A 143,221-nucleotide genomic window follows, 5' to 3' on the forward strand; every position below is an offset into this window, starting at 1 on the left:
TTAGGATCTGATGTCGATGAAACCCTCATTGTGAAGTGATTGTGGAGTTTGGAGAGAAGAGATTTCACTTGTGGACAAAAGGTAATTGAATCAAAGTATCGCACTCAACAGGGCAATTGGATAACTGACGACAAATTAAGCTACAGAATCACTCACAATTTGGAGAGACATCTTAAGGCAAAACTACATGATGTTGTAGAAATTTCTATCTGAACTGCACGGTCAGATAGATCGAAACTGCATGGTCAGATAGATCTGAACCAAACAACGAACACTCTGATTGCTAATAAAAATAGAGAAGGAAGAAGAAGATATAATATACCGTTAACAGAGTGTGTAACACTGTTAACAGAGAGAAAATAAAACTGTCGGTAGAGAAACATAATACTATTAACAGTATAAATAGAGAGCAAAAAACACTATTAACAGAAAGGAGAACCAGAGAGACAAAAACGTTTTTCTCAAGTTATGTCAGGAAATCAATGAATGGAGAGGCGGATCGGCTAATCATGGGCGGAGTATATAGATTGTTGTTAGAGCTCTTTGATGCCCCCCCCCCCCCCCCCCCCCCCCCCCCCCCCCCGCAATTCCAAAGTCTTATATTTTTGCCTTTTTCTCCCTCCCATGTACTGTTTGCTCTCCCGACTTACTCCGTCGATTGCTTTTGATTAAATAAATTCTCATCATTTCACAAAAAAATAAAATAAATCAGAATAAGATGTAGATTGAGATTAATTTTTATTTCCACTTATCCAAAGGATGGATAGTCCATGAGATAATCAATAACTTCGCTAGGTAGACCCACCGGATCATTCATTCTTTATCATGTCTATAGTATGCCACCTCATATAAAAATGATTTGGATGAATACTGGTTTGATAGCTGACATCATGAATTAAAATAAATAAAAAATTTTAAAACCCTATTTGGATAAAAGGTGGATTAGGATTAGCAAACATAGTGGGAGTCATGAATGGCACTCTCACTAAACAATCCTAATCACCATAAGAAATGCTTCATGAAAATGGCAGGTGATTGACGCGGGATTTTTCACAAATTTATAAATTGAAATTCACTGAGGATGAGAACGACCATGTAGATGATCCACTCTTATGATAATCCAGTATTTTTCAAAACGGACCACTTCTTAAGATGATCCAAACTGTCCATCTACTGGGGGCCACAATGTAAATAGGTTGTGCCCTAAAAAGCATTTCCCTAGGATCAGATGATCCTAAACCTCCGATCTACAGAGGGGCTACATATAGAGGTTTCTGAGGTGGCTGCGAAATGCCTTCTGTGATGGTCCCTGGCAGATCCCTTATTATTTTTTACTTTTTCAAAATTTTAGTGATATTATAAATGCACTTTGATGACATGGATCCAATGAGGCAACCTTGAGGCTTGGTTTTCCAAGGGTGTCGTTCACTTTAGCATTCTCTTAAACAAATATATCAATAAGTTTTGATTTCATTATATGAATATTATATCCTTAAGTACATAATTTTAGAAAAGCCTCCTTCTATTGGACCGGGTTTTTTGAAAAGTGTCGGCCCGCTAGAAGACGGTTTCTGTTGTACACCTGTCACATATATTGTATAAAGTATAAACCATATTTTGGGGGAACTACCTATTTTGTCACCCTCCGGACTTGTTAATCAAGCCTTGAATACGGAGAATATTGATACTCATACGTCCCAATCGTATAGGGACATGTGTACTCTGACTATGGCCCCATTAGGAGTGACCCTTACTAACATACAAGAAAATTGTAGGCAAGTGATAATATTCGACCCATTTTTTACTTAAGACAGCCCTTTTCTAGTGTATTTATGACTACTCTTTTACAGTAGAGGGAGCTGTCCTAAGTAAAAAAGGGGCGAATTTACCAGCCCCCATAATTGTGTCTATAATATATCTCTGGGGATCACTAGGAACAGGCAATTTTCATTTTTGGTTCTGACAAGAGGACATCTATATGATATTGTAGACATCCTAAGGGGACCCACATGGTCCTGTTCTCATCTTGAACTATGAGCTAAGGACTACAAAATCAACGTTTCTTGGGGTGAAAAGTCCAATCATAACCAACCAATGTGTGTTTGATGATCGAGAGCGTTAATCTGATAGACAATCACAGGCCGGCCCAATGCGTAAAATCAACGGCTCAGATGATGTCCTTTTCATAATGATCGATCAAAGATCTAGAGTCATCTTATCAATGTGGGACCAAGGAAAATAGGCCAGATGTGTGATGGCCAACAGTATCTACGGTCCAGATCTAAGGTCCTTATGGCAATACTTTTGCTCAATAATAAAAAACGATATACGGTGTAACTGTGTAAGCCCTTATGGTCTCGTATAGACCACATCATAGGATGATCCAAACGGTCCATGTGATGGAAAACAACTTAAATAGGTTGTGCCCCAAAAATCATTTTTATAGGAAGATCCTAGCCGTCCGATCTATAGAGGTTTCATAATATGCAGTTCCTCTATAGATCGGAGGGTTGTGATCATCCTATAGAAATGATTTTTTTGGGCACAACCTATTTATGGGGTACAGTACTTTTTGAAAAAAAACTCATAAAAACAGTGTACATCACAAAAAGATCCTCTATCTATCATTAGGCAACTTGCCCATGTTACGGTGAGCCCCCACCAGTGGATCAATTCCAATCATGCGGTCCACAGATTGTAGAGAAGGAGAAACTTTGGTGGGCCCTCGGACCACCTTCACTTTCCTCTTTTTTTTTTTTTTTTTTAAATCTATCAGAGGACGAAACGAAAGCGAGAGTAAATTGCAAATGGCTCGGAGTCCGAACCTAATACGGAATCGAACGCGCGATTACCAACGCGTCCCCATGCCGACGTCATTACTCTTCCCCAACTTTGAAAAGCGAATGGAGATAAAATTGATTCCCGCCTCTCGTTTAACCAGAGCCTGCCACGTGGCAACTTACCTGGCAGTGAAGCAGCGTATCTTGGGGACGAGAGATGGCGGTCATTCCATACACTCCCTCTCTCTGCTCTCTTTCCCTTTCTCCCATTTTTTTCTCTATTTAATCAAACCATTTTTATTTTTTTTTGTCTTTTCCATCAGAAGCTCTCTCTTTTCTTCAATACCCAAAACCATCTCACCCTTTTATTCTCCTATTCTTAGAAAAAGGAAAAAAAAAATACAGACTCTGCTGTTGTTAAAATTTCTAGGGTTTTTTTTTACTCGTTCTGTGGATCGGACGGAGGTTGGATTCTGTATTGTTTCGATTGACGGCGTTCTTCTTACTGCTTCGATCGATCGTTTTTGGCCTTCTGTAAGTTGTTTTTGTTTTGTTGTGTTAGTGTTTTTATTAGAGATTTGGATCCGGATCCGAATTAGGGTTAGGGTTTCTGCGAGGTCTGATAAGTGATAACTAGTTGGGATTTTTCTCCCCTTTTTTTTAAATTTTAGTTGTTTTATTTAATCAAATTTTGGGAGCTTAGAGAGTCCCTTGCTCGGTTTTCGGCCGTGGCCGAGTTGAGATTTGGCTTCATTTGAATGGAATTTACGAAGAATTTGATGGTTTTCTCGAGTTCTAGAACAAACGGTTGATGTCAGGAAGAAATAAAACATTTTTAGGGCCTTGTCGTGAGGTTCAAGATGGATATTTCGTTGATTATGGTCGATTTTGTATGTATTGTTTGGCTTTCGCAACGCAATCGTCAATCTTAACCCTCATGTGTAACCAAGGGATTGGATACTTGCAATCCTTACAGTCTGAAACCCCACTCGATCGAAACCAGGCCGAATACAGTATGGAATCTGTGTCTGTCCCCGTTATTGGATCTACCGATGAAACCCCTCGTTTTAAGTTCCTCTGCAGCTTTGCAGGGAGCATCCTGCCCCGGCCTCAGGACGGGAAGCTCCGGTACGTTGGAGGGGAAACCCGAATTGTGAGCTTACCTCGCGATGTCAATTACGAGGGGCTTATGTTAAGGATGAGGGAGCTGTTTGAAGGGGCATCTCTGTTGAAATACCAGCAGCCTGATGAGGATCTGGATGCATTGGTGTCTGTTGTGAATGATGATGATGTGACAAACATGATGGAAGAGTATGATAAGTTGGGTTCTGGGGATGGATTCACTAGGCTTAGGATTTTCCTATTCTCGCATCCCGATCACGATTTGTCCCACTTTGAGACGGATGAGAGGGAAAATGAGCGGAGGTATGTGGATGCGTTGAACAGTCTTAGTGATGCATCTGATTTCAGAAAGCAACAACCCGAAGGAGCTATACCCCAACAGGTCGATAAAATTCAAGTTGGTGAACAGTTCTTTAACACCATTAGCCAACAAAATTGTGAGGTTCCATTTCCACTACAGTTCAACTTACATCACCTCAATATTCCTCATCAGCCATCAGCACAACACCAGCAATCGCATACTCCAAGGTACAATGAAATGGAAGCTCCCTGGAGTCCTGCGTACTATTCGTCTGGGCATCACATCCCTCACGGTCCACAGCCTGTGCCAGAATTTCCATCTCCGCCTTTGACTGGCCGATACCATATGCCTTTTGGGGATTTTCACGATAAGTGCTTGGAAAATATGTCGGAAGAATACGGCAGGCCACCTGTGAATCCCCAGCTGCCGTATGAACAGCAGCCGCCTTTTGTTGATAATGTGATGCGGCTACCACCAGGAACTATTACTGGTGAAAAGGCTGGATTTCCTGGGAACTTGGCTCATTCTCATAATGTTTTTGAAGGAAATAGCATCTGTGAGCATTGCCTTATGGCTTTTCAGAGAAACCAAGCTATGCCAGAGGCCCGATATCCTGATTCCCGTTGGAGGCATGGACAGCCTCATCTGGAGCAATCAAGTTCGGGTAGCGAATTACCTCAATTCTCAAATCCGTGTGCTGAATGCTTCCCTGGTAGGGAGACTTACATGATGAATCCTGATATGAAATTAGATCATGGCATGTACTCCAAAGAGCAAAGTGAGCCACCCCATTCTTTCTGTAACGAATCTCATAATTATGAAAGAGGGCGGGTTCTACATCACCAATTGAACCACCAGGCTGAGGAACCGAGAACACACGTTTCTGGAGCTGGAAGAGTCAATGAGCACTACTTGGTAGATGGTAGTGGGATCAAAATTCCTCTGGCCCACGGTAATTTGGCCCGCGGCAATTGCTGTGGTGTCCATTCAGTGTCCTCCAACTGCATCGGTCATGATGATCCTCGTTATATTCGTGCTGGTACTGAACTAGGAAATGAAGGGTTTCACGACCAAACTGTGGGAGCTGGACCTCATATGCATCTAACAGCTCTTGAAGACTCTGGAATCCGCTATGGGAATCTTCCTTCTGCTTATGGAACAGATAATGTTTACCAAGTATCTCATGGGCCTACGTCGATGCATGCTTTACGTAGAAGGGCGCAAAGTTCTTTCCGTGGAGGTCCATCCTTTGAAGCACCAGGTTTACCAACACAAGCTAATGGTACAGTTAATACGGGATTCATAAGGGGTACACAGGAAGGAAGTCCAAGGTTTTCTCGTATTGGGGTGGAAGGTCAAAACCCTTGGGCTGGGCACTGTGTAGTTCCGTCACAAAAAGTATTTGGTTTTGATGGGTCAGCTGTTCCAGAATGTTGCCAGACCCATATACCCAAACTGAATTCAAACATCCCTGTTCAGGAACATCAGAGCCCTCTTGCTCCAGAATCCAGTCAAGGACAACCTGACATGCTAGACTTGATGATTCCTGCAGAAGCTGAACCCTTGATATCTCCATCTTCAAATCTGATTGATGATAAAGTTGTTGTTTCTGCAGTTTCTAGTCCTAGTTCTACAAGTCACATTGAAGTTAATGCAGAAATGAAATTGGAGGAGAAAACTATGCTTGGAGATGCTTGCAAAACAAAGCATGTAGAAATGGTGAAGGACCCTGATGTGCAGAACATTCTTTCTTCTGCAAAAGAAAGTGAAATACTGCCTTATTCCACCAGCGTCCCACCTTCTGAACATGGTGTTGATGATCATGCTCCATGTGAACATGTGGAACTCTCAGTCCATGATTTGAGTTTCTTACCTGAGTTGATTGCATCAGTTAAGAAAGCAGCCTTGGAAGGTGCTGAGGAGGTGAAAGCCAGAGTGCATGCAAATGTTGATGCAGATCTTGCACCCAATCCAGTCAAGAAAGAGCCCCCCGTGCACGAATTAGAACAAGCGGTGAGCACTATCATTAGGTTTTGGGCATACTGTGTATTGTAAATGAACAACCTGATCTACTTTCATTGCCGCATTTTGGTAGTCACTTTTGCTTCTATTCCACAGCACACTCACATGGAGCTGGAGCCTGATTCTGATAGTGACCATTCAAACATGTCAAAGATTGAACCAACGAAGGCTGAGGCAGAAGCTTTGGCAAGAGGTTTACAGGTATCTGCATTGTGAATATTATTCTGATTGCTCCCAGATTGTCCCATGGCCCTCCGTATGATTACTCTATTTGTTTGTTTGTTTATTTTTTTTGAAATGATTGATTACTCTATTTGTTTTCTTAACAGACAATAAAAAATGATGATCTGGAAGAAATAAGAGAGCTGGGTTCTGGTACTTATGGGTCTGTCTATCATGGCAAATGGAAAGGTTCTGATGTTGCAATAAAAAGGATAAAAGCCAGCTGCTTTTCTGGAAGGCCATCTGAAAGAGAGCGTTTGGTACTTTCCAAGACTCTCCTATTACTAATTTCTATATCAAATACCTTTGCTTTAACTTCATATTAGTAGCCTCGTGCTGCAGTGGCATGGAATGTGCTCTTCTAATAGTCTTAGTGTAAACTATATTTGGTTTTACATTAGATGGAAAGCAAGATGCTTTGTAAATTTTATTTGATGTTTTTTCGTTTGTGGGAACCGTAGAAATGATTAGGGATGGAGAAGTTTTCTTAATTCAGACGGAAAATTATAGTTGCTATTATTAATATGTTTTTCAGATTGGCATAGTCAGCATTTATTTAATAGCAACAGCTTTATTGATCATTAAAATGAAGTATAGAATATCAGATCGAGCCGTTCAAACCCAGGACAACTAGGTATTAAGCTACAACAGTGTCAGCATTTAACTACATATGTAGATTCAATAACACCTACTAACACATATGCTACTTAGGCATACAGTTTCTTATTGCAAGGTTTCAATTAGTAAATCCATTAGCTAATCTATTCGCATCCGCATTAGATTATCTTCGGACGCGATAGAAGTGAATACAGTGGCCTTCCAGTTTATTGAGCACTTCTTCAAACACATCCGCAAGTTTCCAAGGGAATCCGGTCCCCTCTCTACCCCATTTGATAACGTTTTGGAAGTTGCCTTCAAGGCGTTATTTAATCTTTTAGACTTTAACACTCCCCTCACGTGTGGCCCCTCTTTTTTTTGGGTTGACCTACACGTGGCACATGTGGCCCCATTTTTTGGGTTGGCCATTGCATGTGGATTTTTCGATATCAAGGAGGTTTGAACCCAGGCATTTGCTCTAATACCATGTGAATCAACCAATAACTCCAAAAGCTTAAGCTGTTGGAGAAGGCGTTATTTAATCTTTATACTTTAACACCTTCAACATATGATTTCTCACCCAAGATTGTGATAGGAAATATAACTTCGTATCTAAGATCCAAGGCTTTTGCTTCAATAGAATTCTTTTCTCCCCCAGACTAATAAAGGTAAGAAGTACCCCGTCGTTTCCAGCTCTAATAATACCTTCTATACCTGCTAGCCTTGGATTCCCCCAGCTTGAACGCTTGAACCCCTACTTTGCAGAAAGGCTGTTTCCGTGACTCGAACCTGTGACCACCAGATCACAATGGAGCAACCTTACCATTGCGCCAAGGCTCGAAAGGATGTTACTATGTGTTCGATGTTTTTAAACCTTTATATGGGTATTATTTTGCTTTTGCGATGGTTTTTAGTGTGTATTTGTGCTTATTCTAGCACATCTAGAAGTTTCATCTTAAATGCCCATATTTGCATATGTTTTGGAGTCATCTTAAAAGGATATATTTTGGCTTATGTGATGGAGTTCCCCTTTGGAAGATTGAGAGGTGTACACATAGTTGATGTCTTGGAGACATTTAAAAGAATGTCTATTTCATCACCATTGATCAGGGGGCTGGGATCATCCTATGAGGGTGTACCAAGAGGCAATGAACCAGACTTGTAATGCCAACAAGATTCTTCGAATGTTGTACATGTGGTGGTGGGTCCATTGGTCCATACCTACAATACATGATGATTGTTTAAAAAGAATTTTTGTGTTTGACCAACAAAGCCTTTGTTGAAGGCAAAGGCTTATATTGACTTTTAGAATTACTTACAGGAATTGTAAGAGTTGTACTTAATTTGTTTGGGTATTGTTGATGAGGAGAGAGAGATCGTGTGGCTTGCCTTCTTGGGTGCTCTGTGGATACCTTTCCTACTTCGTGCCTAGGATGACTGTTGGGTGAGGGTCGTCCTACGAGGAGGGTCTGGGATGTGGTTGTGTGTGTGTGTGTGGGAGGGCGCCGGCGCAGAATCGTTCTTGTCATAGCTGTCTTGGCTAATATTCCCATTCATTACCTCTCTTTGCTAAGAAGTCCCATATCAGTAATCAAGCACATCTTGAATGTGTGTGTGTGTCTACTAGTTTGGGACCTTGAATGTGTGTGTGCGCGCGCGCGCGTGTGTTTTAATGCGTCTATATACAGATAAAATTATTATCTCACTACAGCTTTGAATGGAGGATTTCTCTTCTTTTTGTGGGTTAGTTGTTGCTAAAATTTTGCAGTGACCTTTTGAGTTAGAAAACCTCATAAAGAAGTGGTAATTAGAAGTTTAGTTAATTAAATAAGTTGTAATTTTTTATTTTAAAGTCAAATGTAAACTGATAATTTATTTCTTGTGTTGCTCCAATAGATTGCAGATTTCTGGAAAGAGGCTTTGATATTGAGTTCTTTGCATCATCCCAATGTTGTTTCTTTCTATGGTATAGTTCGAGATAGTCCTGATGAAACTTTAGCAACTGTCACGGAGTTTATGGTTAATGGATCTTTGAAACAATTTCTACAGAAAAAGGACAGGTAATTATTTTAAGAAATAATCACCATATTTCTCTGCCTGACAATTTAGAGTGTCTTTCCTTCAAGGATTTTGTGCCACCTTGTAAGTGGCTATTGTATGTCACGCTATTATCATATTCTGCATGATATAACAATGTAAGTTTCTATCTCTCGGCTTCTTTTGAACAGGACAATTGATCGTCGTAAGAGACTCATTTTAGCTATGGATACTGCATTTGGAATGGAGTATTTGCATGGGAAGAATATTGTTCATTTTGATTTGAAATGTGAGAATTTGCTAGTGAATATGAGAGATCCCCATCGACCTGTCTGCAAGGTATGCTGAAGTGGACCATATTTAATTTTGGTAGGTTACATTTTTCTGTTGGAACTTATTCACGGAATGAGTCCATATGTGGCTCCACACTCTGCGATCCTTTTCCGGTTTTATCTCTAAATGATGTTAGGTGTTGTTACTGGTTAGATTGGCTCAAGAAGTTCTTGAAACTTTACAGTCATAGTTTCATAAGTTCTGTCGACTATTTCATTTATTGGTGCATAAAAAAAGTAGTTCTGTAAGCAAATAAAGAATAACACTATTCTACTCAAAAGTGGTTGTTTCTTATCAAGAAAAAGGAAAAAAAATGGAAAGAGAGCTTAAAATTGTGTGCTCGGTATCCTACCGTCATTGTTGATTGGTCAGATTGTTCTCTTGATTGCAGCTCCTTGTTGGACCATTTAATAGTCACCATATCTTGTTGACTGAATCTTATTGTTCTTTCAGTAAGTTTCTCATTATTTTCATTACCTTCTTTCAGATCGGTGACTTGGGCTTATCAAAGGTAAAACAGCATACTTTAGTATCAGGAGGTGTCCGTGGAACTTTACCATGGATGGCACCAGAGCTTCTTAGTGGAAAGAGTAACATGGTAACAGAAAAAGTAAGACTAATTGCTTGAATGGTGATGTTTTGAGCTTATTTATAACCTGTCTCTTCTTGTCATAAGACTCCTTGACTTGAATGGTGATGTGTTGAGCTTATTTATGACCTGTCAAGATCTCTTAGCTTATTTGCTATGTTGCCATACTGTTTTTTTTTTCTTGGTGCAGATCGATGTTTATTCATTTGGGATAGTCATGTGGGAACTGCTTACTGGAGAGGATCCTTATGCTGATTTGCATTGTGCTTCTATAATCGGTAGGCACCCTGTTTCCAGCCCTATTAGACTTGATTTGATTCACTGATACCCTTTTTGCCACATACCCTTGCACCTACTTTATTCTTAAGAGTGCTTACCCTATACAGGTGGTTAGTTTGGGCCCTAGATTTGTCATTTTCTTTATATTTATATTGTGATCAGACCCTACACTTGTTGCTGTATATTTATGTGCATCTTCTTATGTTTTGGCGTGAACTATTAGTGCAATGCATGTTTGGACAGATTTTTAGGCTTACTGTTGAATTATCTCAAAGGTTAAATTAAACTTTATGACACGATTTGATTAACTTCCTGAATGTCTAGTTTGAAATTGGTACTGGTTTGTGCTATTTTAACTTGAGGTTAATGCATCTAAGCCTTAAAAGTTCTTTGGAATAATCCGTGAACCCCTAGGTTTGCACCAGCCTGGTAATCCTCTCTGCCAGCTTGAGATGACTCAGATGAGGAGATAGATCAAAGGAAGTGTCACCTTCATTCAAACCTCCTGAATCTTTCCCATTGAAGCCTTCTGCCGATTGGAGCCACGTGTCATTAACTCGACCAAGCCATTGATGATATCTGATAGGGGGACTCCTGTGTGCCTGGTGTTCTCCATGTTTGTTTTTTTGACCCGGATGCCACTAGCCCCATTCCGATCTCTATTCTTAGACACCACATCGGCAGCGACGTCCGCTGTTCTCTGTCATTTCCTCTATGATGAAGACAAGCACCCATTGAATCTCCGCCAAGTGTCAGGTTTTTTCAGTCAAGCTCCAAACCAGCACCTTTCGCCTGCAATGTCTACCGGGAAGGAAACCTCCAGCAAGCACACTTCACAAACTCTAGTGCAGAGTCAACCTCCATCCTCCCACCTAACATTGTACTACACGAACCATCAAACAAGATTACCTTGCCCAAAACACTTCCTGGCAAGATAAAGTTATCGAGCGATCAACAAGTTCCACTCGTCTAACATGATGAAAGGGCATCCCAGCTTATAGCTAGATTTGGACAAGGATAACGTTTTTAATGCTGACTTCTTCCGAGATAGACATAGACACTTCTTATGGCCCAATGTGAACGACAACAAGATCTCCCCTCACAATGGTAGTCCTTAGATGCCATGTTTTAAGGGCATTCATTGATGATACCCACCTATTCTCCAAAATCCCTCATATGCTTCTATTCGCGGGGCATGTCGGTTTCAACCGAGGAGGTTCAGTCAGAACATGCCCGACATGGCCAGCCAATTCACTACCAACTTGATTGTTAGAGTTCGAATCAATCATCGGTTACTATCTCCGTCGATGGTCGAATCTCATAGGGGATGTTCTTGTCCATGCAGGACCTGACATTGTTGCTATAGTCACAAATATTTGTCTAGGGAAGGGTGTATCATTTAAATTTTTTATTTAATTTCGGGTTTATATCAGGAAAAAACTGTAAAAATAAAATATATAAAATTTAAGAAAAAAATTAGCTCAACAAATAATATCGTGAATTTATCATGATATTTTTTGGGATGAAAATAAAATATCAAGATATCTCGATGATTTTTCAAAATTCTCTCAAAAATTTAGGGATTATGTCGTTTTATCTAAAAACCGCAAAATATCTTGATATTTTCAAAAAATGCCAGAGATATTTGTGACTATGTGTTGCACCTCCAACACTAATTCCTTCTTCTTAAGTTGTAATACTTGCATTTGTCCGCCATTTTTTTTTAATGGCGCTCTAAAAGCTTCCATTCATTCCGGCTCTAATGAATATCCCACCTTTCCCATTGCATTCCAATAGGCCTCCATCCTCTCATCAAACCTCATATTTATTGTTGTTGAAGAGTTGTTATCCACATCAAGCCTAATGTATTAAAAATCTGAGCTGCCTTGGGAATCCTTTGAGGCAAGATTAGTTGGCATAGTCCCTTGAACAATTTTCTTAGAGAAGATAGAGAAAATTGTGAACAAAATGACTATTAATATTGAAAAAGAGAGAAAAAATAAGCAAAACCATCAAGTTGGTCAAGTGAATGACAAACTCAAAATTTCTTATTTAATAGAATAGGTCTAGTTTTCATTTCAAACGAAAAAGGAAAAGACTAGCTTGAGTTTGTTCAACGTGAAATTCAGTACTTTGCCTAGTTGTATGAATAAGCAAAGTTTATATCCACGTATATTTCTCTTAGTACTGCTCGTCTCAAAAAGTGTTTGTGGTTCATAACAATATAAAAAATAAATGAACAGGAATAACGTCGTCCCCCATCATGTATTTCGGTTGATGTCATACTAATAAATTTCGTTGCTTTAAAAAAATGAACAGGAATAGCATGTATCTTCCGTGAAGACATGGAATGTTTTTGTTCTAGTTGTTGCCATCCGCAGTGTGTTCTGCGAAGGATGTTTACAGAATATGCATGGATCCATTTCTTTAATTTTCTAATGCTGGTCAAAAGATTCTTGGTGACAGGAGGGGTCTGAATTCGTCCTTTTTTCTGGCTTTTTCCTTCAAGGGAGGATCGGATCACTGATGGACTTAGGAATTAAGTCATAAATATTGTTCTTGGGAATTTCTTGGCAAAGGAAAATATCAGGATATATTAAATTTGTTTTAATTTTTTGGGTTTATATCAGGAAAAACTATAAAAATAAAATTATTTAAAAATATATAAAAATTTAAGAAATAAAAAATATCATAAAAATACCAAAAAAATATCATGACATTATCGCGATATTATTGTGGTAAATGACATTATCAATATTATTGTGGTAAACGAAAAACAACCATGATCAGAGGGCTTTCGTGTAAATTTGATGGCCAATCAGAGCGCAACCTTGTGGGTCCAGGTCTCAGGCCGAACAAAGATCTCATACCTGAGATTGAGGTGTGTGAAAATTAACGGTTTTGCCTTTCTCATCTCTCGAGATATATATATATATATATATATATATATATATATATATATATATATATATATATATATATATATATATATATATATATATATAGAGAGAGAGAGAGAGAGAGAGAGAGAGAGAGAGAGAGAGAGATTTTTCAAACTATTAATGTTATCTTTACTGTTGGAGAGATTTTAGGGATTTGTCATTGCAACCTTAGTAATCCTTCTAACCAAGAATAAACATGGTAATATAGTTAAGGGTAAAATGGGGACAGAAAAGAATTAAAAGGAATTTAAGGCACAAGTAGATGCTATTGGTAATTAAGAAATTTTTGGGACAGTTCTTGTAGATATGTTCTGATTTAGGGTTTTTTTAGTAGTTTTCCCTTTTTAAAATATGGTTACAATGTCTCAGCGTCTATAATTTGTGGACACGGACACGAGTGTCGCTTGTCGACACAGACACGGCAAACCCCCAAAATTTAGAAACGGGGACACGGCTAAAATAGAAAGTATATATATGATGCAACAACAAATATTAGTTAAAGAAGAGTTAATAATTAAAAGAGGTAAACACTATGTAATAATAAACAGAATGTCACACTTGACTTGGCACAAAAATGTGTTCACGCACCCACATTAAGTCTAACACTTGTAGTAGTACATTTAAAAGTGTCCGAAGGAGTGTCGACACTGGTGGGCACACGTGTCGTGTCGGACACGGGAGGACATGTGTGTGTCAACAATAAATTCAATGTGTCGGCTAAATCATAGCTCGGCATACTTGTTTGCAGAAGATGTATTTCAGGAATGAAATGTTGTGGTTATTAAAACAAACTCAACTTATCTAAGCATATCATAAACCATCTTAATATTTTACAGCAATGGCTTCGCAGTTTATTATTTCCTTTGTTGGGTGTCGTGTTTAGTCATTTAACTTGATTTACAAGGCCTTTTGGGACTGCACACTAAAGATCAAGATCTGGATCTTATTGAATAAAACTGTGTATACAAGGGCCTTCAGCTAGGTTGATTACAGAAACTGTTGATCTCTCTCTGTAACTACACAGTACGTTTAGTTTCTGAAATGAAAATTTAACTGTCATAATTTCCTGCTCTTGGACCCTGATTATATTTATTGCCATATCTTGATGGTAGGTTGTCTTCAGATTGGTAACAAAGTTTCTCAGCGTTAAGATGATATATTGGCCATCTCTACATAAAAATGGCTTCCCACAAAATAGTGATAGTTCTGCATAAATTGTACACTAGGGATATGTTATGTTCATGTACTTGTTTGGATGGTAGGAGGATTGAATAATTGCAAGTATACATATTTGAAGTGAAAAGCTTGATTCCATATTTCAAATAAAGAAAATATTTTTATTTAATAATGTCACACAAAGTGAGATTGGTAATTTAAAATCAATGAGCTAATCTTCACTAAGGATCCTTAATCATGTGCTTATGTAGGGGGAATTGTGAATAATACATTACGTCCACAAGTCCCAACATGGTGCGATCCCGAATGGAGATCTTTGATGGAAAGTTGTTGGGCTTGTGATCCCGGGGAAAGGCCATCGTTCTCAGAAATATCTCAAAAGCTGAGGAAAATGTCTGCAGCATTAAATGTGAAATGACTGGTTAAACTTGCATAAAATGCCCACCTTTAGCATTTATTTTCTTTTCTCACTATGTATATCTTCTTGATAGTTGAGAAAAAAGGCATCGATCAGCCACGTGCAGGTATATTGTTTGGCATATTTGAACCTTTATAGTGCTACTATAGATAGTATTGTTCTCCATAGAGCTCTATGCACATTGGAGTATATGATAAAAGACTACAAATCAAGGCTGGGAGACACAGATGATAGATTAAAGCGTGAGTTGATTTACTCTGTTTTTTGTTCCTTCACCTTCCGTTCTATTCTAGAGAATTTCCTTTTATGTATATGAAGTAATTTGAATTTATTTTGCAGGATCACATTATTTTGGATGTGCATAGAGCATCTTGTATACTTTTGCGGTTGAGTCCAGAGTATGATGTGGCTTCTCTGGTAGAACTGGTATGCAAATATGTAAATAAATTTTGTGGTATTACATTGTTCTTCCTTGTAGAAAGAGATACTGTGACAGTATGCAAGGTTTTGCATCAAACCATTGCGACCAGATTTTATTTTTTTTTTTTGTAATTTTGCTTCTAAAGTGTATTCCTAGGAGCTGGCAGATGTATAGTATAAGAGAAGAAATAAAAACTATTATATTGTAAGTAAAACCCCGTTGTCATGTGCCTAAGATGGATGAAATGTTTATTTTTGATCCCTTAATATTGCTTTTGGACTTTCATAGTTAGCGAATTGGGTTGCTAAGGATTTTATTTTAATGAGAGGGGTCTGAATTGATGATACTATTTTCTCTGTGTTGGCTGTCATATGCCATTGTGTTATTTTGGGGTTTTAGTCATTCGGGTCCAGGGATAAATTTTTTAAAAAAAATTTTACCTTTTTCTTTTTCTGATAACAACTATGCTGTTTGGTTTTTTCATGAGAAATTTTTCTGAATTAAATGAAAAATCTGAGCCAGTGTGGCTGCTCTCACATGCAACAGCCCAGCCGCGAAATTCCCTCTACGAAGGTTCCTAGCAAAGCCCTTGTGGCAGAATTTAATGACATCAAATCACGTTATTAGGGGTGTGAATAATCCTATAGCGGGTGCGAATTTATCATCACCCTTTAATATATGCAGATCTTAGTGTCTGTTTGGATGCACTAAAAAGTAGGAAAAACAAAGTAAATGGACAGATTTCCCATTTCCTAGCATTGATCGGTTGTCATTTACTATTCACATGGCGGTCCTCGTCTGCTGTAAATTTTCCAAATGCAGGTCCTTTTCACTGTTTGAGTTTCCTCATAAATTAGGGGGCGACGATATTTTCAGTCCCCTGTTCGCCCCACTGTTCACATTATAAGGGGGTGATTGCTTACTGCAATACTGCAAGGGGAGTGAAAATATCATCGCCCTTAGGAGAAAAAGGAAAATAATGGGAATCTATATACCTTTCCCTGTTCATAATGTGCATCCAAAACAAAGAACCAATGCTAACGAGACTGTTAAAAAATAAATTAAACATGCAATCTAACCTCAAAGATCAAACATGCATGTTGTTGAATGTGAATAGCTGCCCATAAAGTAATTTTTGATTTTCTATGTTTAACAACAAAGAATACGAGCCTCTTTGAATACCTCTAAGAATTATTTGCATCTTTCAATACCTCATAAAATTATTTGCCAATATTCCAATATGCAAATGTTTTTGAACTTAAATATCTTATTTGCAAATAGTTGGTATAATAGCTTCCCAAATTGAGATTTCAATGAGTTCTTAATATACCACTTGCTCATTTCAAAAAAATATATACCACTTGCAAATAAAATTAAATCATATTAGGGCCCGTTTGGATGCCGAGAAGATTTTGATTTGGATTTCTCACATTTGCAGCCTTTTTTGCCTTGACATTTGGATCCCGGTTAAACCCTTGAATTTCCAATTCAGCGACTGACGGTGAAAAAAATCAGATTTCCAAATAAGCTGTAGAAATAAGAAGGGAATTACCCCCTTCCCTCTAGGTCTCCCTCAACATGAGCTGGCAGATCTTATTCATTTTGTACTGAAAACTCAATTCCAAATCCAAATACAAAATCTGAGGTATCCAAATGGGCCCTTAAATGAATTTGCGTACGACTTCCCCGGAAAGGCCCTTAAATGAATTTGCTTAGGACTTCCCCAGAAAGGCATTTCGCAGCAGGCTGTTGCATGGAAGAACAGCCACCTCAATGAATTAAATGAATAAGACAAAATTTGTTGAAAAGTGAGACCAACAGCTACCTCATAAATTAAAATGAATAAACTTTACCCCTATTATATTTTGTAAATTACAAAATTTTAATCACATTTTATCTGCGTTTCTGTTTTTTTACTACGTTTTTTTAACCAAACCCACGTAAAGGTTGAATTTTTGCCGTCCGGTTTTACTGCCTAATCACGTTTTGCTAACTATGCTTAGGAGTTAGGAGACTACCCTTTTACACTAAGAAGGCATTTCCCCTATAAAACCCCTCGCCCTTCACAAACCCCCTTCCCCAAGCCTCTCTCTCTCTCTCTCTCTCTCTCTTTCCAAGCTAACCCAATGGGTCAAGGTTCTCCAGGCGGTCTGAACAAGCAAGGTCTACCCGGAGACCGCAAACACGACGGCGAGAAAAAGGAAAAGAAATTCGAGCCGGCGGCTCCGCCCGCCCGCGTGGGCCGCAAACAGCGAAAGCAAAAAGGCCCAGAAGCCGCGGCCCGCCTCCCTGTGGTGACTCCTCTCACGAAATGCAAGCTTCGACTCCTTAAACTTGAGAGAATCAAAGATTATCTCCTCATGGAGGAAGAATTTGTAAGCAATCAAGAGAGATTGAAACCCCAAGAGGACAAGAACGAGGAGGATCGATCTAAAGTGGATGATCTACGTGGGTCCCCCATGAGTGTTGGGAATTTAGAAGAGCTTATTGATGAGAATCACGCCATTGTTTCTTCATCTGTGGGGCCTGAGTATTATGTGGGGATTTTGTCTTTTGTTGATAAGGATCAGCTTGAGCCTGGATGCGCGATTCTCATGCATAATAAGGTAGATCGATTGTGTTATAAATTTCGCTGTTTTCTTTTGATTTTTCCCTGTTTGTGAAGCTAGGGTCGGTTTTGGTGGGTGGGTGGGTGGGGTTTGTTGCTGATTGTTGATTTTTTTATGGGGATGGGAGTTGATTTTGGTTTTTTTTTTAATGCTTATGATGTAGGGTTTTTCTTTTTTCAGTTGGGTTTTTTCTTTGCGGACCTAGGGTTTTGGTGCTTGAGTTGCTTGCTCAGTATGACTCTCCATCTCTTATTGCAGACCTAGGGTTTTACTGCTTCAGTTGCTCTCTCTCTCTCTCTCTCTCTCTCTCTCTCTCTCTCTCTCTCTCTCTCTCTCTTAAATTGTAGGAGTTGTGGGGTTCTTACGTGGATGGAGGTTGCTGATTTTGATATGTTTTTTTTTTTTTTTAATACTTGGCCTTCTTTGGGTGTTTGTCCAATTCTGAACGGTAATAAATACCGGGACTTTGCAATATTTGATTGATCACAATTCTGTATATTCCATTTACTATGGAGGTTCCCAAGGAATTCATTAGAGGAATATTTCCAATAAATATGGTTTGTTCTTGCATATCTCTACCAGTTTTCCAAATTAACCCTGCGGGTACATATAATTCAGAAGAATATGTGAGTGATTCATACACAGCATCTCTTTCTTTTATCAAGGGTTCGACCAATCGATATGTGTCTACAAATAATTGAAATTCAATTTCTTGATCTGTATCTTCAATTTTTGGAAACTTATGAAGTTCTTCCGTCAAGCCCTGATCAATGAACCTGAAAAATCCCTCAAATTGTATCTGACTTAGGGTTTGTGATTTTGTCACATTTCGTGTTGTGTCTATTGGCTCTGTTTCATAGATCATAGATGCTTGAAACCTGGGGATGATGATTTTGATGTGCAATTTGGTTAGATTGATGGCACTTTACGGTTTATTGTGTTGATTTTTATGGGATGTAGGCTGGAGAAAGTAGGTTTGTAAGGAGGTGATTTGGTTGTTCTTTTTATGTTTTGTGTTTTTGTGGACATGGAAAAATGACTGGTTAAATAGAACGGAGGGTTGTGTCATTAACAATGATACATGATTGGATTCGTAGAGTTGTGGGCATGAATTGGGTTTTTCAGTGTCTTTATTGTTTCTTCTGAATAAATGCTTTAATAGACTTGTGAATATTTGGGCGTGGGACGAGTTCTTAGAGATGAGAACTTGCCAACGACGTGGGTTTGTAAGGTGGTGATTTGGTTGCTCTTTTTATGTTTTTGTTGTTTTGTGGTCATGCCAAAATGATTGGTTGATGTGATGGAAGACTGGTGAATCGTAGGCATGAGTTGGATTTTCTGACATTTTTATTGTTTCTTCTGAATCTATTCTTTGAACAGCATAAGAAAATGTCTTTTGTGTCAATTTAGAGACTATGTATACTTTTTAAAGGTCTCTACATTCTTTTTTGAAAGACCTGATCTAAACTGACTTCTATTACAGTTCTATTTCTAATTGAAGTGGGAAAGGGGCATGGAGTTAGTTGTAGTCATTTGTTGAAGAAGTTACTGATGAGTGATGAGAATCTTACATTGTAAATGGCAGAGGGGTTGATTGATGATACTTGAGGGCTTATAAATGAGGATGTTCTGCGTTAATATGCATGGCTTTTGTTTTCGTGGGAGTAAGTTACAATTCTATTTCCAATGGAAATGCATGGGAGTGGAACTGCAAGCTTGGATATTACGCTGGTGATTACTTTCAGCTAATCGGAGAATTTGTTTCTTTATCCAAGTTCTCTAACAGCTTCTTGCTTCTCAAATATACTACGAGAGCTTTTTTGTTCCACTTTCTTCGACATCTGCTTGTAGATTTCCACGTGTTTAATATCTTTTCCATAAATTAATTATTCTTCATTGAGTATGTGATAGTTCATTACATCTCGATTACTCTATTTATCGATTTAATAACTTTAGGTAAGAAATTGATACCATGATATTTCATGGATGAATATTATTTACCTCTGACTGATGTTACTCTTTTGCTTCAGGTTCTTTCCGTTGTTGGGCTTCTACAAGACGAGGTGGATCCTATGGTTTCAGTGATGAAGGTTGAGAAGGCCCCATTGGAATCATATGCCGACATAGGCGGTTTGGATGCTCAAATCCAAGAAATCAAAGAAGCTGTGGAACTTCCACTCACGCACCCTGAGCTTTATGAAGACATCGGCATTAAGCCTCCCAAGGGAGTCATACTCTATGGGGAGCCCGGGACAGGCAAAACCTTACTTGCCAAGGTCAGTTCTTGTTTGCATGTCTATTTGGTTGGAGGTTATGTATGATTGTGTTTTTGTTGAGGGTCCATTGATCATTGAATTCCACTTGCATTCTTACATCCATGCCTCATGATACCTTCTTCATGCATCAATACTTAATGAATTTGATTTCTGCCCACATTGCATTTATTACTCATGATCTCCTATGTCATTCTCTAATTTGTGAATGATTTAATCCGTGGGCTTTTTTTTGTTCTTTGTTCAATGAATTAAGCAGAACATTTTCCTTCTTCACATCTTGCTCGTGGAAATTATTTTTGAATATTGTTTTTATGCTCCACTTGAAAGAATAGTTTGACTGTTTCAAACCTGAGTGTATAATTGACTTTCTTAGTTGTACTTTTGGAAGTTATTTATGATGCTTACATGATTGGGGCTTGGAATTTGTTTTCCCTAAATTTCTCTCTCAATTTGAGTCGGGAATTGAGTCTACCTATGGTAATGGTACTTCACTATGAACTGCATTTTGACAAATCAACATTTATGTGCAATTCCACTTGGTGATGTAATGGAAAGTGCAGTTTGCTCACTTGACAATGTGTACTTCAATTTTGAGTGTACCTGTGAGCATCATTATATCCTTGTGTATGTGCTTTAGTGACATTTGATTTATTCTAGCATTCTATAGTTAGTTTGTTGGGTTTTACCTTATCTTTTACTTGATCTAGGGTTTGGCATAATCTTGTTTAACTAGTTGCGAGTTGGAGTAGTATTGCAAACTGCATGACTTTGCATGTGTTGCGAATGGAGCAGCAAGTCAGCCAGGCAAGCTACATGAAGTGGTTCTTGGGAGCCTGTTAACCACTCTGAGACAAAAATGCAAATGAGCTGATCCTGTTCACTTTGATCAGTATGAGTTGTAGTTACAATCCAAATGAAAACATCATTTGGCACGAAGTAACTGGGCTGGTGATTTGTCTTGCAATATAATTATGTTCTGTGTGCCCACTGACCCTCAAGTGCTTCAAGGATGGCTCTTGCAGGTCATGATGCACCTCATTTACCATTTTTGTACTTGGTTCCCGGTGTCTTTTCCACTACACTATGTACTCCGGTTTTTGTAGTTCATGATGGATATTTCTAACTTGGTTCTTCTATATCTTTTTATAGTTTTTTTTTTGCACAATATGATTCCATATTAGGTATTACTCTTTTCTTGAGATGTTCTTTCAACTATCTTCTGTGTAAGGTATACCTACACGGTGTGACTTTGAAAAACTTTCATGAAGCAGGATGGATCTTCAACCGTGATACTTGGACATTGACGCTTATCCAACCTTTTCAATGATAAATGGAATGCTCCATCATGCTTTCAAACTAATCCTTTATGCACTGCCACAAGGAAATTGATTTGACTTTTAATCACACCAAGCCCTTTCAAAATTTGTGGTCGTTGAGTCTCTGCTATCTATTCTTAAGCATTGTATCGTATATTAATATGTAGGTGACATTTCTATGGACACCGTCACATGTATGCGGCTTAATGTAGCCCTTAATGTTAAATATGCTCGGATGTATCCACTTGATATATTTTAGACAATTTGCTTGCTTTTTGCATTTTCAATTTAATAGGATATAAATGCATTTGGAGTGTTATCTTAAGATTATACTACAACTGGATTAAATTGCAATGGACCCTGATGGCACTTGATGCCTCTCTCTCCCTAGAGTGGAGCACGATATGACATGGACTTGATGACATATCCAACGAACATATGCCCCTGGATCTTTTTTTTCTTCTTGAAAGAGTGTCCCCGAATCATTACTATGATGTCGATAAGTAATTTAACCAATCATGCTCAAGCACCATGATAAACTATATATTCATGGTAGACCAACTAGTCTATACTTTATAGTAAAGCTAGATGTGTTTGTCTCCACAAACATCTGCTAGGTTGGGTTAGTTAACTTGTGAGCCTTATTATTGCCTTTCCACCTGGACATGGATTTGGAACAGATGCTCATGCCATAGCCATGTCTGGCTTGAAACCAATGTCTTGTGCATCATAGTGCATAAATAGACTCTCAAGCAGACATTCTCAAGGGATTTGATTTGGATTCAAAATGGTACATTTGCAGTGGATTCATCATCCAAATGACTCCATCAAAAGTGTGATACTAGTGTAAATGATCATTAAATCAAGTGAGGGTATCATTCTATACATATCTGTCTGAAATAAAAAAGGAAGTGGGTAATTTCTGTTAGTATGGGCAGTAGGGTTTAAATATTGATAATGTGCTCTTGCCACTGGTCAAGATTAATGGTTAATTTGTTGGACAGTAAATACCTGCTATCAATATTTAGCTACTTCCATACTCCAAATATTTTACCACTTGTGTGTTCCACTTATAGACTTTTTATTTGGTTCAACATGACTGCTTGACTGGCCTAATCTTCTTTTATTTATTGCAATCATTACTATCTCATAACCTTTGGCCATTACATTGCAGTAGGGCTTTAGTCAGTTTGTCGATAATTTGAAGGACTTTATAAGATACACTCATTTTACATTTTAAGTGACATTTAGGGGCAAATTTTGACACTTCGGGCATTTTAATTGCATTAGGTATAATTATCTTCTATCTCTTCTTCTTGTTTTCACATGGATTGCATATTTTGATCATGATAATTCTTCTCTTTTCAGGCAGTGGCAAACTCAACATCAGCAACTTTCTTGCGAGTTGTTGGGAGTGAGTTGATTCAGAAATACTTAGGTGATGGTCCTAAGTTAGTGAGGGAGCTCTTCAGGGTTGCTGATGATCTTTCTCCATCAATTGTATTTATCGACGAAATAGATGCAATTGGCACAAAGAGGTATTTGAATGAGTCATGGTAAATTTACACTTCTCATCTTAAATATTGGCAGTCAATTAACTTAGTATATTCCAGGTATGATGCCCACTCTGGGGGTGAGCGTGAAATCCAGAGAACTATGTTAGAATTGCTGAACCAGTTGGATGGTTTTGATTCTAGAGGTGATGTTAAAGTGATTCTGGCAACAAACAGAATAGAAAGCCTTGATCCTGCCTTGCTTCGGCCTGGCCGAATAGATAGAAAAATTGAATTTCCTCTTCCAGATATAAAAACAAGGAGGCGTATTTTCCAGGTACTTCTATACCTAGTTGGAAGAAATTTTTTGTTGTCTTGGTCCCGTGGAAGCCCATTCTGTTGATGTGGACAAGTTGGTTTTACTGTTGTCCTGAGTTCCAAACCCAAGAACATGAGATTGTTTGCGCACATATGGCTATTGTTTCTATTACTAAATTAGACCTGCATTTGTGGACTGCAGATACACACATCAAGGATGACACTGGCGGATGATGTCAACCTAGAAGAATTTGTAATGACCAAGGATGAGTTTTCTGGAGCTGATATCAAGGCAATATGTACTGAAGCTGGTTTGCTTGCTTTAAGAGAGCGCCGAATGAAGGTGAAGTTTCATATTTACATTATGGGGATAAATTCTGCTAGGCATAGTAATTGCTTTTGTTTTGCCTTTTACTCTGTTGTCATACTGACATACACAAGCTGCTCCCTGTTAACTGGGTACTAGTTTTTTTTCCTCTTTACCATGTAAATGTATTGATCAAGTATCGGTGGTTTCTTTTTTGTGTTTTTCTTTTTTAACCGAATTTTTTACTAACATTGTTGGAACTTGGTGCATTTATAAATGACAAGGAACATAATATATTGTGTCGTGTCAAAGAGAAAACAGAATAGAAAATGCAAAACTACTTGCATGCACTTTAATTTTTGTAATTAGTCAGGAACTCGCCAGAAAGAATGTCTTACATCATATAGTTAGACTATTTTTACATCCAAAACACTTCCCTTCCTCGATGTAAGCATCATCAACTTTTCCTGCACACTTTCTAACTTTATAACACTTCTAAAACAATCATAGACAAGCTAGAATTCTTTCATAGAAAAATAGGAATTTTCAAAAGAGAAACTAACCCAAATCTCATCTTACTATGTAAGTTTCTATCCTAAATTGTGTCGAATTGTAAACCAGTCCTAATTCAACATTTCTACTTCAACATCGACCTTCTCAATTCAAAATAGAAATTCTAGCAGCTTCAAACAAGTCTGCATTTCCCCAAAACATTGGTTTTCTAAAGCTCGACAATTAAAAATCATAAAAGAAATTTCTTCTAAAGCAGTCCTTCATTCTCTTATTTTTGGTTCGAAGGACCTGTGGGTACTCATTGCATCAATTTCTTGTTGTAGAAAATTATACTCAGAATTGTTAATCCTACTTTCTTTTTTTAATGGTAATTGTTAATCCTACTAAATTGTCTTCAATTGTAAACAAAGATGTTGAGTTCCCTTCCACCTTACGAGGTACTTGGAGTAGAGCTGCATACCTTTCTCCGCAGATCCTCTATACGTATCTTTTATGCTTTCATGTTCATGTATTTTCCTAGAGTGCATATCATCTTCTTGATGGAAGCTCCCGGGATCATTGTGAACTATGAGTTTGAGAGCCCCTTGTTATCTGATGAGTCAATTCAAAAGCTTTAATAAAGGATCATTTCTTTTTCTTTTTCTTTTAATTAAAAAGCTTTAATTCTTGGAACACTAAATTATTAAAATGAATGTAAGCCACAAAAGTACATAATGAGCTGACTCCATCGTTGTCATAGTCTCCATCCTCTTCCGGCTATTCATTTATTTTTTCATCACAAATTTTCTCGTCAATTTTTTTTATAGATCATTATCTTCATTGTAGTATTCATTGAAGTCAGACTCTTTTTACAACTTCAAATCATGTGCATCCTCATCTAGATACTTTGTAATCTGGGTCAAGAACTCCTTCCGGCAACGTCATAATTTTCTTCTTCTATGGTAGCATATTGGATGAAGTCAAAACTCATCCTTCGTTGAAGGCTTTCTCCTCTACTAGTTTGGTTAGCCAAAACTAATCCTAGCCAATTTTCAACAAATCAAACCTTTTTTTCTACATTTCGGTTGGTTTTTGGCTTGACTTCCATCTTGTACACCTTTTTTGTTTATTGGTAGAATTCTATAAAGGTTTGTTGCCTTCCATTAGTGTGGCCTCAACCAATCCTTCTCATAGAAGTTGAATCTCATGCATAATTCAACCCATCTACCTAGTCAGAATATCTACATGTTTTGTTTGATATTAAGTCTCAAAGTACTGATTGATATTCCCTAAGCCTCCAAAATTTCAGCGGCCATAGTTTCCGACTTTGGTAGAAGTACCAAAGTCTTCCCTATAATTATTATACTTGCCATTGGATGTTAAAGCTGCTTCTTTGAATAGAATCCTCTAAGAGTATCTTTATGTAAGGTTTCTTTCCATCTGGCAAGGTGCACACATCAATTTGTAGAGGATTTGTCAAATAACATCTCCTGGGCTAATAGATTGAGGAATGCAAACATCATATATTAAATAAGGGGCCGTTTGGATACGCTGATTTTAGAATCTTGGATTTCCTCAAAATCGTAGTTGGGAGAAGAGAGAATAAGAAGACCAACCGTTCCGCTTCTGTTTAGAATCTTGGATTTTAAGTAAGAAATCCAGGTTTTAGAAATCCCTCCCCCCCCATCCCGAGATATCTAAAACCTGGAAACATGGGATGATCTTATGCTCTATTGACGGAAAGAAGGGGGAGAAATCAGGAAACGACGATTGGTCTCCTTATTCTCTCGTCTCTCAACTACAATTTTGAGGAAATCCAAGATTCTAAAATCCGCAAACGGCCCCCAACTGAAGTTTAGCAGATGATTGGACTTCCAGACATTCTTATAGGAGCTGACTATAAGACTTGTAATCTTGACCAGTATCTGAGAGTGGATTTGATCATGGGTGCTCTATCCCTTTTGTAAATAGCCCACATTATCGGCTTTCGGATTGACTAGTGTTTGGCTGCTTGTTATTTTCTTTATGATTTTTATATCAAGTTTTTTTTCACTTGATCAAATGGCAGCAGTACGAAATGGTTTAGTTTTATTGGCATGGTATGTTATTATTATTATTATTATTTTCGAATGATAGCATGGTATATTATTTTCATCCGTGAATTGCTTTCTGTTCAGGTTACTCATCCAGACTTTAAGAAGGCAAAAGAAAAGGTGATGTTCAAGAAGAAGGAAGGGGTACCAGAAGGACTCTACATGTAGCCCACACCACTCTTCACTGTGTTCTCACGCTATTGCGTTTTGGATTTGTTCCCATTCCTGTTTAATCAACTTTTAAACTGTGTTATCACAGTTGATATATTCCCTGATGAAGGTATAACTTATATACATCTAGTTTCTTTAAACAAAGGAAATAGACACGTCTGTTTTCATGATTTTTATTCATTTGAATTTCTTAGAAGTGGAAATTTGTGCTTATGTGTGCTGCTAGAAAAGCAGGACGAATATGGTTCAGGCATATATTTGTATTCTATAGATTTTAAAACGTTGTTATATGGTTTTGGAAATATACTGGATGGAAATGATTTTTCCGCCCCCTTTCTCAGTGTTTCCTCCAGCCCCTTCTGTTTTGTCTTTTTTTCTAAAACAAAGGAGGTTGAAATGCTGCTATTTTTTAAGGAGAAGACAAACAAGAGGGGAGGAGTGTGACTTGACAGACAGTAGCCACAGGATCAATTCTAGGGTCAGACACTTAGATATGTATATCCAATTGAGACCGTTGATCTTGTAGAGCATAATGATGTGATACACATGGTATTGATCACTTATCGAATGGACATAATTCAGCCGGACTAGTGGTCGCCAGTCGGTCTATTCCATGGACAAAATACTTCAATAGTTAACATAATTTCCCGGCTGGTCTGCCGTCCCGTGAATGGAGACAAAAGGTCCATTCAGTGTGACAGACCAGCCGCGAAATGCCTTTTGTGATGGACCCTAGCAAATCCAAACCACTAAACGTGAGGTAAAAATAAGGTGTATTTATCATTGCCCCAAAAAATAATATTCACCTTTATTTCATAAAAAGAAGGGATTTGCTTGGCAATTTTGCGTCGCAGCTCTCTTTTGTGGGAGAGAAACAGCCACCTCAGATGAATCAAGGGCCTGTTTAGATGCCTCGTATTTTGTATTTGGATTTGGAATTGAGTTTTGAATGCACAGATCATGATGTTGATTGTTGAGGGAGAGAGAGAGGGAAGGGGGGTACTACCTACTGGGGGGAGAGAGGTTGAGGAGCAAAGCGGGTGAAGGAAATTGCTAGATTTGTAAATCTGATTTTTTTTCACTGTCAAACGCTGATTTGGAAATCCAATGATTTGACCCGGATCCAAATCACAACGCAAAAAGGGCTGCAAATGTGAGAAATTCAAATCAAAATCTTCTCAGTGTCCAAACGGGTCATAAATGAATAAGACAAAATCTGCTAAAAAGTGAGCCTGTGTGGCTCCCTAAAATCTCCAAAATCTCATTCATTTAATTCAAATCGTTCCTAAAGTCTACCCAACAGAAAGTAGTGAGAGCGGGGAAAGGCAACGGTCAGATACGATTTAAAATTTAAAAATGATAGAAAGAATCCAAAGCTTTGAACCGACCATACACCCCTCTTTTTCTTCGGCTTTAAATGGTATACCCATGTGCGTGCCTTCTTTTTAACACAAGTGATTCTCTCTCCATCATCATATCTTTCTCAATCTCCACCAAATCCCAACTCTGCAAGATGATCAGAGCTCTCAAAAAGCTCAAGGTCTGGTCTAGGAAGAAGAAGAAAAGAAAGATTAACACCCTTCAACCTCCCACAACTTCCCACTGCTGTTCTTGTTCTAAATACACACAACCAAGCGCTCCTCCTTTGCCTTCGTGGCTCGATTTCGAACAGCCACAGGAGACTTTTTCGAGATCGGATCCAACATGTGAGGCGTTTTCTGTCCCACCCTTTGATCCTTCTAAAGTGCGAACCCAAGTATCTTCATCAGAAATCATTTCAGAGATTACACCTTTATACACTCCTGTAGCTACTCTACCTGTATCCATATCTTATCAGCAGTACTTGGCCCCTGCCCCTGTTTACGGCGTTCCAATTATGCCTGTTATTAGGCAAGAAAGAGCTGCCGGGCTTTTCGGATGCGTCGCGAGTGTTGGTACCACCTTGATGCGTTGCTTCTGCCCCTGTTTTCGGCTTCGGAGTCTCAACTGAATGAAGTACTGACTGTTTTCAAAGTTTTCTGTCTTTGAATCCAGGCTTCTGTAGAGAGAGATGGAAATGAATTGTGATGTGTTTTAAGTTTTGGGGCATTTGATATACAGAATTGCTGGAATTCAATACCTCTGTTACAGGAAAGTTTACTTGGAATTACTAGCAAGTCATTTCGCTGTAAATTTGTTTTTGGGCTACATATCAGAAGGGAATGATATCTACTCTCTATTGTTTTTACAAGTTTATTTTTAGTTTACATTTTTCTAATTAGCTGTTAAAAAGCTATTAGAATTTGCAGAAAGGCAACTATAAATGCTAATCTGTTTTAACCATGACCACACACCCCCCTGTAGTGGCATAGAATACTGTTAGAATTTTCTAATTAGCTATTAAGGGCTGTTATAATTCCTATAAGTGACCTTTGACAGCCATTAATTTAGACATTTTGTACAATGTCAATTTGTTTATTTAATTTGCTTTTATAGTTTTCCAGATAGGACAAACTGCCGTGGTATCAATCTTTCTTGCATGCTCATACAGTGCCCTAAACTACAGTTCTTGCTCTAGGACGATACAGCCAAACTGTTCTGCTTTTGATGGTTAGAATTTTAAGCAGATCTGTGAAAATGGTTTCAAGATAGGTTCTAGTATATGGGCTCTTTCCTGTTTCAGTTGTCATCCTTCCAGGTCTGAAACTCAGGTCTCATAGCCTGAATACACTTTGATGAGTAGACTACTCTTTTGTATGGTCATGACATTTTATCAAACAAATTTGGCTCCTGCTCCAGTTTGAGGTACGCTAATTATGCCTCTTACCAGGGAAGATATGGCTCCCCTACTTTTCTAATTATGCCTGTTTCAAGTAGGGCTGCAAATGAACCGAGCCAGATCACGAACATGTTTGGGTTCGGTTCATTAAAAGCTCGGCTCGGGCTCGTTTGTTTACTAAACGAGCCGAACCCAAGCCCAAAAATTAGGCTCGTCAAATAAACGAGCTGAACTCGAGCTTTGTATAGTTCATCTTGGACAAGCTTGTAAACTTTTTAGGCTCGGTTCATAAAGCCGAACACGAGCCCAAAAAAAACTCGTCACAAACATGAGCCGAACACAAGCCGAGCACGAACACCCCAATGTTCGGCTCGGCTCGTCTGCAGCCCTAGTTACAAGTAAAGATATGGCTCCCTTACTTTTCAGTTATGTCCCTGTTTTCAGTTTTGGAGACTGTACTGAACTGGTGATGCACCCAATTTTCTGAGATTCTTCATTTCAGAATTTAGGCTTCTTATCAACTTAGGATTCTCAGCTCTGCCAGAGAGAAATGGCAATGCTGTGGAACAATTGGCCTTCTGTCATAGGAGATGGGAAATGCCGGAATATAGTGTTAGATGAATTGCTTTCAATCATCTAATTCTTTTTACCTTTCCAATCAACCACAAATTGAATGGCTGATTTGAAATCCCAATCTAAAACCCACCTGCAATTCTATTAAGGCTCCGTTTCTTTTGACTTAGAATTTGTTTGATGTTGTAAAAATGAACATAAAACAAATTTTACGCCCAATTTTACGTCGAAAGAAACGGAGCCTAAATGAAGATACACAGAACTCCAAAACCATACATGATTCCCAAAATTAACATTGCACATACGTGAATGGCATGTAGTCGAGTCATTTATATTGAACTATGAATTACTGTATATGACGATGTTGAAGAAAGCATGGAGGAAAAATCTACAACAAAACAACCTCCTCAAAAATTTTGTTTTCAATCCAGAGTTACAATTTTTAAAAAGATGGAGGACTAAAAAGTCCTTGAATACTTTCTGATTTCGTACATTATTGAGGATATAGAAACCAGATCCTTGTTCAGCATTGAACCACCTACAATCCGCTTTATGCAATCCGTAAGCCTGGTGTAATAAAGCAGCAGCTGTGTCAATGCAGCTCTCAATATCTCCATTCCGCACAAGAAATTACTGAAGGAAGTAATGACATCTTTGTGCATTAGCTCTATTGCAGCTTTCCATCTGCTCGCAAAGTCCTTCACCAATGGTTCAACATCTGCAGCCGCGATGGGCTTATCCGAGCTAGAATTTGTATCTTCAGCTGAAAAAGATATCATATAAATGAGGTCCTCAATCATTTTGGATACAATTGACAAATTTATGAATCGGGTTTTGTTTCTGATACTTACAGGCCCGAGTCTTTACGAATTTGATAAGATCACTAAAATGCTCTAGGAGCAATTCTTCCTGCGAGAAACATGTATCAAACTTTAATTCCAATTCGTACAGTGGATGCTGGTTTCATACCAAAAAGAGGATCCTATCCACTCGATGAAGGTCTTGAAAATTTTACGGTTGAAAACTCCATCTCCACCACATGCGATAGCATAACATGTTGGAGATGTCGATATGCTATTCCATCCCCAATTCGTACAGTGGATGCTGGTTTCGTACCAAAAGAGGATCCTATCCACTTGATGAAGGTTTTGTATATTTTACGGTTGAAAACTCCTTTTTCTACTATTTTAATCTAAAATCAATGGTCCAGAACCCTTCAAACAATGATTCAGTGAGGATGTTGGGTCCAAAACTATGTTGGACCACCTGGGACCACAAATCATTTCACATAACAAATCCATTTACATAGTCCAAATGAAGCTCCTAATCCTAATCAAACAAGTATTTCACAGTAACTTAGAAGCGGCTAGTGAAAACTTCAGTGGATATGGATCTAAACTATCCCATTAAAATAAACTATCGATTTACTAACCACAAAAATAGCTGTGTTGCTCTTCAGCAATTCTTCGAAGTGCAGCTGTGTCTTGCCACCTTCCGTGCCTGCTTCCTAGAAACCAATTTCACAAAAACTATTATGGAGAAGCACAACTGCTACTAAAGCATGTTTTCAAAATTCGAATGAGGTCATAAAAGAAGAATGGTGGGGTCAATCACAAATTACCTAGGCATGTTGATTCTTACCTTTAATACAGCAATAGTCATATCATAATTGTTTATGAGAAATACTGTTTGAAGTTTGGGCTTTGTGAATGTTTTGGCAAGCTTGATAAGCAAGTCATCGACAGCCATCCGCAGCCTCTCCAAGTTCAATTCAAGCTACAAAGGTCAAAAGACAACAAAAAAAAGTGCTGGGTAAATTGGGTTGACTGGGAGAAGTCAGGGTATGAAGCGATCGGTGTCTTTAATGTCCATCAATATCAAGAGAATAGTGGCAACTATTGTTAAATATTCCTCACAGTATCTGGGATTTGAAATTTTGGCTAACCTTTTTTTTTGAATGGTTAATTAAAAAAAAGAATATAAAAAAAAATATTGGCTAACCTGACCGTCTCCATATTCAACATTAAGGTGAACAAGTGATGCAGTGAACTCAGCATAACGTCGCATGACATAGTGAGGATGAACATCATCTTCCCATAACAGCTTTACATTGGCGTTACGCAAACTGTTGAGATGCATGTCAAAGACCATCTTGAAACGTGGCCAGAGAGCAATGTTGACCTGCCAAAATTTAGTTCAATCAACTTTAACCACTTGGTATCCATGGATTAGCTTATAGGAGACACAGAAAGCACAAATCGAAGCACCAATCAACAAAATAGACAAAATGATTATCCAGCAATAAAAAATGAGAACATTTTGGAGGAGGCAGTCAATTGAACAAGTTTAGATACGGGACAAATAAGGCCATAATGCTTGAAGCAACGACAACAGCTGCTGGTACATCTGGTAGAACTACCTTTTTTACTAAATCCATTACGTGGATGTATTTTATGATTAGGTTCCAGTGACTAGTTATCTTGCTGGACCAAAACTGAATGACGCAACATGTAGTCAAGAACAAAACAAAAGGAACATCTAAAATTAGTAATCACCATTGGTAATTGCACAATGCGGTTCATAACATTGTATCATAATTTAATAATCCAAGTCATGGATTTTAGTGTCAGCTGATCCTCAAACATATCACCTGATACATTTCAAATTTTCAGTTAGGGAAGAAAACAACAAAGAGTGTGTAGTGTCCAATACATGTGCTATTCATCCAAAAGGCATCAGCTATCATCCAAAGTATTATTTTTCTTTGAAATAACAGTACAATATGTATTATTTTTGACATGTCTGATATATATTGAAAATCCAATACGTTAAACCAGGAGTCTAACTATAGAAGAAGCATACCTTATCCAAGTATGAATCCAAGCATGGAATCCGCCGCCGAGACATAATTAGCTGAAGTAGAAAATCACATTGTTAATCACTTAAATTAGATCATTCTTTGCAAAGCCAACAAATATGTGTCTAGCAACAAAAAAAAAGCTGTGGTTATACTGGATCTAGTAATAAATCCATTTAAGGAACCTCAATAATAGAAGTTACTTATGAAAAAAGCTGAAGTGCTTTTATCCAAAAACTATATGACCATTTTAAAACTAGGATAATGTATTGCATGCTTATTTCATACAACTACAGCCAAGAAACATGCTTTGGTCAAAATGGATTATGCTGGGAATAAAATGAATAGAAAAAACAATTGTGTGTAAAACACATTATATGCAATATTGCGAGAATGGTAGCTGAGCAAGGGGAGGAAATGCACATTTGCGTCTCCTATTCAAGATAGTGATCATCGGTTTACTCCATTGACTAGATTAAGAAATCGACTAATTTCTAATACATCAGGAGTGCATAAGTTAATTTCCCACTCACAAAATTAACACACTCCTGAGTCCTGACTCACATGCAAAGTGAGTGACATTTTGATTTCTATAAGAAGATACCAGAGCAACCATTGAAGACCAGAAAGCCATTCCTCCCCATTTTGTCTAATGAGTCTTGTAAGATAACAACGACACTAAAGCTCACAATTTGCAATGCTTTGGAATCAGATCAAGTGTAATTTTGAATGTATGGCTTCCACCTAGTTGTCTCTTTGTTGCCCTGCTATTGCATGATTAGCTTATTATGCTAGTATAACACACCCAAGAACAATAACAAACTGCTAGTATAATACACCCAAGAACAGTAACAAACAAACTATCGTTAATGTGATCAAATTCTATTAAAATAGATTTTTAGGGTACGGAGAGCGGTATTCCCAGCACCAGCATTGGCGGCCAAGATGCAGAATTAATCCATCCAAAACCTGAGAAGTTAGGCTGTGATTTCAGACTGGTAAAGAACTAGAAACTATAGTTTATTCTGGATCTAGAAGCAATTCCATATGAATCCTATGGTTGGTAAAATATATTTGGTACTAGTTCAAAACTTAACTGAGTTCTAACCTAGCAGAACACAAATTTGCTTCCATTTTCATTATTGTGTGCAGGACAACAAGTTCTACAAAACTTAACTATAAAGAAATATTTAGACTTAAAGGAGAAGCAACATGCAAATAAAAGCACGGAAAAGATAACAGTGAGGAGATTGCTAATTTATTACAGATATCAAAAGCACCAAAGTGAACAACATAAAATCATATAAATATCAAATAATTCTTCAACGACATGCTAACCAACTCATTAAAAACTATAAACTTTCCAAATAAAAGCCACCCATAACATAATAAGCATGCCACATTACCTGGTGCTGGTGTATTATGCGGATCATAAGCATTAGACCTATTGCATCGAAACAGTTAGGAAGGATTGAATTGAAATGTTCATCAATTACCGCAAATGGTCCTGAAATAACCAAATAGAAAACGCATTGGTTTATTTGTTCGTTCATATTGCCAGATATTTTCTGGGAATGAAAATGACAGAGCAATGTTTTCCCTTGTAACTTCTATTCTAGAAGTATTTTTATGTTTTTCTGAAAGCAGTAAAGATTTAGATAACACCCTTTGACAGATTAAAGTATCCTATTAATTAACTATGAGCAGTTTAATGCCCAAAAGAGTTGTTGAAGAAAAAAAAATCCAAAGCAAGCAGTTTAGTGTCCTAAAAGTTAACCTCTTTGGATCCCAATATGCCACCTCCAGAGCCTGGAAAATGTTTAAAAAGAAAACGGCAAGCTTGGATAATGTACAGAAAGAAAACGGTGAAAGGTAGGAGGTAAAGTTTCCACTGTCGGTAAAGATAGTATCCAGATAAATGAAAATATCAACAAGCAGTGATCTGTTGTCACTAAATATTATCAGAATGCAATGACGTAGTGGTTAGCAACAAAGATTTACAACTCCGAGATGAATGCAGCCTTAACTAAACTAATGTCAATAAGAGAGACAAACATTCACATATAAATAAAGCATACGTATTAGAATTACCTGTAAATATTTCATTGAATATAGATTCTTCCCCAAAGAAATCATCACAAAAAAGATATCTGTAGGATGTGAGATATATCAGCATCCAAAACTACATTTTCAGAAAAGCCTAGTTGTACTCAAAATGATTTTATAATAACATAGGATAGAGCAAACTAGTGAGTACTCTGAAGTAGCAGTATCCATCAGAAGCTTGTGCAAGCTCCTGAAGAGAACTTCATAGGGATATTTGAGAGAGCTTGCTTCAGCTATATGCGGAATCAATGCAGGTTGATCAATTTCCTGTGAACAAGGAAAGAGTTTAAATCAGACCCCAAAATAGTTTTCCCTACAAAATTAGAAGAAAATTGCTACATTTTCTTACTTTACAAATTCAAACTAAAAATGAACTTCTAATAAACCACAAAGGAAGACAAAATCTAAAATAATTCTTTTTTCCATTTGAGGGAGGTTGTTCGATACATAGTTATGGTGAAGCTCTTTGTTTTTTTTTTCCAGGAAAATTACATTTACACCCCTTCTAGTTTCTGACACATTCAACTCTAACCCTGACTTTCAAAACGTGACAAGTACACCCCCTGATCTTTCGAAACGTGACAAGTACACCCCCTCCGTCAACGGTCTGTCAGTTTAACATGACGGAAAGACTGAAACTAACCATGATATATTTTGAGGACAGAAATACCCTCATTTGCAGAGGGATTAGGGTTACGCCATTTCCCACCGCCACCGTCGCCATCTCCGGCCACCGCCGTTACCTCCACCACAGACAATGAAACCCCACCCCATGGCTACATCAAACCCACATTTCAAAAAAAAAAAAAAAACATTGATAAAAACAAAAAAAAAAGCCCTAAAATATTAGGCTTTATGTGCAAATCATGATAATGGTGTGAATGAAGACAAATAGAACCCCTAAATCGAGGGTTTATGTTGATAAATAAACAAGGGTTTGAATCAAACCCTAATTTTCAGTTGGGGAAGACGAGGGGATTTTGGTCATTTCCGCCTCGCCGTCTACTCCGTCATGTTAAAAAAACTACGGGGGGTGCACTTGTCATGTTTTGAAAGTCAGGGTTAGAGTTGAATGTGTAAGAAACTAGAGGGGGTGTATCTATATTTTTCCCTTTTTTCTCTTTTGAATGGTAGCCAAGAATATATTAAAAAAGACCGAGATGGTCAGATTACAAAGGAGAAAATAAAGAAAACCAACTATTCCAAAAAACAGCGAATCAAGGAGCGAGGGAATCAAATAATGTAAAGAATCTTTGGCTACACCCTCCCTAGCTAAACCATCCGCCACCGAATTCGCAGATCGTCTCACATGCAAAAAAGGTATGGACGATGAACCAATGGTGAAGCTCCTTGTTGTTTCAAAGATCTATGCCCCGTCCCCACTGCCCAAAATCCAATTTGAGCATCACAGAAAAAGAAACGTGTTTCAAAAGGAGAAATAAGAAATATGTTTCTTCTTTTGCTAAACACATTTTCCTTATTTTACAGAACCACCTATTTTTTAGAAACACCCTTTTTACAATGCATATGTGTTTACTGAATATTTCACCAATACACACACAAACACAAGCATGCCTTTCCATTTCTATGGAAGAATATCTACTTTATATATATATATATATATATAGAGAGAGAGAGAGAGAGAGAAAGAACGGTTTCTACACACAAGTGTAGATAAGTTATCTACACACTAGCTTAAAATACAGTGGAGGCCCACATTGTTTGGGTGATCCAAACCATTCATTTGATTGGCCTTCACATAGATAAGGTGCCCACAAAAAATCAGCTCCACAGGATCATCCTAACCCTTCGAACCGTGGAGGCAAAAAATGGACAAATTTGTGAAGGTTTATACACGTCCATTTTACCTCCACAAATCGTAGGGTTGGGATGATCCTATGGAGCTGATTTTTTGTGGACACCCTATCTATGTGGGGGCCAATCAAATGAATAGTTTGGATCACCCAAACAATATGCCCTCCACTGTATTTTAAGCTAGTGTGTAGATAACTTATCTACACTTGTGTGTAGAAACAGTTCTCTCTCTCTCTCTCTCTCTCTCTCTCTCTCTCTCTCTCTCTCTCTCTCTCTATATATATATATATATATATATATATATATATATATATATATATATATATGTGTGTGTGTGTGTGTGTGTGTGTGTGCATGCATGCATGTATGTTATTAATGAATCTATCCTTACCATTAAAAAAAAATACATGTTTGTATGTATGTATGCATATACATATTTTGGGCTCGTGTAGTAATAGCTTAGCAAACCATTCTGCTCACAAGACGAAACAAGGGCTCAACATGGAAATCACACACTTGAGCAACTTGGATGCATTGAATAAGTTTGCCATTGACAAGGTCAACTTCTTTATTGTCTCAACCTTCTTTTTTCACATTGATTTGGTTAGGGAAAAAACGGAGTCGACTAAGTGGATTCTAAATCAACTAGGTAAGTTTAAGCATTACACAGTCCACAAAAAATGTAGTAGTAATTTATTTCCTAATTAGTTGCACCATTTTCCCTGAAAAGTTTATTTACCTCTTGGCATCGAGGCCATGGAAAAGTAAAGGCAAAGTACTATGGCAAGTCTCTTTCCTAGCTGCCATATGGGTTCTATGGAAGGATCGAAATTCTAGAATATTCAAGGGCCTTTCAAAGAGTGCCAGCTTTCTATTCAATAAGGTAATCGCTTTAACCATCTCATGCGTGAAAATCCTAGACTCTTTCAGATTTGTATCAGCCTATGATTTATGGCATGGTTGGAAGGAGATTTGCAGCGGTTCTAGTAATACCCCCAAAACAATCCAAGGTTGGACACCTCCCACTCAAGGTGTTTTAAAAATTAAAATTGAATTTTGACGGCTCTAGTCTAGGGAATCCTGGGCCTTCTGGAATTGGAGGGTTGTTGAGAGATGCAGATTTTTTATTTATTTATTTGGGGGTGGGGGTGGGAGTGATTTGGACATTTAGAGGTCCGATTGGGGGGCAGACGCAAATGAGGCGGAAGTTCGTGCAATTCACCATGGAATTAAAATGCTCCAAAAATGTATTTCTAAACAAGGTGGTGATAGAAGGTGATTCCCTCGATGGCTAAGAGGCTCAAAGGTGGCACCTTGGAGATTCACGGAACTTTTCGACAAGATCCAGGACAGAATTGGGCTGTCATCGATTTCATTTATCCATGTCCGGCGGTCCGCCAATAGTGAAGCAGATAAATTAGCTCGAGAAGGCGTATTCGGGGAGACATCGAGCTGTTTGACTTTCTTCCTCCTTAACTTTTTCTCATTGTATTTTCCTTTGTTGTTTATGTTGTTATTCTGATTGGTGTACTTTAGGGACCCCCTCCTTAACTTTTGCTCATCAATGAAATCTTTTTACCATTCAAAAAAAAATGTAGCAGTAAATGACATGTAGTCCTCACTTTAAAAAAACAAAACTGTAGTTTTCATTTTGCATTAGTAGTAAGAAAATTAAAATAATTAAAGATAATATGCTTCTATTTAGTCAGTTACAAAGCTAGAACTCAGAATTGGTCATGAAACTTGCTTGTGTTAATTGCTTTTGCAGGACCCAACAGCTGAGTCCCAAAAATCATCAGGTTTTATGCATCTGAAACTTAGATGATTCAACCATCATCTCACCAAGATTTTCAAAATTGTTTTGAAAGATTCATCATCAAGTTTTTGCATTTTTTGAATAATTAATGATTAGACTATCATTTCAACATACTTAACATAAATGCTTGAAGAGATTCACCAGATGCAAGAATTTTATTATGAAAGAATATAACAAACTATATATCGTCATCAAGGAGTGAAATACCTTCAAAATGTTTATCCTTTCCCCCAGTGCAAAAACAGCAGATCTATTCTTCAAAGGTTCTCGTCCTCTTGAAAAAAGGCTAGTGCTCCTGGTCTCTACTCCAATCAAATCACTTGAGGTTGCGATATCCAGTTGTAATTTCTCCAATGCTTGTATGTAAGCACGGAAATGCGCACTTAGAACCTGGTATTAAAATCATTTTATGTCAATAATGGTAAAAGATCAAATTAATCAACTACAATATATATGAGATGACATCAATCTGATCCATTGCCAACAAAAGAAGTCCACATTTGAAAAGGAGAGTAGATTCTTACTGTTCGAAACTCAACAAATAACTCCTTCTGAAACTAATGAAAAATATATGACTATTAAATTCAAGGTAGGATATGCTGCCACGCATTTGTATCTCCTCCACAGCCCACCATTTTAACAATAAAGCACTTTTGTTTTTCACAAATCATTACCTTTCTAAAACTCCCACATATTTATAAAATAACTAGCCCTACTTGAATGAGCACTTACCTCATTTCAAGAGATGAAAAGAGTAAAAGAAAACTTGGATACAAATAATTCTCATCATCTCATGTTATCACTTTCTACTACACACTAAGAAAAAACTCAAAACACTAAGGCCCATGCATACATGAGTTTCTTATTTTTTACATGTGAATTAAGGAGATGTTATTATAAAACAAAGCATGCACTGTGTCACTTGGACATTTAAGAAATTATCCATGAGTGACAGCATAAACAAGTAACAATTTAAGAAGAAAATAAGGAAACTAAACGCACGGCTGAAGAGAATCAAAACCCTAGCTCTTGGCTCTGATCTGGCATCATGAAAATACGTATCTAAAATAAATCAAATACATTACTCCAAGAATCCTATTTTAGTTAAATATGATCATAATAGTGTTGAAGTTTATTTTCTTTATGTTTAGCACAGATGGAAGGGTACTTTAGCCTTTTCCCTTCCATTTAACTTATGAGTGATATGTACTTTCTTAAAGTTGATATGAATAATACCAAAGAGAAAATTCATGATATTGGTATGGTCGCACTTTCCCAACCTCACGACTTATCTCTCTCCTACCTTCTCTCTTCTTCAATTTTTTCCTTCTCTTCTCATCTCCAATTCTCTTCTTATATTTGCGTCATAACAGGTAGAATATACAATGATCAACTTACCCATAACTGGTGTATGAATAACCATCCACATCTAATGTACCTATACAATGGTAAGATAATGCAATGATATTATAGTATTATATATTCCCTATTAGTGTCCACAACACAACAAGGACTGGTCCACCATGCAATTGTTTGGCCCACAACATGTGTTGTTTAAGGCTTTAAGCATGTACCATGCACGAAACCAGGACAAACGGAGCTTCTTGCAATACTTTATATACTCATAATTTCATTCATAGACTAAAGTAATTTTAATTCAAATTTAAAATGAATAATTTCCAAAATCTTAAAAGTCCAAAACTTGAAAAATACCACTCACCAAATTAGAAGTACTTTTTTATTATGATTTAAAAAAACATTTAATAGCCAAGAAAATATCAATAACTTTCTCAAAATTGATCATGCCATGCAGCCCCCAAGTAATAAAGAATCCTAAATAATTTGGATTTTGCTAGAAAATAAGGCCAATATTTCCAAAATGAAATAAGAGGACCTAAATGAATTCAATGTGTTTCATCGATGCTTGAGAACATAATAGGTTACAATTATTAGTTTTTCTAAGCAAGTAGGACCTCAAACTGTTTGTGCATTGAATCAAAGCAGCAATTTATTGGGGAAGTTTGAATGCAGGATAAACTGTCCTAGATAAAACCTATTCTAGGATACGAATTATCCACCATTTGTCACACAACTATGCAGGATAAGATCTATCCAAAGCAGCACTGTATCCTCAAAAAGAAAGAGAAGTGCAATGCAATCTAGGATAGGGTCTCATCTAGGACTACCTATTCGGCAATCCAACACACCCATTATTCATAATCACTCCCTAGACACAAATACCTAAGGTACGGCTGTGGATGAATGACTTCAGCAGTGACGGTTGAGACTGCATTTGTAACGTGAAACTCAGTTAGAGGCACCTTATGTAGTTCCCACAATGTCATGTCACAGTCATGTATCTCTGTGATGGACAAAGTCACAATCGTATTTGATCTAGACAATTCTAAGCAACAAATGTGCCGCTTGGCTCAGAAAAGCTCAACTCATGTAGACAGATAATGAAAATTTAACTATGATATCATAACGAACGAATCTTAATAACATGACATTGGTCAATAGCTATGGCCCATTTCTTTCGGTTTCTCAAGTTCTTAATCTCTCTACCAATCTTGAACCCTACATCTCATGGCATAGGGAACTTATTCCCTCTAACCACCAGAGCATGTTGGATATTGGGAAACGACATTCGAATTGGACTAATTATTTTTGGATGGGTAACCATACACTTGAAGATAGAGAAATGCTAGCAGTCCCAGCCCTGCTGTCCACATTGGGTGTCCTCAAATCATTTTATGGCAGCCATACCTAAATGTTGAGAAACATCCAAGCACATGGAAAACACAAGAGAAAAAGGGCCAAACAAAACATACAAAATTCTCTGTCAAAGCAAAAAATGACACTACCCATAGCACCCACACAACCAATGAAGTACATTTCAAGGCCATGGAAGTGATAGCTTCTGGTCTTACAGTCCCGGAACAAGTTTTTCCAATCTTACAGCTAATAACATGGCTTGGAATGCCTACTTAATAATTAGAGATGGGCCTTGTCTTTTTTAGTGCTGAATCATGCTTGCCTTTAATTTTATTTTTTTAATTAATTAAAAAATCCCATATTAAAAGTGGAATGCTTATTGTAGCAACCTAAGTGCATTATAGCCATCACCTAGTCTACGTTATCATGTCCAGATGAAATATACAGATAACACTATCAAACAAACAGTTGCTCAGATCATGGTTTAAAATTTCGGTTTCGGTAACCGTTTCGGACCCCACCGAAAACCGAAATTTCGGCGAAATCCGAAATCAGTCCGAAATTTGGTAATTTGGTTCCAAATTCCGGACCCAAATTTCGAAATTTTGGACCGAAATTCTGAAATTTTGTAACACTTATTTTCTTTTTAATAAATAATCCATTAAATCGAAATTTCGGACCGAAAATGGCGAAAAAATGAATTTCGGAAAATTTCGGTTTCGGTCCCTACCGAAATTTCGGATTTCGGCTGAAATTTAAAACCTTGGCTCAGATCTACAGTGTACAGTTGAAGGATTAGCACATAAAGATACAAGACTTATCAGAAATTTGCATCCATATTTTGCAACATCGCCTTGATGGACAACCATTAACCAATTGAAGAAGAGTATAAGACAAAAGTATCTCATGTATTTCCTTTCGTCAATTATTCTTTGTATAGGGCATACTTCTCTTTCACCTGATTATCTGTTTCTCTATATGTAGGGGTACCTGCGTGCTAGTATACATGCATGCACATATATACACCCTGTGACTTACGAGTTTGTTAAAACGCAGTCACATTTCAATTTGCCATTAACATATCCAATGATACAAAGAAAAACAGAGAAGCATTCTGAAAATAAGTCATGTTGTTGACCAATATGAATATAAACATGGCTAGCAAAAGTAAGCGCCGTGCTAATGAAGCTTCAACTAATCTGGCATGAAGCCACTAGGAATCTCATAATAAAAAAAGTAGCTCAGTTAAACAAGTGATGCATCAATGGAAAATTCAATCAACCAATTTGAATGTATAAAGCCACTAGGGAAAAAATCGATCGGATTTTTATTAAACTCATCCACTAGTTAAATACTAGCATTGTTTTGAGAATAGAAGAGATTGATAATATATATAAAAGTAAGAATATAATAAAACCACCTACAGTCTTAGCAATTGCAATAGTGCCATGCATTATACTTTCTAGTTTCTAGACAAGCAAAAGCACATTCTTTTTTCCTTTTTTGAGAAATGGCAAGGGTTATATTAGAAGGAAGGGGGGAACCTGAATGACCGATATGGTCAAAATACATCCAAAGCAAGAATACAAAAGCCCCAGAAAAGAGAGGCACAAACAAAAACCAAAAAAAGCACTTCTATTTAATATACAAGAAGGCAATATTCCTGAGAAAATTGGTTTTTTCTAGAGCTAAATCTAGTGTTACCTTGTTCATTGTGTCAATGTATGCTGCACGAACCTCGAGATAAACCTCCTTACCATGTTCTTTAAGAAAGAAAACAGCATACCTGCAATTTCAAGTTAACATGAATCATAATTAAGTAATATAAATGTAAAATAGACAAAGATCCTCAAAGCTGTGCCTTTTATTTTCTTCTGTAATGATCCTCAAAACTTTCTTAACTACTAGAACTAGCCACAACAATCATAGAACATAAACATGTTTCTAATTTACCTATTGAGATTACAGAGTTTCCATTCTGGTTAATGCGGGCAAGTATGTTCATTTTCAACCCTTTTTTTGGGCAGGTAAGCTGGGATTGAACCTCCGACCACCCTATTGAAGAACAAAGCCTTGACAATTGAGCTAGAGGCCCAATCACTGGTCATTTTCACCCTTCTAGAGGTCTCAGACAATGTGATCCCCTCTCCCCTTTCTTGTGGTAATACTGGTGACAACTTTAGCACTTCACGCGTGAATGATAAAAGCAAGCAAACGAAAACTGAGAAATGAGAGATCGAGTCCACGACTTGTCAGATTGCCATTATATCCGTCAGTATAGTTGGTGGATTACATTGCCATATAGATCTTCATCAAACTAGCCTTATGATATTTACACGAAAGCAACGACTCCAGCTAGACATGACCTATTGGTTTGCAAATTGATGATTTATGACCCAGTGCATCAATTTGAGTGTTAGTGTGGAACATAGGATACTTATTGTACATTAGACTTACATATTTCTTAAATGCAAGTGTTTAAGAAAATGAGCTTTCTTTTATACCCTCAACTCAACTCAACAAAGCCTTTGTCTCAAACTAGTTGTGGTTGGCTAAATGAATCCTTGAGAAAAAAATTCATGAAGAAGATAAAAGTAGTCTACCGGGCTCTAATCCTGGTTCTAGTTGGGTTCTTCTACGTGGATCATTTTCTTCCATTCTATCCTATCTAAGGTCATGTTCTCTGTTATGTTCCTAGCTATCAAGTCTTTCCTCACTGTTTCTACCCAAGTTGTTTTCGGTCTACCCCTACCTCTTTTTACTCCATCAATTTGGCACGAGTCGCCTCTTCTCACCGGAGCATCCAAAGGCCTACGTTGGATATGTCCAAACCATCTTAAGCGGTGCTCTCTCATCTTCTCCTCAATTGGTGCCACCCCCACCTTTTTACGAATGTCTTCATTTTTAAATCTATCTAACCTAGTGTGGCCGCACATCCATCTAAGCATTCGCATCTCTGCTACACTCATCTTATGCACATGCTGCTTCTTGGTGGCCCAACATTCTGAGCTGGCTAGCCTCACAGCTGTCTTATAAAACTTTCCCTTCAACTTGGTAGGGATTTTACGGTCGCACAAAACTCCGGAGGCAAGCTTCCACTTCAACCAACCTGCTCTTATTCTATGGTTAACATCCTCTTCAATCTCTCCTTCCTTATGTAGAATTGAACCAAGATAGCGAAAGATATCCAGGTACCTCCTATCTAGTCATATTTACTACGTCCTCGTCCCGCCTCCTTACATTATTAAAGTTGCATTCCATATATTTTGTCTTAGTCCTACTCAGTCTAAAACCTTTAGATTCCAAAGTAGTTCTCCATAACTCTAATTTAGCATTTACTCCTTCTTTGGTTTCATCGATTAATACTATGTCATCTGCAAATAACATACACCATGGCACCTCATCCTGGATACCCTCCGTAAGCTCATCCATAACTAGCGTAAAAAGATAAGGGCTTAGAGCTGATCCTTGGTGCAGTCCTATTGTAATTAGAAACTCACTAGACGTGCCATCCGTGGTTCTGACACTAGTTACTGCTCCATCGTACATATCCTTAATCACACCAACATATTTATACCCTCAAATAGGCTAAAATCTATGTTAAGCCAGGAATTCGACTTGAAGTGCCCAAGTGCTGCTGAGAGGATCCTTGTGATGGAAATTAGATGAGACAGGAAAAAAAGGAGTGCTTTGGCTTTCACAAGCCAAGTACATCGCATGTTCAACACTTGTTCTGAAGCATAGCAAAAACCCAAGAAGGAAAAGCCATGTTTAACCACCTCTATCCACTCCTCATCATCCATTTGAATCTTATTTCCCTGCACCAGAAAAAAAATGTAAACAAGAGAGAAAAAGAAACCCTCCCATATTATATATTATCTCCAGTTCATTTTCAAATCAAAAACATAAACCATATAAAAGAAGTAGACTAGGAAAACAAAAGAAAAAGGAGATCAAATAGAGCATCTGAAATGCGACTGCAAATTCGACCCCCTTCTATTCTTCTTCTGCTTCTTCTCTTTCTCTTCTAAAAGCTCGAGTTTTCATCTCTGCCGCAGAATCATCACGAAGAAGTAGACGAAGTAGAGAAGGGAACAATCGATGATGGCGGTGTTGTACTTCTAAAAGGGCTTGGGCTTGAACAATGATGAGAGCCTAAATCATGATCAGAGCCTGCCTCCCTGCCGTGGAGAGAGGAAGCTGTAACTTTGTGTCCCCCTCCTAACACCCGAAACCCATTTCAAGCCTGCAAGAAAAGGGAGAGAGGAGAGGGGGGAGAAGGGAGAAGGGAGAAGAGAGACGAACGCACAAAAATCCCGAACCCAAAAATCCACCCAAAATATAGGAGCGGCTTACACACAAGAGAGGAAAGAAGAGACTAGAGAGTTGTGATTTTTGAGTCCCAATAAAGTGGAATCCAGAGCGATTTTCGCCTTTTCCGTAGCTAGAAGACGGAAAGGCAACTACAGAAATTACATTTATACGTAACCTTCAGAGGAATCCACGTCGAATGTTTCCTTCTCATAAGTTATTCAACAAAATGACCAGATTTTTGCCAAACCATGACAAATGGCCTGTTTTCCATTTCCTTTTCCCCTGACGTAACACAACTGAATGGAGCATATAGGAATGCCAGCTTTCATGAGTCAGGTCCTTTTTTCTCCACCTCGGCATATCAACATCTTTCCTTCACTCGTTAAGGAGAGATAGTGTAGAATATAGGAGTGGTGTTCCCCTTCTTATTATTGAAAACCATGTTTCTAATGAGTTGGTGGGACAACACTCATTGAAAGAGTAGCAAATGCCAATGCGGGGGTAGACTTATATTCGCAGCAATCAAGAAGAGTTGTACTGCTTATGAGCTCTTTTGACCGCCAATAAATCATTTCCTTGGATTCTCCTCTCCTCTAATTTGTTCGATCCTGATCTACATATTGCCTTGTGACGGTAAACGTCCATGTTTAGTTAGCCTTGTAAGTTTTTCTTTTCTTTTCTTTTTTTTTTCTTTTTTTTGAGCTTATAGGCAATTTATTTCTTATCAAATTATGTCGCTTTGATATGATATCAACCTTTTCTTTCTATCATATCTTTTATCGACGTTCCTATTAATGCTATAAACGTTGTTGCTGACCCCAAATGGAAGGAAGCACTTTGAAATCGACCTTTTCTTTCTATCATAACTTTTATCGACGCTCGTGTTAGTGCTATAGATGTTATTGCTGACCCCCAAATGGAAAAAAGCAAAGAATGACTACATGAAGCCCTCTGAAGATAAAGAAAAATGGATTGGTAGAGTTACTCTAAGTAAGCGGGAGGGTCCAAGTGGATACACGTTAAAATACAAAGCAAATGGCTACCAGAGGCTTACGCAAAGGGTTCAAGCAGACTTACAAAGTTGGCTTCCAGAGGCTTTTGCTCTGGTTTCCAAGTTGAATTATGTTAGCCTAGTACTGCTATTTTGGCATGGCCTCTCCATCAATACAACATTAAAAAGCAAAGCAAGCAGGAAGGTGCAAGTGGATACATGCTAAAGCACAAAGCAAATCGCACTGTTGACATATATGAGGTTTGGCTTATGGCGTAAGGATTCAAGCAGACTTACAAGGTGGGCTACTGGACGTCTCTAGTTTCCAAGTTGAATTATGTTAGAGTACATGAGCCTGTTACTACTATTTTGGCCATGCATCTCCATCAACACAACATCAAGAATGTTTTTCTTAACGGGGACCTTCATGAGCAAGTCTATATGACTCCTCCAAGGTTTTAGCATAAAGGTGACCAACAAGTATGCCATCCTAAAAAGGCTATCACTGGATATGTGGTGCGAGGTTCTTTTGCAAGCTAAATATTGCCACAAAAGAAATATTGTAAATAATACATTGCATGAAAGGAAAAATTATAGCTACCAAAGTATGCAAGATTATTCACTTTTTTACTATAACTAGCCATGGCTTTAAAATAGCACTTGAACTAAGGATTATGTTTTTTGAATAGTTAAGACTGGTTGTTCATATCATTTAACAGCTAGAAAAACATTGTATTTTGAAGTTGAACTATAAAAAATCAACATCATATAGTGAGTCCCTTAAAATTCAGCAAATCCTAGGGGTCTATTTGGTTGCACAAGTTCTGGGATTTACTAGGTGTTTTGAGTCTTGACTGGTTTTGGGGTGCCACATCATCTATTAATGGTGCTCGGTTGCATGTTTAAATTCAAACTACTAGGACACTACGCGTCTTGTCTTCCCTTTGTCTCTTCCTTGTCTGCCCGTGTGACATCTTAGAAGACAAAAAGGTATATATGTAAGGAATGAGACACTGCCCACATATTTCGTAATGACACTCCGCGCAAGGAAACTTCTACAGTTAACAACCAATCAGTATTCAGTACTTACCACTACTCTAAGAGGAGACTACTTCACTACTATTACACCCATTGACTACTAAATTCTAATTCACCACTAGTCAACGAGGTAACTACGTGCAACCAAAGTTTACATGGTTGGTCAAACTGAGCAACTTGCCTTTTTTTTTTTAATGAATGCAACTGGCCAAGTTTTGAGTTTTTTTTTTTTTTTTTTTTTTTTGAAAATTAAATCATCGCCCTTGTTTTTAAAGAAGGAAAATAAACCAAGTTTTGAGTTTTAATGCACTAAAACATTAAAATCAATCATTAAAAACATCGAGCAACTTCTCTATTATCCTAGGATAAAAATTTAAAACAATTATCAAAATACCAATCAACACTTGCAACAAACCCACATGGATCCTAAGATTGACTCGTGAAGAACTTGAAGATAGCAATAAAGATAGTGTCAAAATGAGAACTCTTTTTCTGGTTCATAACCTCATAAAATAAAAGTAGTTTCAACATTTTGTATAATATTCCTTTTTCTATTTCAATAACTTATTTGTTTGCGTAGCCGATAATGATATATAAACGAAAATAATAAAATGAATGCAATCTAATCAACATGACAAACAATCTACCTTCATGCAAAGAAGCACTAGTCTTCACAGAAGAAATCTAAAAGCACAATCAGGAAGGATTTAACTTTGCTGATGGACAAAAAACATATTACTTTCTTTGATCCATAACTCATTCAGAATATATAATATTGAATTAGTGTTCATAAAGAGAAAGAATTTGACAATATGCTAACAGAAAGAACTCACTTGTATTTTAGAAGAACACTTTGCTGTAGAATCTGAATATTTGTTTTGGGCTTTCTCAATGCATAAAGCTTCTGAACAATGAACTCAAATACCTGCATATTGGGAGGGGGGGGGGGGATGGTAAGTCAAGCATTTCAAGGGGATGAAATATGCATGTCACTAGTTAAGGAATACCAGTTCAACTCTGTTTTATATATTGACAACCTTTGAGACTTGATTTCAGAAAAAAAAAAAAAAAAAAACCTTCGAGACTCCTTTTTGCCTTAGTCTTTCCAACTCAGGCTGAACATCTTTTAGAGCTTTTGATGTTTTCACCATAGGATCAACTTCAACAAATTTCAGCTTCTTACTCAGTAACTCAAGTGTCCTCATAAATTCATCATTCACCTACATAGGAAAGACAGTTTATTGTTCTTGTAAATTGCATATACAAGAAATACCAAGATAAGGCAGATCTAAAGTAGTAAAGCTAAGACAATAAAGTGCAAACATCGAGAATGTTGGGAATGAATCCATAACAATTAGGAGTTCTAAATACAGATGCAAGTGTCAAAGTATGAGGTAGCTCTGGCATAGTAATAGAAGACGCCATCTCGAAACAATGCCATGAAAATATCCATTTCTTTTTGTACCACCTGTTTATTAATATTACTATAATCATGTGGGTGCACACTGGATTCCATCTATGATGTTGTCTCTAGCTTTGGACTTCTACAATTGCCCACTTCATAATGTATATCCCATTTAATATGTGCTACATACTCCCCTTCTTTTTTTAATGATGAAATACTTTATTAAAAGAGAAGAGAAGGGGAGCATCGGCTGAGATGGCCAAAGGCAGCATCCAAAAGCAAACGGAAACACCGCAGAAAAAACAGCAAAACACTTATCACCTCAAGGGGGTAATGATAAAAAATTGTACAAGAATCCCTCTCCACCTTACTACCAAGGTTTTAAATTTCAGTTTCGGTGATGGTTTCGGTGGAAATTTCGGCCTAAATCATGTAAAATTACGATAATAATTTCAGTATTTTTAAAATTTCCACAGAAATTTTAGAAATTTCGGTGGAAATTTTGTAAAGGGTAAAAACAAAATTTCGGAAAAATTCCGCCGAAGAAATCTTGTAGAATTCTGGTTTCTAGTGAATTTCGTTTCGGCCGAAATTTAAAACCCTGCTGACTACAATCCAATGAGTTTGCGCCTTCATTGGCCAAGTGAAACACATGCTGAAATGCCCTCCTAGCAAGGAGAAAGCTACCAGCGCCTATCAGCGAGAACTAGGCTTGACTTGGTTAATAGTGCCCGCCCATTCCCTCGCCTGCCTGCCGGCCCATTTTGAAGAATTCATGGGCCGGCATTCTAGGCGGACGGGAACAGTAGAAGAAGTGCCTTGACCTGTCACAGTCATTACTTTGACTCCTTTTAAGCAATTGTGAAGTCCAAGAGGGATTGAGCCTCTAGAATCTAGATCAATTGTCTAAGGATTTGTTCTTCCATCTAGCGGCAGCTTACCTGCAAAAAAATTATGAACTCTACGGAATTTTTTCGATTCCAATGCAACTGCTCCTTTTGGAGCTGATGTAACAAACTACGTGAGCCTCCCAGTGAAGCCAACAAAAATCCTATCCAAATGCAAAAAATAGGATGCAGTTTCATTATGGTGGTATACCAGCCGCCTGTTCTAGAACTTCCGGTTCCAATCGAAGTATATAGATCCGTAAATGAATTTGTATGTATAACCACTTCATTCGTCCTCGTCGTTTCTTGAATGGGAAAAAATGTATTTTTTTGTGGGAAAAAGCTCAACCAGAAATTGTGATGTTCACGAGAAGTAGAGGCTAGCGAGATCAAACATCGAAAGGAACTGACAGGAAACAAACCATCGGAGCTCCAAATCCACACATTCTTGTCCTATCTCGCCTATTGATGAAACACAAGCTTCAATCTCCCCATGAAATCCACCACCGTGCCAATCTCCTGATCAAAGAAATTGTGGCAAAAGCTAACTTTTGACTCCATCTTTCCCTCCAGACACAGCCCTCATGGTCTGATACTACTCTAAAGTGACCAGGGAAACCCCCCTTCAGATCACACTTACCACACCACAGATCATGCCTGAACTGAATGCCAAAGCAAGTATGAACTTTGAATCAAGGAATTAATAAGATGAGTAAGTTGTGAACGCATAACCAAGAAACCCCATATATCAAGGAATTATAATGGCATTACATTTATAAGATGAGTAAGTTGAAAGTAAAAGAAATTGCATGATTATCAACTTTTAAAACACATGAAATAACTATGTTTAGAATAAAGTTTACTGATCCAGACATGCATGAAAGTGCATGTCAATGGGTGTTTGATTTTCTAGATATGAATTTGTGCGTATTCTAGCTTTTTCTGAAGTTACATCTTAAATTTTCATAGTTTCCATGGACTTCCATAAACTTTCATGATTCTTACAGTATTTCCAAGGACATCCATATACTTCCATAAAGAAGTTCCACTTCTGTGGGGACCAAAGTCCCTGCTAAAAATGACATTTGAAACCATGTTCTTTGCTGCTCTGGATATCTCTTGACCCTCTTGAATAAACTACATTCAAGTTCTCATTGAAAGCAACCTCCTATTCTCTGTGACGCTCCCTTATAGTTGCATCCCTACGGACAAAGTTGCACGCTCGATGAACTCTTCCACCCATGGAGGGGAGCATGATAGAGCTCTCCTTTGACCTCCCTCTTCGCGGGACTCGGCATATTTCATCCGGCTTGATGATCATGCTGTCGGCCAACTCCACGGTCTTCTGATCGCCTAGAACCACAATCATCAAACCCACCATAGTTGCCATGTTCGTCAATGTGCTTCCTATTATCGCTCAACTTCTTCCCATTATCTAGCCGCCATGTTTTCTGTCGTGTTGACCCTTACATAACTGAAGATTAATTATTGAACTTAATTTGATTTATTTAAATTATATATGTGACATTTTCACTACATGACTATATGATTAAATAATTACTGTCAGACATTCATGTAATGCATTTAGTACCAATTAAAGAAAAGAGATAGACATAACAATTGAGCAACACTTTGGATCAGTTTGAGCTTTCAATAGTATATAAAAAGAAAAAAGAAAAAATCCATGACCCATTTGGGGAATAAACACTATCCAAAATGAGCGGGGGCAAATAATAGAGTGGTTGGGCTTTTCTCAAGGAGTACAAAATTGATTGCAAGCTTCAAAATTCTGTTTTCTATAATGGTTGACTAAGAAAATAATTTGTAATCATATGGAAGTTTCCAACCACTAGAGAACCTATAGTGCGTGTGCGTGTGCGTGTGCGTGTGTGTGTTTTGATCAATTATATGAATGTTTCCATGGACTTCCATTGGATTCCACAGTGACGGAAACAAACCAATCATGGACTTCCACAGACCACAGTTAATAAAACCTCTAAATATATATTGAATGGTTAATAAAACCTCTATATTGAATAGCAGATTTCGAGAATAAACAGCTCGGCATATAATATCACATCCACAGTGATAGTTTGACAAAAAATTGTAAATTGGTTACACGTAGGTCACCCCTCCCATCCTTTATTTGACATGAGCGACACTGAAATCATTTGTCACTCACATCTTCATGTTTCGAAAGCACACGAACACCAGAAGAAACTTGAAGAAGATGCAGATATGAGATGACCATCAACTGCAATGATGTCACACAATGTTTGCGGACAAGAACAAATGAAAACTACCTCTCCGTCAACGATTATGTCAACCATCCTTGGAGGAACAATAATGTCTTCAACAAATTTTGCCAATTTCAACTCTGCCCCCTGTAGATCAAAAGATTTCAATTACATAAGCAATACAAACCAAAATAAAAAAGAGAAATAGAAGTACAGCAAAAGCTGGTATTTATAAAAAAAATCAAGCATTTAGTTCTAGGGTGTGCGTTCTTTCTTTTCTGCCTATAATCCCCACTCAATGCATGCAGACGGTTTGCAGCATGTTCAAATACAACATAGAACAACTTATCATACAAAGACAACATAGAAACAATATAAATAGAAGCATTTTGAGTTCAGTATGCATCAAGGTAGCGGAAGGAAACCGAAACATTTGGGCGTTCTGTGTTGGTTAAGGGATGCAGAGGGTGTTTGGTACCAATCCCCGTGGGAATTGAACATGAGACCTTATACAAGTTTCATGCTCCCATACCACAAACACAACGGTGTGGGATTGGTAACTGTGTTGGTTAAGGGATAAAGCTCAGAATTCTCAATCGAAGGCCAATGTTGTTACTACGTCCAATCAAGGTTATAAATTTTCGTTTCGGTCGTCATGGAAATGGAAACGTTTCGGTTTTGGCTGAAAATTTAGGTGGAAATCCAGAAAAATCACGGAAACGTATGAAAACATATGCAAATGATAAATGTTAAGATGAAACTTTAGAAATTGAACATCACATAAGCAAAACAACGATCTATAATAGTTAAACAACAACGAATACCTAATGGCATGCGTTGTCACGCATGTCTGATAATTCAATGCATAACATATTTCACATGTAATTCATATAACTATGTATAAATACAGCACATTTCACATGCAATTCATATAAATATAATTATTGAACACACTGATATGGTATGCACTAATACACTTAAAGTTTTGGTTTCAATATGCATTTCGGCTGTGATGGAAATGAAAACACTTTGATCTTTTCGTGTCGGTTTTCGTGAAAATTTAAAACCATGTGTCCAACACTCCTCTGTTTGTTAGTGCCGGACAAACACTCGGTTGCCTTAGTCATCAAATCGGATGTAGCATCTCCTGCATGGAATGAGATGGGAATGCCTTTGTTGCTTCCTTTCTCAACTTGAAGGTGCCTCAGCCTCCATTTCCTTCACTCATTCAGGTACACAAGCCCGTGTTCATCATGTCTTTCTTTCTTCCTCTTTTGGCCCATCATGTGTCATTGACTCAAGAGACTCTAATCACATGTAAGAGTATGCCTAATTTTTCCTACACACTTCTTGTGCTCTGGGAGAGATAAAGTAAAAATTCCATATGTATCACTCTCCTCCATGGCAGGAAAGGATGACATCAAAATCAGCAATCACTTACCTCTCTTTTTTGGCTTGCATGTTCCTCAGTTGTCTGCCAATTTATTATAAGTTAAAAGCAGTTCAAAAAATTTGAATTACCATGAGAATTTTGTTCCTGATTGTTATGTCTTTTAGGACTTGGTGATAGGGAGGATAATTGGCAGTGGTCGTGAAGCTAGAGTCATTTACATTCTGGACTCTCCACCACTATGGTCTTCACCTCTTCAGTCTCATAGTCATGTTCTTAGTGATTATACAGTGCGAATAAGGCTATGGCACACCAGTTTGTGCCATATGTCATTTTAGTCTTTACAAGTTTTGTTTCCTGAGATATTCACTTATGTTAGTGTATTTTTGTCAATCGTCTAAACAATGTGGAGCATTTTTTCACCAAGTCATAAAAGAATCTCTTTTTCCTTTCATATTGTGCATCCCAATGTGGGGGATTCTTCCCCAGCTGCGGTTATGGGTCGCTATCAATACTTTATTTCACTTGTAGCTTCTTCTTTTTTTTTAATGATAGCTTATAGTTTTTTTTATATGCGTTCGAGATGTTTCACAAAATAGTGCTGACCCAGTTTGAGAAACAACTCAAATATTCAGTCTGATAATGAAAAGAAATATTTTGAAAGTAACCTCAAGGCATCGTTGGAAAATCGAGGCATTCTGCACCAAAGTGCATGTGTTTACACCCCATGGCAAAATACCATGGCAAAATAGGGCTGCAAAGAGAAAGAACTGCCCGCTGCTAGAGGTAACTCGTGGAATGTTACTGAGTATGCATGTGCCAAAAAAGTTCTAGACTGAAGTGATTCTCATTGCAGCATGCCTAATAAATTGGATGACATCTCGTACATTACAGTCAAAGTCGCCTATTCACCTTTTGTGTCAAGACCAGTCATCCTTTATTATTCCTCGCGTGTTCAGGTGTTTCGGTTTCCTTCATATTTTTAAGCCAAATCGATCAAAACTAGATCCCAAAGCTTGTCCTGGTGTAATCCTTGATTATTGATATGCTGAAAAAGTGTGAATCTTGATTGACTTGGTAGGGAAAAATCATACTTGGGAAGTTGAAAAAGATAAAAGGGAGACAACTCAGGCAAGAAGACAATAAGGAGTTTTAAACATTGTTCTGAATGGAATAATAAATTACAGATGTCAGATGCCCGAAAGGAAGGCATCAATGGATCCTCTCCAAATAGATCCCCTACTCTGCCTTCTCCTACTTCTGAGTCTAGTTTGATTGAATATGTTATTCCTAGTGATCTTGACATGACGCAAATGACAGTGTCACAGTACATTGCATCTTATTTCTAACTTTGTTGGGTATGATTCTTTGTCTCCAACATATTGTGCATATGTTTTTTCTGTATCTTTTGTGTCTATTCCCAATAGTGTTGCAAAGGTTATCTCCCTACCAAAGTGGGAGGAGGCAACGTGCTGATGTGAGAACAAATGAAGGCAATGCAAAAATAAATAAAACATGGGAACTGGTTGATCTACCTGTAGGGAAAGAGGCCGTAGAGTGTAGATGGTTGTTTACTGTCTAAGCACAAGGCCAATGGATCAGTTGACAGATATAAAGCGAGGTTTGTGGTTAACAGGTAGTCGCAGACTTAACTAATCAGCCACAGTGGGACATTTGATCCTGTAGCAAAAATGAATTCTATATGGGTACTCCTTTCACTTGCGGCAAGTCCGCCATGGAAACTATTTCAGCTGGATATGAAGAATGCTTTCTTTCATGGAGATAACAATAGGAAGTGTCCAGCAGCCATCTCTTGGACTTCAATCTCAAAGAACTGAAGGGAAAGTAAGTCAACTGGAGAAACCCATCTACAGGCTAAACCAATCCCCTAGATTTTGGTTCAACAAAGGAGTTAAAGAATTGAATATATTCGGTGTCATGCAGACCATACTCTCTTAGTGAAGCATTCAGGGTAACTTCCCCCACACCCAAATAAAGCATTCAGGCTTATCCCCACAATTAATGTATTAAGGTTCTCGAGGAATTAGCATCTAGACTAAAGTAGCTGAAAAATAAAGTGATTCCAATAATAGTTGTCAGCAAGTGTCCGTAACCTGTGAAGAAACTAAAATTTTTTCTCACCCTTACTGTTCTTTATAGTAATACCTTCCCACGCATTAGCTTGTTTGTTTTCACGTTAAAAATGACACTTAATAATAGTAACATAGTTCACAAATAAAACCAAATGAGATGATAACAGAGTTTACATATGGCCAGCAACATCGACATTATATTCATTACAACTAGAAGAAGAGCATGCAATACGATTTATAACTCTCAATATACAAAGTGGTCGTGTCTCAGTTCAGGGCCGACAATGCCATAAACCCGATGGTATTACAGAGCCATGGGGCGAGAATAACAAGAATATTGCCATTGCATAATCCAGACACCAGTCACAGAATTTTTTGAAAAGACTCCTTTAACTTATCAAAGGGTTATAGCTGTTTCCTCTCTTTTTTTTCGTTTTGAATATAACAAGAGCAAAATTTCATTAAGGGTTCAAAGGGGTATTTCCAAGCACTATTTGAACTTCTTTGTATCCAAGATCAAGTGGCATTTAATAAAGCTGAGTCAACACAGTGGCAGGGTACAACTTAGATGTAGCCCAGTTTTACATATGACTCTGCCCATCAATTCAACAAGCTATGTAGCACATTTTGAACAATGATACAAGAATAAAAATAGTATACCTTGCGATTTTTAAGCTTCAGACCCATATCCATGGATTTCTCTTGAAGGCTTTTTATTTCTGAACTTATAGAACCAATCTCAGCCTAGCACAAGATTTCTGAAAATATTAATGATTTCAAAGATAAGAAGTCCAAATACACTAGCAAAGTAATAATTCTCATTTAAATATGAAGAATTCGTGCTTGCAGTACTAAAACAAAAAACAAGGTCTTGTGAATCCGAAACAATGAAATAAAAAAGTAGAAAAGCAGACACAAATCAAAAACATAAATACATTAAACAACAAAACTTGAGCAACTGGATTAAAACTTAGCCTACATGTTACAAACCTCTCAAACTAACAGGCAATGCAAATATTCAAATACTTCTTCATACATTTAACATTTTGCAATTACCATAGATGTATACAAATCATTCATTTGATTACTCGGAATTAAGAGGAGGTTAGACTGGAAAATCAAACACAGACCACTCTAGAATCTCATTTCCCAAGTTTGCAATAGCTGATAATGTGGCTAGACACTTGGGAGGAAATTTTGAATAGTGAATTTGTTGATTAGTTGCATGGAGCAGTGATTCAAAATGCAGATGCAGGCCAAAACACCAACCAAAGAAAATCCTAGTCGACTCAGCATGGCGCAGCCGAGTACTCGATTGACACAGTCATAACCCAAGAGAGTCAAAGGAGTTTTGATTGACTTAGTAAGGCAAAATGCAGACTTAGAGAAGAACTCAGCCAAGGTAAAAGGGGGTCGACTTATGCAAGTCGTCCATTGGCGTGCGGGGGTATTGAAACAGTGGTATAAAGTATGTAATGATCTATCGTGTAATATATGTACTCTGCGTAGTACTTCAATTTCAAGACTAAGTGAGGTTACCCATCTTTTTAAAATGTATTATGTTTTATATGCGCCATATAATGCTTTTCGTCATATTATGTTTTTTGCGTGCCATGCCTGCAAGGCTGCAACTCAACACAAGGGAGGAGGATATATCAAAAAAAATCTTATAGCAATGATAAAAATGCCTAAGAATGTACAATTATTTTATTTTTTGGATCAGAAAAGAATCAACATAACAAGACCACAACAATCAGAATGAAAGGAAACACAAGCCAAAAGCCCCAAGAGAAAATTACATAGGGCCACAGGCCAATAATTCTACTCAATTATAGGTTGACGCTCCATAAGAACCAAACCAAAGTTGGAAGCTTAATTCGTGAACAGTTTTCTCTTCTCTCCCTATAGACGTATCGCACGCATTGCCCAATGCAAATTGTTTCATGTGCTTTCCTTACCAAGGTTTAAAATTTCGGTTTCAGTTTTGGTTTTGGACATAGCCGAAACCGAAATTCCAGCCGAAATTCAGTAAAAAAAAAACAAATTTCAAACTTGTGCCGAAATTTCGGCCGAAATTTGGGACTCTGGCCGAAATTTCAGTTTCAGGTAGTTTCGGTTTCGGTCCTTCGGATTTCGGTCGACATTTAAAACCATGTTCCTTACAAAGGGGTCATGTTTTGAGAGGATCAAAGGATCTCTTGTGTGGAAAGCCAAGCACATAGACCCTATGATTTAGATGACACGTTAAATTTTTTTTTTTGAAAGTTAACAGAAATATTATTAAAAAGAAGAGAGGGGACACGTTAATTTAGATGACACGTTAAATTTAGGGAAATGTTATCAGCACTACTGTATTTTGATGAGGGCACTCCTCACTTTATTCAAAGTACGGTATGGCCCGCCCCATAGGATGATCCAAACGGTCCATTAGATGGGCCACAGCCTAAATAGGTTGTACCCCAAAAATTATTTTCATAGGTTGATCCTAACCCTCCGATCTATAGACGGTTAGGGTCAACCCTCTAACATTCAGATCGGAGGGTTAGGATCAACCTATGGAAATGATTTTTGGGGCACAACCTATTTAGGTTGTGGCCCATCTAATGGACAGTTTGGATCATCCTATGGTGCGGGCAATACCATACTTTTAATAAAATGAGGAGTGCCCTCATCAAAATACAGTAGTGCTGATAACATTTCCCTAAATTTATTGCTGACACACGTGTCCTGCGGTGACCGACACGACATGCGTGCCCACACGTGTCGACACTCCTTTGGACACTTTTAAATGTATTGCTAGAAGTGTTAAGAGTTAATGTGGGTGTGTGGACACCTATTTGTGTAATAGTCAATACTTTTACATATATGTATGTGCCACCATTTCTAGATTTTTAGATGTTGCCATGTTAGACAACTCATATCCGTGTTGAAACTCGACACACGAATCTATATCGACAAATTATGATTATATATACTTTGGGTTTGCCGTGTCCGACACTTCATGTCCGTCTCGACATGCGACACTTGTGTCCGTGTCTACAAATCATAGCATAGACCAATTTATAAGAAATTGTCAGGGACCAGACAACTACAGATGAGTTGGTTTCATGCCGTTAAGAACTTGGGCCAAGTTAGGCAGTTTTCTTAGGCTAGAATGAGTCGAATTTATCAGTTGAGCATATTCTTGTATTTTCATTTTTAAGGAAATGCCGCTATCAGATTAGAGCAAATTATTAGGATTTAAGTAATCTTAAACAAATTATTAGGATTAAAGCATGATTTAAGAGGTCATGGATGCATAAATAATCAAATATATATGCATATGAGTCATATATCAGACACGGGCATGCAGTTTGAACATTTTAATGGGTTAATCAATAAATATGCATAATTACAAACATCACTTGCTGAGTTTTGAGCTTTACTTAGTTTTATTTGGACTGATCAGATTTTATTGGTAATTTATCTCTAGTAATATTTTCGAAGATCAACTGGTTGGATTGTCAAGATTTCTCCAATCTCTTCAACTTTGATGAATTCAAAGAAGATTTTTTTTGCATCACACTCTGCACCAGTTGGAACAGACAAGAATGAAAAAGATCATATACCTGAAATCCACCAAGAAGAGTTTCCATCTGTGATAAAATGCTATCGCAGTCACGAATTTGATCATGTAGGGAGACCAAGTTATCACTTTCTTTTATATAGTCCTGCAAAGATAGCGAAAGAAACCCTAAATGAACAAAACCAGAGCAGGCATACAATGGCATATGATTAGTATGTTGCTGGAGGCAAATTTGCATGGAATGGTTTGCTTAGAGAGAATAAATCAACTAGTATCATTTACTTAAGCATGAAGAATGACTTAAAAGCCTTGTTGTTATCTTACAACAAGAAGTTTGGTCTACTCAGACATTTCAGAGAAGCCTCTCCATGTAAATAAGCATATAATTCTATGCAAGGATTAAATGATATCACCAACTGAAAAGGAAACAAAAAATGAACTTTGAAACCCAAATGCACCAACCTGAATTGAGTCCAGTTCAACTTGGCGTATGTTGTTTTCAACACCCTTCGCGTATTCCCGCAGTTTTGTGCCTTTAGCTAATATATTAGCCACTACCTATGAGACAACGATATCAAAACAAAAGTAAGATACAACTCCTCTCTTTTTTTTTGAATGGCAAGTAAGATATAACTTGTGAAGTTAGACATAAAAGAATGAACCAAGAAGTGCAACCGTTGGATGGAATCTACTAAAACATCTACAAATGCGACAATCGATATGCAGGTCTATATCTAAAATGCCTTTATGTAATAATACGAGCACTAGAAAAGGGATAAACATTCCAAAACACTGCCATTTTTTTTAAACTAAAGGCTAATACTTTTATTATATCCTTTTTCTGTCTAAGCAAGAGATGAATCATTACTACAGACATATATGAGGAATAAACTTCAATGATAAAACAGAGAACAAATACGAACAATGGAAATACATATAAGGCAAAGTATTACAAGAGAGGAAAAGAAACCGCTTCTGAAAGTGACAACATTGATAAACACTCCTTAGCAAGGGAGTCAGCAATCTCACTTGTTCTCCTATGAATATGATGGAAGGAAATCCGAAGTAAATTCCACAAATTGCCCATTAATTTCAACCCCCAAGGATCACCAAGCCAAGTGTAACCCACCATACGAGAATCTAAATGCAGAACGCATTCTTTCGCTTCTGATAAATATATGCAATATAGACAATTGACAGCTTTCCAATTCATACCAACATTGCAATTCACAAAGCATGCAAATTCCCTTTCTCTATATACAAACTTTTTAAATTCTCCTCTTCAAATTCTTCCTCCTCAATCTTACTCGTCAGTTCATGGACATCTCTGTGAGCTGACTACCTCTTCCAAGGCGCAAGCTTCTTCCAACCGAGCCACCACCCATCTTCACCTTCTTCCTCAATGAAAGAAAAAAATACGAGATAGAGAGAGAAAAGGTAATGGTGTGGGTTTTTTTTTCTTAGTTTTTTGAGCTGTGGGTTTTGCTTGTTTTTCCCCTTGTGGCACAGGCAATCAATGAAAGCAGACAAGAGGCAGGCGTAGTGAGGATGGGCCATGGCCTTGTTCTTGATAGAGCTGATGTAATTGTCCGTGAGATGACAGCTGATGTTGTTATTGCCGTCGACTACCAAAAGGCACTAGGACATTATTGCTGTTGCACATTGTGTTGTTATTGTTATTGTTGAATGTGGTTGGTCATGGAATTTATGCTACTGTTGCTACTGTTGATGTTGGAACTTAGAAGTATGAGCAAGGAAGAGGAGCTTGCCAGATTGGGATTTTGACCCACTGCTAGAATTATCTATGCATACTTCCAAATCTGACTTTAGACCTTGCGGGTGGGCTTTCCAAAGAAATGTCTTTTATGAGTTTTTGGAGGAAGGGAGGGGAGGAGGACCGTTTCGAAGGGCGGGAGTCCATGACGTTAGATAACCAGATTAAGCTATCATGGGGTGAGAATCCAATCATGCCGTATTTCACCTCCTATTTGCTCTGGTGAGATTCGATGGCTTCAGGGTTAATGCCAACCCTCCCCCACCTCCAATCGACCACCTTGACAATGTCGATTTCCTCACTGCCAATCCCTCCCTTTCCAACTGATTTAATTATTTTTTATTATAGAAATTTTTTTTTAAAAAATCCCACAATAGGGTACAGCCTTCATCTGGTTGCAAGAATCTAAAATGAATACTGAGACTGGTGTGGGAAATGTCATTTGTATGTGTTCTTCCTTTAAAAGAACAGACAGTGACTGTTTGCACAGTCAGATTCACACATCACATATGACTCACCGAGAAAATTCCATAAGACTCATTGTCCGTGATTAGTCTACATAACTCTGTGTGATCCTAGCATCATAAGAGACGTTCATCAAAGTTTTAGGTCCAGTGTCCCTTCAGAGGCAACTACATCAACTTTTGTTTAAAAAATAACGGTTGTGACAAAAATTCTTAGCTGTTAATAATTGCCATTCTATCTCTTTGAGATCAAGATGTGATGAAATTTCTTGCATGCTAAAGCCCAGGAGAACATATAAAATTTAATTTCATCCTTGCCTTAATTAGCAATTGGAACTTCATCTCTATTGTCTAAAGGTCCTCTCCAACAGGCTCAACTTCCAAAGGATGCACCCCATTAAGAGGCAAAGACCAAAAGACTGGAAATTTGACAAGTCAGAAATAACAAAAGCTTCAACCACTCAATCCTAAAGAGATTTTCGAAAGAACTCCAAACGATGGTCAGTTGTCTCTTCTTCCAATAGCACATAACAAACTAAAGGCCCATGTGGTAGTGATTAGCAATAAGAATCATATCCAGATTTGTTCAAACTAAAACGAACACTCAACGAACGGCAGGAGCCTCCCTAAAACTACATCAAGATCTGGAAGAACAACTACAACCACCCTAATAATTGTCTGCTACAACCAACAGGACAATGCTTAGATTTACAATAAAAATCTACCATAATCTTCTTATATGTATAGAAATAAATAAGAAGGAAATATACAGTGGAAAGTAAATTTCTACTTGCTCTTCCTTGAAAAAAAAATGCATTCTGAAAAGTACCAGCTAAGGACATATATGGCTGCCTTTCTAGTTCAGTCCAGAAAAACAGATGCAAAAGCAACACCCTATGAAAGGATGAAGAAGAATTGGGAACAAAAAAACGATGGTTCGCAACGCCATTAAATACCAGAAAGGAAATTCTATTGAAGTTACTCACATCATCGTTCTTACATTCTTCTAGTTCTTGTTGTAGCCCCTCCAATGACACATCATCGCTACAAGACAAATACGCAGATAGCAAAACAAAGTCAATTCCTACAGATATTGAAAACGAAAACCAGCAGCTGTCTAATTACCAGCTGCAACATGCAGCCATGTGTAGAACATCATCAAACAAACAAATCTTCCTCTACGTATCTTAACAAATGAACAGCGTAGAAATTCATGGGCTGGAAATGCAAAACTATACTACCAAAATAAATAAATAAATAAATAAAACGTTTAAGGGTTTTAGGTTTTAACTTTTAACTATTGGATAGGAGAGAATGGAAGAAGATGATCCATGTAAACGAACCCATTTAGTGTCAGGATTAGACTTAGTCAATTTGAGATTCTTTGACCTTCTTCATGAAAATTTTCTAAAGGATTCATTAGCCGACCCCAACTAGTTTGGGACAAAAGCTTAGTTGAGTTGAGTTGAGTTGAGGTTTTAACTTTTGACATGCATTTCCTATTTTTAGCAGCTTGTGTGTGGCCTTTCTTTCTTTTAGGATTTCCTTCTTTTTTTCTTTTTTTTTTATAGGTTCATACCATCCCCTTTTGTATCCTTACATCTTTAATAAATTTCTTGGTTAAGTTCTAAAAAAAGCATTGCTACTTGATTCTGCACCAGAACTCACCTAATAGGGGCAAGTTGTGCTTCACGAATCTCTTCTCATTAAAATCCATGGTTTAAAATTTCGGTTTCAGCTAAAATTTCGGAGTTATCCGAAACCGAAGCCCACGAAATCCCGGATTTTTTGGATGAAATTTCGATCGAAATTACCGAAATTTCGGTAATTTCGTTCAAAATTAGTTAACGGAATAAATTATTATTAATTAATTATATATTTCGACGAAATTTCCGAAATTTCAAAAGAAATTTCGGAAATTTCGGTTTCGGTACCATTTCGTTTCGGTCTTCACCGAAATCCGAAATTTCGGTGATGCAATGATTAGATGCAATATTTATTCATCCCCAAGAAATCAACTCGTTTAGGATTTTTGTCCAAAGGATCTCCTACGCTAAAATTATTTCAACTCTCACCTAAATTTAAAGCTACCTCTGATATTCCCTTTAAGTGGTTGAGAATATCTATGGGATTTGAATTTTTATTTTCTAGCCTTGTGATATCCAAATCATCAAAGACGTACCCTTTTATGGTAGGGTTTCAGCGGTTACTCTTGGAAAGGAAGCAGATGCAGAATCAAATAAATATTTGAGGACAAGTTGAATGTAAAGGAAGAAAATCAACAGTTTAGTACAGGTTAAACAAAAATGAATTCAAGCAAGTAACACCATCAAGAAAAAAAAGTAGCACTGTAAAACACTAAAAATATGGAAAATTGAGAGAAAAGGGTGTACCTGCTAGAATCGTCCTCAAAAGCCAAGTCCCCAACAAATACTCCCAAATCAAATTCATGCTTTTGGATATCATGTGAATCACCATAAGACTCAACCTGTCACCAATTTGAAAAAATCTCAAGGCCTAAAAGTCATAAATAGAGTGCAAATTGTTACAAATATTAGTTTTCCCTATGTATGTACATGCTTAGTTGGCTATCCATCATTAAGGGTATTTTAGTCTTTTCAATATTTCTTAAATAAAAGACAAAATGATGCTCATTTGTAGAATAATGAAAAGCATATCTCTCTCTCTCTCTCTCTCTCTCTCTCTCTCTCTCTCTCTCTCTCTCTCTCTCTCTCTCTCTCTCTACTTTTTTGAATGGTAGCCAATTTTATTAAAAAAAACAAGACCGAGATGGTCACTTACACCGAGAGGAGAAGAGAAAGAGCGAAGATAAAGAAAAGAAAAGGGAAAAATACACCAGAGAAGATAAAAAGGAAAATAAGAAGAAATGGACAAGGGACTCAAGGAGGGAGAACGTCAAAGAGGGCGAGAGATTCCTTGAAAACTCTCCTCTCGTGAGATGGTCTGCCACATCATTAGCTGATCTGCGGGCGTGATGAAAGACAATTGCAGATGATCTAATCCGGTCTTGATCTCGTCAAAGAATTATCAAACCTCCAAGGATGCTTTATAGACCCAAATCTCTCTCTCTCTCTCTCTCTCTCTCTCTCTCTCTCTCTCTCTCTCTCTCTCTCTCTCTCTCTCTCTCTCTCTCTCTCTCTCTCTCTCAATAGGCATCCCATGCCACACCATGAAGTCAGTGCATACTATAGCAAAATTTGCCAAGCGACTGGGGAAAGAGTTTCCTTCCCTATGAATAGGGGAGGAGCATTCAATACAAATTAAGAAATAAAAATCTCAGAGAATAAGATATTCAATCCCCAGGGAGAGGGACTCCTTTCTAACCCACCGAATCATGTTAAGAGAGTCACAAAACCCAAAACAAAAAAAGTCACCATCAACCCAAAGCTTTGCAGCTCCCGTCTTTAAAACCAGTCTCATGTAAAACTCAAATCTCCTAAAGGCTGAATCAGATAATTAATTGAATGAAAAACAACCAAATATTTTCAGGTTTGAAAGGTGCATGTGACCCATTGCCATATGGGCCAAAATGAAGTGTCAAACAGCTAGTCTCATTACTGTTTTTTTCTAATTAGATGTGCCAAAACAACCTTCTTTGAAGCATGGTTTTAAAGAAACGTACCGAAACCGAAATTCCCGAAATTTCGGAAATTTCGAGAATTTCGGCGAATTCATAATAAAATATTAATTTTTTATTCTGTTAAAGTATTTCGATCGAAATTTCATCCCAAAAATCCGGGGTATCTTACATTAATACCAAATTTCGCCTGACATTTCGGGATTTCGGTGGAAATTTCGGTTTCGGATAAGTCCGAAATTTTAGCCGAAACCAAAATTTTAAACCATGCTTGGAAGTGATGACTAAGTTGTGCACAAAACATCAATGAGCATCACTATGCATGTGGATGCCGACCATAGGGCATAACGTCTTTACAAGGAACTGTTATACATTGGTTTTTTTTTCTCGCAGATAGTTGTAGCCGAAACTGACTCAATTTAAGTGAGTTTTAAGCTATACATGTGGTGTTTGATTTACATTTCTCTTACATGCTTCTCTTATTGTTTATGGGCAATTGTCTAGTTTGAAGTTAAGAAATCAGAATTACATTATTAAGCTCTTCCATAGCTCTGTATCAGTATTCTCAGTTTTATGTAATTCCCAACAAATAATCATTGTAACTAGCTATAAAGAATTAGCAATCTAAAGAGCCAAATCCTTCCAAATCAAGAAGTTTGTTAAATACTTATATTTAAGTTTTCTTTCATCCTGGTTGAAGCTTAATTAAATCCAAAATAATAATGAATAAAGATACTACTTTTTTTTAAATGAAAAAAAAAGATACTACTATAAAAATAAATTCTTCAAAATATGCAAAGATATCAACCTTGTAAATTGATGGAAGTATTCATCAAAATATTAATAATAATAATAATAATAATAGAAGCTATTAAACAAATAAGAATACTGATTGTTACCAATTTGTTTGAGACAGTAGCCATCTTGTGAGTACTTCAGCCAAAGCAGATTTCAGCAGACCTTACCAAAAAGGAGAAATGTTAGGATGAAAGTAATTATCTGTCATAATGCAATAGTTGAGTATAAAACAATTCCCTATATGTCTAACGTTTAACTAGAGAGTGAGAAAAACCTTCATTGATTATATTCATATATGTACAGTAATAGTCAAGCTATGTGAGAAAATTGGACTCCAATCTTATATTATGTCGACTACGCAGATTTCGGCTCTTCTCGACTGGGAAGAGCTATTCCCCTAGTCCATTCAAAGAATCCTCCCTTGCTCGATATCTGATCATGTAGCCATCCTCTTTGGTACTGACAATGATCTAAGACGCCTGAACCCTTTCCGGTTCAAACAAATATGGTTTACCCATCAGGATTTCTACCCTTCTGTCCGAAAGTGATGGTCATCCAATAAGTTTCAAGGAAGCCATGGGTGCGATTATTCAGAGAGCTTAGAGAACCCAAATGACAGTACCGTAAGTGGAAGAAAACCCATTAAACACTTCACTGAGAGGAAATGGCAAATTAAGGAGATTGAAGCAGGAAGAAGTGACTCCTTTACCAGAAATCAATCATGTCCTTCACTGCCCTTATTTCAAAAGTTGGTAACGCAACAAGTATCATTGAATGTCAGGCAATTAGTATGTCATCTAGGATTTATAAGATAATCTTCAAAGTACCATTCAAAAATAAATATATATCTTCAAAGTCAACATATAGAATTAAAAAAAGAGGATTTGTGGCAGGGAGACAACTTTTTGTTGGAATAGTGATTACCAACAATAGTATCTTCAATAAAAAATCCAAATCATCAGCGGTGATTTTAAAACTCGACATGGAAAATGCCTACGCCCTTGAGTGGCCTTTATTATTGTGGACCTTCGAGCAAATGGAATTTGGGGTTAAGGGGACAAAATGGATGAAATGGAGGACAAGTGGATCGATTTGGTACTTCAAGAGGCCTCAACTCTCCCTTTTTTTGTAAACTGTAGCAATTGAAAATATTGGTTACATCTTGATCAAAGCGGATAGTGGGATCATCAAAGGTTTGAAATCCAGTCTCATTGACCCAATCGCTAGATTAAACGAAAGAAACATCTTGTTGTTTCTTCAACAATTTCAGCAACTAGAGGTAAGGTTAGAAGTTTTTCTAAGGTAACTCAGAATAATGGTTTGTTGAGCTAAGGGTGGGCCTTATCCAGAGCCATATCGAATCAGACCAAAAAGGGAATGAACAGCGGGCCCAGTCGTTGACAGAGTTGTAAGAAGAAAGAAGTAGGCCCGAATCGTTATTGTCGAGGCAACAGAGGCGGAAGTTAAAGCAATCTGAATGGAATTATCTTCTTTTAAACTTCCCTTCAAGATATGGACTGGGGGTGATTCTCTTAATACAATCAGATGGTTTAAGGATTCTCCCCTCCATGAAGATTTAAGAGAATATTCAGAGACATGTGAGATATGATTGAGCTTGCAGAGTGTACTTTTTCTAATATCCACCGTGAAGAAAATCGCAAACTGACTCCCTCACAATTTTTGGAGTCTCTTGTACAAAGTTATCAGAAACTTAGAATGGCACAAGGTGCCAAGTTTGTTTTCCATTGGAGGTCCTTGCCTACGTCATATATCATTTTTTTATTTATTCTTTGCTTTTGGTTCCTTCATATTGTGACGGCGAACTGGCCAAGATATCTTGCAGGTCCAATTAGAGGAAGTAATGCAACGGAGGCAGAAGTTAAAGCAGTCTAGAATAGGATTATCTCATTTAAACCCCTCGAAGATATAGATTGAGGGTGATTCTCTTAATACAATGAAATGATTGAAGAAGGACTCTCCCCTCCATGGAAATTTAAGAAAATAGTTAGGGACGTGTGGGATATAATTGAGTCCGTGGAGTGTACTTATTCTCATATTCACCGTGAAGAAAAATCACGAGCTGACACCCTCACAAATTTTGGAGTCTCTTGTATAGAGTTGTTACTATGGCACAAGATGCCAAGTTTGTTGTCCGTTGGAGGCATTTTGCCTTCGGTATATTTATTTTTACTTTTATTTTTAGTTTGGTTCCTTTGGCATGAATTTTTTATTAATATAATACATGTTCAAAAAAAAGTGATAGACAACTTAACAAATATGTTGGCAGCCACCATCCTCGTAACAAGCTAATCTTTCACAAAAATTGAAAAAACTACCAAAAAAAAAAGAATATTCCTTAGCATCAAATATCTCCTCCACACTTCTACAGTACTCATCCATGAAGCACAGGTACGGGTACGAGGTGCGGGTACGACACGACACGAGTACGTGGGTACGTGATTTTTCAAAAAAAACAGGTGCATGTACGTTCGGGTACGCCGAATATAATAATATATTTTATTATTTTATTATTTATTTATAAAATTTTAAAAAAATTGGAGAGCAATCAAATAACAAATAATATCACCAAAATGGAAAATTCTAATATTACTCTTGATTTCATTAGTGATTAAGTTCCATATTTCATAACATGAGGCATCAATACATCATTCATTAGAAGAAACAAAGTCTGTCGCCAGTGTGTTGACCAGTGCCTGACAAGAAGAATAATTTTTAGAGACCAAATTATGAGATTTTTTATACCGGACTTTTGGGATTTAATAATGTTTGGACATGATAGATTTTATGAATTTTTAAAATTTGAAAAATACCCCACCGTTTTGAAGTTAAGAAAGTAAAAATTTTAACCCGACTCTTTTTCTTCGAATTTTGTACTAGAACAGGGGAGTTGACTATTTTTCCTTTTAGATTTGGGTCTTTAAACTATTTTTAATAGATCCAAATGGGGGGTATTCCGTTATTTACATGTAAACCATTTTATTGTCCATTTAATTGTGCATTTACTTAAGTAAATGGACAATTAAATAGACAATAAAATAGTAAAGACATTTTACTTAAATGGTTTACATGTAAATACTAAGCACAGGAGAAGAGAGAGAAGAAGCAGGAAGGATTTACACCAGATAAACCAGATAAGAGAAGCAGGACGTGTCGGGTACGAGTGGGTGCGTACCCTAAACACACCCGACACGCACCTGACAACCAAAATTGGGTTCTTTTTTTCAAAATAGGGATATGTACCTAGGACGTACCCGGGGCGTACCCGCACCCCATACGTGTCGGGTACGGGAGCCCCGGGAGAGAATCCGTGCTTCCTAGGTACTCATAGATCCTAGATGGTAGCGTGTGTTGAGACCTGAGGTGTGTGCCCGTGTTAATGAGAATAGAGTACGGACTAATTGCATATCATACAAGGATTCTTAGTTCGACCAAAATGAAACAGGTGCTTCACATGTATTCAAGTCTTTTATTTTTGCCATGGATCTGGAACTCAACATTGTCTTCATAGCCTCAATGAGATCCACAAATGATTTTGCTAGTGTGGAAGCCATAAGGAAGCCTCTATAAACTAATAAAAAAAAAAGCGTGTCAGACCATAGTGACTAGGTGCACGTTCAGTTTGATCTAAATATTTTACAATTTGACAGTCCCAATGAAATTAATGAGAAAAATACCCTAAATGGGAAATAGACTTGACAAGAATCCAATCTAGGGTTACCTGACAAGAATGTGAATGCAGCGTGCAAATGTCCCTCTGGATTCGGTTCTAGAAGACTGGAATACCTTAAAGAACACGCAGCAATAGAATCCTGTCAATGGTCTAAGAAGAAGGTTCGAATTAGATCTGAAACTAAATCAGTACATAGAAGTCTAGTTTAGCCTGCCATTCATATGATATCCTCGTTATCAATGAACTCGAAATGCATGCATCAGATGGTAGCTGATTTTCCAAGAAAACAAAGTGGAAAAATAAAAATTCAAGTGCAGTCGATATCATAGTTTCAAATCATAATCACACCCAACTAAGTTTCTGGTTAGCCGATTCTTGGAACACAAATTCTGTTTGCACAGCTAAAAAAATCATCAGATCCCTGTTCCAAACCCTCTCTGACCACATCCGGAATGACACACCTGGGACCGGTGAAAACTAGATCTGATTTGCAAGCGAAAAAATCGAACCTTTGATGGAATAAAATCGTTAAAAAACGGATCTTATTTGCAAACAAAAAAAAAGGGTGGGGTAAAGAAACAAGCCAAAATTGGATCCTAGATGGGATAAAACAAACACTGTATTGAATAAATCCCTAGATGACGGAATAAAATCAAACTATTTGTGAACAAAATCGGTTTAGAAACGAACTAAAATGCAGTAAATCAAACTATGGATGCAATGAAAAAATAAAACCTTAGAAAGAATTAAACCCTTCATATCTAAAAAAAAGGAAAAAAGACACTTTACCTTTTATCTCTTCTTCTTCTTCTTCTCAATCGGCTGATAGTGATGTGAAAAGGAAATGGGAAGAAATAAAACTAAAGCGCCCTGTGCGGGATGTTTTGCGACGAGAAAACGAACGAGTTGCTGCGAGGGAGAAGCATTTCGTCGAGTAAGCGAACAGAGAGAATAGAGACGATGTCTTGGAGGGCATTGTTGGGATTTCAAAACTATTAAAGTAAGCCGGTTAAAGGACTTCTTGGAGGCAGTGGCGAGTTGAGGCCAACTCAACTCGGGTGAGGTCGGGTCGGGTTGAGGCCAACCCGACCCAACCCGAAAAACCCATTTTCCAACCTAACCCGGCTGGGCTCAACCCGATTTCCAATTCATGCACATGTTTTTGTGGGCCTCACTTTTTTTTTTTTTTTTTTGCTCACATTCCTACACAGGCATCCACCATATAAAAACTCTTTGTAACTAAACTAAAGGATAAATTTATATTGAAATTTAAGCACAATTCTAGCTTCATTGAGAAATGTGTTCAGTTGAAATCGGGCTTTAAGCACATATCGGAATTGGAAATCGGGTTTCGGGTCGGGTTGCCCGACACTCCCAACCCGACCCAACCCGATTTCTAATTCGGATTGATTTTTCCCAAGCCAACCCAACCCGATTTAAAAAATAAAATAAAAAACCCAAATTTAGGGTTCAACCCGTCTGGTTCGGATTGAACCCGACCCGAGTTGCACCCCTAGGATATATCAGCTCCCTACTAAAATTTCCATGTTTTTTAATACACGAGAAAAAAAGGAAAGTGATATATCCGCCCCTTTTGATCACCAGCAACACCCCCTGTCGGTGTTTGTGGCAATCAAAGGCATTGAATTTTTCTGACACAAGTAGAACAGCCCCTCTCCAGTCATTGATACACTGACAGGCAAGGTTTAAATTTTCGGTTTTGGTACCTATTTTGGACCCCACTGAGATCCGAAATTTCGGTCCGAAATTTGGTATTAAGCTTCGAAATTTGGGTTTGAAATTTCGAATTTTCATACCGAAATTTTGTAACAATTTTTTTTTTAATAAAAAAAATGCCATTAAAACAAAATTTGGAATTTCGGTTTCGGTCCCCACCGAAATCCGAAATTTTGGTCCAAAATTTCGGATTTTAGTCGAAATTTAAAACCATGTTGACAGGGGATGTTCCTATTGATCAAAAGGGGCAGGTATATCATTTCCCAAAAAAAAAGAAAAGATAACTTATAGCGAATCCTATTCATTTTTTATTTAGAGGCATGGTTTTAAATTTCGGTTGAAACGACACGAAATGGCCAGGGCCAAAACAAAATTTACATGAAGTCGTCTCTTTACAAGATTTCAATGAAATATCACCGAAATTCCAAAATGTCATTGAAATTAATGACATTTCGGTTGAAATTTTGTTTTTAGCAATTTTTACAACATTCCAACCGAAATTTATGAAATTTCCCCCGAAATGCTAAAATTTACGCCAGAGTTTTAAGACGTTTCAGTTGAATTTTAAAAAAACTAAACCATTATCATATTCTTTACATAATTTCGGCCGAAACCGACACTGAAATCGAAATTTAAAACCTTGTTTAGAGGGACCTTCAATTTATGAGGATGTACGTTTAAATTAACCATGATCTTATGATTTTTCCTTGAACCGTGGAGAGAAAAAATTTCCCCCCGTCATTTGATTTTCCTTAAACTGTGGAAAGAAATGATTTCCCTAAGAAGATATTCCTGTTAGGAAATTATCCTAACGGTGGATGTGGCATGTGCAAGATCAACGCCCTAGATTATTTTGTTAGTTGGTTTTGTGAAAAGGCATTAAGTGAAAAGCCATAAAAGAATGGGTGTAAATGTAAGACTTTTGGGGAGGGAACCAGCGTGATGAGGAGTTGTGTTTCTTCCCATAAATGTCTATTTATTCTCTCATCCGGTCCCTACTTGCACACAACAATTTCTACATCCTTCTCTTGGCAATCCACGGCAAAAAGAGAGAGGAAGTCGGTCCCCATCACCGTCTGTTGTGGAGTGGGGAGAAATACCGGAATGGAATCCTTCCAGTGATAGCAAAACGATATTCAGCTTTCGGTATGTTCCCTTTACTGTTTCAATTTCAATCCATATGGTTAATTGTGATTTTCTCAAAGTTGGACCACCAAAGATCCGTTGCCCGTGTTCCTTTTATGATGAATACTTACATGTGGTATCAGAGCCACGGTTCCGGCGAGAAAATGGCGAGAAAATCACATTAAAAGTGATTAAAATAGGGTTTGTGAAAACTTGTATTTTGAGTGCCGCCATCAATATTGGAGTTGGATCGATGATTAAATGGCACTGAAACATTTCTTGTGTTCCCATGAATCCAACGCAACAAACGGTTCGTCGATCCGATGTCTGGATTGCGTTTGGCAGCGATTTAAATATGAAAATTTTAACTTTTGGGGAAGTTTTAAACCTCTCCGGAAAACAGTGTGCCGCCGGCGACCGGCTTGTCCGACCGGAGATTTTTCAGCGTGGTTACGAAGTTCGTCGAGAGACGAGTCCAACGGCGTATTGTGAGCCTCAATTGGACTTCAAACGAAGCCGCAGTAATAAATCGAAATTTGAGTATTTTTTCGGATTTTGCTGGAATTTCCACTATTTTAATGAAGAAGACGATGAATAGTGTCGGCTTGGCGGGCCTATCAAGGATCCGCGACGGGTTTTTCAATTAAAAAGGGCCCAGTAGACCCTCTAAGCCCACCAGACCGCTTGGCCCAACCTGACCTGAACCAGCCCATGGCCCAAACGGCCCAAATCTGTGTTTGACTCGGTCTGGCCCATTTTTGTGAGATTTTTGGCCAGATTATAGCGGTTCTGGAGGTTTTGCACCCTTCTGAATCCATTTTTTGGATCAGTTTTGGCATTTGGCATATGTATCATATAGGTATAGTGTAAATTCAAAAACTTTTGATTTTTCAAGTTGGTTTTTGAGTCAAATATTTTAGGGTCTTAGCCCAAGTAAAACTGGTTCCAAACGTTTTGCAACATTTTGAAGCCATTTTTGCTATCCATTTTGCCATTTGAGCACTGTATAATACACTTATAGTGTATTTTTAACACTTTTGACTTTATAAATTTGGTTTTGAGTCAAAAGTTTTGGAGTTTTGGGCTCAGATTAGATTGGTTCCTAAGATTACAGACCGTTCTTGACCTATTTTTGAGGTCATTTTTGGTATTTAAGCACTGTATGAAATAGTTACAGTGTAAAATCAAGACTTTTGGTTTTGTAAGTTTGATTTTAAGTCAAATATTTTGGGGTTTTGGACTTGGGTTAGACCATTCCTATGGTTTTAGACCATTCTGAACCCGTTTCCAAGGTCTGTTTGGTGTTCGGAGTCTGGATTTTAAAATTCCAGTGTAATTTTATACCTTTTTTTATTTTTTAAGTGGGCCTTGAGTTTAATTTTGATTTCAAACTCTTAAAGAATTAACTAAATGCCATGGAAACCCAGTTATATAAACTTTTTTATGTTTTTTAATGATTAAAACTCAGTCAATGAACACCTTTGGTTTCTAATTCTTAACTTAAAAACCCATATATGTTGTTTATATGCTTTATGTTTTGCATATAACTTAAAAGTTAAATGATTAGTTGAAATCATATATGGGACTAAACTTTTAACTTGAATGCACATTAGTTCATGCCAGATATGTTTAAAACCCAAGCTTATGGTTATATTAAACCGATAGTGTGTATTTTCAAAACCTAAAACATTGAATTATGTTTGATCATGGAACTTGAAAGTTGATTTTGTATACACAAGTTTATTACGCTGTTCATTATTTTTAGTTGAAATTGAACTATATCTTGTTATGATTGGTCACTAAATGAATGAACAAAGAACTGCGATTCCGACTGGGAAACGAAATCGCTTAAGGTTAAGTGGTTAATTTTGAGAACCGTGTCGCATACAATGACACATTTATGGACTATTAACCACTTTCAATTGCGACTATTTGTCCAAGAGCAACACTTAACCCAACGGATGACTGTTGTTTTGCACAAATAGGCGGTGTGAGAGGGCTAGGCCTGGGTAACCTGGTTCGGGGTTATGCTTTTGCCCAACGGTGATGTGCGCCTCAAGTATAGGGTTATCTGGCCCTAGTTGGTCTCATGGGAGAGCCAATGTGTGCTGTGGCACGGCCCAACGGACGGCCCACGGTGACACGCCCGGTGTCTCGCCAGAATCACAGTATTGTGATTTCCTGAATTGAAAATCGTTTTGTATGTTGTGGCACGGCCCAACGGACGACCCACAATGACATGTCTGATGTTTTGTCGGAGTCACATTTTTGTGTTTTTTTTTATTCTGGGCAATTTAACTAATTTTCCCTTAAGATAGATTGACTGAGCATTGTATGTGAGAACCAATTGTAAGCCATGGCACGGCCCAACGGACGACCCACGGTGATACACCGATGTCTCTTCATAAGCATGGTATTGTGTTTTCTAAAGTAGAAATCAATTTTGCATCATGGCACGGCCCAACGGACGGCCCACGATGGCACATATGGTATATAATTAGAAGCACACTTATATATCATCATGATTTTATACATTTTAGTCATTCTTTTCAGTTGGATTGATTAAAATCGTGGATTGAGTTAATTAAACTCCATTTGTGGACTGAATAGGTGTTATAAGAAGTGAGCATGTTTGGAACTGCAAGTCTGTGCCTGTGACATTGAAGTTGTTGGTATCTTAGTGTCTTTTCTATATACCGATTATGTTGAGTAATTTAGTGGGTCACAAATCTTAGCAAGTAATGGAATATATCTGCATAATTCAAGACTACAAAAGGCTAGACTATGTATCATTGAATGACAGGCTCACTAAACCCACATCTAAAATATGCTTATGAATAGTGAGAGTTCAATGTTAGTATCACTCTAGTAGTAATGGTAGACCTTCTTTTTTTTATGCAATTCGAGATGTTTTTAAGACTCGAAAATGCAAAAGAGTTCTTGAATGTAGTTAGTGAATATTTTAGAGGATCATTGGAAGCACTTGCAAATACCCTTATGATATGTTTTGATAACCTTAAAGTATATTCACCAAAGTTGTAGTTTTGAGCACACTTTGAAAGGTTTTAGATTCAAAACCTTGGTTGTGCTCACTTTCGACACACCTCTTGGTTACTTTAAATGACAACATTAGAGTCCTGAATATATAGACTAGTCTTAGCATTATCAATTAAAAAGAGTGAACTTGGTATCAAGTGCCATTATCTTTAATAATAAATGACGCATAACGTATGGATCCCTTAAGTTCGATATGGCCTGGAATTAATATCATATCTTTGTATATTATGATTTCTATTTCGTAAGTACTTCGGAAAAAGATTTATGAATAGATTAAGGCATTACTATTCACATTTAAAATTCTATGTGAGGTGTTGGTGCGAGTTAGGTGCTTAGTAGAGGAGAGTATACCATTATATCGGAAAATAGAATAAAGGTGGCTGTTGAATCCATTATTATTCGCCACTCTTTTCTGAAATTTTGGTTTCATATGAACTAGAAATCTTATTCTAGAAAAACTTGATTCATTTGGCTATGAATCAAAGTCTGGAAGTATAATGGATTCTCTCTGGTTTTCCATTTCCCATTTAGTGATTTTGGTTCTCTTCAGGGCAATCCTTATTGACTTGGATTGCACTTCTCTCAAGGTCAGACTTGGCCCACCTTGCATTAGAATGAGATAATCGGTATTGTTAGAAATAAATGAAATCGCGTGAACAAGAATTTATCCAATCAGTAGCTTAAGTTTTTTAACCACATATCTGAGGATAGTTGGGTAAAAGAAGAATTATAGATTCACTTTATTTTACCAATTTAAACAATGATACGGGGTACATTGAAGGAGAAATATACAAAGATTAATCGGTTTATGGTGTCACCAAGAGTATTGATCTACTAAAGGTCATTCACAATGACATCTTGGATCTTTGGACTCTGACAGTTGGTCGCAGAAGGTGTTACCCTTTTGGTTAAATTTTCTAGCCATATTTAAATGTGTCTCTCTAATCAGAAGTAGGAGGCCATATCTTTGTTTGTGATCTATAAGGTAAGAGTCGAGAATTAACTTGACATAAACGATCAAAACAATAAGGGTCATTTATGCAACTCTCTGTTGCCTAAGATTGTGGGTTAAAACTCGTAAAACACCCATGTATTTTGTGATCTAAATAAGGCTGTGCCTAAGACCCTTTAAGATTTATGGGTCATAAGGAAGCTGAAATTGGGAAACATGCAACTTTGGGTTGTTTATATGAGGCAAAAGTTTATAACCCACGAATATAGTGATTAAGCTCTATGACAATAAGTTGCAATTTCATAGATTATCTTAAAGTATTTAAGGGTTTTAGGTTCTGTTGATTGACCCATAGTATGTATATTGTCCGGATTAAATGTGCTAAGACTTCTAAAGGATGGTGACCTTAGTGGGAGTGTATAGTAAAATCACCTTTAAAGAGAACCAGATTGTAGTACGGAAAGAGGCACATAGTCTGTAGACTTCGAGATTCTGGTTAAGGTTTAGAGCAGACTTCCCGACAATTGTACACAAAGTTTCATCAAGTACTCTCTATGTTAAGTTTTAAGGAATTGTCACAGGATAATGGATATATCTTAAGGTCAGAGGAGTAATATTATTTTCCTCGTGTTATGTGTTGATGGTATACTACTTGCTAGTAGTACTTAGCCATGTTCAATAATATTCATAAAAAAGAATTCAGGTGAAGCATCCTACATAATAGGAGTTTAGATTCACCTAGTTGGGACTCGATGATTGCTGAGATTGCAGAAAGCCTATCTTAGTAAAGTCCTAAGTATTGAACATGGATAAATTACTCCATTTGTAGTGTTCCTATAGTTAAGGGTGATATATTCAGTCAGTTCCAAGGTCCCAGGATCGATTCATTATAGGAGCAGATAAAGAGATTCCCTAATAGTTCTGCAATTGGGGTATATTGAATGTTTAAATCTGCACATATTTGTGTATAACCTATATGGTGGGCAAATTTAGAAAGTACCAATGTTATTTATGTACGGATCATTGGAAATTTGGCAAAAGGTTATATATTGTCTGTAAGGGACTAAAGGTTTAATGCTCACATAAAGTAAATGAGATAACCCTAGTGTGATTGGTTAATCTAATTCCGACTGTTGTCGGAACACCTAGAGTTATGCTCTAGTATATTTTGCAGAAAGTCCTAAATCGTGGAAGAATGTCAAATTGACACTCAGTTGCTTCCACCTTGGGTACGAAGTTTATTGTGTACTTCAAGGCCTTGTACTATGCCTTGAAGTCGCGGAATTTTGTCTTAAGGTTTTATCTTGTTGATAGTCGACAAGTTACTGAGAATGTATTGTGATAATTCCGCTGCGGTTTTACAATTCCAAGAACGACAAATCAAGTAATGGGGTCAATGTATTGACATATTATCGTGAGGAAGTTCAGAATCAGTGTGTATCTGAAGATTACATAAGCACCGCACTTATGTTGGCGGATCCTTTGACTGAAAGCTTGTCACCAAAGCTCTTCAGAGAGCATGTAGCGCGCATAATGTTGGTTGACACTTTTGATAGCCTATGACAGTGGGAGTCTGCATTAGGTATTGAGATACACTGCTGTGATATTTTATTTTATGATTATGATATATATTATTTTCTACCGCTCCATTTTGTGCACATTACGTAAATGGATTGTAAGTAAGAGGTAGAATGTATGTAGACTGTTTTGGACCATATTTACATCTTATGCATGTATGCGTTTACATTCATGTTGGTAAGTATTACTAATGATATAATCGTGGGGTAGGCTATTGGGTAAAGTTGGTGACCCAATGGTTACATGGTTTATTGTTAATAGTTTATGCGGAACGGAATGTTGTGTTTATTATCTAACTAACTTAAAGATATGATCCTTATGTTTGGCTCAAAGATCTTGCTGGCCAAGTGGGAGAATGTTAGGAAATTATCCTAACGGTGGATGTGGCATGTGCAAGATCAACGCCCTAGATCATTTTGTTAGTTGGTTTTGTGAAAAGGCATTAAGTGAAAAGCCATAAAAGAAGGGGTGTAAATGTAAGAGACTTTTGGGGAGGGAACCAGCGTGATGAGAAGTTGTGTTTTTTCCCATAAATGTCTATTTATTCTCTCATCCGGTCCCTACTTGCACACAACATTTTCTACATTATTCTCTTGGCAATCCACGACAAAAAGAGAGAGGAAGTCGGTCCCCATCACCACATGTTGTGGAGTGAGGAGAAATACCGGAATGGAATCCTTCCAGTGATAGCAAAACGCTATTCAGCTTTCGGTATGTTCCCTTTACTGTTTCAATTTCAATCCATATGATTAATTGTGATTTTCTCAAAGTTGGACCGCCAAAGATCCGCTGCCCGTGTTCCTTTTATGATGAACACTTACAATTCCCACCATGAGTGTTTTTCTTGGAATCCAAACAGGTTCTTAAGAAAATTCTTCCATCCTCCCGAGGGGCCATTTTCGACAGGTGGATTTTAGGAACCAGGTTTAAGTTTGAAATTAGTGTAAAATTCTGGATTTTACAACCCATTATCTTAGATTTTAAGTAAGAAATCCAGGTTTTAGAAATGACTCCCCCATCCTATAGAAATGACTCCCGCGTCCTAAGATTTCTAAAACCTAGAAATAGGGGACGATCTCTTGCTCTCTGGCTCGACGGAAAGAAGGGTGAGAAATAAAAAAAGAAGATAGACAGTCTCCTTCTTCTCTCATCTCCCATCCAAGATTTCAAGGGAGTCCAAGATTCTAAAATCCGCGTATCCAAATGGCCCTTGAATGACAGGGTTGACCCCTATTTATAGACCGATGAGCAAAAGGACAGAACAGTTGTCCAATCAACCTTTCAGCAACTTTTCAGGTTGACAAGTAGTTGTTATTAAGCCGGAGGCTATTGCCTGCCAAAAGGTGAGATTCACGTGCACAGCATGCATGGCCGGTGGCAAATTGGCCAGCTCCAGAGGTGTCAACACCGCCAATCCCATTGTCATTATTTTGCCCAACTATTATTGATTAATGATTTCTTGTGCTTGATGATCTTGTGGAATGAAACTCTACAGTTGTGTGTGTGATCTAGACCAACAGAGACACTTGGCAAATGTACATTAGATCAATGATTCTAATCCCCGGACACTTACCATATGGACGAATGGGTTCATGCCCATCCAAGCAAAATTAGATCGTTCTCGTGCTTTAATAAAACTACCGGGGGCATGTTCTCCATTGGGATAGAATCCCTTCGATAAATTCCTACGAGTGGCTATTGGTTGGATGAGTAGTTGGCGTCGTTCCTTGATAAAACTTGCCATATTGACAAGTTTCACGTGAACTACAATATATTTCTCTCTAATCAACGAACAGGTACACATGAGCGCAACTTTTGGGGCACTGGATCCTTGTGATTACTACCAGTCTGGGGTGGTCCAGCTGGTAACTTCATGGAGCTGTTTGATTGAAGGATTGATTTTTATGGATAGAAGTCATAGAACATTCTATGGACAACTCATACCTCATCTATCTTTAATCTATGAAAATACTTATGGCACTTATCCTCGTCTCCTGTGGATAAAGCGCTTTTATTACAGAGATCTCACCAGAGGACAGACGTTTGCCAAACAATGGATTGCTGTATCCTAAAACTGATCTTATTGAGGACAAGCTATGGAAAGGGCCTCTACCTGCCCCATAAATGTGCGTCCTCGCTCAACTACCTACATTGTAATTGCCGCAATTTGCAAGCCACGTGTCACTTCGTAGTAAAAAAAAAATGAATATTTTTAAAACCGATACACTTTTGCCGTTTAATCTTCTATAGACCCCCTCGCGCCTGGATCCTCACTTCCAGTTTCAGACTTTCAGCAAGTAGAGTTAGGTAGGGTTTCTTTTTTCCGACGGAAACCCAACCACAATGCCTGCAATTCCTCTCATATTCCACAGCCTTACCAATCGTCGATCCATCTCCAATGCCTTCACATTCCATCTCGTCAGAACCCTTTCAACCTCCTCTTCTTTACCACTCGAAGTAAATCTCTCTCACCCCATCTACATGGTCTGGGGCTCCAACACCAGCGTCGGCAAAACCCTAGTTTCAACAGGCCTCGCTTCTTCAATCCTCTCCCCCTCTCTCAACTCCTCTCCAAACCAAACCAAATTCCTCTACTTAAAACCCGTCCAAACCGGTTTCCCCCAAGATTCTGATTCCCGTTTCGTCTATCGCAAGCTCTGCGAGATCTTCCTCCGTCGGAAATCTCCTGTTAGTTTGCTCGCATCAAATCACATTCTCAAAGCTTCGATTCCGGCCGTGAAAGAGGTTTTTGGTGCCTTAACTGAGGCGGAAGAGTTAGAAGTGAATGGAGATGGGCTGAGAGATGTGTGTTGGTATGAGGAGAGGAGACTGAGAGGTGGAGAGATTGAAAATGAGGTGTTTGAGTTGGTTTGTAAGACTATTTATGGGTGGAAAGAGGCGATTTCTCCGCATATTGCGGCAGAAAGAGAAGGAGGGGTTGTGAAGGATGCAATATTGAGGGAGTCGCTGCAACGGTGTTTGGGAGATGGAGATTCCGGTCGAAAGGAGGGGATTTGGACTGTAATTGAGACTGCAGGGGGTGTTGCTAGTCCCGGGCCTTCGGGGACTCTTCAGTGCGATTTGTACAGGTGCTTGCTTGGTCTTTTGGTATCTTATTGCTGTTGCAAGGAGTATATTAGGAAAGTGAGTAGTGAAGTGTTATATCTAATATGCAGGGACTTGGCAACTTTTATATTGGCATTCTCCATCATCCTCAAAGAAAATGCGAAGAGGATTCGCATAAAAAATTAAAAAATAACTTCGAAAAGAGGGAAAAACCTTTATAAACTCATGATCATTGACACAGTCCAAAATATTGATATATACTCCCATGTTATATAAACCATTATTTTAAAACTCCATTTCAATAATTGACTTCCTGAGTTTACTCGGGTTTGGCCCTACCGAGTCAATCGAAAATTTGTTTCGCTTGCTGGAGTCAATGGAAGAGTCTGTGTCACTCATTGACTTGCCCGAGTCAATTCAGTTTTGCCTTGGCTGAGTTCTTATCCAATTATGAGTTTTTAAACACTGTTATAAATTATAGTACATGACCAAATGCATGTTACACAGGTATATCACAAGCTAGTGTTCAAAGGAGTCTTTGATTGCCCAGGCAGAGCTAAACTTGGACTCGGGTGAGAACTCGGCCAAGGCAAAAACTTGTTTGACTTGGGCTGTCGAAGATTGACTCTTGATGTTTCTCTAAATAATGCCATAAACTAATGTTTGTACAAGCATTTTTATATCATCACATGGTATGCTGACATTGTCGTTTGTTCTATAAATATCTTCTTTTTATACCACCATATGATATGCTGATATTTTCACTGGTTCTATTTGTGAAGCAACCAGTTGCTCCAAAAGCTTAAACTATTAGAGATGGCGTTATTTAATCTTTTATACTTTAACACTATTCATATATATATTTTTTTCAAAAGAGACAAAAAATGATGATCTAATTTATTGATGGACAAGCTCTTTGTTGTACTCTGTAAATGAATGGAAGATGCTTGGTTTCCAATCCTAAGATGAGTCGGAACCCTGGAGTATTGAGGAGTTCATCTTGTCACAAATGAGACTCCATCATAGTGGCTGCCTCTCTAAAGGTGTAAGGAATCTCGGTACATTTTTTTTTTTTTTTGAATGCTAAGGAATCTTGATACATTGACCATCTTGATCAGTCTAAATCTCTTCACAGCGTCAATGATCCTCAAAGGAGAAAGCAATGTTGGAAAGCTTTCCAATCGAGTTATGAATTTCCAAAGTTGACTTTTTTCGAAATGGAATAGACAGTAGAGAAGTAAACATGTCCTTGTCATGTCACAAAGCCCTACAATGATAAGCTTTCAACTAAATGTCTCTTTTTTACCTAATAATGTTTTAAAATCAAATGTGAATGATGTGTCAAATAAAGATGTGCAAGTTGATCAGTTAATTCCCCAAATTATCCACAAACAAGATTATTAGATATGGTTTCAAGAAAAAATTTGTTAGATACCACGAAAGTTCAAGTTGAAGAAATTGTAATTTGCTTTAAGATATCTCATGGTTTTGGTCAGATATTCTTTATTTTGCTTATTGAGTATTCATTCTTCATTTTTTCAAATCTTCATATTGGCAGTTACTTATCATATGTTTTCAGAGCTATTACTATTACGGCAGTTATTTTAGTTCCTTTCAATCTTTTCTTTGTTATCAAACCAGGCCTTTTAGGTTGCCGGCTATTCTTGTTGGAGATGGACGATTGGGTGGTATTTCTGGTACTATTTCAGCATATGAGAGTTTGAAAATCAGAGGTTATGATGTTGTGGCTGTTATTTTGGAGGATCATGGTCTCCTAAATGAGGTGTCCTTGCTTTCTTATTTGAGGAATCGGTAATGTACTCGTTTTTTTTAACTTTTTTGTTGTTTTGTTTTCTCATCCATTCCAGAAAGTTACCGATGGTCTTTCTTTCCGGTAGCCAATTGCCAAAGCTTAGTCTATTCAACTGTTTTAATATCATTTAATATTTGATACAGCTTTTAACATTACATTAAGATGTTGTCACATATCTTGAAAATTGCTTGAGTATGTTTATTCTCACCAATTTTCTCACTCCATGTGCAAAACTTAGTTTGTTATTGGTTTTGAGTGAGTTATTTGACTATGGCTTTTCTTTGCATTATTTGCTGTATATCTTCAAAACAAATAAATTTTAAACACATACATGCTCTACTTGCATACATTTGTATTTTGTTACAAATCAGATATATAAGAACTAGAAGCAGGAGGAGAAGTGGAGCAAGATGGGAAAATAAAATTTCTATGAGATGGGGCACCCCATGAAAATAATCATATATATATATAAGAGAAAACGGTTCCTACACATATGTGTAGATAAGTTATCTACACACTAGCTTAAAATACAGTGGGGGCCACATTGTTTGGGTGATCCAAGCCATCCATTTTAAAGGCCCTCACATAGATAGGGTGTCCACAAAAAATCAGATCCATAGGATCATCCTAACCATTCGAACTGTGGAGGCAAAAAATGGACTAATTTGTAAAGGTTTAAAGACATCCATTTTACCTCCACAAATCGTAGGGTTGGGATGATCCTATGGATCTGATTTTTTGTAGACACCCTATCTATGAGAGGGCCTTTAAAATGGATGGCTTGGATCACCCAAACAATGTGGGCCCCCACTGTATTTTAAGCTAGTGTGTAGAGAACTCTCTACACATATGTGTAGGAACCGTTTTCTCTCTCTCTCTCTCTCTCTCTCTATATATATATATATATATATATATAGAGGAAACTGTGGGTGAGCTTAAGCTCACCAAACTTATGGTGAGCTAGCTTGCCCAATCACATGGGTCCCACATTTTGGGGAGTGATCCAAACCATTCATTTGCAAGGCCTTATCATAGATAGGGGGTGTACCAAAAATCAGCTCCATAGGATCATCCTAACCCCTCCATTTGTGGAGGACAATGGGGCAGATTTGTGTCTGTCCATTTTTGTCCTCCACAAATGGAGGGGTTAGGATGATCCTATGGAGCTGATTTTTGGTACACCCCCCATCTATGTAAGGGACTTTCAAATGAATGGTTTGGATCATCCTAACAAAGTGGGCCCCCATGTGATTGGGCAAGCTAGCTCACCAACAGTTTCCTCATATATATATTACTTTAATTATTTACAAGTATGCCATTAGTAAGTTCACTAATAATGGGTTCCGTCTTACGGAATATAAGCAACATAAACATGAGTTCCTTTTTTATCTGTTTGTTGTCTCCACAAGTTTTCCTGTTATAGAAATCTGTGAAAACGATTAGTTACTTTGCCATCTGACACATGTTTCTTATGTTTGTCTGCATTTTGATTGCTTTGGCTGACCTCGAATTGCAACACAAAAATAACAACTTTTTACCTTCATCAGCTTTTCACGAATGCGTACATTTGGTCATGTGTACTCTAACAAAGTTTCCAAAATAAGCATGCTCGTATGGTATGGGTGTAATGGTTTTTATGGATGCATTTGTATGCCACTCCATGAAGGCTTAAACTAAGACTTACACAAGCATGCAGTTATCTACCTGATGGATTGGCCTGACTGGTGTGCTTTATTCATTTCATGTTAGAATCTGAATGCGTCAGGATTGATCCTCTGCCTCAGATCGTAATTGATTAAAGATAAATATATGAATAAGTTGCTAGAGAGAGAGAGAGAGAGAGAGAGAGAGAGAGAGAGAGAGAGAGAGAGAGAGAGAGAGAGAGAGAGAGTTAATATGCAAGTCTGCTCGCGTGAGGGTGTTTGTTAGGTTCAAGGTTTGAAATTTTGGTTTGGGTATCGGTTTCGGCCACAGCCGACATTTTGGAAGAAAAAAGTAAAGTTGGGGAAAAAATTACATATGGCCGAAATTTCAGCCAAAAATTTGAATTTTGGCCGAAATCTGAGATGACACCAAATTCATGTACTTTCGGTGGTGGCCCCCGCCAAAATCCGAAATTTCGGTATTTAGGCCAAAATTTAAAACCATGGTTAGATGTGCCACAATAACCATGATTTCTTTGATTGTTTTGCAAAACATGCTCTTATTAGTTATGCTATATTTACCTGAAATGCCAGTTTTTCTTGAAATCTGCCCCCTTTTCCCTGTTAAATGTTACTTTTTGTTTGTTTAAATGTTGAACCGCATTATTATTCATGCGGTCAACATTATTTTTTTGAGAGGATAATGTGATCAACATTATTTTTTCAAAGGATAAAGTGGTCAAAATTATTTTTTCAAAGGATAATGTGGTCATCATTAACTAATTGGGCACATGAAATGTTCGCATCATTGCAGATTGGTATAGATCATCCCATTGGTTTGATTTTCTGTTGTTGACTGAAAACCTTATGATTAAATCTTATTTTTTACAGGGTGCATGTGCTTGTGCTGCCACCTGTCCCCCAAGATCCATCGAACAACCTTATGGAATGGTTTGATGAATCTCACAAAGTTTTCAATTCGCTTCAGGAGATAATGCTATCTGCTCATTCTGAAAGGATACGAAGATTACATGACATGGCGAAGAAGGCAGGAGATATTTTCTGGTGGCCGTTTACTCAACACAAACTTGTTCCCAAGGAGATTGTTACAGTGATAGATTCACGTTGTGGAGAAAATTTTGCAGTCCATAAGGTTTGTGTGGATGATTTATTTATTATTATTTTTTTTTGAAAAAGAAGGTTTATGTGGATGTTTATACATGGGATCTTATGTTGTTGTGTTATGATGGGTTTGTTTTTAATTTCTTTTTTCGTCATATGCTTACTTAGATTGTAGTCATTGCAATTTGTTTTCTTTTTTCGCCATATGCTTGCTTAGAGTGTAGTCAATGCAGTTTTGCAATTTGCTTTATTTAACATTATAGCTTCATCATCATGTTACTGTATATCACTACTTTGTCAGTTCTTAATTCTTCTTTCCAATATAGGTTCACAAGAATAAGGAAAGTGACCTAATTGTTCAACAGTTTGATGCATGTGCTAGTTGGTGGACTCAAGGGCCGGATGCTACTTTACAGGTCACTCATGTGAAAATTCCTTTCTCTTGCATTTTCTTGTTTCTATTACCAATTAGTAGCTATCATATCTTTGCTAGTCTTGAATGGCAAATCTTTTGTAAACATAATGCTTTCCATATTATCTACTGTACCTGTTCAAGTCCCGGCAACATAAGTACTTTTTCCATTAAAAAAAGATTAACTGTACACGAAAAAAGCAGCATTTTCTTTCTTGATAGATGAGCACCATGTTTTTAGAGGAATACTTCTTGTATAAAAATTGATGAAGATGATGCTGTTGCAATGATAGTGGATGATAAAGACGTCAATAAACAAGATTCTTAAATGTGCCTCTCCTCATTGAGGGCTAATGCGATATTCAGGAAAGTCATAACTCTATTGGTCATGTGAAACAAAATAGTAATTCTGTACTTTAATTTGTTGGGCCTGATTGGATGCACATTATATGCATTCTTTTATGATGATATTTTATATCACATGCAAAATATCTCTCAATGCGACAGAGCAAAGAGTTTTTATGTGATGTTTTCTTGTGTTAACATGCAGAATAAATCTATGTATGTTTCCATTGATATAGCATACATTTTATGTGCGCAATAAAAAATATCACAACATAAGAATATTTAGTGCGTCCAAAGTGAGCCAATTTGTTTTTATATTCTTTGGACCTCTTTGAATACATGTAAACGCTATTTGAAGTTAATTGTGATTATTTGAAAATAATGATTATAATAGTGTTAGAAATGATATAGTTAATGCCTTCCAAGGAGGCCTTAACGTCACATTTGCAATATAAGACTAACTTAAAATAATTAAATAAGGACCGATTTTGGTTGCATCCAAAGAGGCCTGGGACATACGGTCAGTAATTGCTGTGCCTGAATGATGTTTCCCTTTGTTATCTTTAATCTCCTTTAAATTGTAAAGAACCTCCTTATGATATTGGATATTGCTCTTCATGCATGGTTCCCCATTATATGCAACAACTTTTGTACGGCGGAGTGTGTACAAAAATTTATGCTTAGGTCGTATGCATAACTCCTTGAGGAGATTCATTGCTGCTTAGATTAAACTTTTATGTTTTTAATGTCTTAACTATGTGTCAATAATCATAATTCAAAAGTCTGTCTTCTGACACAATGACAAGCATATCCTCTCAAGCTATGCCGTCCACAGGTGTAAGACGTATATTTTATGTAAGTATGTATCCTTCTATAAAGCTTTCTTGAGAAAAATAGAGAAGTAATCTCATTAGTTGCTTGTAAGACTCACATTAGTCCATTTTTTAAAGTCCACCTTTTATTTTATTTATGTTTTTAATAAACAATCTATTTCGTTTAGTAGCAATCAATGAGTTGCTTCTTATATTATCGTTCCCCATTTATATGCGTGCGTGCGTGTGCGTGTGTGCGTCCGTCCGTCATACTTCTGAAATGAATATTTTTTTGGCCATTTTAACTTAACATGCGGTGGAAATGTATAAGAAGTATCTTCTGTTGGTAACGTGCTATAAGGTCTTTGTTTTTTTGGGTTTTCTGGTCCTGGTTCCTTGCATCGAAGGGGGATTATGCATCAAATATTTTCCCTATGGTGGCATCTGTTCTTTCAGCGGTAAAAATCATTTCAGAGTTTTCTTTGATATGGTATTATCAAACATGTTCCCCTGGAGTTGGTTACGACTTGTAGATTGCTCGAGACAACTAGGTTACTTGAACATCGCTGCACTCTTGGATTCAATCCTCTTATTTGTGCTATGAGCCACCTCAGTTAGAAAATTGCGTGGGCTGGTTATGACTTGTAGATTGCGGCCAATTGAAAGGCTCATATTTTGGACAAAATGGGATCCTGAGTATGGGCCTTCATAGCCATTGCTAAGACAACTGACTCTTCACTTATCTCTCCTGCATCTTTCAGGCATGGAGATTTTTGTTAACAGAGTGTGTAAAGTGGGTATGTTTTATGTTTTATGCCATTTGGTAAAAAGATCTTGTTTCTTGCAGTGGCATTTTTTCCAAAATGTTAGTAGCTTTCCTTCCCCATATCGGATCACAATGTTTTCGACTTCCTGGGATCTTCATTGACAACGCATCTCAATAAAGTTAATGTGTGACAAAAGACTCAATTAGATAATGAGTTTATATAGAATGTTTATTTGTGCTGTGATGTCAAAATTAGGTAAATGTCAGGAAACGAGGAACTGTATTACTATATGATGCATTTAGGGCTGGCAATTAAACCTGTGAAAACGGGGAACCGGGGCAGGGCGGGGATTCCTTGATTTAAGTGGGGACGGGGGTTAAAAAATTCCCCGAAGCGGGGACAGGGCGGAGATGTCTCTGCCCCCGCCCAATCCTTGTCTATAAAATTGCATAAATATCCTTATATATCTTCTATATTATGAAAATACCTCCACGAAGTGTTATATTTTAGTGTGGAACTTTGGATTCTTATTTAATAATTATTTGATTAGATTAAAAAAAGTAGAAATTGTTGAGGGGCGGGGACATGGATTAGATATCCCCGCGGGGCGGGGATTCCCCGCAACCCCAGAAGCGGGACGGGGAAGGGGAGTGCAACATCCGGCCCCGCCCTGTCCCGTTGCCACCTTTAGATGCTATGCTGTTTGATTAGTGCTTTATTCAATCAGCATCTTAGTTTTCAATCTCTCTAGACATCTTTTGGCAAATGCCCATGGGAACTTTAACTGAAGAGGTACTGCACTATGCTTCTGTTATAGATTTTGATGGATCATTCCTTCTGTACTCTTTAGTAATCATGTTTAATGTAGGGTAAGGTTGTCTGGTAGTTACGGGGACTATGTGCTTGTTGATGCTGCAGTCAAGAGTTCATGTTTCTTCTGCTATCAGCACTAGTTTCAGTTTACCTCTATATCTCCTTTTCTTCTTCTTCTTGTAAATGAGAGAGACCCTGTGGTGAGATGTTTATGATGCAGTCCAGGGTTGATGAGATGTTGATGAATAAATTGGTTCATTGAAATGAATTGATTCACTTTTCACCTTGTGTTTGAGATGGCTATCTCTAATTTTACTTGGGTTGCAAGGACTAATTTTTCATGCCCCTTCTTTTCTTTTCATATATCAGTTTTTTCTTATGACAAATTTTCTTTCTGCCACACTAGCAGCATTATGTGTTGCGTCATCTGTTAGTAGATGTGCTCTAAATTTTTTTTCACTACTGGTCTGATTAGGTGGTTTCAGATTGAGCTCGCGAGAGATATGGGCTATGCCACTGCAAGGTTTGGGCATGTAATGTTTCCTGAGAATGTATACGAGCCAGCCTTACAATGTGCAGAACTTTTACTTGAAGGTGTTGGAAGAGGTTCGCTATGTTGTTCCTTATATCATCTCATAACCCAAGTTTCAACTGCAAACTTTTCACCGCATAATTAATGAAAATCCTTCATTGGAACCGTAGTTTGTTCATGGAAATTGGCATGCTTGTGTGGTATGCTCTTCCAAAATCTTGTGAGCGTAAACTTTGGATCAATCTAGTGTTCGGAGCTATAGGCCATCACTTGTTTTTTTTCGCATTATATGCCTTATTCGTAGTTAAATTGTGCTCAAGCATGCTCAAAATAGACAGTAGACACTGGCTAAGTGAGCTTGTATTAATTTCTGTGCAGGTTGGGCTTCTCGAACTTTCTTTTCTGACAATGGATCTACAGCAATTGAAATTGCCCTGAAGATGGCATTTCGCAAGTTCTCATTTGATCATGGGATCCTGGTGGATTCATTCAAGGGGAACTTGGTGGAGGGATGCATTGAATTCAAGGTGGACCTTATTAATTTAATTTGTTTTTTAAGTATATCATAGTTTTTCTGATGATTAATTCTAGTAGGTTTAGTTGAAAGAAAGGATTGCTACTTAATTTATGGCATCCATTGAGAGGTTTATTATGAAAATAGAAAAATGAGGTGTTTTCTTCGGTTTTATGACTTATCTTGCACAAACAATATCTTGGGAGCATCTCACATTACTATAATTATAGAAACAGAATCCTGTATGATGAGGTTTGCGTTTGCAGCCCTTAGATGCATCTCACATCACTATAATCTTAGAACCAGAATTCTACTTAAACATACTTGGCTGCCATCTTATATGTTTATACATTTTATTTTATTTTATTTCATGTGATTTCTATAATGTAGTATGCTTTGCTTATTTACTAACTTCTCTCTAGTACCTTTTGAACTTAAAAGTCTTGTAGAATTCTTATAGAATCTTGTTCAGTAAAGACATCTTATTGTGTCCTCAGTTGTTCAGTGGGGTTTAAAGTTGTAATTGACTAAAAGCACTTTTTTTTTTTTGGTGAAATGAAAGCTTGCTTAACTTTATTGAAAAGAATGGGAAAGGTGGCCGTCTCTTATCATTCAAAAAATTCTTTTAAGAGTAAATGGAGGTGTGTATCTTGTATGATGATTATGTTGCACACCAAGCTTTGTATATCTTGTATAGTCAGTGGCAACAATATTTTACTCAACTCAACTCAACTCAACTAAGCCTTTGTTCCAAAGGACCTAAATTAGTTGGGGTTGGCTAATGAATCCTATAGAAAATTTTCATAAGAAGGTGAAAGAATCTACCTAGCTCAAATTGACTAAGTCTACTCCTGACACTAGTTGGGTTCGTCTACATGGATCATTTTCTTCCATTCTATCATATCCAAGGTCATGTTAAGGTCATGTTCTCTGTTATGTTCCTAGCCCTCAAGTCTTTCCTCACTGTTTCTACCCAAGTTGTTTTCGGTCTGCATAAGAAAAGTGGCAACAATATTTTATTGTATAATAATGTCTTATGCATAAGAAAAACGGTGCTCTTCATTGTTCGGATGCAGGTTGCTCATGAAGGCACATGGACTAGTTACTCAACTTGGATAAATTTTTCTCTTCAATATGTATCCAAGTACTTACCATTATTGGGTCGTAGATGAATCCTTTTCTTTAAATGTTATTCAGGTACTTGCTCTTAATGGCTCTTACCATGGTGATACTTTGGGTGCTATGGAAGCGCAAGCACCATCATCATATACAGGTTTCCTCCAACAACCATGGTATGACTCGTCTTTCAATTAAACTTTTGGAACTGTTCTCTAGACTTATTGTAACTGTTCCTCACGCTATTAAAAAGAATGACTAGATTGATTCGTACTGCATTTGGGAATTGGGACCTAATGTATATTCTTTTTCAAAAATACGTCATAGACACATATATTTGTTGTTTAGGCCGTTGTTCCATTCACCATTATGGTTTCTTTCTTAGTGGCCTTATGATCTCCTTATATGAGAACTCTCACCTACTGGCTGGCCCATGACTTTGGAATTTGGATATTGAGGTGCTAGATCTGAATATTGGGATGCCCCAGGTGGCCTGCTATGAGCATTTCCATTTGTGCTCATGGGATCATTGAACCAATGTAGTTAGAACTTAGAACTCACAAAATCGTAGTAATGTGGTTAATTGGGTCTTTACGGTAGGGACTTACTGCAAGGTTTTAAATTTGGCTTCGGCTTCTGTCCCCACGGAAATGCTTATGTTTCGCTTTTGGTTCGAAATTTCAGTGGAAATACTGTAAAATCATGGAATCGTATGGTAACATATCCAAATGATAGAAGTTTAAGATGGAACTTCAGGAAATGCTAGAATAAACACAAGTATGTACTTAGAAACCATCACATAAGTGCAACATGACAGATCTATCGTTAACCACATGTTGCTGTCCCATAGCACCTCTATGTCTTTGTTAACTTTGGATGTAAGAATATACAGTATTGATAGTGGAAGCTCATCGCTACGAAGAATCTGTGCTCGTGCTTACTCAAATTTAGGATTCAGCCTTGTCAATTACTAAAAAATATGGTAGTGTTCAACATGCTTCTTCAACTGCTCTCCATCTTTAGCCCTTATCACACTTGAAAGGCTGATAGTGGTCTAGTTCTTCCTACACACTTCTCAGGACGTAGAAATAGTCAGCCACATTATTTACAAAATTACCTAGTTTAAAAAATAAGTATCTTTTTAGGGGCTACCAACTGCTTACTTCAGCCCGTAACTGAGTCAGACGTTAAAGTTAAAGGGGGTGGATAGGAAAATATTGGGGGTGAGTTTATCAGCACCCTTTTAAAAATTCTTATTTGCCTTTTTTGCTATAATGTTAATTTACACAAATATCTAGTGTCATAGTTTATAAGTACATATCCCCAACAATGTATGTATTCCGATCAAGTGTCGGCTCAAGAGAAATAAATGCCTCATGACTTTCTCCCCCTTGAAAGCTTTGGTCTTACCTTTGCTCAAAAACAATTTTGCAGTTAATCACCTCCCAATGTTGAAAACCTATTGATCCCCTTCCAAAGCAATAACATCACACTAATGTCACACATGAAGCTCAAATGTGTCTCATGAAATATGTATAATTTGTTACCCTTTCATTGTTTGCAATAATACTGTGATATATGTCATCTTTTGTTATTAGTTTTGTGAATAATATTGAAACAAATAAAGGAAAAACAAGAAGGGAAGAAGAGTATAATGAAGAGAGGGTCAGAGAACAGGAGAGGAGATGGGAGGAGAGATATTTCGTGTGGTAGAGTAAACCCTATTCACAAATTCCTAATATATTGTTGTAAAAAAAGGCACTGGCCCAGTGCACGAAGCTCCCGCCTTTGCGGGGTCCTTATATATTGTTGTGACTGGAGAAAATGCAAATCCCATGAAAATGGGCTCCACTTACAATAAGCCATGTAAGTGTGGTTTTATAATTTATGCTAATCCTCTAGGTGGATTTTTACGATTCGCCTTCTGTAATGCGATTAATCTATAATCACTGATTGTTTGATTCTGAAGTACAAATAGATGCATTTAATTAGACTTTCAATTTCCCTAACGGGTATTACGAGACAACCTGGATGTCGAAACAAAACAAAACTGTGGCTAATTGATTATTGATCCTTTCATATAGTAGTAACTAGGAGACAGCATCAAAGTGATAAGTGAATTTAATGTATAATTGCATGTACTCCCCTCCTTTAATGACACAAAAGACATAAAACACAATTTAATCTAACAAAGATATGACCCTACTCAAACCCACATACTATTCAAAAGACCACCTATTTTGAATATTCGTTCAAAAGGCCATTCTTTTAAAAACAACAAAAACAATTGTTTCAATAGGCAATGTTTGTATATTTTTTTTTGTTGTTATTGCTTTAAATTTTACACTCGAAAAAAGACTTCTAGGTGGAATATAATAACTTATGTGAAATTTAATCTGTAACTTAAATTACTAAGCTACTTAACCTAAATCCATTGTTTTATCTTGTATCAAAATATTTTGACTTTTATTACCCACTAGAATTTCTCAATAATATCCTGAGAAAAAATGTCAGATTTAGATTTTTTTTAAAACCCGAATAGCGTCAGATTTAGATATTGTCCGAGCTGATACATTCTTGGGAGCAGTATCTGTCCAAATGGTTGAAACTTCCACTCTAAATAGTTACATCCTCTAATCATAATCGACATCATCAGACACCTTTAAAATTTTAACCTTTTGTAGGTATTCAGGAAGGGGCCTTTTTCTTGATCCTCCGACCGTCTTCATTTGCGATGGGGTTTGGACTCTTGCCTTGCCCCAAGCGTTGCAGTCTGATAAGCTGAAACCTGAAGATACAAGTAAGTGATGCAAATTATCCATGGTTCAGATGGTGTCCTTACTCCTTACTGTCACTTTACCTTTGGTATAATCCATGTTTGACTTTTTTCTACAGAATTTAGTTCGTGTGATAAGCTGTTTTACGGGCGAAGAGACTCTTCAGATCTCGCTGAAACTTATTCTGCATATATTTCAAAGCAGTTATTTCTATATTCAGAGCCGAAAGAGTCTGCTCATATCGCAGCGTTGATTATAGAGCCAGGTAAGATGATCTTGTAATGTAATTACCTCCTCAGGAAATTCAGTAAAACTTGCTGCAACCTTTGGAAGAGTTTATTTTTGTATATTCTATATTTGACCTAATTAGTGTCGTAAGACCGTTAGAAGATCTATTTTTTGTGTTACCACTCCGTCGAATCATTTGTCAGTGGTTTCGTTACTTTTTGTATAATATCTAAATAGCTATAGACATAGTTTGAACCTTTTTTATTTACTGTGAAGCTTCATCATATGTCAAGAAGAGCAGAGGCATTAGAAAATCTATTATATATGGATATGGTGCCTTCTCTTCTATACTAAGCAAATCCGCTGTGTCATTCTCCAATGCAGACAACCATTCTCTTCCTATTATAACCCTATCTCTTTACTTTCTCCATTGTGCATTACAATATTGATTATATATGGGATTATGGATAAAGTGCCTTCTCTTCTATACTAAGTGTTAAAGTATAAAAGATAAATAACGCCATTCTCCAACAGCTTAAGCTTTTGGAGAAGTTGGTAAGTTAACATGGTATCAGAGCTCTGATTCCATGTTAACTTATCAACTTCTCCAAAAGCTTAAGCTGTTGGAGTAACTTGTAGTTTCACATGGTATCAGAGCCAAAGGTCTCGAGTTCAAACCTCCCAGATAGCAAAGATCCACATGCGATGGTCGGCCCAAAGTGGGACCACATATGCCACGTGTTTGCCAAGTGGGCCACACGTGCGGGGGAGCGTTTAAGTATAAAAGATAAATAACGCCTTTCTCCAACAGCTTAAGCTTTTGGAGAAGTTGGTAAGTTAACACGAAGCAAATCTACCTTGTCATTCTCCAAATCAGACAACCATTCCCTTACCTACTATAACCCTATCTCTTCACTTTCTTCATTGTATCCTTTGTGCTTTCCGCTTCCTAAATTTACTCTTTTTTAGACCCATTGCTTTTCGCTTTTGCTTCCTTCATCATTTCTCACATTCACGACCCAATCTGGTGACTATGCTGTGGAAAACTTTAGGAGTCATGAGAAGAGATGATTTCGGATTAATTGAATCATTTAAGGGAAATTTTATCTGGTGTTTAAGTAGCTAGGATTTGTTAGTAATCAGTGATGTAAAATTTCTATGAGGTAATCTTATATGTAGTTCCTTTGAGGGATTTTATGTATCTGTTTGCTATGTTCTCTGTAGAATTGACAACTTTTGGTGTTTGGACTCTTTTGATTTGATGATCCATTAATCATCTTTATCCCTTAGGATTTTCTTTTGGGTTACATAAAGTCGTTTTAGGCAGATCAATACCTGGAAATAACCGGGGACTAGACCGCATGATTTTCCCCTCTGTATAGCTTTATTAGGATGCTCTTTAACAGTTGAACCGCAAGGCATATGATCTCTATCCATTATTCTCTTTTGTTCAACAACTATTTTCTTTTTATACTATTTGTATATTCTCCAGGCATAGTCAATTGGTCATGACAAGGTCTGTTAACAAGTACTTAGTAATTAATGAGGAAAAGTTACACGCTTTTGGGTGGGATTGGAAGCACAAGTGAAATAGGTAGCAATTTTAAATAACTTGCCATTTGGAAAGGCCTTGTTCACGTGTGTTGAAATCCGCTTACTAGCATGTTTGGTTTGCTTTGGTGGCCTAAACATTACCACCTTTTGGAGAATAGCCTTGAACAATATCATTATGGTTCATGCGATGCATTGTTATCACAAGGTCACAAAGCATTCTCCTCTCATGATCTCTTTTTTTTTTTTTTGAATGGTAACTGAATATATTAAAAAGGGATAGACCGAAAAAAAAGGCCCCCCGCACACCCCACTAAACCAGAATTACACACAGGAAGAAAGGAAAATAGGAAAACAATACAATAAGAAATTAAGGGGGGAGAAAGTCATATAGCTCCAGAGACTGCTTGACCACACCCGCTTTAGCCAACTTATCAGCGACTTCATTGGCTGATCTCCTAACATGAAAGAAATCTACCGAGCAACCGACCGATATATCCTTTATTTCATCGAAAAAACGAAGAAATCTCCAAGGAGGAGCCACCGAACCCTTAAGCCACCTAATGACATTTACAGAGTCTCCTTCCACGATAGTGTTCGCTACCCTCTCGCTTTCTAACAGCAGAAAGCCTTGATAAACGACTCTTACTTCAGCTTCGTTTGAATCTGCGACACCTATAGGCCCGGAAAAAGCTTGCACAACATCCCCCTCTGAATTCCTTAAGACACCCCGATCCCAGCTGGACCAGAGTTACCCAAGCTTGATCCGTCGAAGTTCAGGTTTGAAAAACCTACAGGAGGATTGACCCATTGCTGAGATATTCTAGGAGCAGGTACTTGACTGTTGCATACCACTTTCCATCCTGCCTACAGGTCGAAAGCCGAAACAAATTTGAACATGGGCAGTGCCCTCGCCCATGAAATCGATAAGGCTACTACCTTGATATATAGGAAGTAAGGAGAATTTGAACGCCCAGCGAAAATCCTATTGTTTCTTTCCGACCACAAAACCCACAGCATAGCCAATAATGAAATCGACCACAAAACTTTTCCTTTTGACCTTCATGGAGTAAACGCCCACCCCTCAAAAAGATTCTTCACTTGAGAAGGGAATACCCACTCGATACCGAATCTCGACAGAACCCTTCCCCATACCTCTCGAGCGACTTTGCAATGAATAAATAAATGCTCCACAGATTCTCCAGCTTCTATACACATAGCACAATGATTGACTATGATCATATTCCTTGCCCTAAAAAAATCTACCGTTTAAATACGGCCTTGAATCACCGACCATCCGAAAAAACAAATTCTTGGGGGAACCTTCATCTTCCACACTTTTGCCACAGACAGATTTGCCGCACACAGATATAGTCCTTTGTAGAAAGATTTTACCGAAAAATAACCCGAAGAATCCCACACCCAGATCCTTTTATCCGCCCTTGATGAACAAATGTAGTTGCCGTCCAAGACCTGAAGAAATGAAACCAACGAGAGCAATTCCATGTCGAAGAAATTTCTGCAGAACAGCGGCTTCCAGATCACCTTATTGGCCCGAAACTCAAAGCAATCTTTGACTAAGGCTTGCTTGTCCCTGGCCACCACATATAAATCAGGGAATAAATCTTTTAAAGGGATGTCGGAACACCATACCATATTCCAAAAAGAAATTCTATCCCCCTCTCCTCTCATGATCTCTATGTGACAAAGAAATGAAACTTGACAAAAGGGATTATGGGGATCTCAGCGTACAACTCTAAGGTCCGAAATCAAAACCCCAATGCAAATAATGAAACAGATCCGTTCTTTTCACCATCCTTTCCATCGAGGGAAGGCAACCAAACTGATCCCATTGTCCTGGCTCAAATAGCATGATAGGTTTTGAGAAAATGATTTAAATGGTTTAGTCGATCCTAAATACCAGCCTCATTTAATACATACATTATATACTTACATACATATTTACATACTCATATTTTATATATACGATTATACATGCATGCATACATACATACATATGGATATATGTACATGTGTGTGTGTGCGCGCGCGCGCGCATAACACACAAAAATATCTATAAACTTTTATATATGAGGAAGAATATGATTATTTGATGTTCATGCATATTTGGTGGTTCAAACCATTCGTCTACTTGGCCATACAATGGATGGATATAAATCAAAATCTCTTGCGTTGGACAATCCTAACCCTTTAATTTGCACAGATTTTTGTATCCTTTTTTTAAACATTCTGAGCAGGCCATTGTATACCTTACATCATGAATACTTAGGATCACCCAATGGAGAAGATTTTTGGGCATGTCTTATCTACAGTCGGGACCAACAAATGAATGAGGGTGGAAATATCATTTGTATAACTACTTGTATACTTATAAGAGTAGAAAAAGAAATAAAAACAAATACTGAACAACAATCTATACTGTAAGATTTTATATCTAACTTTCTTTGCGATAAGAAATTGAAAATTTTGTGCCAAGCCAAAAGTGGAATCAAATATTTCCTATGGATTTCATCTAAGAAGTGCTATGTATTCAAATGGGAAATGTTTTTGGCTTCTTGCAGTTGTCCAAGGTGCTGCTGGGATGCATTTGATTGATCCACTTTTTCAACGAATGCTTGTCAAAGAGTGCCGAAGTCGGAAAGTTCCTGTCATTTTTGATGAAGTATTTACAGGTTTCTGGCGTCTTGGTGCTGAGGTTGGTTGTTGATATGTTGTTTGTAAATCATTATCTTTCTCAATCTATTTTTAATTAATTTGACTGTAGCTTTGTTCCAATTACAGTCCGCAACTGAACTTTTAGGTTGTTTGCCGGATATAGCCTGCTATGGGAAGCTAATGACTGGAGGGATTGTACCCTTGGCAGCCACCCTAGCAACGGATGCTGTTTTTAATGCATTTAAAGGAGATTCTAAGGTATTTAAACTCCGAAATCTAATTGTATCTATTTTCTTCTGTACAGAATTAACAGAGCACAAGAGTTAATTTGGTTTGATGCTGTGGAAAACTTAGAGCAGGGCATGTTTGAATCCTGAGTATGAGTCCTAGGCACTTTTCCAAGTTGACTCCTGATGCAAGACTCTTGTTTGCCTTGTTTTGGCATGATGCTATGCTAGTAAACATAATATTAATTATTTTTGAAAGGTATTATAATATGAAACTTATTCAGTATTTACTATGTATACTTGTTTAGTATAGTTGTAGAAAACCGAGAGATCTCTAATCTCTCAAAATAGGATCAATCACGTGTGCATCAAACGACAAGAGATGCTACGAAACACAATCTCATAAGCAAGAACACAAGATTGACGTGGTTCGACAGTGTGCTTTGAGAAGAGTTTCACTATTTCGTTTAGGGTTGCAAAGCTCTCCTTTCCTCTCGGCCAAAAAAACTTACAAAACCCCACAACGCGTAACCCTAATACGTGACTTATATATTATTGCCACTATATCAAGAAATTACCAAAATACCTTTTGACACAAAACCGAAAATTGACCTTGTGTGTGTCTTGCATGTTAGTCCACCAGGTCAATCAATCATTATTGCAAGAATACAAGACATCTGCACGACAATATTATTGATCGTATGTTCTGACTAGTATCATAATGTAATGATATATCTGTTCACTTAATACATCATTTGCATTTATATATGATTAAAAAAATCATTTGCATTTATATATAGTACATTAATAATTTATCAGTCTTATAATATATTTATCGCTACAAATTTGGCTCCTTGACATATCACTTGTTATCCGTCATGTAGTTCAAAGTGATTTATGTAAAGTAATGTGTTTTGCCACTAATCTATTTATTGCTACAAATTTGGCTTATTGTCTGTCATATGACTTGCTATCCGTCACGTTGTTCCCAAGTGATTTATGTGAAGTTATGTGTTTCGCCACTAGTCCACAACAACATATTCATGGCAAAGCCAATTGCTCAAGTCCAACTCCGCAGAGTTCTTCACGAGTCTCTAGCAAAGTCTGGCTTTTTGAAAATTATGCATAGCTGAAATTCCGAGGAACTACTCATGTAAATAATTTGCTTAGTATGCATGCGCCCATGCAGATTACTGTAAATGCAGAGCACTACCCGTTGTCATATTTACTGTTGTGCATATTGGTGAAATTTCTTCCCTTTTTTCTAATTTCAGCTTATGGCTCTTTTGCACGGGCACTCTTATTCTGCACATGCTATGGGATGCACAGCAGCTGCCAAAGCTATACAATGGTTCAAAGATCCTCAGACAAATCAAAATATCATTCCCAAAGGAAGGCGTCTAAGAGAGGTGCACTTGGTTCTTCTTTTACTTCATTGAGTATCAAAATCTTATTTATGTACACACACGGATATATATATATATATATATATATATATATATATATATATATATATATATAGAGAGAGAGAGAGAGAGAGAGAGAGAGAGAGAGAGAGAGAGAGAGAGAGAGAGAACGTTGGTGCGCGCTTAAGCTCACCATTTTTTTGGTGCGCTTAAGTGGTTATAATGCCTCCCATTGGTTCCTGTATGTGAGACCCAAACATTTTAACGAATGGGAGGCGTTATAACCACTTAAGCGCACCAACACTTTTCTCTCTCACACACACACACACTCACACTAGTAAAAAGATGCACGGGTCGACAAAGAACTGTACTGACCACATCATAGGTTGATCCAAACCGTCCATGTGATGGAACACAACATCAATAGGTTGTGCCCGTAAAATCATTTCCATAGGCTGATCCTAGCCCTCCAATCCATAGAGGTTTCCATAAATTAAAAAGCATAAAGGAGGGGGTTAGGATTGAAATTATGTGGCTTTAATGGGTGCCTTTGTTAAAAAGCATAAAGGAGGGGTTAGGATTGAAAATATGTGGGTTGAATGGGTGCCTTTGTTAAAAAAAAAAAAAAAAGTGATGTGTAATTCTCATAGAATTTTGGGAGAAATTCAAATAATTCTCTCATTTTCTCTTCTGCTATATATATATATATATATATATATATATATATATATATAGAGAGAGAGAGAGAGAGAGAGAGAGAGAGGATTTTTATATATATATATATATATATATATAGAGAGAGAGAGAGAGAGAGAGAGAGAGAGAGAGAAAGAGAGAGAGAGAGAGAGAGAGAGAGAGAGAGGTGAATATCACAATCTTATATACATGTACACAGACATGTATGTGTGTGTGTGTGATGGGGACATCAACGAAGGAGGAGGATTTAAAGTTTACAAGCGAAGAAAGAATTGTGCGAAGAAGAAGGACTATTTTTGCATGAGAGATGGACGTTCACACATGCTACATTTACCACATGTGTGTGTGTGTGTGTGTGTGAGAGAGAGAGAGAGAGAGAGAGAGAGAGAGAGAGAGAGAGAGAGAGAGAGAGAGAGAGAGAGAGAGAGTTGTTTTGCACTGTGTGGAGGTTAAAGTCTTTTATGCTCACTTATTGTAGTGGCTTTTGGTGTTGGTGAAGTTTGATTTCATATAAATTACTGAAGGGAAAAAACGGATTGATGCATTATTTTCGTTTTAAATTCTTGATAACATGAACCCTTGATTTTAATAACACGCAAGATTTGATTGCTAGTAACCTTATTGTAGTGTGCTTACATACAAATGCTTGCAGTTATGGGATGATGAACTTGTGCGTCACATATCATCCCATTCAGCAGTGCGAAGAGTGGTAGCTTTGGGAACTCTTTGTGCCATAGAACTCCGAGCAGAAGGCTGTGATGCTGGGTATGTTGTAATTTATTCCATCACTTCAATAATTGTGTACTATGTTATTACCAGACTATTGCCTATACTCGGATGTTTGAAGTGCTTTTCGTTAATTCTGTGGGTGGGTATGTTTTACAAGGTTTTGTTGAGCAATGTAAACTTCACATAGAATATCATCATGGGTTGCTATTTTGTAAAACAAAGTAACAAGCTGAGTACTTCTCCATTAATGCTTTGATAGTCTGGCTTAGATAGTAGTATTTTCATGTCCTGGGCTTTTGCAATGTGGCATATGCCCTTTTATTACAAGTCGATTCAAACCACCCTTAGTTTTTTCAACATTTCCTAAAAAGTTGGTTTGCCCCAGACAAATTTTATGCTCCATTATTTGGATTTTGTATCAAATTTTGAAGAATTGAGTCTGTTCTTGCATATGCCGCATGGAATTCATAGAAAATCAACTTTGTACTCTGGATCATCTTTTAAAAGTCAATGATACATTTATGATCTTATGAACATCAGGGGATGCACGTCATTTTGGAAGAAAACAGTGCTTTTGCACAATCTATCTCCTTAAGACTTACTCATAGATCTGATTTTATGTGCAGGTACGCGTCTCTATATGCAAGCTCTCTTGTTCAGAAGCTCCGCGAAGATGGTGTTCATATGAGGCCTCTTGGGAACGTCATTTATCTCATGTGCGGCCCTTGCACGTCTCCTCAGATCTGCACCCAGCTGCTCAGAAAAGTGTACCATAGAATTAAGGAGTTCAGCGAAGCCAGCGCATCGCAATCTCATCAAATACAGGCATCCTAAGCAATAAATTACCAGATAAGCCAATTTAAACTATGTCAAACAATTTATAATTTTGTCCCTCAACTTTGCCCCCACTTTTTTTTTTTAATCTTATTTTGGCCCTCAAATTGGACCATCAACTCGAACCGATTATTAAATTTGGTTGTATGCACTTTGCCTCGTGACGGTCTACAGGATCAATAGTTTCGTTTGGGAAGTGATATATTCTCCCCCATTTTCTTCCCTGGACCACCCGGTCTCTTCACTTTAGTAGTGTATTTAGGGGTGGCCCGGGGAACTCAAAATTTGATCATTAAGATTCCTTTCAGTTGAATGCCAATGAGGGAAGGCAGGATAAAACTATTTGTCAAATAAGCACGCTTTTAGAAAAATTGCGTGTGGATTCCAGCTTGTTTTCCCCATAAATTATATGTCTATGCATCGTCGGTAACGTGCAACACTTTGTTTTATGTGATGGCTTGGGCTTGTTTTGGTAACTCTAAATTTTAGGAACTTCCACCACATCTATTTTAGACACACTGTGCCCTTCATGTTTATCGGCGAACCGTCAATGGAACAGGTCTTATTAAACTTGGGAAACATATTAGTGGGCTCCATTTGGGAAATTACTCGAAGGGAAAATGATATATTCGCCCCCTTTTTTGTACTTGGGACAGCCCTCTCTAGTGTGAAAAAGGTAGTCATAAATTTACTAGAGGCGGGTGTCCCGAGTCAGTTTTCCTCCAATATATCACTTTTCTCATCAAAATCTATTACCATTCCATGATTCCAAAAGTTCCAACTATTTCAATTCGTGGTTTTCAGCCTCTGAATAAGGATCATTGCAGGGTCAGAAAAGTCAATGGGAATGGATCTTGTTGTGTGGCCATCCATAAGAAGGCACGACGGATAAATGATTTAGGTCATTGAAAATGTTGGCCACACTAATAGTTTTGCCCGCTCATATGTTTTCATACAAAAATATATGCATCCATTATATGCGGATCCTGAGTCCTGACATGTTCTTATATGATGGGTGCACATGTTTCTAGGAAATCTGTACAAGTGAGCAAAAAATATGGCAAGGCCTGGTAAATAATTACGTGTCTTGCTTCCTAGCAAGTAGAAAGTGGGACTCTTTCTTGTTGCCTCTTGATTTCTAGTTTTATTTGGAGAGAGGGAAGGGGAGGAGCGTAGGCTAAGGCCGCCATCGATTTTTTTTTTTTTTTCCCCATGATAGATCAGGCGCTAAAAATCAGAAAACAAAATCCAGGAAACTAGTGTCTCAGGTGATCAGAAGGTGCTAAAAGTCAGGAAAAGGTCGATCCAATTTTGAGTAGAGTTTTTTTTGTCTCCCGTGATGAGAAGTTGCTGAAAATTGAGCGTTATAATCGTCCATTGTGGTGGATTTTGTTATATGATCCTCTATACAAGGTCTAGGAAATAAATTGTTGGGGCCACATGTCTTGTTTCCTAGGCAAGTAGAAAATGGGACTCTCTCTCTCGTTGCCTCTTGATTTCTAGTTTAATTTGGAGAGAGGGAGGGGGAAGGAGTAGGTTAGGTGTTCTGTGTGGAATCCTAGTTAGACCAGGAGAGAAGATAAAGAGGGAATCCTAGGTTTTAGGAATAACTAGAATATAAAAGTAGGGAGACGCCCACGGCCTAGTGTGTGTGAGAGCAAAGATTAACAATGGCTAAAGAATCTCTATTCCTTAAAAAATAATTGGAAAATTTGCCAATGGGGGACATCGAAATACGAGAATTGCCAACGAGGGACATATTTTTGAAAAATTGTTAGAAAGGGACGAAATGGGGGTTATCAAGTCTGTCATCAACCCTCTAAAATGGGGTTATCAACCCTCTAAATGGGGTTATCAAACTCTAAAAAAAGGGGGTTATCAACCCTATTTAACAATTTTTCAAAATTGTGTCCCCCCCCCCCCCCCCCCGTGTTGACAATTCTTGTATGTTGGCGTCCCCCATTGGCAATTTTTCCAACATAATTTGTCAAAAACCCTTTACATCCTTCACCTTCTTTGATCGTGCAGGTTGCAGGCGCAAGTGCTGATGAGAGAGTCCGAGACGGAAAAAAACATACACTCAAACCATTTTGACGAAAATAGGGTGTTTCCGCCTACTATCTGCAGAAAATAAATCAAGTGACAACAAGTACATGATATATTCAACCCTTTCTCTTGGCCGGGCCAGCCCCTTGCAGTGAAAAAAGAGAGACGAGTTTAAGGGTGCAACTCGGGTCGGGTTGAGGCCAACCCAGAAACCTCAACATCTAACCCTAACCCAACCCAACCAGACTCTTAACCCGGTTTGGTTAACCTAACCTAACCCGGATTTGTTTTTCCCCAACCCGACTTCCTAAGTCGGGTCGGGTCGGGTCGGGTTGACCCGCTGAGCAGATACTTGTTACCTAGAAAAGCAAAGTAACCTATGATTGTTCCACTCTACTGGCACCATACATCATTCATTTTTAAAGTCTATATTTGTTTTGTCTCTTTTTTTTACATAATACAATTATCAAATCTGGATATGCAATACAAAATGAATTAATGAATCAATTATAGATTGTGGTTTCCAACTCAGCAACATTCGAGAAACCTCCAAAACGGCAAAACTCATAAAAAACGTGAAATATCAATACATAGTCGGGTTACGGGTCGAGTCGGGTTGCCCGATACCCCAACACAACACAACCCAACCCGATTTTCGGTCGGGTTGACAATTCCCAACCCGGAAAAGTTCAACCCAACCCGCCCAAAAAAATCGGGTTGACCGTACCCGAGTTGCAACCCTAGTCGAGGTGGTTGGCCCAATGGAAGAAAGGGGGCAAATATATTACTTCCACATAGACAACTAAAAAGGGGGCCCACTGTACTTTTAGTCTTTTAAACACCTTCAGTGGACTCGCTGAGCAATTTCGCAGAAAGTAGCGGCTCACTTTTGCAAGATAGAACAGCCTAGCCAAAATTCCTACATTTAAAATCTTAATTGACCCAAAAACAGACCACGTGTACGGTGGATTGAGTCAGAGCGGGTTATCAATTAAGGGTGATCAGGCGGGCTATCCTATCCAGTAAGTTCTCCGTTAAAGACAAAAAAAAGAGCAACGTCATTTCAGTGACGTCAAAAGTATATAAATGGACGGCTAAGATCTGACTATTTATCTACGCCCACAGAGAAACTATATTCACGGAATATAAGCCGTCTGTCGCACACAAAAAATTATCTCCGAGCGATCAAAGCAACAGCAAAATCCTACGTTTTCGGAATCGCTTCACCTGATTTTCCTTCTTTCGAAGCTTCTTCGGTTAGAATTACACTCTACTAACTCTTATTTTTCTGTTCCTTTTTTGCCCCTTTTTTTACTGAATTTCTTAAAATATGAGAATCAGAAAAACTTTTTCAGATTCTTTTGATTTTGTATTCCCTTTTTGAGGTTTTGAAGGATGATCTTTTAATTTGTATTGGTTTGTTGGAGTTTTGACTTTTGATTGGTGATTTGAGTGAGAAATGGTTTTCAATTGGGGATTTTCTTTTTTCAGATCTGGGGATCTAGGGTTTTTCTCGAGATCTGTTTTGCTAAAATGCAGCGACCGAGTAGATTTTTGGAGAGAACGAGCTCCATGGCGAGGGAGAAACGAGGGCTCGAATCTAGCGAGATCGAAGAACAGTCGCCTGAGGCGAAGAAGCAGAAGGTTCCTGCTCTTGCCAGGTGATTTTTTGCCCCCACTTTTTTTTTTTGTAGCTTGATGTGGAATTTTGGAGTTCTTAGAATATTTTAGTTGATTTTTTCCTTCATGTAATTCTTGAAAGAAAGCTTGGATTGAGGAAACGCTTATGCCTTGTTTGGATGGAAATAATTTTTGTGGAAAAGTTTGGAAAGGAAAAATATTTTTAAAATTTCCTACATTTTTTTACACGCGGAAAAGATAATTGTAAGCAATCCTATTCGAATTTTATTTAGAGGGACTTGATAATATCCGTCAAATTTAATCATATTCATATCATTTCCCTGGTGGAAAGGAAAAAAAATTCCAACCAACCCTATTTAGAGGGACTTACAATTTATGATAATATCCGTCCAATTTAACCGTATTCCTATCATTTCCCTCTAAATCGTGGAAAGAAAAAAATTTCCATCAGAAATGTTTTTTCTTGCAATCCAAACAGGACCTAAAGTCTTGAAGGGGCGAGAATTTTGTAAGTGGGGGGAAATTTCGTTCCTTGTTTCTTCAATTCTCTTGTAGGTGGTATTTGCTGCTTGTAAATTCCAACGATTAATTTCTTGAATCCTTGATTCTGCTTAAAGGTTTCATTTGGGGATTTTTTGCTTATTTCATCATAAGAGATAAAGTGATAAACTCTGTCACACCCTTCTCAAAACTCTTCCACACCAAGATCAATGGATTTCCTATTGTTATGATGAAGTAATAAAAAACATTCCCAAATGGAGAAGCATAAAATCATTGTTATATGGTGAAGATGTATAAAATCATTGCTATCACCAGTAAAAAAAATAATTGCTGACACCATTTTAGATTGCGTATTCTACCCAAGGTTTAAAATTTCGGTTTCGGTACCGGTTTCGGACCCTGAAAATTTGAAATTTCGGTTGAAATCTGGTACAAAACCCAAATTCAATATTTTATTGAATATTAAATTTCAGCCGAAATTTCGGTAATTTCGGTCGAAATTTCAGTGAAATATTAAATTAATATTAAAAAAAACAGATTTTTTGGGTCAAATTTCGGAAAAACCCAAATTCCGAAATTTCGGCCGAAATAAATGACCGTTTCGGTTTTGGGTGATTTCGGTGTCGGTCTCCACCGAAATCTGAAATTTCGGATTTTGGTCGAAATTTAAAACCATGATTCTACCTTTATCTGCTGAAGATGCATAAATTCATTGCTATCACCTCTCCGCTGGCATGTTTTCTTTTATTTTCTTCTATTGTTTCTTGATTTCCGCGTTCTATGCTTGGAAAGTTCATACATTTAGAGGGATTTAAGTTACATTACCAGAAATTTGCAGCATGTCTTTTTCTTTGAAAACCGAGTTTCCGGGTGAGTTTAGAAATGTAAAAAAATGCATAAGAGCTTGTAGAATAGACTATTTGCTTTTATGCTCTCTTTCCCATGGGATTGTTGTGGCTGACTATTGTTATTAGAGGGAAGGACCAAGGGAGTGACGAAAGATAGTGGTATAGGAACAACAGATTCCAGATACATACTCCAATATGTCTTTAATACGTATGATTTCCAATTAAAATACATAAAAAAACTGAAAACATCATTTGGTAGTGGGCTTTTAAAATCTCCCAAAATTACCCTTCAAAAAAAAAAAAAAAACCTCTTGTTTTCTTCTTTCTGCTCCCTCTCTTTTATCTTATTAAGGCTTTTATCTTTTCCCTTCTATGTTCTTGCATTAGAGAGTGATTTGACTATGTAAACACCTATTCTACGCTCAGCCATGCCTCATTTGATTATGTTGACAATTAGTGGAATTTAGAATTTCTTCAACTTTTGATCATGTAATGTATGATGGGCTGACCATTCAAAAAAAAAAAAAAGTATGATGGGCTGAGGAGATCCTTTCAATATAGGGCTTTTGTGTGACATTCCATTGAGACTTTGTGTTACATTCCGTTGAGACTGACATTTTCTTTATTTGGTGTTACTAGGTTTTTTGTTTGTTCCATTTCGATTGAATTTCTTTAACTTTTGATCATTTATTGTATGATGGGCTGAGGAGATCCTTTCCATATAGGGCTTTTGTATTACTTTCTTGTGAGACTAGCATTTTCTTTATTTGGTGTTACTGGGTTTTTTGTTTGCTTCATCTTGGTTGCATTCATTATAGGTTTTGAACTTCAAAGTAATATTTCCGTGGAATCTTTGTTCTTACTCAGGCTTTCCTTTCTTTTTTTTCTTTTTTTCTTTCTTTTCATTCTTTTTTCAATAGAATCTTTTTTTAAAAAACTTTCTGCAGATATTTATATTTTATTGGGCTCCATGATTTTACATTATTTTATTTATTTCTATAATCTTTGCTTTGGTACTAATTTCTACTAAAATATTGCTGTCCTGTTGTGAGTTTCTTGCGGAGGTTTCTGTTATTGACTCATTGTTCTTACTTTGACAAGTTGCAACTTATAATATTTTGTAGATGTATCTAAAATCATCTGCTATGTTCCAATGGGTTCTCTTATTTAGTTTGAAGCATTATTGAGTTTTTATTTATCATTAGTTTGCATCTAAGTATCCGCTTATTGAAGAAAAAGTATTTGTGTAGTGTAATTGTGGAAGCTCTCAAGGTGGATAGTCTGCAAAAACTTTGCTCGTCGCTGGAGCCTATTCTTCGCAGAGTTGTAAGATATACAAACTTACTTGCTGGCCTCCTCTCCTTGCTCTTTCTATGGATAATTTTGGACATATCCTTGTTGGATGCTTGAGATCTCCAAGTGATCTGTCACAAAACTCAAAATCTTTTTTTTTGAAAAAAATCACAACTCATTTTTATTGAAAACTTGTAGAAAATCTTCATACCTTCTTGTCCATGTCAGTGCTGGAAATTTATTATTTACGATGAAAATCTATTATTCTTTCCGTACATATTGTCTATTACATGAACCGTTATCATTTTTTTTTTTCATAAAATGGTGGATGAACACGTTGATCATGTAGTGTGAGCCATATGACTGTCATACTCCTGTAACTATTACCAAATTTGTGTGATGGGTGGCTGTCAAACTAGACGATGTACGAGCAACTACCAGTAACTGATATCATCTTCTCTTTTTTTTTTGAAAATTTTTTTGGGGATTGTATGGTTGCAATATTTCTTCTTTTGTGTTTTTTTAAATGCAAAGATAGCTGTAGAAGAAGAAAAAAGAGAAAACATCAAAAAGGAAACATCTCATAGCCCGATACGTTTCTAGTTTTGTGTTACGTAACTTAAAAGCTGTCTGCCTTTTTTTTGCTTTTTAACATGTTCTTACATTTAGAGTGGAGTGTGTTTAATAAGTGGCAATTTGGAATGGAAAAAAAAGAATGAACTTAAGAAGTTTATAACTTGAATTTGAACGTGAAATATTATAATGCAAGAAATCAGTCACAACTTTGAGGAGCATCATCAACAAGATGAGCAACAAGAAGGGTCAAAACTGGACCCTCGAGGCCATGACCTGGGTTGGAAATTGTTGATGTTGTTTTTCTATTTGTTGAACATATAGTGATTTTTATTTGGCCTTTTTATTAATGTTAAATAGATTTTTGTTGACCTATCATGTTAAAACAAGTATATTTAGGCTTAGTCTCTAAAACTGATTTGGGTCATTTGGGGACTGTAATTAGGCATTGGGTAGGCGTCCTGCAGTCCAACTAAAGTCAGGAGTAGAGAGGTAATGGTTGGTTAAAAATCTGGATTCTTTGAGTTAAGAACTAATTTCCAAAATTCAAGATAGAAGGCTGTTTTTCAAAGTGTGTATAGGTGTTCAATCTTAAAAAAGTGTCTTCTATGATAGAAACCTTTGAGTGTTGTGTAATACCCCACATGCCTTTCAAACAGCAATAATGATAATAATATATTGCAATGTTAAGGAAATCACATCACGAAACACGGTCTTGGTGGTCATGATGATACTAGATCGCCATGTCTTTGTGACTCCAGTAGTAGAGGCTGACTGTGTTTGTCTCCATCGTATTGAAGCCATGATGTTGCACAACGGAGGGATATTCAAATGGTTGGTCATTTGAATGTGCTACACTACATTGAAAGAATACACGACTTAAAGGTTGGAGTCCATAGGAAGGTTATTTTTTTTTCAATGACACTACACAGCAGGTTTATGATCCTTGAAATGGGTTGGTGTGGACAATGTTTAAAAACTCATACTTGGCCAAGAACACGGCCACGATAAAACTGAGTCGACTCGGATGAGTCAACGATTGACGTGGTCAGTTATTTTTTTAGATGAGTAAGCTGGGGTTAGGCAAGACCCCCACCAGATTTAATTAATGAAGAAAAATTTACAAGATCAAGGGGGCTCAAAAGCCAACAGCAAGGGAACAACCTCCCAGCAACAAACCAACCAGAAAGGGGGAAGGGCAGCAAAAATAAAATTACAGCCTGTGATATTGTTTTCCATTACAATCATCATTGATGATGGCTTGCAGGTCCGGAGGAATGGTCGAGGGATGGATGTTGTCTCCTTTCAAGCAGTAGGATCGTTTAGACAGGAGGTCCGCTGCACCATTGCCTCGCGCCAAATGTGGGTAATACGAAAGGAATGAAGTTGCTCAATTGCTTGGCGGATTAGATGAATCCTTTCCAGCTGGGTCCATGGTTCTTTAGAGGCCCCGTTTAAGATGCTTACTGAGAATTTGGAGTCCGATTCTACCCAGATTTTATCAGCTCCATGAGCAATCGCGAGATCAATCCCCTGTAAGATGGCTTTAAGTTCAAGAGCGTATATTTCTTCAGGCTCAGTGTTGACGGAGAACATGGCGAGGCAATCCCCAGAAGAGTTTCTCAATAGACCTCCAATTCCACCTCCCATATCATCCAAGGAGGCATCTGTGTTAACCTTTATCTCCCCCACCTCCGGAGGCTTCCATTGATACCATTTTTTATCCTTTACTATCGGGCAGAAAGTGTAACCAAACAGAATTGCAGCGTTTTTGTTCATCTCATTTTCAGTATCTTCTGTTTTCATAGTATTGATCTTGGAACGGACCTCAATCAGAATTTCCTTTAAAATATCTGACTTGTGCCTTATACAGTTTTCAAAAATTCTGTAATTTCTTTCGCGCCAAATTTTGTAGATTAGTGCAGAAAAACAGAATTTGATAGCAGTGACACGCTGGCCCTGACCTTTAAAATTCTCTTTTAGCCAACCAGCTTCAGCCATGAGAGAGTTTTTGGTTTTCTCCTGAAACCTGCTCTCCAAAGACATGATCTCCAAATCCATGCTGTGAAACTGCACTTAAAAAACATATGGTCAGTTATTATTAACTCACGTGAGTCAAGTGAGTTTTTTATTGGCTTTTTAGAGCCAATACCGAGTCAAATCAGGTGAGTAAGTGATTGATTCAGGAAGTTTTTAAACCATGGGTGTAGATGTGTGTTAATCTATACCTTCACGGTCCGTGATCAGTTTTTCTGACTTAGCTTACCGGAAATGTGTTTGTGATTGGCCAAGAACTCGACAAAGATAAAACCGAGTCGACTTAAATGAATCAATGATTGACGTGGTCAGTTTTCATTAACTTGTGCGAGTCACGAGTTTTTGATTGTGTTGAGTCAACTTGTTGGGAGAGTGATTTACTTAGGGAGTTTTTGAACAATGGGTGTATACGGGGGTTAATCATCCTATACCTTCATGGGCCATGATTGGATATTCTAATGTAGATTTTTTTTGAATGGCAGTGAAAAATTTTATTAAAGAAAAAAAGAAAGAAGTCCCACACCAAGATGGTCAAAGTTACAAAGTCAGCTCGCTGAAAGAACATAAAAGACTACTCTAGAAACCATGAAAGCAGGATAAACTCCTAAGGGAGGGGTAAAAAGCCAAAAAGCTCCAAGCTAGGCCTATCGACCCTCGATCGAGCCGGCCTATCGGCGTCATTTTTGGCGGACCTCTCCACATGCTGGACCTCTCCACATGCTGAAAGCGGGCCCTATGCCCCTTGATGCACTCCTGAATTTTTTCTATAGCGTCAACGAATGTCCATTGATAGGGACTTTTTTTGTTCATTCAGCTGATAACGTTGAGCAAACCTCCTTCTATAATCATCTCTTTGGGTGCTCTGAAATCAACTAGGCGAATGTTGTTCAGGATAGCTTGCTCCTCCCCTTCATTAGATTTTTTTGGCCAATTCGGCCGGAGATCGCCCATAAAGTGCTCCTACATTATCCTTGAGCAGTCCTGCCACTCCCGCTTAGCCCAGGTTTCCAAGACTTGAGCCTTTGAAGTTAAGATCTCCGGGATTATGTTGAGTCCAATGGAGTGTAGGAGAGAAATGAACCTCCTGACTGTGACAGATCATGTGCGCCGATAAGCAAAAGAGGGAACTCCTAAAAAGGGAGAATACTGGCCCAATGGATTAGTATGGCTTGTGCCTTATGCATATTTTGATGAGTCCTTTTTTATTTACTTTTGAAGATGCGGCTATTTTTTTCTTCCTGTATCGCCCATACGTTTTCCAGAAAAGCTAGCCTCCACAAGATCTTGCCAAGGGTCGAAATTCCAATCTTCAAAGAGCTTGTTGATATTGATGGATTTAATGTAATCTAAAAAACTTACGATGTGTTTTGATAGGGCACATTATATATAATGGCATTATTGTAATTACTGATTGGTGGAAATAATATGTATATATGTCTGTGTAAGCCTTTGAAGTCATGTGGTTTACCTTTCAACCCCCTATGTGCTCTTTCCTCTTATTTTTCTTTCTTTTCTTCTGACTCTACATCTTGGTTGATTGTCTCCTAGATTTATTGTTCTGATTGTCTCCTAGATTTATTGTTCTTTTATATTAACATGTCAGAGCCAAGATCCATAAGTGCCTTGGTCTACTATCTTGTGTTTTCTTCTTGAATGTGCCAAGTGGCATCTCAAATGTCTGCATGGCTAACTTTAATTTTTTTTTTTTGAAATGATAATAATGTATATTGATGAACAGAGAACCAAGGAGGTCCTCAAAGATTACAAGCAGAAGAAATTAGAAATACAAAAATCTCAAGGAGGGAGGAAATCAAACCACTCTAAAGCTGCCCTACTAACACCTGATCTAGCTAGAGAATCTGCCTCATTATTTGCAGATCTCCTTACATGTTTAAAAATAATTGAAGAGCCAAGAGTTAAATATGAAATCTCCTCAAAAAAGGATAGAACCTCCATGGAGGGGCAACCGACCCCGAAAGCCAACTGATTACGTTTGAAGAGTCACCTTCCACAATCACCTTATCATAAAGATTCTTGTCTAGGTGCTTGATACCTTGATAAGCCGCTCTAACCTCCGCTTCGCTAGAGTCGCAAACTCCAATAGGGCCTGAATAAGCCCACAAAACATAGCCGAGAGAATCTTTGCAGAGACCTCCAATACCTGCTGGTCCTGAATTGCCCAAACTAGAACCGTTAAAATTAAGCTTTATAACATCATCTGGAGGCGCGTCCCACCGCTGAACAATCTGATTTTTCCTCCCTCTATCATTGCAAACAATCTGCCACCCCTCCAATAAATCAAAGGCTGAAACAAATCTAAACATAGGAATACTTCTCACCCACGAAATGGATAATGCTATGACTTTAACATATAGCCAAAAAGAAGATTTAGATACCCCATCAAACACCCTTGAATTTCTATTTTTCCAAATAACCCACCAAGAGGCTAGAAGACAAATTCTCCATAAGACCTTTTCCTTTCTTCTTCCAAGGAACCCACTCCCAACACTTGATTAACTCAGAGATCGATTTTGGGCTAACTTTAAAATTCTAGACATGTGGACTTTTTTATGCAATAATAGATAAATTAATGAGTGATGTAGAATCTAACAGAAAATAATTAAAAAAAAGCAAAATGTTGAAAATATTAATTCTATCCCAATCATTGTCAATTAAAAAAATCTAAAAAAATGAAAAACATTCATTTCATTGTACTGCATGGAGATTTCATTGTACATGTCTAGGACTGTCGTGTCATGTCGAGGATTGTCCAAGTGTTCTCCAAGCGTCGATAGAAGTGTATAGGTAGCGCAAATTATCTTCCTCTTCTGTACTTGTTGGATTTGTCTGTTACTGAGTAAAACCCTTTGAGGGTTATGCTACCCTATTTGTGGATTGTTAAGTTTTTTGCACTCTTTGTAGATAAAAAGGTATGTTGCCCTCTTTGTGTGGACTTTGCTGTCTGTTTGTGGACTGTGCTGTCTTGATGCACTGTTTTGTGATCCTATTTGTTTCTGCCCTATTCACGATTTTTAGTGACTTAACCCAATTTGCCGGTTCAGGATTTAATGTTGGAATAGATCAGTTGCTGCCTTATTTTTGATCTATTTGTGTTGTCTTATTTATGCATATTAGTTGCTACCTTATTTGTGAATCGCCATAATGAGTGAAAATAAACCTAGTTTTCAAACCATCATAGCCAGAGTGGGAAGCGAGTGTGAGAAGCGAAGGGTTCAAAAAAGAGAAAATGTGAGAAGCGAAAAGCTCTAAAGAAAGTAAAGAGAAAATGTGTGGGAAACATTGTTGAAAGGCAACATCAAGCATGTAATAAGTCTCATTGGAAGCGAACAAGATTTACATAGAAAGGTGACAATTGTAGGGGTCCGCCTAACCCCAGCTTACCGATAAAAAAAAGAAAAAGATTTACATAGAAAGCGTAGTACTGTAGTAGGTTAGGGAGGAATGGTTAATATGAGTATGTTAGGAAGGATTGGTTAATGTAGGTAAGGTTTACAAGTTAAAAAAGAAAACTTTGTGAATTACAAATTTTAAGAATTTAAAATTCCACATGTTTTATTCATGTATATTTGATATTAAATTTTCGGAAAAAGATACACGTAAGTTTTATTTGAAATTTAAGATGAGTTTTCAAGTTTTAAATGTGCTTCAAATGAGTTTTCATGTTTTTAATGCACGCTTTTTAAAAATATGCTCCTTCAGCATTATCGATAAGAGAAGATATTCTTTTAGGAAAAAAAAAATCTAAATAGAAAGCATACTCTTACCATTAAAAAAAAAATAAAAAAAATAAAAAATAGAAAGCATTCTCTTAAGTAAGAGGAAACACGTAACCATTCCAAAAAAAAGTAAGACGAAACGTGTAGGAAGCGTCTGGGAATCAAGAAGAAACTTGCTTCTGAAGCGAGATTCCTGGGAAGCGAGCTTCCCATCCAACTACGAAGTTTCCGGTAACTATGTTTCAAACATCATATAGATATCAAGGATGCAACTTTTGTCGAGTTGAATGGACCCAATTATCTCCCATGGGTTCAATCTGCGAGGACAGCTTTTGTTGCAAAGAGCAAGGTTGAGTTTTGACTGAAAGTGGGCTATGTGAAAACTACCGAATTATGACTTAGTTATGGAACAATATAAAACTGCAAGCTAGTGCAAATGTTTGATTCCTTGATACGACCAAAGAAATATGGAGAACGATACGAAAAACTTAGTCTTCATATGAAAACATATGACAGGCATATGAGCTGTTTGAGAATATATTCTTGTTTCAATAAGGAAGCAAGAGCTTGAGTGAATATTATAAGTCTCTGTGTCAAGTGAAAAGTGTTGAATGTGTACCAGTTTGCATATACAGGTTCGTAATAGGACATTGCATTGAGAGAGATAGGCAACATAGGTTCAAACTATGCTTATGAAAGTCTTCATCATAAAGCTACCATGTATCATTTTTCTTGTTGGTAACATATAAACTTTCATTATAAATGTGATGTGGGAGAAGAAAATTGGTACTCGTGTATTATTTGATGAATTTCCTAGTGTTTCAGTTAGTAGATAAGAAAAACATATGAACTTCCATAGTAGATAAGAAAATTGGTACTCATGTATTATTTGATGAATTTCCTAGTGTTCCATATAGTAGATAAGAAAAACCACATACTGCTGACTTCTCTAGCTGTTGTCATGTTTTTGCACGTTGCTCTCTAATTTTTCTGATTCTTTTTTTATTATCATTTAATGCTTATGCAGGTTAGTGAGGAAGTTGAGCGTGCTTTAGCAAAGTTAGGCCCCGCTAGGCTTGGTGGGAGGTGAGAGATTACCTTAATGAAAGTATATGGATGAACAGTTCTAGCTTTACTTTGCCTCTTCAGAATAGTGTATTTTACTTTGCCTCTTCTGTAAAGTATGTTCATTTTATGTTCCTGTTCTCGTGCAGAGCAAATTTGATAGACGCAAATTTTGTTACCATTTTGATGTCTTCATGGGACTATGGCCCACCAAGAGGTCCACCGTCCGCACACAAGGGGTTTCTTTTATTTGAGTTTTAAAATCTTTAGTGGTCACTAGTTTGTTTTTATATCCAAGAATTTTACTTAAAAAGGTCTTTAGTTTTTCTTAGGGTTTTAAGTGATACGTGATTTAGTCTTTCCCTATTTCATTATGTTGAGTGGTTGTGGGGTTTAACTAGGGGGAGGTCTCACAAAAAAAATAAGTTGGGTTTTTATTTATCGAAGAGAAGCTTCATTCACTCTTAGTGCTTTCAATGCCCAAAGAAGTATTTCAAAATGAAATGCAGATGTTGTCACGCCCCGACCCCACTGACTTACGCACGTCACCGTCTTGGTTACCGCCCGTGTGTGAGTGTATACTAAATTTTGATGGGAGTGCTAAAGGTAAATTGGGCCCCACAAGAACCGTTGGACTCATCCATGACGCAGAGGGTAATACCTTATTCTCATACTCTTCCTTGGCTGGAATATGCGAATCAAATGAGGCTGAAGCAAGAGCTTTATTGCACGATCTTAAGTGGTACGCGTTGACTCCATAATAGTGGAGGGGGATTCATCTAACGTCATCTCTTGGGCGAAAGGTGGCGCCCCGGGTCCTTGGAAACCCTATAATATCATTTTCGAAATTCGGGACTGCTGTATGGTAATTGACCCAACTTTCTCACATATCTGAAGATCCGTTAACGAAAAAACCGACAAACTTGCGAAGGCCGGAATGGACAGCAGCCGTGTGGTAGAGAGCAGTTTTCTTGTATCTCATGCCTTCAAGAATAGGGTTTCTGTTTTTGTTGTTAGAGTTTATATTTGTACCTCATCTAGTTGGGGACACCTTGTCCCCTCGATCTTCCTGTACGATATAACCTTTCTCAAAAAAAAATAAAGAGAGAAAAAAAAATCTACTGACTTAATATCTGTTTTTGTTTCTATCAAATTTCTTTTGCTCTTCAACTTCACTCTCTTAGTTTTCTCATTGTTGTTACTTGTTTTCTTTGTCCACCCCTTAATCATGTATGTTTCTACTATATATATAGAGTGTGTTCTTCTAACTATAGTAAATGTAGGTCATCTCCAAAACGAATAGAAGGGCCTGATGGAAGAAACCTGCAGCTACATTTCAAGTCGAAGTTGTCCCTTCCCCTCTTTACGGGAGGGAAAGTAGAAGGGGAGCAGGGTGCCACAGTTCATGTCGTGTTGTTTGATGCAAACACGGGCATTGTTGTGACATCTGGACCAGAGTCATCTGCAAAACTAGATGTCGTTGTGCTTGAAGGGGACTTCAACAGTGAAGATGATGATGACTGGACACAGGAAGAATTCGAAAGAAATGTGGTGAAAGAGCGTGAAGGAAAAAGGCCGCTGCTGACTGGGGACTTACAGATCTCCTTGAAGGAAGGTGTAGGAACTCTTGGAGAACTTTCGTTTACCGACAATTCAAGCTGGATAAGAAGTAGGAAATTTAGGCTGGGCTTAAAAGTTGCCTCGGGCTTCTGTGAGGGCATTCGCGTTCGTGAGGCAAAAACAGATGCTTTCACTGTTAAGGATCACAGAGGGGAACGTAGGTTTGCCACATCCATACAATATTTAGTTTTCTTGTTACATGTGTTTGCAATCTGATGGTATTCTGACCCTTTTCTTATTTTTTAACAGTATACAAGAAACACTATCCACCTGCATTAAATGATGAAGTATGGAGATTGGAAAAGATAGGAAAGGATGGATCTTTTCACAAGAGGTTGAATAAGGCCGGAATTTACTCTGTTGAAGATTTTCTTCGACTTGTAGTTAGGGATGCTCCACAGCTGCGGAAGGTTAGATTATACTATTTGATTATTGAAAAAGAAACTCCTATATTTCACCTTTTATCTCTCTGATGTTCTCATTAAATGATTTTAGATCCTCGGTAGCGGCATGTCAAATAAGATGTGGGAGATCTTAGTGGAGCATTCAAAGACTTGTGTTCTGAGTGGGAAGCATTATGTTTACTATTCTGACGACACAAGCAGTGTCGGTGTTGTTTTTAACCATGTGTATGAGTTGAGGGGCCTTATTGCAGGTGGACAGTATCATTCGGCGGAGACTCTTTCTGATAGTCAGAAGGTAAGTATAATTTAATTCCTTTACTATCTATTTATCCTGAAATATTTTGTCATGGATCTTCTATATCTAGACTTACAATAAATTAACATTAGGAGATGTTGAGAAAAATGTTGAACTCGTTTTACTTGGCAGGTTTATGTGGATACATTGGTGAAGAAGGCATATGATAATTGGATGCATGTTGTAGAATATGACGGCAGGGCACTTTTGAACTCAAAGCATAGCAAAAGGATGAACTCATCCCAACCAGAGGTTTTAATGGGCCCACCAGATTATCCTCCATCTGATCAGCAAGTCTCCCTACCACATCTTCCTGTACCTGTTCCTCAAGAGCAGGCTTTAGTGGATTCGGGTCTGGCTGTTGCAGGTGAGTTACAGATTGTAGTGTCTGATATCACTTTCTTGAGTACATAAATGTGGACTGCTCAGCTTTGGGACGAGAAAGGATATTTGTGGGATTAAATGATGAAGTTGCACCGAAAATAGATTACGTACTTTTTTCTTTCGCTTTAAATAACCATAACATGGAATTTCAAAGCCTACTCCAACTTGACCCACTCTGTAGCACAAATGCTACGATTTAACATTTCATAAAGGGAAATGATATCAGTACAACCATATTTTGATATTTTCACAAACCATCTTGTCTTTTAGTATTTAAAGAGCTGTCAAAAGGGTATCACATTTTCCTAGAAGCTCTCACAAGCCAATTAATGAAGAAAAGACAGCTGGGTTTGTGTGCAAATATCAAAATATGGTTGAGCTTATAACATTTCCCTTCATAAACTCTGTGACCCTGAAGCGTATAAATTTTTTAACCTCTTGTTAACTATCTTTCAATAATTTTCAAAAGCCCAAAATCATGGATTTTATATCTATTTATCCATCTATTCGACAGTTGAGATGAATCAGATATCATGCTTATTATGGTGTGTTTTTTTTTTCAGGAGGAACAATTTCTTCTGGGTATAATGAGAATTCTGTGATCAGATACCCAATTCATTCTCACCATCAATCATCCAATGCCCAAATCCAGTTTGAAAACACATCATTTGTCCCGCAGAACCAGCTGATCGGCTCCTCCCACCAAACCCAAATCACAAGAAATGATAACAAGGTCGGGCTGGCTCTAGGCCCACCACAACCATCCAACTTGGGGTACATGGGCCCATCTGACCACCAATCAAACCTTAGTTCATATGATGACTGGTCCCGCCAACGTGACAACCGGGGGGTTGATGACTTCTTCCCAGAAGAAGAGATCCGCATTAGAAGTCATGAAATGCTTGAAAACGAAGACATGCAGCACATGCTTCGCTTCCTCAACATGGGTGGCACATCTATTAACCCATCTGAAGATGGGTATTCATATCCATCGTACATTCCATCGCCATCGCCATCACCAAACTATAGCTTTGATGAGGATCGTGGCCGCTCATCTGGCAAAGCCGTTGTGGGATGGCTGAAGCTCAAGGCCGCTCTGAGGTGGGGCATCTTTATCAGGAAGAAAGCCGCTGAGAGGCGAGCTCAGCTTGTTGAGCTGGATGATTAGCAGATTTTGCCGGTTGATGCTATGGTTTTGGGGTCAACTCATCCCGGGCCCTAGCATCACGGTTCTCCAAATCTCTGGTGAATTCCTTCTATCCATACAAAAGCTGGGGTTGTAGGTTCTGCATTGATGGAATTCTGATCAAGTCAAGATACTAATGTTAACGCCATTAGATGCTGCCAGGGATCTATCTGCTTGTACAATCTTGCCTGTACAGTAAGGTTTTTTTTATTTCTATTTGCATTCTGTTTGGGTTTTGTGAACAATGCATGTGAGTTGGGTGTTGTTTTAGGGATACCCAGCACAGACTATTAAGAAACTTATCAGGGGATCGGCCCTCCGAATAAAAAACGAAATGATGACATTGTGCTTGATATTTATTTGCTAGGCAGTCATAAAACAGTCGAACAGTTGGGTGTAATTGCTAATTCATGTCTCATACATGTTATCATGGGGTACTTTCTCATATTCTCTATTGAGGCGAATTCCACATCATGGCATGCATGTAATGCTAAAGTTAGGAGTATAATGCATCATTGTAGATTTATTATATATTCTTTATTATCACTTGTACGATTCATATGTGGAAGCATGAAAGTAGTTTACCTGAGGAGAAGCAAAGGCGAAAACAAATCCTTCGCAGACTTCGAAGGTTACAATCCATTTGTTTTGATTAACATACCTAAATGTAGTGAATCAGGATAACCATGGGTGAAGAAGTGAATGCACTCTTCTGCTACTGCGTAATAGAAATAAACTTGTTACAATTCTTACGTTATTGCAGTTGCAGGGCTTCCGATGGCGGTACTTTAGAGAGAGGCTCCTAATTTCTTGATCAGACCTTTAGAGTGTACTATTTTAGTCGTTTTTTCCCATAAAGTTTGACATTCAAAAGATATGTTCATCGTGTTAGGAAACTTCGATTACCAGCGGCAATGGGCTGGTGGGATTTCAGTCTGCATGCCTTCTCCCCAGCCGTCAAATCTGATTTCAAATGTTCTCAACCGTTGTTCTGTTACATGGTAATTGGTATTGACACCCATAATTTTAGCATTTCTTGAGATATCAGTCGTCTTGTTTGCTTTCTTACATATAAAACAAACTGATATGGGTAATTTGCAAAATTTTTAGTGTTATATTCTTTGGGCAATTCCAGTGGGATGTTTTTATAAGCATCCTGTTTCGGTTTTAGACAGACGCCCGAGACATTGAAGATATTTGTCTACTTGCATCACTTTCCTAGAAAAGAACGTAGGAAGTAGATTTTTTCACCTGACCTGCTCCGTTTGGTTGCCAGTATAATTTTTGTCCTAGGAATAATCTAGTAAATTTTCGTGACATCCCATGTTTGGTTGCCTTTTAGCTCTAGAATTTTTTAATCCCACTTGTAATGATTGCTTATGTGGTGACATGGATTCCTTGTCCCCTCTTTTTCTTTCCTAGGAAATGATGTCATCTCTCTTTCTTTCTCTTCCCTCTCTCTCCTCCCTTCCCATATTTGGTAATCACACCGGATTTAGGTGTGATTCAATCATTTATTCTTCGACACTCCCCGCGCCTGTGGCTGTGGTCCCTCTTTTTTTGGATTGACCATACACTTGGATTTTTAATATCAAGGAGTAGTCGGTTTAGAACCACTCATACCATGTGAAACAACCAATTACTGCAATAGCTTATGCCATTAGAGTTGGTGTGATTTAATCATTTATACTTCAACAGAAGGTATGGAAAAGGTCAAATTTCTTCGCAGGGTCCCATTCAAACGGCTGCACCAACGGAAGTTTCATGCCTTGCCGGTGGGTATCAGATTCACGAGGTTCTATGTTGCCTTTGGACTCTGATGGCCTACAATCTTTGATCGGACGGTTATCAGTTGCGTACAATTTTTTTTATCGGGGGGTTTCAGTTGTGTAAATTTTTTGATCGGACGGCTGTCATTTGCGGGGGGCTAATCACTTGGGCCTTGTTTGTTTTGGATCTTGATAACTGATTGTGAGTACTCAAAATTTTGGTTCTCAAAATCCAAAACAAACAGGTCCTTAGGCAACCAACCACTCTTGTGGCCCAACAGACCTTTACTTTAATATAAAAGTGGTTTTGTTTTGGGTTTTTATTATAATAAACTCATCCCTCTAAAAAGAACAAATTCACCGCACTTTATTGTATTTTTACCATGCTAAACTTTTTTACTACTTATATACCTTCTATTAATCTTAAAAACAATGAATATGTGTTGCAGCTAAAAGAACAAATTTACCACACTTAGTTATCTTTTTACCATGCTAAATTTTTTACCGTTCTTAAAAACACTGCAGTTCTTAATTGGGTTTTTATTGCCTTAAATCTTTTATCACCCTAAATTTTTTTACTATGCTAGATATATTTATATCACGGTAATTATTTTTTACGCCAATAATTTTACCTACCTAAATGTTTTTTAACTATGCTAAATATTATTTCACCGCTCTAAATTTTTTAGTTTTTCCAATTCTTTCAATATTTCTTCTTCTTCCTCTTTATTTTTTGAATTTTTATATTTTTTCAAGTTTTTCTTCTTCCTCTCTTTCTTTGTATTTGTATTTTTTTTCATGTTCTTCTTCTCTTTCTTCCATTAATAATCTCAATCATTAGTTCAAATCATTATAATTAGAATACAAAATGTTATGCATAGGGGTGTAAACGAGCCGAGCCGAGCCTTGCCAGGCTCGGCTCGGCTCGTCAAGGTCAAAGGTTAGGCTCGGCTCGGGCTCGAACTAGGCTCGGCTCGGCTTGGCTCGGTCAGGCTCGGCTCGGCTCGCGAGCCGCTCGCGAGCCTTATCGAGCTTTGGTGGTTGCGTTATATTAAAAAGAAATTTGCTAGCAAACTTCTACTATTGCATTTCTCGGGCATGTGAACATCATTTTTGCAGAGATTCTCGCACATGCAAACACCGCTAGCAAAAGCAAAAAAAGAAAAAAAAGTAATCATTACGGAAAAAAAAGTGAATAGCTGAATGTGTATAGTTTTAAATGGAAAATTACCGATTGAAGTTAAAAAGTTATTACAATTACTAAAAATTTACGAACAGAAGTTCCGACGTTATGACAATTACGGAAATTACGGAAAAAAGTTATGACTTATGATAATTACGCCTCAGCTGTTTCTACTTTATTATATTTATTACTATTATTTTATACGGTTTTTATTAACGAGCTTTAACGAGCCGAGCGTCGGGCTCGGCTCGGTAAGCTTAACGAGCCTGGCAAGCCGGCTCGGCTCGGTTCGAGCCGAGCTCGAGCCGAGCTTTTTTCGAGCCGAGCTCGAGCGAGCTTACGAGCCCGAGCCAAAATTGACACCCTTAGTTATGCATAATAATCCAGAGAGAGAGAGAGAGAGAGAGAGAGAGAGAGAGAGAGAGAGAGAGAGAGAGAGAGAGAGAGAGAGAGAGAGAGAGAGAGAGAGAGAGAGAGCACCTACACAGGGGAAAATATATAAGAAATAGAAAAAAGGAAAGATGAAAAAGAGGAGGAAAGGGATGTGCCATGCGCCCAAGTCTACCCCCATCAAACAACTCTAAGCCTTTAAGCAGGAGAGGCCCAATAATGGTAGGTTTCTTCTTTAACATTTTCACACCCTTTTCTGGTATTTCCATTGTCTTTTGTTTGTTTTTACCTACTTAAAAATAGCATATAACTTCTTTGTGTGTCTTTTCTGCGAATGAGGCCATTTTTCAATAACAGACAAAGGGGTCTTTTCCTTTTATTAAAGAAAACAAATATAGCACCCTTTTCTTACAGGAAAAATTGCCAATGGGGAACATCAAAATACGAGAATTGCCAATGGGTGATACACTTTTGAAAATTTATTAAAGAGGGTTGATAACCCCCTTTTGAGAGTTTGATAACTCCATTTAGAGGGTTGATAATCCCCTTTTAGAAACTTGATAACCCCATTTCGTCTCTGTCTACCAATTTTTCAAAAGTGTGTCCCCTGTTGGCAATTTTCGTATTTTGATGTCCCCAGTTGGCAATTTTTCCTTTTTGATAAGTACACCGCCTTCTTTTTCAGAGTCCCCACTTGTATCATCAACTGGCTCTATTAAGTTTCTACTTTTTAAAAGTTAGTACATAAGGAATGAACATGGTAATATGGATTTTTATATGATGAAAGGCCTTATAGTCTATTATTTTTCAAAAAGTACGGTATAACCCACACCATAAGATGATACAAACCGTCAATAAGATGGGATGGGACACAACCTAAATAGGTTGTGCCCCCAAAAATCATTTCCATAGGTTGATCCTAAGTCCTAACCATATGATCTATAGAGAGTCAGGATCAACCCTTTTGGGGAAAGAGGGCATCTAACCTCCGTCGCTAGACGAACGTGCATTGCACCAGAATAAGCATTGAAAATTGTATATGAGAAGGGTTGAGATTTTTTTATTCGATTTCAATAAAAAAGGTAAGCAAACCCTTCGTTTTCTCGACTAACTACATCACACCAAAATCAGCCATATTCTTTTTGACCTCTCTCACAAATCACAATCACATGCAAATGAATTGAAAAATCAACAAGAAAGAGAGAGAGAGAGAGAATCTTTAGTAGTTAGTACTATAGCAGAAGGAGATGATGAGTGAGTTCTCACTTCTCACAGACCCACCTCTCTTTATTACAATATAACCATAATTATTAAGAAAAAAAGTGGAAGAAACAAAACATCATCATCTAAATCTTTGATCAAACATAGAGAAGAAGAAAAAAGTAATAAACATCACCACTGAAGTAGCGACCATTGGATTGATATAGGGAGCTCCTTTTTGGGGTTCTAGGACTGATCCATCTTTCCTATATTTTCATGTGAAAACCCTTAAACCAGGTTTCTTCCCTCATGTCACACCATCTTTCCTATATTCCCCCTCATGTCACACCATTTATGCCCTTAGGTGTATCTTCATTTATAGGCCTAAAGGCCCTAAACAATACATGAATGAGGAGTTAATGGGGTGGGCATTGATTGGTTAATGAAGATATCGTTCGATGCCACCTTTGGGATTCTTTCGATGCCACCTTTGGGATTCTATCCAGGAAAGGTATCTTTCGATGCCACCTTTGGGATTCTTTTGGTATATGTGGCAAAAGAAAATGTTACAGCAAACAAAAGCCTCGAGAATCGGTGGGTCCTCGTGAGATAGCCACGACGTGAGAATCCCACAAAAGGCTAGCTAGGGTTTAGCCTCTCGTGGGTACTTATACTTTGATTGAATAAAGAGCCCATTTTCAGTCCTATCCTGTGGCCCATACGGCTAAGATCTATAGCTCAGGATTTTTGTTTTATTGGTTTTTTGAGTGGATGATTAGAAGTGAAATAAAAATGAGGAAAACAAAAACACTATTGTGTGAATAGAGTATTTCTTTTCCCTATTTTTTAGCCACTTCTCTGTTCTCACTTCTCACTACACTTCTTTCCCAATTCCCACCCTCGCTGTCCCTCTCCTACCACTTGATGAATCAATATTCCATGGAAAAAACTTTCATTGCTGCCAGATATGGCCTAACATATCATAAATGTAGAAAAATAGTAGCTGGCCATGCTTACCATTTAATGCTGCTACTATTTTAGGAATAATAGAAGGTATTGCCTTTTGAAGCAACCTGGCAAGTAAATGGGTATCTCATTCTCAAAACTCATTGATGTTCTTTTTCCAATTGTAGACTAGACTCTCTCTCTCTCTCTCTGAATGAGCTATTTTATTTATTCTTTCCTTTTTTCTTCTTTTGTGCCTAGATAAAATACCTTAAAAGGGCAGGTTTTCTATTATTTCATCATGTTCGTTTTTTCTTTTTCTTTTTACACGCAGTCGTAGCCCTAGAAAAATGATTGCAAGCACATGAATCAAACTTCTTGCTTTTTGTTGGTGTCCTAGGTGGGGGCTGATAATACCAAAATCCGTTCTTGAGCCCCACACGAGCATTGTAGACCAACATAGCCGTTTAGGACCTGCGCCCAAAGAACACGACTGTCGATCTTAGAGGGCCTAGACTTTGGACTCCAGGGGGTCCCTCCGTCACTCAAGTCAAATAATAGCATCAAACAGTATCCAATAATCGTGTAGGGCTCAAAGTCCTTTTCAGGCACATTTCTATCTGCTCGATTCCACTCAGTGGTGGGCGAATTTTGAACCTAACCGGGCTGCCTAAGTATAGGACTAGGTGCGACCATATGGGGCAAGTTTAAATGGCCTAGGCTGATGTCTTCCGTTAACTCTTGTAGCGCACAGTGGGCCACCATTGGAGGAGACGACTTGTGAAAAGCTGTTAAATGAAAGGAAGAAACCAAAAGAGAGAGAAGGTAAGGAACTACATGGTTCAGCTTTTGCCTACATCCATAGCAATGGAATCTAACTCCTTTATTGTCTATTCTTCTTGCTTACATCTACTTCTTCCTCGATACTATTTATAATTTCATAGCTAGATTAAGAATTACAATTCATAAAATCAAAGAGAATAATTGACGATTGCAATTCTTGAGGTGAGTTATTGCCATAATTGCAATCTCTTTAATGCTATATTGATTGCTCTTTTCATATGTTACAATATTGAAGCATCATCTTTAATGTTATTGATAGCTCTTTCCATTGATGCTTAATTGCAACTTGCTCAATACTATTAATAGGCCCTCCCATGTAGCTAGTATTGGCAAGATCCCATATACGTCAATAAACACTGAATAGGCTAGGAATTAAACTAATTGGGGACCCAACCTACTTAGGTTAGCGTTTAAGGGCCTAGTACACGGGTTTCATCAGCTATGGGGTTTTTGGCATATTGGTTAGGTACCTAACATTTTTCTTCTTCTTCTTCTTGTATAAATACTACTCAAGTTTTTTTTTGAAATGGCAAATTTTATAAAAGAAACAGAAGGGACACCCGAAAGATCAATACTCAAGTTAGACGCATGAAGTATTGGTTTTCATGTTTTCTAGCCATTTTCTCATTGCATCCTGTCAATAAGATGGAGAAGCTTCGAACATTTGAAGCTAAAACTTTGGAGGACCTTGCTTTGTCTTTTTCCACATTTCCAATCTTAGCCCGTCTTTTCAAAAATTGTTTTTAGCATATGAAGCTTGTATTCTCTAGAACCCTTCTTTGCCTATTCCTATAGCTTCAACCTTATCCTATTTATATGATGATGATGATGTGCTTTGAAAATTTAATACTATTTGAGGACATTTTTTTGCCATTTCTCATTAATAAATAACCAATTTTTTTATTTTTTTATTTTTTTATTTTTTTATGCCAGTCGGCAGGGAATAATTTTCCATGGTTAGGGATTTTTTTTTTCTTCTATTTCTAACTTAGTTCTCGATCAAACCATCACTAAGCACAAAAGCAACACAATAGAGAAATTTTACATTGGGTTTTCAAGTTATTGCTAAGCTCAACTTGAACCCAACCCAATTGGCCATCTGAATTGAAAAAAATTATACAGCCAAGAGGAAATTCCACTGATCCAAACCGTCCATCTAGAAGAATCCATCATACGTGGGTCTTGAGAAGACGATTTCTTTTCATTCTCTTTCCAGCTTCATTCATGAAAATACAGAAATCTTGAGTTGTCTTACCATTTATGAAAATACAGGGAAAGTCTTCTTGCTTTTCTCACTTCCTCCAAAAATAGAAACCTTTCCTGTTTCATTCGTTACCACCTTGCCATACTAACTCTATTTCTGTAGTTTTTCTTTTCTTCTTTTAAAATAACTAGTGTTTTGTTGAGGATTTCTAGGTTCATGAAGAGATCACACAAGGAAGGTTTCGTGGCTCAGATTCCGTCACCGGAAAATGGCTCGGAAGACAAGTTTCCTGTGGGAATGCGCGTTTTGGCAGTTGATGACGATCTAACTTGTTTGAAGATGCTCGAATCCCTCCTTCGGAAATGTCGCTACGAAGGTTTATTTTTTGTTCAATATTTAATGGAATTTATGATTGATTTAATTTCACTTTAGATGCAAAGTTTATATTCATAATAGTTTGCCATTCCTTATTATATTCTTCTGCATTTCTTGCTTCAACGTTGATGAATGTGTCAAAGTCAGAGAAGGAAGAGCCTTTGATTTCACATTTGTTGGCAGGAATCGACAATAAGCTTTAGGTTTGGTTTAATCTCATAGTAATTGCAGATTATGTACATGTACTGTAGATGAAGGGAAATGATTTCAGCACTCCTTTGTTTTGATAAAGATGCACAAAGCATCCTGTCGTGTACTGTTTAAAGGGCTTAAAAGATTTTTTTGAAGCCGTAATATTCTGCTTACAACCCTTTAAATACTACACAACAAAGATACTTCGCGCATTTTTACCAAACATTGGAGCGCTGAAATCATACTTCCCTAGATAAATGAGCGATATTGTGTATAGAATATACAATGAACATTTGGTATATGAAACTGATTGTCCAGTCTCTTCCTTTTTTGGGGCAATTGCCTATTGCTAGCCCCTTAGCTAGTGCCATGAGTCGGTATTTTGCAAAAGAAAAAAATAGCCCTGTGAATATAAAAGAAATTTATATTCAGCACGGAGACCATATAATTTCACTCTTAAGATTGGCTACTGATATTTGGACAGAAATTCAAATTGTCTTTTCCTTTTTAATTGGCTAATAAGAGCTTTCTGGGGATTGTATATAGCTTTTGACAGCTGATTAAATAATAAAATACAGGGTGAATTTCATTTTATTATCAAAATATGGTAGTGCAAATATCAGTAGCCTTAAGATTAATATCTATTTACTTTCATTTTATTGGTATACCTGTTATTTCAATTTGATTTCTATTTATTTAATCATCGCAATTATCTTGTAGAATGCTGGTTGAAGAGAATAGCACTCCAATTTTTTTTTCTTATGACCTTTCTATCTTGAGGGAGTCTAAACTGAAGGGAGCCCTTGCAAAAAAGAGGCGAAAGGGCTCCCCCATTGGCTGCACATAACCATCATGTTTGACTTTTCAACCGATATTAATGCATGATGGTGATATGTAGCCAATAGGAGAGCCCTTTCACCTCTTTTTTGCAGGGGCTCCCTTCAGTCTAGAATTCCTCTTCTATCTTTAGTCACTAAATTTCCCCTTATGTAAAATGGTATTACCTTAATTTCAATGTATCAGTTGTGTTTTTCTTGTTGAATTTTGATAAAGATTCCCTCCATGGTATGGTTCTACTTTCCTTTGTTGGACTTGTTCATAAGTAGCAAACGATTAATATTTTGCAGTTACGGTGACGCAAGAAGCAGTTACAGCTCTGAAATTATTAAGAGAGAACAAAGACAAGTTTGACATTGTGATTAGCGATGTTTATATGCCGGACATGGATGGTTTCAAGCTCTTGGAGATGGTGGGTCTTGAAATGGACCTACCTGTGATCCGTAAGCGACTCATCATGATGCATTCTTTTCTTGATTTTTCATCTGAACACAAAATCATATGTTGATTCGCTTTTTATTTTCCTCTTGATAAATTTCTCTCATAGCTCAACTAAATTGAATGCAGTGATATCTGGGATTTGTGAAGTAAGCACAGTGATGAAGGGTATAATGCATGGGGCCTGTGACTATCTTATGAAACCTGTTCGGATCGAGGAGCTCAAGAACATTTGGCAGCATGTAATTAGGAAAACCTTGCTTAATGCCAAGGAAGCAAATGATGCACGAAAGTGGATCACTTTTAAAACCTTACTCAATGGATGTTTGTGGGGTGGGCATTGATTATTCAATGATTAAGCCCCAAAAAAGAGCTCCCCATATCAAACCAACGGTCGCTACTTCTGTGGTGATGTTTATATTTTTCTTCTTATCTATGCTGTTTCTCTTGCGTTCCTTCTTTCGTTTTGATAAAGGATTTAGATAGAAGATGTTTCTACCTTTTTCTTAATAATTCAGGTTATATTGTAATGTGAGAAATCACTCTTTTATTTCTGCTATAGTACAAGATAATTTGTCTCTTTTTCTTGTGGATATTTTTTAATTCATTTGCAAGTGATTGTGGGAGGGTGAAAAGAATATGGGTTCTGTATTTCATGATTCCTCTCCCATATCTCATCTCACATGCAGTGGCACCAAAAGCAAAGGGCTTACAAACGGCTGATGTTAGCCTTGCTTACCCTTTTTTTTTTTTAAACAAAACGATTCTTATAATCTAAAATGGCTGATTTTGGTGTGATGGAGTTAGTTGCACAGAAAACGAAGGGTTTGCTTACCAATTTTTAGTATCGGTGCGGCTGATTTTGGTGCGATGAATCTCCATCGTGATGGAGTTACTCGCACCAATAACAAAGGGTTTGATAACTATTGCTTACCCTTTTTCCTAGTTAAAAAAACTCTCAACCCTTCTCATAATTTTCAATGCTTATTCTGGTGCAATGTATTTTCGTCTCTCAGGGTTATCAAAGGACGGATAAATTTACCATGCTCATCATGGAGGTGTTCCAATTGAGTTTCTTAATGTAGCTACTTTTAACATGTACTAGATAGAGCCAGTTGATAATACAACCGGAGGAGTTTGAAAAAGAGGAGCCGTGTACTTACAAAAAAAAGGTTCAGTGTTTGTTTTCTTTATAAAATGGAAATACCCCTTTCTTTTTTCTTGAAAATGATCATTAGCAGGAAAAGACACACAAGGAGGATATCAATATTGCTATTTTGTTTGAAAAATCAAACAAAGGACCCTGGAAATACCATAGAAGGGTGTGGAAATGTTATTCCAGCCTGGTTGCAGGTATTTACCAAGTAGAGTAGTGTTGTAAGTAGTCAACAGGGAGGAGACAAGCATCGGATTTACCACCTCATTCAATAGTGGTAAGTAGCGTTTGGACTTACCTAGTAGAGTAGTGTTGTAAGTAGTAGTATTTTCCTTCTTGCTATTTCCTTTACTATATATTTTGTAGTTTCTTGCTTTTTTAACGAATTGTAACACTTCCTCTGTGTGGAGATTCAACTACTATGTTTCATAAGAAGAGGAAGAAGAAGTAGAAGAAGACAAGGAGCAGGAGAAAGAGGAAGAAGAAGAATGAGAGAGAGAGAGAGAGAGAGAGAGAGAGAGAGAGAGCTAATGCTAATGCTAATGCTTACATGATGTATTGTGTAACAAAATTTAAAGAATTGAATAATCATGCTTACATGATGTATTGTATGTAACAAAATTTAAAGAACTGAATCATCTAATGGTAGGTCTACCACATGAATGGTTTGGATCAGTCATCATCGATGCCATTTGTCTATTCATTTTGACATATGATACTTTAAATTCATCCTAGATGTGTGCCACGAATGTGACAATTGGGACTACTAATCAGATGTGACACTCATGGTTAATTTTGGACTGAAATTTTCAGTCAGGTCCGAAACCAAAATTGCAGAAATTTGCACAATTTCGACAAATTTTTTAATAAAATATTAATTTTATCATTTCTGTACATATGTTCAGCCGAAATTGGCCAAAATTTCAGTTTTGGCAAGGACAGAAATTACCCCGGAAACCGAAATTTAAAACCTTTGTGACACTAAAGGAATATACCACAAGTTTTATGTCTAAGATGATTTTAGTCCCACAATAAAATTAGGATATTTTGTTTCCATGCTTCGCAAACCTTCAAAAATATTCCCCATAATATTTGTTGGGCAATGGTAAATTCGCACCACTTGTAGGATAATTTGCACCCCTTTAAAGGAGGGTATGTGGCAGACTTTAACGCTTTTTAATGTGTAAAGGGGTGCGAATTATCCCACAGGGAGTTGCGAATTTATCATTGCCCTAATTGTTTTGTGGAGCCACTTGTAAGGGATGGGCCCTATGAAGGAGCACCAAAAGCCCCTAAAAACAGGCAAAAAGGCAAAACACAAAGTTTAAGGGAAATGGTATCAGCCCAACCATATTTTGATATTTTTGTGAACCCATCTTGTCTTTTAGTATTTAGGTTATTACATTTTTCCCAAAAAGGTTGCTGTTTTTTAACAATTTTTTTTTAGGCATTGATATTTCCGCTCCCTTTAACAGAAATAGTTAACTTTTAAGCCTTTTGGACTTAACGGTCCACCCCTTTCTATGTCCTAACTATATCTGCTGTGTGTGTGTGGGGGGGGGGGGGGGGGGGGGAGTATCCATTAGAGGAGGAGAAATATCACTGCCCTTTTTTTGGGGGGGGATTTGTTTACTCCGTTTCTCCCTAGATAAGTTAGGATAGAACCTCTGACCTCATTGTTGAAGGCCAAAGGCTTTTAACATTGGGCTAGAGAGCCTAGAGGCTCAATTCCTTGATTTCTTACCGTCCACTGCCATATCAAGTCTCTCCACTCCCTCCTTTCCCCATATCTTGGGCCCACAATATTCCGTTGATTAATTTTCATGGTTAGGATTTTCTTTATTTCAAACTTAGGTATCGATCAAACCATCGCTAAGCAAGGAAGCAACACACGATTGAGCACACATCGACAAAACTCACTTCCAATCATAAAATGGACAAAAACACAGCAGCAAAGATTTGATGATAAATTCAAGCCCCCTGTGGGACAATTCGCACCACTGTAACGTGAATTGACGTAAAAAAGTGTTAATGTCTGCCACATAATTCACGTTCCAGGGGTGTGAATTATCCTGCAGAGGGTGCGAATTTATCATGGCCCATTTTAAATTGGGTTTTCAAGTTATTGCTAAGCTCGAACTCGAACCCAACCTAATCCTGAAATCCGTGAATCTGAATTGAAAACTGTTTTTTAAAGAAGAAATTCCACCTTAACCGAACAAACAGTCTCATATTCCAAAACCTCACCCGTTTATTTTTTCTGTTTGTTGTTCTTTTCCTTCTTCTTTTTTCCTGCGAGGGTTTTGTGAAGACGATTTCATTTTAGGAAACCTATGATTCTCTTTCCCCCTATTGTTTTAATTAACGCGGATTCCTTTTTCTCCAAAGATAGAAATTTTAAATTTTTTTACCATTTATGAAAATATTCCATACAGTTCCCACTCTCTCTATTTCTGTTAATTATTCTTCTCTTCTTTTAAAATAACTAGGGTTTTACTGAGGGTTTCCGAGATTCTTCCGAGGATTTTTAGATTCATGACGCGATCAGACAAGGATGGTTTCGTGGGTCAGATTCCGTCACCGGAAAATCGCTCGGAAGACAACTTTCCGGTAGGAATGCGGGTTTTGGCAGTCGATGACGATCCATCTTGTTTAAAGATTCTCGAAAACCTGCTTCGGAAATGTCTCTACGAAGGTTTTTTTTTTTTCAATATTTAATGGAATTTATGATTGATTTAATTTCACACTAGATGCAGAATACTCTATTTATATTCATAAATCATAATAGTTTGCCATTCCTTATTATATTCTTCTCCATTTTTAGCTTGAGATTCAATTTATTGAGTTTGTGTTGGGATGATTTTTCTTGATTACAATAAGCTCTAGGTTTGGTTTAATCTCATTTTAATTTAGATTCATATTAATTGGTACAGATTGTGTATCTCTGTTTTTCCATTTCTTTTTGTTGTGTAGATGAATGAATGATCTGAACATTTGGGATTTTAGTGAGGCCTTCCCAAGCACTTCTATGTGGTGCCCATTTATCACACCATCCAATAGTGACCTAGCATATGCCCTGAATGTTGTATATACTGTACACTGGGTCATACAGGTTTTGGAGCTTGTTTCACTTCTAAGTGCATTGCCCACTTATCAGCCCTTCACTTTAATGTGAAGGGCTGAGATTAATTACTCTAAAAAATCCTGTCATTTAATCTCAGCCCTTCACATTAAAGTGAAAGACTGATATCTGGGCAACACAATTAGTAGCGACGGAGGCGAAACAACCGCTTTACCCGTGTTGTAATCCCGTTACGCGCTGCAACGGGCAGTCACCATATAATTTCACTACTAAGATTAATCTGTTTATTTTCATTTTATTGGTATACCTGTTATTCCAACTTGATTTCTATTTATTTATTCATCAAAATTATCTTGTATAATGATGGTTGAAGAGAATAACACGCTGTTTTTTTTATTTCTTGTGACCTTTCTATCTTTAGTTAAAATGGTAGTACCTTAATTTAGTACCTTAATTTAAATGAGGAACTTGTGTTTTTCTTGTTGAAGTTTGATAAGATGCCCTACATGGTATGGTTCTACTTTCCTTTGTTGGACTTGTTCATAAATCGCAAACGGTTAATATTTTGCAGTTACGGTGACGCAAGAAGCAGTTACAGCTCTGAAATTATTAAGAGAGAACAAAGACAAGTTTGACATTGTGATTAGCGATGTTAATATGCCGAACATGGATGGTTTCAAGCTCTTGGAGATCGTGGGTCTTGAAATGGACCTACCTGTGATCAGTAAGTGACACATAATTCTGTTTTCTCCTTGGTTTTTCATCTGAATGCAAAATCATAGGCTTCTTCACTTTTACTTTCTTGATAAATTTCTCTCAATACTCAACTAAATTGATTGCAGTGATGTCTGGAAATTGTGAAGTAAGCACTGTGATGAAGGGTATAAAGCACGGGGCATGTGATTATCTGCTGAAACCTGTTCGGATTGAGGAGCTCAAGATCATTTGGCGGCATGTAATTAGGAAAACGTTGCCTGATCCCAAGGAAGCAAATGATGCTACTGACAAACTTAAACATGTAACAGGAGCAACTGATAATGCTTCGAAGCTTACCAGGAAATGCGTAGATCAACGTAGAGAGAAAGAAAATGAGGTTAATGATAATTCAGATGAACACCCCTCAACTCAGAAAAGACAGAGGGTTGCTTGGTCAGCAGAGCTGCATTCACAATTTATTTCTGCTGTTAATCAGTTAGGCATCGAGAGTAAGTACAGATTATTAGATTTAACGTTGCGGCGTTTATCAATATTGGGTCATTATTTAAAGGTTAAGCCTCACATTGGTTTTCCACAGAAGCGGTTCCAAAGAGGATTCTTGATCTGATGAATACCCAAGGGCTGACCCGGGAAAATGTTGCTAGTCATCTGCAGGTTAATCTGTTCTTGCACCCTTTAAATGCAATTTTTTTTCTGGTAGTCTTTATAATGGGAAGTTATCTTGCAAATTAACATCATCTCTACGGATATTGATCTTGCATAATTCTTTTACTAGCACTATGAATACTACATTTGTGGTCAAATGACTTAGTGTAACTGATTTAAGTTTTTTTTTTTTTTTTTTTTTCAATTGTAGAAATATAGAAATGCGTTGAAGAAGAACAATGCTAGGATAGGCCAACCCTTCAATAATATGTCCGCATCAAACACAGCTGGTGGGAATCCAAGACCTGCTGTTTTGTCCTTTGGTGAGCAAGGCCCTAATATGGCGAATTGCCTTGACGGTTTCAGAATTAATCGATGTAGTAATCTTTCTGGGACAATTCAGTTGGGCCATGTTCAAAATTCTAGCAATTTTGGCATTTCTCCGGTACATCCTCCGTTGCAAACACTGCAAGATAAGTTGATTCAACAGTACTTGGAATCTCCTGAAGTGGATCAACTTAGTCAAAGGAAGCAAACTCATGGACTTGGAGATGTCCCCTCAAATCCACTAACAATGGAACAGATACACAGTCAATTAGATTTCAATGGGCTATATTATCCATCTCTTTCTCCAAGACCGAACCAGTTTGATGCCTTTACGGGGATTTCTTCCCAAGTTCCTAGTTATAGTACAAATAGTGAACTGAGGCCAACTCTCCACCGACTGGGACATGCATCCAACCAACCGCCAGTTGGTATCTCCAAAGAAGTTACAAATGGCGTTGCAATTGATCTGAGATCATTCACTCCGCATGATTCAAGAATTGAAATGGTTCAAAATTTCCTTCTAGGTAATTAATTTAAAGACTCTTAAGCATTTCTATGAAAGTAATTTGTCTGCAAACTCTGTATTTGTGCTTTTATACAGTAGCTACTCTAAGTATCAGCTTTATAATGGTTGAGATTAAGATCACACTGCATATGGAATATGGAATATAACTCAACTCAACCCAACTCAACTCAACAAAGCCTTTGTCCCAAACTAGTTGGGGTTGTCTAAATGAATCCTTTAGAAAAATTTCATGAAGAAGGTGAAAGGAATCTACCCGGCTCTAATCCTGGCTCTAGTTGGGTCCTTCCACGTGGATCATTTTCTTCTATTCTATCCAATCCAAGGTCATGTTCTTTGTTACTTAGGATCAACATCATAACTGAATGGAGGAGTTTCGCAGAATATGCAAATTTGCATGACATAATAAACATCATAACTGTTGTTCAGATTTTAGGATTAACTTCTTTACGTTCATTGCCTAACAACGGATGTTTCCTTTCTTCAGGAAAACATGAGAGGAAAAATCTTTCTCCTTATGATGGAAGATCAGATTTGGATTTGGGAGGGGAAATGAATGGAGGAGTTTCGCAGAACATGCAAATTTGCAACAGGGAATATTTTCTTGGAAGCGGCCAAATGAAATTGGTAGAGCACCCTCCTCAGCACATGGAAACAGAAAGCATCTTCCTTAACAGTTGTAGCTCTGCAGACGACCTTAATGCAGTGGTGAAGCAGGTATGACATCTCTTGGTTTTGTTAATTTTATTTTTCACACAATGACTAATCATCTCTTAGTGTTATAGTTTCTGCTTTAATCTTTTTTTCAGTGGTCTAATTCATTCGTGTGTTTAACACTGTTAATATTTGATTATGTAATTTATTTAAAACTATGTTCTGGCCTTTACAAACAGTTGAAATCATGAATGAGCATATTTTTCAAAAGTGGTCACCTAGGTGCTGAGGTGCCTAGCTAGGGTTCATTCGCTAAGTCTAAAAGTCTAGGCGAAAGAAGTATTTTGGGAAGTGTATCAGAGGAAGGCAGCGATATTAGAAGATCTAAATCAGCTTGAGGGAGGGAGAGAGGGATTAGGTCAGATGACGCGATATAAAGGTCTGAACATCATGATGAGTACAACCGAATCATACTTTAAAAAGAGCTAAAATTGAGACAGAGGTCCAGATCTAAATGGTTTAAAGAGGTCAATAAAAAAACAACATATTTTCACCGTATTGCTAGTGCAAGAAGAAGCAACAGAATTCACTCCCTATTGATGGATGGAATAAGAGTTGACAACCGATAAGCCATACTCTTGGAAATTGTCTCCCTTTTTAAGAAGTTATATTCTTCAGAGTGAAACCTTCCTATTCAGGAGAACATGCAATTTGGACAATTAGACAGGGAATTCAAGGCAGGGACGGAAAGGCATTTTTCAGAGGAAGAGGTCAAAACTATTACTTTTCCACAAAAATGACAAAGCATCGGGGCATGATAGTTCTTTTGTAGCTTTTTACCGAGTTTGTTGGTAATGGAGTAAAAAGGACATAGTGGACATGCCGAATGAATTTATGGAGGCAGTTGTCTAAGCAGAAGCACGGGAGCAACTTTCATCGCCCGTATTCTTAAGTGGGACGGAGTGGAAAGCCTGATCGGCTTTCGCCCCAGTAGCCTAGTTGGGAGTTTTTGTTTTTATGTGATCCTTTCTAAGTTATTAGCGGACCAGCTTCATGCAGCGTTAGGGAGCTTCATTTCCAACAACTAGAGCACCTTCTTCAAGGCAGACAAATCCTCGAAGGAGCCTTGCTTGCTAATGAATGCGTTGAATATTATTATCGTGATTGTACATTGGGGATTCTTTGCAAGTTTGATATGGAAAAAGCATATGACATAGTGGAATGGAGCTGTCTTGGCTTTCTTATGTTAAGAATGTGGTTTACTCATAATTTTAAAGCTCTCTCGTGTCATTGTGGACTCCCCTGAGTGGACTCCTTTTACTTTGGCAGTGTTCCTCGTTTTGCTGCTGCGTTCTGCGTTTTGCCCTATAATAAAAACTTCTTTAACTCTCCTGAATTATGACCGCGTCAACCGAGTACTCAACCGCGTCAACTAAGTACTCAGGCAAAAATGGAAGGATTTAAAAGGTTATTTTGTAGGGAAAAAGAATAAAGCAGGAAGAGAATCTTTGAGAGATAGTGAAGAGAAGAATCATAATCGACAAAGATGGTAAATTTGGGTCATGGAAGAAAAGACAGGAAATATTATGCGAAATGGGGAATATTTAAGCAAGGGATGCTAAAATGGACCTATTTTGGGTTATGGTGCTAAATTGCACCTAACTTAATTGAGAATGGTGGTCCCTTTATAAATAAAAGTGTCGTTATACTCTAATTTGAGCTTTAACATAAATGAAAGGGTACATCCTTTTCTCTTTTCACTAGATGAGGGTCTACATTATTAACCGAAAAGTTAAGTTGAGGAAAGACTATGGAGGGGGTGAAAAAATGTACTGGACTTCGGAGGGAGAGTGGAGGAAAAATGAAATAAAATAAGAATTTTTACGGTTTTGTGAAAACGGTTGGTATATAAGAAAGAAAGAGAAGAAGAATATCTAGGGTTTTTATAGAAGAAAAAAAGAGAAGAAGAATATATAAGGTTTTTGAAAATATGAAAGAAGAGAAAAGAAAAGATGTGCAAACTTGCAATGGGTAGAGGTACTTTTGTCAAGTGGGTCGAAGTCCATCCTTCGTATCTTTATCCTAATGCTTTGGTATCATGTGAATATTCCTTTACCAATGATCGATCTTTGAGTTAGGTAGAGAAATAAGAGATAGGAAATTTGTGAGATGAAGGGAAAGCCATCTCTTTTTTTCCCTCAAAAAAAGGGAGAGCTATCTTTTCATTGAATTCATTGTAGCATACACAATGCTGGCTTATATATTAGTAGAATCCAAATGACTGAAATACCCTCAATGAAGGGCAACACAATATCAAACACCTATTTCTGACAGTCATCTTTAGAAAGCAACAATGATGTAAGAATTTAATGTAATCATATTTTGAGAATACCAACATGTGAGTCTTAGTGAGGACTGAAGGTTTTGGAGATAGACGATGTGGAAGTAAGTTTATGAGCTCAGGAGTTGTAAAATACCTGTTGTGCATTTATGCTCTATGCATGGGGCATGAATGATGACAACGTTGGATTGTTCTATGCTTTAAAGTAAATCATGGTCATAATCGATGAAGAATTCATGTAAATTGATGAGAAAACACATATAATCGTTCTCTATTATTTTTACTATTTTCCTTCTCTAGAAACTTTGAATTTTATCTATGAAGAGTTCATTTAAATTGATGAGAAAACACCTATAAACATTCTCTCTCTCTCTCTCTCTCTCTATATATATATATATATATATATATATATATATATATATATATATATATATATATATATATATATATATATATATATAGAGGAAAGGGTTCCTGCTAACGTTACCAGGGAAGTTATCTATGAACGTTTCATTATTTGAACTCCCATTGGCTGAGATACGTGGGCCCCATACTCATTGAAACAGAAAATAACGATTCAAAAAGGTGCGCCTCTTTTTTCTCCCCAAAACGCTCATCTTCTCCTCTCTCTCTGCTATATGCTCTTCTAGGGTTTCAAGAAATGCCTCTTTCAGAAAGCTAGGGTTCAAAGGACTTTTCTGGGTGTGATAGTAAAGAAAGAAAATCATATGGTGTAGAAAGTCTCTTCTCTACTGGGAACTTTGCAGGACTCCTGCAAACTTTAGGTTAATGTGAGCTCTCTGCCTGCAATTTGCAACTTTGGACCACGTTGTAGGCCTGGATGTTGGAATCGTTTCTGGAGAACCTTGTGTATTTCTGATATTTAATTTTAATATCAATTTCAAATCCTCAATTTATGGCATGTATCTAGCTTCACTAATCTGGTCAGTACATTACAGAACTTGATTGAAGCTATTAGAGAACTGCCACACAATACATAGGAGTGTTTTAAACTTAATCAGATGCCATGAAAGCTCTGAACCCAACCACTACATTTTACTTTCCATCAGTTGTTCTGTAAGAGCAAAACCAAAGTGGCAAAACTACAGTGGGAATTGGTAATCCACATGATCAATTCTAATCTTTTTTTCTGATGATCTTTTAGAAAGATCTGAGCTTTTTGGGAACCCTAGCAGAGAGATGAAGAAGCTTGAAGATCTGAGCTGTTTTGAAACCCTAGCAGAGAGCTTTTTGGGAGAGGAGAGACGACACTGTTTGGGAGACAATGAGGCGAGAAAAAATAGGCGTTTTCCTTTGTTACGATTTTGACTTTGAATACGTAAGGGGCCCACCTATTATCAGCCAATGGGAGTTCTAATAACAAATCGTTCGCAGGGAACTTATCTGTAAACGTTAGCAGGAACCCTTTCCTATATATATATATATATATATATATATAAAATGGATATATGTATTCCAACATCCTTGTGATGTACAGCAGTGCAGGCCCATCTTTCCTATGACCATCGTAACCTCTTCTAGACTGCTTGTGGTCATTTTTCATATTTTCTATGGGATAGCAAGTTGCAAGCTTGGGTCTATATGGATCCATACCAGTTCGCAAGGCTGGTTTACCGTCTCTTCTAGATTGCTTCTGATTGTTTTTCACTTTAGGTTTTTTGCAACATTGGTTGACCTTCAAAGGAGTAGTCTCTTCAAGATTGCCTCTGATTGTTTTTCATCTAGCTTGTGAAAAGGGTTCAATACTCTTCAGTTGTGAAGTCTGAAAGATAATGCTAGCTTCATTTTTTTTCAAATTTTACTGGGTGTGAGGAAGTCTTTTCTCGTGTTGCTTTCTTTATCCTATAAATTTTAACTGCTTGGAAGGAAAAAAATATTCTTTCTAATTTTATTACATTAGTAGCTCTCATGTCTCTTACCGACTTCTTGCTTCTGTTTTATTTTCTTTTAAATATTTGCAGTTTCATCACAATCCAAATCCCCCTGAGTTGTGACTTTTCACTGGAAGTGGTCATCCTTGATCTTTATATGAACTTGATTAATCAAATGGCAGAAGAAGACGAGTTCCCATGCAAGTAAGATATCATTTTACCATGATAGAATTTTCACTGAAGTTCATAACGTCTGATAACTTGCAGGTTAGAGCTTAGGTTTAATTCCAATTATTGTTTTTATATTTTAATATTTGCAGGTAATATATTTTAAAGTCCAGTGATACTCCACCTTGGTGTTGGGGATGCTATTTATTATTTGTATCTTTCTTTTTCTTTTTCTTTAATTATTTTGACCATCTAGGTCTTTTATCAATGAATTGCTTTTCCATTCAGAAAAAAAAAAGAAAAAGAAAAAACGTCCAGTGATACTCCATGCATTTGTACCATATGTAAGTTCTTCAAATTGTATATACATTTTGATTGGTAGTTGGTCAGTTCGAGTTTTAGTGAACAGAGAAACTTAAGTATCATAGCCATTGATGTCACTGCTCTAATTTACATTTTTTATTATTCTATTAAAGTGAATCGATAAATATCCTGAAACTAGTTATAACTTATTACTAGACCACATAATCTTAAGAATGGTTTCGTTAATGAACCTAACTGGTGCCAATACTAATAAAATGATCTTATTTTCTGAACTACTATATTGGATGTGTTTGTTACTTTTATTTGCTGACTTCAAGTTTGGGTGTATAATGTGTAATCCAGATTTTCTTGAGCTTTTAACAGGATTACAGGTAATCTTAAATCATTTCATCGTTCTCCCTAATGTAATGTGATGTGAGATTCGTTTGTTCTTAATTAGAGGTAATTCTTGTTAGGGAGATAATGTGTAATCCCTGATTTTCTCCACTGTAAATGAATGAATCCTTGTTTTTTCATCCTGACAAACAGATGTTGGAGTTGGAGACTGTAATCTATGGGTGCAGATTAGCCGAGATCAGGTTTGGACCTTGTACTTTGATCGGGTTCAGGCCAAAACTCATTCATTTGTCAGCCAAGCTGGACCGATGGCCTGATCAATCGTCCCCTTTCAGTTGCCCATGTGAAAATGAAGCTCCTGAATACCATTGAAGGTTATTAAAGAGTAAAGTTTTTTGAATGGGATAATGCTCCAGAGTTAGCTAGCTAATCTTTGTTTGATGAACTCTTGAGAAGAAAATTTTGGCCCAATAGAAAGGAGCAATTGTTCACGGTTCTAAAGGAGCCTGGAGAAGTTATGTGATTTATGGTGGCCTTGTCTCAGAACGAACTTGTCTTTCCTTTAACTTGATCCTTGGAAAGTTTTTCTCCAAACTGGGCTTGTGGGGCCAAGTGTCTAATGATCTAGGCCATTCAGTTTGTGGGCTCCCCCATAGAAGGGTCATGCCCTAGAAATCTTGACTGCCAAATCCTAGCTGTTCGATTGATGGACATCTAGTTGGATTTATGATGCTTTCCGTGCTCTTTTTTTTTCATCTATATACTTCTAGGTCAGTAATTCAGTCATCTATGTTGTTCAATCTTTGGCCCCCTTAAAGTGTTTGTTAACATACGAACACATTGAATCTTTTGACGATGGGCTCCACGTTGCGTGGTTTGGTGACTGAGCAAAACTGACCTGAGCAATGCCTTGTGTATTTTTCCTTCCCCTTAGTAAATGGAGGATCTTGACGACTTAAAGCAAATAGAAAGACCTTAAGTTAGAATGAAAAGGCTATAGATTTGATTTAGAGGCTCAAGCAAAATCCTTCCCACTTTTCATGTAGTTACGTACCGAAGTATCCCAACCTTCTCTTCCTCCTATCATTTACTCCTAAAATTTCCCTATTTTTATTGGATAATTTGGAAGAATCTATCCCTACTGCATGCAACTAACTATTACATGTTGAAGAATAAGCACGTATCACTCCCCTCCCTTTCCCTTTGGGAAGCCTGAGCCTCCATACTAGCATCCTCAGGTCGGTTTTGGATATGGTGATAAGAGCTCCCACGTTGCATTGGCCTCGTCAGTACCTTGTCACTTCATCAAAACCTCTTTGATGGCACGTTCTCCTTGACCTACTAGTCGACAATCAAAGACAGATTACTTTATCATTGATTGGGGCAAAGGTACTTGTATGATAACACGAGACCCAACCTTTGTTTTAAGATATGATATATGAAAAATTGAGTGGAGTCGTGATCTTCATCTTTCGGGAAGCTCCAAGCTGTATGCAATGAATCCAATGTTGAACTAACAATGGATGCCGGCATGGCCAGGGGCGATGCCAGAAATTTTGCACAAGGGGGGCAAAAATTATAATAATTTTTTATCTATCTTGAAATTAAGATAGAAAAAATTTCTATCTGAAATTTTGCACAAAAAAGAGAGATAAAAATGGTAAAATTAAATTTTTAAACTTATTTTCTATTGGAAATGGGGCATATTTTTTAAAAAAGGGGGTAAGTATTAAAAAATTATTAAAAAATAAAGGCATATTTTTTTTTTCCAAAAAAATAAGGGGGGCAATTGCCCCCCTTTCCTCTCATGTGGCATCGCCCCTGGGCATGGCATGCCTTGGATTTTGAAAATGTGATAGAGGAAACGTTGGGCAATCAAGGAGTGGGCATATTTGAACAATCAATCTACCACCGCAACGATCACATTCTGTCCGTTAGATGGGGTAAGCCTGTTTTCAGCCTTGTTGCCGTGTGGCATTCATGCACATAACCCCTTACCAAATCTATACCATACGAAAAGAACTCCATCTTGATTCGTTTCCGTGTTTTATGGAAATCCGAATGACCCACTGTAGGGGAGTCGTGTATTTGTTCGAGTATCTTCGATTGCAAAAGAAATTTTTTCGGGTTGAACCTGTCGGGATTGGGTTGAACCCGACCCACCCGAGTTGCACCCTTAGAATTTGGCTTGGAGAATGATGCTCTCTCTCTCTCTTCTCCTTTTTATGGTAAAGACACTCCTTCCCAATACTCTATGACGTTGCTGCTTATCACCATTCTACGAAGTAAATTCTAGGTAAATCAAATGTTTGTCTCCTTCCTA

The 143,221-nt window shown here is 37.5% G+C and overlaps 8 protein-coding genes across 19 annotated transcripts; 7 read left to right on the plus strand and 1 right to left on the minus strand.

The window, feature by feature from the left end:
* The first annotated feature begins 3,000 nt into the window (after window positions 1–3,000).
* Window positions 3,001–15,509, plus strand: LOC143879672 (RAF-like serine/threonine-protein kinase 24). Its single transcript, XM_077382167.1, has 9 exons — window positions 3,001–6,216; window positions 6,322–6,426; window positions 6,555–6,707; window positions 8,941–9,104; window positions 9,273–9,420; window positions 9,902–10,024; window positions 10,194–10,281; window positions 14,652–15,060; window positions 15,158–15,509. Exons 1-8 carry the CDS (start codon window positions 3,592–3,594, stop codon window positions 14,816–14,818), a joined length of 3,573 nt encoding a protein of 1,190 aa, XP_077238282.1. The 5' UTR covers window positions 3,001–3,591; the 3' UTR covers window positions 14,819–15,060; window positions 15,158–15,509.
* A 1,794-nt stretch (window positions 15,510–17,303) lies between these two features.
* Window positions 17,304–26,646, plus strand: LOC143879673 (26S proteasome regulatory subunit 4 homolog A). The gene is made up of 6 exons (XM_077382168.1): window positions 17,304–17,845; window positions 19,879–20,124; window positions 22,809–22,978; window positions 23,054–23,270; window positions 23,454–23,594; window positions 26,228–26,646. Exons 1-6 carry the CDS (start codon window positions 17,366–17,368, stop codon window positions 26,309–26,311), a joined length of 1,338 nt encoding a protein of 445 aa, XP_077238283.1. The 5' UTR covers window positions 17,304–17,365; the 3' UTR covers window positions 26,312–26,646.
* A 1,070-nt stretch (window positions 26,647–27,716) lies between these two features.
* On the plus strand, window positions 27,717–28,561 carry LOC143878361 (homeobox protein). The gene has a single exon (XM_077380655.1). It carries the CDS (start codon window positions 27,732–27,734, stop codon window positions 28,302–28,304), a length of 573 nt encoding a protein of 190 aa, XP_077236770.1. The 5' UTR covers window positions 27,717–27,731; the 3' UTR covers window positions 28,305–28,561.
* A 1,394-nt stretch (window positions 28,562–29,955) lies between these two features.
* LOC143879674 (vacuolar protein sorting-associated protein 52 A-like) lies at window positions 29,956–70,176 on the minus strand. Its single transcript, XM_077382169.1, has 22 exons — window positions 69,989–70,176; window positions 69,248–69,349; window positions 65,610–65,670; window positions 63,506–63,600; window positions 62,099–62,156; window positions 59,337–59,432; window positions 58,918–59,019; window positions 55,970–56,053; window positions 51,893–51,973; window positions 48,374–48,517; window positions 48,131–48,222; window positions 42,659–42,740; window positions 38,447–38,629; window positions 34,760–34,875; window positions 34,594–34,652; window positions 33,909–34,009; window positions 32,508–32,558; window positions 31,647–31,826; window positions 31,287–31,421; window positions 31,078–31,152; window positions 30,497–30,554; window positions 29,956–30,408 (listed from the first exon to the last, which is right to left on the minus strand). Exons 3-22 carry the CDS (start codon window positions 65,631–65,633, stop codon window positions 30,104–30,106), a joined length of 2,121 nt encoding a protein of 706 aa, XP_077238284.1. The 5' UTR covers window positions 65,634–65,670; window positions 69,248–69,349; window positions 69,989–70,176; the 3' UTR covers window positions 29,956–30,103.
* A 9,684-nt stretch (window positions 70,177–79,860) lies between these two features.
* BIO1 (adenosylmethionine-8-amino-7-oxononanoate transaminase) lies at window positions 79,861–101,898 on the plus strand. 3 transcript variants are annotated; one of them, XR_013251341.1, is made up of 14 exons: window positions 79,861–80,737; window positions 82,356–82,526; window positions 85,062–85,323; window positions 85,619–85,708; window positions 88,927–89,047; window positions 89,352–89,500; window positions 90,685–90,779; window positions 93,288–93,403; window positions 93,499–93,645; window positions 97,742–97,875; window positions 97,962–98,093; window positions 99,392–99,471; window positions 100,817–100,929; window positions 101,520–101,545. XR_013251341.1 is itself a non-coding variant. In XM_077382170.1 (14 exons), exons 1-14 carry the CDS (start codon window positions 79,992–79,994, stop codon window positions 101,725–101,727), a joined length of 2,619 nt encoding a protein of 872 aa, XP_077238285.1. In that variant the 5' UTR covers window positions 79,871–79,991; the 3' UTR covers window positions 101,728–101,898. The 3 variants fall into 3 exon arrangements, 1 of the variants encoding a protein (XP_077238285.1); XR_013251342.1 differs by having other exon boundaries at window positions 99,395–99,471; XM_077382170.1 differs by having other exon boundaries at window positions 79,871–80,737; window positions 99,337–99,471; window positions 101,520–101,898.
* A 3,004-nt stretch (window positions 101,899–104,902) lies between these two features.
* LOC143879677 (calmodulin-binding protein 60 D-like) lies at window positions 104,903–119,710 on the plus strand. Its single transcript, XM_077382171.1, has 9 exons — window positions 104,903–105,029; window positions 105,265–105,434; window positions 108,014–108,089; window positions 115,431–115,489; window positions 116,752–117,245; window positions 117,338–117,498; window positions 117,584–117,787; window positions 117,920–118,154; window positions 118,735–119,710. Exons 2-9 carry the CDS (start codon window positions 105,307–105,309, stop codon window positions 119,337–119,339), a joined length of 1,962 nt encoding a protein of 653 aa, XP_077238286.1. The 5' UTR covers window positions 104,903–105,029; window positions 105,265–105,306; the 3' UTR covers window positions 119,340–119,710.
* A 6,981-nt stretch (window positions 119,711–126,691) lies between these two features.
* LOC143878362 (two-component response regulator ARR10-like) lies at window positions 126,692–129,313 on the plus strand. The gene is made up of 3 exons (XM_077380656.1): window positions 126,692–127,267; window positions 128,586–128,738; window positions 128,863–129,313. The coding sequence occupies exons 1-3, from the start codon at window positions 127,108–127,110 to the stop codon at window positions 129,075–129,077; spliced, it is 528 nt and encodes a 175-aa protein (XP_077236771.1). The 5' UTR covers window positions 126,692–127,107; the 3' UTR covers window positions 129,078–129,313.
* Window positions 129,314–131,564: 2,251 nt separating this feature from the next.
* On the plus strand, window positions 131,565–141,651 carry LOC143879679 (two-component response regulator ARR14-like). Of its 10 annotated transcripts, none has more exons than XR_013251351.1 (9): window positions 132,012–132,584; window positions 133,543–133,695; window positions 133,814–134,176; window positions 134,266–134,342; window positions 134,545–135,184; window positions 135,671–135,900; window positions 140,161–140,274; window positions 140,905–141,003; window positions 141,091–141,651. XR_013251351.1 is itself a non-coding variant. In XM_077382172.1 (8 exons), exons 2-8 carry the CDS (start codon window positions 132,425–132,427, stop codon window positions 140,191–140,193), a joined length of 1,656 nt encoding a protein of 551 aa, XP_077238287.1. In that variant the 5' UTR covers window positions 131,565–131,715; window positions 132,379–132,424; the 3' UTR covers window positions 140,194–141,651. The 10 variants fall into 10 exon arrangements, 1 of the variants encoding a protein (XP_077238287.1); XR_013251350.1 differs by having other exon boundaries at window positions 140,905–140,933; XR_013251349.1 differs by having other exon boundaries at window positions 140,926–141,003.
* The last annotated feature ends 1,570 nt before the right edge of the window (window positions 141,652–143,221 follow it).

The sequence above is a fragment of the Tasmannia lanceolata genome, unplaced genomic scaffold (assembly GCF_043159265.1).
Source record: "Tasmannia lanceolata isolate RefF3 unplaced genomic scaffold, GAP_Taslan_0.1 ptg000006l, whole genome shotgun sequence".
NCBI lineage: Eukaryota > Viridiplantae > Streptophyta > Magnoliopsida > Canellales > Winteraceae > Tasmannia > Tasmannia lanceolata.

Coding starts and splice junctions, on each gene's coding strand:
- LOC143878362 (XM_077380656.1), top strand. CDS start 127,108: ATGAAGAGATCACACAAGGAAGGTTTCGTGGCTCAGATTCCGTCACCG. Junction 127,268..128,585: donor TCGGAAATGTCGCTACGAAG/GTTTATTTTTTG, acceptor AATATTTTGCAG/TTACGGTGACGCAAGAAGCA. Junction 128,739..128,862: donor AATGGACCTACCTGTGATCC/GTAAGCGACTCA, acceptor AATTGAATGCAG/TGATATCTGGGATTTGTGAA.
- LOC143879672 (XM_077382167.1), top strand. CDS start 3,592: ATGTCAGGAAGAAATAAAACATTTTTAGGGCCTTGTCGTGAGGTTCAA. Junction 6,708..8,940: donor CATCTGAAAGAGAGCGTTTG/GTACTTTCCAAG, acceptor TTGCTCCAATAG/ATTGCAGATTTCTGGAAAGA. Junction 9,421..9,901: donor CCCATCGACCTGTCTGCAAG/GTATGCTGAAGT, acceptor ACCTTCTTTCAG/ATCGGTGACTTGGGCTTATC.
- BIO1 (XM_077382170.1), top strand. CDS start 79,992: ATGCCTGCAATTCCTCTCATATTCCACAGCCTTACCAATCGTCGATCC. Junction 85,324..85,618: donor AAAATTTTGCAGTCCATAAG/GTTTGTGTGGAT, acceptor TTTCCAATATAG/GTTCACAAGAATAAGGAAAG. Junction 98,094..99,336: donor CATTTAAAGGAGATTCTAAG/GTATTTAAACTC, acceptor TTCTAATTTCAG/CTTATGGCTCTTTTGCACGG.
- LOC143879673 (XM_077382168.1), top strand. CDS start 17,366: ATGGGTCAAGGTTCTCCAGGCGGTCTGAACAAGCAAGGTCTACCCGGA. Junction 23,271..23,453: donor CAAGGAGGCGTATTTTCCAG/GTACTTCTATAC, acceptor TGTGGACTGCAG/ATACACACATCAAGGATGAC. Junction 23,595..26,227: donor TAAGAGAGCGCCGAATGAAG/GTGAAGTTTCAT, acceptor CTTTCTGTTCAG/GTTACTCATCCAGACTTTAA.
- LOC143879679 (XM_077382172.1), top strand. CDS start 132,425: ATGACGCGATCAGACAAGGATGGTTTCGTGGGTCAGATTCCGTCACCG. Junction 134,177..134,265: donor TAATCAGTTAGGCATCGAGA/GTAAGTACAGAT, acceptor GGTTTTCCACAG/AAGCGGTTCCAAAGAGGATT. Junction 135,901..140,160: donor TTAATGCAGTGGTGAAGCAG/GTATGACATCTC, acceptor AAATATTTGCAG/TTTCATCACAATCCAAATCC.
- LOC143878361 (XM_077380655.1), top strand. CDS start 27,732: ATGGTATACCCATGTGCGTGCCTTCTTTTTAACACAAGTGATTCTCTC.
- LOC143879677 (XM_077382171.1), top strand. CDS start 105,307: ATGCAGCGACCGAGTAGATTTTTGGAGAGAACGAGCTCCATGGCGAGG. Junction 108,090..115,430: donor AGCCTATTCTTCGCAGAGTT/GTAAGATATACA, acceptor ATGCTTATGCAG/GTTAGTGAGGAAGTTGAGCG. Junction 118,155..118,734: donor TTCGGGTCTGGCTGTTGCAG/GTGAGTTACAGA, acceptor TTTTTTTTTCAG/GAGGAACAATTTCTTCTGGG.
- LOC143879674 (XM_077382169.1), bottom strand. CDS start 65,633: ATGGCTACTGTCTCAAACAAATTG. Junction 42,741..48,130: donor AGTGTTCTTCTAAAATACAA/GTGAGTTCTTTC, acceptor TTGAAATTGCAG/GTATGCTGTTTTCTTTCTTA. Junction 31,153..31,286: donor TGACTATTGCTGTATTAAAG/GTAAGAATCAAC, acceptor ATTGGTTTCTAG/GAAGCAGGCACGGAAGGTGG.